At 36.7% G+C, this 131,571-nt stretch overlaps 9 protein-coding genes across 15 annotated transcripts in view; 3 read left to right on the top strand and 6 right to left on the bottom strand.

Annotated features, from left to right (window-relative positions):
- The window catches only part of hsd17b12b (hydroxysteroid (17-beta) dehydrogenase 12b), a 25,801-nt gene extending 9,480 nt beyond the window's left edge, over nt 1-16,321 (bottom strand). Inside the window, exons 1-3 of the mRNA XM_067400538.1 lie at nt 16,020-16,321; nt 3,567-3,613; nt 2,850-2,925 (exon numbers count right to left, since the gene is read on the bottom strand). Coding sequence (XP_067256639.1) covers nt 2,850-2,925; nt 3,567-3,613; nt 16,020-16,173 — 277 coding nt within the window. The 5' untranslated portion in view covers nt 16,174-16,321. The remainder of the gene's footprint in view (nt 1-2,849; nt 2,926-3,566; nt 3,614-16,019) is intronic.
- A 16,708-nt stretch (nt 16,322-33,029) lies between these two features.
- On the bottom strand, nt 33,030-52,367 carry ttc17 (tetratricopeptide repeat domain 17). The gene is made up of 25 exons (XM_067401989.1): nt 52,158-52,367; nt 51,713-51,802; nt 51,405-51,574; nt 51,183-51,294; nt 50,957-51,088; nt 49,355-49,464; nt 49,053-49,200; nt 48,729-48,868; nt 46,154-46,314; nt 45,822-45,934; nt 45,123-45,269; nt 44,623-44,738; nt 44,199-44,349; nt 43,962-44,033; nt 42,581-42,805; nt 41,734-41,920; nt 40,932-41,063; nt 38,957-39,219; nt 38,717-38,867; nt 37,001-37,121; nt 36,737-36,896; nt 36,554-36,637; nt 35,474-35,593; nt 34,705-34,848; nt 33,030-34,596 (listed from the first exon to the last, which is right to left on the bottom strand). The coding sequence occupies exons 1-25, from the start codon at nt 52,365-52,367 to the stop codon at nt 34,465-34,467; spliced, it is 3,591 nt and encodes a 1,196-aa protein (XP_067258090.1). The 3' UTR covers nt 33,030-34,464.
- A 1,354-nt stretch (nt 52,368-53,721) lies between these two features.
- On the bottom strand, nt 53,722-61,148 carry prc1b (protein regulator of cytokinesis 1b). Of its 3 annotated transcripts, XM_067401988.1 has the most exons (15): nt 60,606-61,148; nt 59,891-60,023; nt 59,691-59,813; nt 59,268-59,507; nt 58,991-59,161; nt 58,764-58,913; nt 58,452-58,599; nt 58,220-58,356; nt 58,053-58,148; nt 56,807-56,953; nt 56,613-56,723; nt 56,279-56,386; nt 55,973-56,152; nt 54,988-55,019; nt 54,122-54,203 (listed from the first exon to the last, which is right to left on the bottom strand). In XM_067401988.1, exons 1-14 carry the CDS (start codon nt 60,614-60,616, stop codon nt 54,993-54,995), a joined length of 1,782 nt encoding a protein of 593 aa, XP_067258089.1. In that variant the 5' UTR covers nt 60,617-61,148; the 3' UTR covers nt 54,122-54,203; nt 54,988-54,992. The 3 variants fall into 3 exon arrangements, with proteins under 3 accessions (XP_067258087.1, XP_067258088.1, XP_067258089.1); XM_067401986.1 differs by lacking the exon at nt 54,988-55,019 and having other exon boundaries at nt 53,722-54,203; nt 60,606-61,143; XM_067401987.1 differs by lacking the exon at nt 54,988-55,019 and having other exon boundaries at nt 53,722-54,203; nt 55,973-56,149; nt 60,606-61,142.
- Nucleotides 61,149-61,820: 672 nt separating this feature from the next.
- Nucleotides 61,821-70,291, bottom strand: vps33b (VPS33B late endosome and lysosome associated). 3 transcript variants are annotated; one of them, XM_067401985.1, is made up of 24 exons: nt 70,266-70,291; nt 69,862-69,996; nt 69,697-69,777; nt 69,496-69,557; nt 69,353-69,402; nt 69,196-69,263; nt 69,060-69,105; nt 68,885-68,979; nt 68,103-68,207; nt 67,915-68,005; nt 67,701-67,778; nt 67,498-67,571; nt 66,373-66,459; nt 66,163-66,253; nt 64,787-64,861; nt 64,614-64,678; nt 64,487-64,541; nt 64,348-64,394; nt 64,051-64,183; nt 63,863-63,936; nt 63,672-63,773; nt 63,495-63,570; nt 63,016-63,138; nt 61,821-62,483 (listed from the first exon to the last, which is right to left on the bottom strand). In XM_067401985.1, the coding sequence occupies exons 2-24, from the start codon at nt 69,955-69,957 to the stop codon at nt 62,404-62,406; spliced, it is 1,854 nt and encodes a 617-aa protein (XP_067258086.1). In that variant the 5' UTR covers nt 69,958-69,996; nt 70,266-70,291; the 3' UTR covers nt 61,821-62,403. The 3 variants fall into 3 exon arrangements, with proteins under 3 accessions (XP_067258086.1, XP_067258085.1, XP_067258083.1); XM_067401984.1 differs by having other exon boundaries at nt 69,862-70,009; nt 70,266-70,288; XM_067401982.1 differs by lacking the exon at nt 70,266-70,291 and having other exon boundaries at nt 69,862-70,248.
- Nucleotides 70,292-70,787: 496 nt separating this feature from the next.
- On the top strand, nt 70,788-72,257 carry hddc3 (HD domain containing 3). 2 transcript variants are annotated; one of them, XM_067400750.1, is made up of 5 exons: nt 70,788-70,860; nt 70,965-71,084; nt 71,168-71,223; nt 71,395-71,635; nt 71,742-72,257. In XM_067400750.1, the coding sequence occupies exons 2-5, from the start codon at nt 70,970-70,972 to the stop codon at nt 71,870-71,872; spliced, it is 543 nt and encodes a 180-aa protein (XP_067256851.1). In that variant the 5' UTR covers nt 70,788-70,860; nt 70,965-70,969; the 3' UTR covers nt 71,873-72,257. The 2 variants fall into 2 exon arrangements, with proteins under 2 accessions (XP_067256851.1, XP_067256852.1); XM_067400751.1 differs by having other exon boundaries at nt 70,813-71,084.
- A 574-nt stretch (nt 72,258-72,831) lies between these two features.
- Nucleotides 72,832-78,501, top strand: mfap1 (microfibril associated protein 1). Its single transcript, XM_067400536.1, has 8 exons — nt 72,832-73,040; nt 73,331-73,547; nt 73,639-73,771; nt 73,857-74,044; nt 76,835-77,104; nt 77,208-77,367; nt 77,448-77,537; nt 78,077-78,501. The coding sequence occupies exons 1-8, from the start codon at nt 72,959-72,961 to the stop codon at nt 78,254-78,256; spliced, it is 1,320 nt and encodes a 439-aa protein (XP_067256637.1). The 5' UTR covers nt 72,832-72,958; the 3' UTR covers nt 78,257-78,501.
- An 84-nt stretch (nt 78,502-78,585) lies between these two features.
- On the bottom strand, nt 78,586-79,619 carry hypk (huntingtin interacting protein K). Its single transcript, XM_067400537.1, has 4 exons — nt 79,428-79,619; nt 79,042-79,097; nt 78,886-78,937; nt 78,586-78,795 (listed from the first exon to the last, which is right to left on the bottom strand). The coding sequence occupies exons 1-4, from the start codon at nt 79,587-79,589 to the stop codon at nt 78,700-78,702; spliced, it is 366 nt and encodes a 121-aa protein (XP_067256638.1). The 5' UTR covers nt 79,590-79,619; the 3' UTR covers nt 78,586-78,699.
- Nucleotides 79,620-87,714: 8,095 nt separating this feature from the next.
- serinc4 (serine incorporator 4) lies at nt 87,715-98,977 on the top strand. Its single transcript, XM_067401981.1, has 11 exons — nt 87,715-88,396; nt 88,612-88,790; nt 88,999-89,078; nt 92,018-92,111; nt 92,475-92,686; nt 92,914-93,009; nt 96,134-96,260; nt 96,359-96,431; nt 96,529-96,568; nt 96,994-97,141; nt 98,540-98,977. Exons 1-11 carry the CDS (start codon nt 88,205-88,207, stop codon nt 98,748-98,750), a joined length of 1,452 nt encoding a protein of 483 aa, XP_067258082.1. The 5' UTR covers nt 87,715-88,204; the 3' UTR covers nt 98,751-98,977.
- A 708-nt stretch (nt 98,978-99,685) lies between these two features.
- Nucleotides 99,686-130,908, bottom strand: adamtsl5 (ADAMTS like 5). Of its 2 annotated transcripts, none has more exons than XM_067401980.1 (14): nt 130,316-130,908; nt 117,436-118,029; nt 115,851-115,923; nt 109,195-109,346; nt 108,748-108,808; nt 108,328-108,433; nt 108,091-108,218; nt 105,059-105,182; nt 103,390-103,473; nt 102,967-103,130; nt 102,695-102,896; nt 102,337-102,444; nt 100,617-100,688; nt 99,686-100,516 (listed from the first exon to the last, which is right to left on the bottom strand). In XM_067401980.1, exons 2-14 carry the CDS (start codon nt 117,453-117,455, stop codon nt 100,188-100,190), a joined length of 1,623 nt encoding a protein of 540 aa, XP_067258081.1. In that variant the 5' UTR covers nt 117,456-118,029; nt 130,316-130,908; the 3' UTR covers nt 99,686-100,187. The 2 variants fall into 2 exon arrangements, with proteins under 2 accessions (XP_067258081.1, XP_067258080.1); XM_067401979.1 differs by lacking the exon at nt 130,316-130,908 and adding an exon at nt 118,399-118,558.
- Nucleotides 130,909-131,571: the final 663 nt, after the last annotated feature.

The raw sequence follows: 131,571 nt of genomic DNA, 5'->3' as shown, positions 1-131,571 counted from the left end.
AAATTAATTTTATGATAAATTATATAAGCTTCTTAAATTATGTGATTTCAACAAAGAAGTTATTCTAATTGGAGACTTAAATGTAAACTGGTTAGATAAGAAATTGAAAATTGATCTAAAGCAGCTTGTAAAAGGACCCACAAGAATAGCTCGATCGTCTAAAACACAAACTGATTTAATTTTTACAAATAAACCTGATCATGTACTTAAGACTTAATATGATTACAGGATTGCCAGATCATAATTTATCCTTGGTAGTAAGAAAACTGACAAAGAAGCGGTTTAGCCATCAGACTAGAAAAGCATGGAATTTTTTCCCATATCAACTAAATTCATATGGGAAAATGTAAAAAATTAACAGGAAAATGTAAAAAAGAATAAATAAATAAATAAATAAATAGAGATAGAAGGAAAACGAATTAGTGATTATGCTATGATAGCAAATACTTTTTTCATTTTGTAGATGTAATAAGTGTTCTTACTAAGTCTATTTGTCTAGATATTCCATGTATTGCATCGATGGATGGTGTCTTGTCCAAGTTTATTCTTAAGCAGGTGTCAAATAGAGAAGTTGATAGAATTAGTTCACTTAAAAAAAAATTGAACAGCTAAAGATAGATATGGATTAGATACTCTTTTCTTAAAAACTTATAAAGAATTATTTACCGGACCACTAACTCAGATTATTAATCTATCGATAGCACAAGGAATTTTTCCCTCTGCATGGAAGTTTGGAGTAATTACTCAGGTTCATAAATCTGGAAGCTATACAGAAATGAGTAATTATAGACCAATAAGTATTCTTCCTGTAATGTCGAAATTTGCTGAAAAATGGGTAGCGGAGCAAATAATCACACATCTTGAAAATAGTGCCTTTCCCCTGATAATTTCCTCATCCCCATGTCATCCGAGATGTCCATGTCCTTCTTTCTTCAGTCAAAAAGAAATGAAGGTTTTTGATGAAAACATTCCAGGATTATTCTCCTCATAGTGGACTTCAATGGCCTCCAAACGGTTAAAGGTGCTTCAAAGCTTCAGCTACACCTTCCCTAGTCTACTTATGGAAAAAATGGAACTGGCGCTGCGTTCGTTCCATAAGTAGAATAGGGAATGCGTAGGACATAGAGCGTAAGCTTTTTGAAGAATACGAAAGTGCGGTTTTGGCGGAACCACTTGGAAGGCGATCATTTGTTTATATAAAGCATATACATTTAAAAAAAATTTTTTTTTTGAAAATGACCGATCGTTTCGATGGATAAGACCCTTATTCCTCGTCTGGTATCGTTTAAAGCCCTTTGAAGCTGAACTGAAACTAATTTTGACCTTCAACCATTTGGAGGCCATTGAAGTCCACTATAAAAGGAGAATAATCCTGGAATGTTTTCATCAAAAATGTCTTTTCGACTGAAGAAAGAAGGACATGGACATCTTGGATGACATGGGGGTGAGCAAATCATCAGGAAAATTTTATTTGAAAGTGAACTAATCCTTTTACCCATCTAACCTTAACCCATGTAGTAACCAGTCATTTCTTGGGTAACTACATTGTAAGTACAAATGTTTGAACATAATAAATGCTAACATAAACATTGGTCAATCACCAATATACACCAGAAGTCCTGTCCATTTGGAAGACTACACCACACATGTAAAGAGTCATTATGTCCAACACTTTTGTCAAATGTCTGATGAAAAGTGTTCAGTGGAGGTCACTGGGCTGATTTCCTCCATTCGATTCTCTCTCTCACTCTCTCTCTCTTTCTCTCTCTCATTCCCGCCATGACATCTCAAGGATCCACCTCCATCTGTGAAGTCGCGCTCTGCTGCAGCAGCCAGGCAGCTCAATTGGCAGAATGCCTGCCTTTCAACACGGAGCTAAAAATAACTCAGCTCATTAACATCCACATTCATTTAGCAGAGGGAGACACTCACTGCCTCACAAACAGGAGCAGCACTCTCTTATCACGACTCCACACACACACACACAAACGAATAGGTACCCCACAGGTCCTCTGCACACAAGCAAACACAAACGCATATTTGCCACACATGGGTGCACACACGTGTGTGCATGCTCCAAATCATGCCATCCTCCTCAGACCAGGAGTTAGCCAACCAAAGGACAAGAAAAAATGAATGGGGGGCATTTGCGATTCAGCCACTGCCGCTCCATTCATGCAATGATGCCATACTAAGAGACCCTTGCTTTTTGCTTTGTTCTCGCAGTGCCAGTAATATAAAGAATACAATCAACACAATCAACATTGGATTATACATATAAAAAATGTAAATGATGAAAATACATCTTATATTAGGTGTACTTACATCAAAAAATAAATGTAAGGTACAATGTACTTATTGTATTGCAAAACACTCATGTCCCATGCTTATACTTAATGTTGTAAAATTAACATTACATAAAAAAAGAAACAGATACAATTTTATTTTGTATTTTCACAGTAAAAATGTAAATAATGTTCCATTTATTAAAAGCAAGTATAAATCATCAAGCTAGTGTTTTGAGCATTTTTACATGTAATCCAAAATAATAACTAAAGGCAGTAACTATGTATTTTATTTGTGAACTGATGTTAAGCTGTTTTTTTTAATAGTCAACTTATTTTTAAACATTGGTCACAGACACAAAGATGCAGCTTTAATTTCACCAAGCTGATTGCTCACTAAAAAAACGCTCACCGTCATCATGTTTTCAGGCCATTTCAAGTTTGATTTTGACGTGACATAAAGCGGTGATATCTAAGAGTCTAAGAAAACATTATGGTTTACACACACACACAAAAAAAAAATCATCCTGTTAGCTTTTCACACAGGTCGAAGCAGACACCTACCGATATCTTTGGACACTTCATCCAGCTTCTCTTGAGTACGGCTGATGAGAACTATAGCAAAACCTTGTCGAGCCAGCTGCACAGAATCAGAAACATTTAACATTATAACTATACAATATTATTCTTATATCATTATTTTAATTATATATTATTAAACATTTCAACTGATTAGATCCTAATTACATTATCATTCACAATTAACATACATTTCTATCCATATTTCTGTACAAAGGATCCTACTCTAAAGGTCCCCTTTTGTCCATCAAGGTCAGCAGTGAGACAGTACAGAGACATCAGTGTTTATATCCAAACTATAAATTTTTATCCCAGTACTTGAACATGAATATTTCTAACACAGAAATTACAATACTGTGTGGTTGAAAAGACTGTTTGTAAAGCCGTTTCATACCTATAAAGCTGCTTTCTCTTGGTAAGAGGCAGCGCCAACACAGATTTAAATGATCCAGTGTGATTTTGTCAAAGGTATAACAGACATGGGCGAATTGTCATCATTTAGCAATTAGATCACGTGGGCTTCTGAATTGAGATTGTGATCTTTTAACGGTTAATCGTGCAGCTCAACTTGCCGGTTTGACGACTGTATAAAGCAAACCTTTAAGAACGGAGTTCTCCCTGAACTGAGACCTGTACTCTGATGACTCATTGTGATTTCCGTGAAGAGATGGGGGGGGGGGGACAAAACCTGAGGATTCTTACCTCCTCCGCATAGGCTTTTCCGATTCCATCGGTGGCCCCAGTCACAACTATAGGGAAAAAGACAGAAGAGTCAGAAGGAAGTTACTGAAGGGAGAATGTAAATAATCGCACTAAACCTCAACTTATGTCTAAAGCAGTGATGCCATTGACAATCATTATGGGTTCCCCAAACCTTTCAGTAAACAGCTCCTTAAAGAACCTTTTTTGTGTGTGAAGAACGTTTTATAATCTACACTCTTTAACCTAAAAGTTCTTCCATGAAGAACATTTAACATCCATAGAACCCTTCAATTGCACAAAATGTTCTTTATAGTGGAAGGAGGTTCTTCAGATTATTAAATGTTCTTCAACTAAGATAAAAAAGGATCTTTCAGTGGAAGGTTCTTTAGGGAACCCAAAATGGTTGTTCTGTGGCATTACTGTGAAAACCACTATTTGAACCTTTATTTTTAAGACTGTAAAGAACCTTTTTCCAGTATAAAGAACATTTTGTGGAATGAAATGGATCATAAAGGATCTTCATGGAAGCATACACTCTGAAAAATAAAGGTTCTTTATTGGCTCCATGAAGAACATTTAACATCCATAAAACCTTTTTATTGAACAAAAGGTTCTTTATAGTGGAAAAAGGTTCTTTAGAATATTAAAATGTCCTTCACCTAAATAATAATGCAAAAAAATGGTTCTTTCAGGAACTGTTCACTAAAAGGTTCTTCTATAGCATTGCTGTGAAAACCCCTTTTGGAACCTCTATTCTCTATTTGTCCTGGTTTCACCTAGACAACAGGCTCTGTCACCCCCCATACATGGTTCACTTCTGTAAAAATAGCTTGAAGGCAACCAAAGAGGGAAACGGCTTTACATTTATAGAAAGAGCAGAAAAGCTTGAATTCATGCAAGGTTCCCTCTTCACTGGGCATCAAGGACACAGGACACACATCCCCACCCTTTAGCCTGGCATCTTTGGTGTCAGAGATGCCAGCACTGATTAAAGATTTACATGGGCAGCCCGCATGCACCGGCTGGAGTAACACAAGAGAGTGTGGAGAGGGAGGGGTGGATGACGAACAATAAGACAGCGCAAGGGAGGAGCGAATGAGGACTGATCCTGGGGGCAGTTAAAAATAGAAAGGGAAGAGTGAAAGGCAAGCGGCTAACGGAGAGTACAGTTGGGAGGGGGCGGCACACAGTTAGAGGCAAGGGAACCATTTCCCAGTTATTTTTAAGCACATTTACAATACATTACTCCACATGAACGGAGGGGGAAAAAACACTGGTTGGGACGAAACGCTCCGAGCGTGTACTGCTAGGTGAGGACAGAGAGAGTGAAATTTTGTATGAATGCTGCTGTATGGCGAACTGCCTCCATCTCATAACACACCCTGAGCAATGTCCACAACACATGCTGGAAATGTGAATGAATGGGAGTCTTATTCAGAAAAACTCTGCTTAGTAAAAAGACCTCACGTGTTTAGCGCTGTTGTGTCTCTGTACTTTACAGTTTAACTAGACATCCAAAAAAAAAAAAAAAAAAAACACTTCTGTTCACATCAGGCCTGCAGAAAAGGTGTAAAAATATCTTAATTTGAGTAGAGTTAAGAACTATATCCAATGTTTGGTTGTCTTGCATTTTAAGGCTTTGACATGTTTAGAGTTTTATAACAGCAAAATAACCTTGTCCTTCATCTAAATGCAGGCAATGCTTTTAAGAAAAAACAAACTGATGCATTACAGTTCATAAACATGAACACAAACAGCTTAATATAAGATCTGGAACGTTCCAGTCAAGGTCTTACTTGCTTACATGCAGTTAAAGGGATAGTTCACCCAAAAATGAAAAATCTGTTATTATTTTTGGGTGAACTATCCATTTAAATGTAATTTAATTTCAATAACACCACAGTAAAAACAGTAATATTGTGAAATATTATTATAATTTAAAATAACCATTTTCTATTTTAATATACTGGATCACTGAATTTATTCTTGTGATGGCAGAAATGGATTTTCAGCATCATTATGCAGAAATATTTCTTATTATTATTATTATTATCATCAAAGTTGAAAAGTTGTGCTGCTTAATATTTTTGTCGAAACCGGGATTCTTTGATGAACAGAAAATTCACATGATCAGCATTTATTTGAAACGAAAATCTTGTGTAACATTATAAAATGTCTTTACTGTCACTTTTGATCAATTTAATGCATCCTTGCTGAAAAAAAAAATCAAAACAGTAGTTTATTTAATAGTTACTTTTTTTGTTTACTGACAAATTAACATTTTCACCTCAATTACATTTTGTGGAAAAAAGACTGAAAAAATGCAACCCAACCAACCTTCATCCAATAAAAGGGTAGCAGCACTATCTGGCTTACTTTCTAAAAATCTGGCACAATATTAAATATTAAATACTAAGCATCTGAGTGAAAACATTCACAGATTGATGGTGAATTTGAGCATCATCTGTTAGAAAATGTCAGAGAAAAATCTTCAGAAAGTGATGCCAAACCTGGCGATGAGGAATTTGGGTCAGTGGAATTCAAGTTATTTTTAAAGTATATAGCTAAACAATGACGTTAACCAGCCCAGTGAATTAATTTATCATAATAACTGTACATTAGTCAGACACAGCCCCTTCCCATCTGCCATATGAAAAACAGAGAAAACCGCAAAATACATCTTCACTAAAAAACCCGGAGAAGCATTTCAGCTTTGTGAACATGCGAGGTGGCGTCAGGGAAACACCCCTTGTTAATTTCACATTCGTAACTGGCAGGTTATCACAAGCATGAAAAAAAAAAAAGTGTTTTTCGTCAACCTTCTCGAGCTATACATCAAAAGATTAAATGCTGGAGTCTGGTCAACTGAGAAATGATCTTATAAGAGTGAAGACGCCCCCTCACAGCGCACACTGATGCTGCTACTGCTGCTAAATATTCTGAAGGCTAAAAAAAGAACAGGAGATTAAAAATACCAGGCAGGCACTGCAGCCTCGTCTGGAACAGCTGCAGCACTTGAATACAAACGAGCCTCAGCTTCCCCCGGCATCACATGCACTGCACTCCTCCTCCCCGGGCTCACGGACCAGGCCGTACATGCAGCCGCACATCCACACAGAGCCCTGTGCATTTGATGCGGTATTTACTGCAGCTGCATGTCACACAATAGCCAACTGTTTAGTGAACTGACACGGATGAAGCTTTAAAATAAAGGGTACACAAGGACCCTGACTGCTAACTGCCGTCAATAATGGATTTGTTTTTGTTATGTTTCACATATACCGCCGTAATCATTGCAGGTTTAACAATTTCCGATGAATTTGTTCATTAACAGCATAGCTCAAGCGACAGTTTACTTTTTTGTAACAAGTAGGCATTGTTCTTCAACAAGCCTACAACCAAAACTTTGAGAAAAACAAAAGTGCCATCCCTCACTGCCCTTGGATGTTCCCATGTTTGCAGTGTTATGTAATAGCACACCCATCTCCGTCCGCAGACCGGGATCCTCCCTCCTCATTGGATGCCGCAGTAGAGGATTCAAAGTGTCTCCTGGGCCCCCACTCCCAGTAACATGCTTCTTTAAATAGCATGGGGTGCCACGTGCCTCTCTCGACGGCTTTATTTGCTTCACATCAGCAGCGCTGTTCAAAAGGACGGTTTTAAAATGGGCTGCTCTAAAAATAGACTGAGATGCATTTATTTTTCCCTGAGGCAAGATATTTTCAGAAAGGGGGAGAACTATGTGAATGTCTTCTGCGATCGAGTGTGCAGTACAGTAGAGTTACAGCAATTCATAAATATCTATTAATGAAGCATTCAGAACAATGTGTAAAATAGGGGAAAAGCCTTCAATTAGGGGAGAGCAAAGGAAGTGCAATCTATACCACATTTCTTGCTGAAATATCACATAAATATTTATAATTATGTCACATCATTGTGGAGAAATGCGTATGACTGCGTATGTGCAGTACGCACATTCAACTATTTTTTATTCAAATTCTCAGTAAATGACACATTGTACCATGCAAATTCCTTGGAATAAAGTTAAATCACAGATATTTTATAGCGGACATGGGTGAGCTGAGTAAAGATACACTTCTTCAGTTCATATTCATTAAAGAATATTCCAGGATTCAAAGTCTGTCTTTATATTAAGTAAAATTTTCAACCGACTGGTTAATAAAACATATATTGGTCAGTTTTTCAATTAATATAGAGTAGTGTAAAAGCACCAGAGGAATTGAGAGAGAAAAAAAAGGAGGCAGAGGAAGCACTGTGCACATTGTTCCATGAGAAAGAGGAGGGAACAACACTAAAAGATACAGCTAAATGGACTGAGATAATATGCAATACAGAGACGAGGCACGTGTTATTGAGGGTGCTCTTCATGAGAGATGTAAATACACACGAGAACTCAAATGTCTAATTGCAGCTCTCATTCAGTCAGCCAATTACATCCAACCACACCTTGAGCCAACAAATGCATTCATTCACAAAACTAGCCAGGACTATGGAAGCTTGTTACCACCATGAAATAAAAAATAAAAAAGGTAATTGCAACTTCTCACAATTCGGACTTTTTTCTCAGAATTACAAGATACAAACTCACAATTGCGAGTTTAAAAGTAAGAATTGCATGATGTAAAGTCAGAATTGGGTGATATAAATTCACAATTCTGAGAAAAAAAGTTTATATATTCTGAGTTCTCTCACAATTCTGACTTTTTTTCCTCAGAATTGCAAGATTTAAGCTCGCAATTACAAGTTAAAAAGTCAGAATTGCGAGATATAAAGTCAGAATTGCAAAACAAAGTCAGAATTGCAAGATATAAAGTCAGAATTGCAAGATATAAAGTCAGAATTGCGACAAACTCGCAATTGTGTTATTAAGTCAGAATTGCGTAATATAGAATCAGATTTGCGTGTTATAAAGTCAGAATTGTGAGATTTAAAGTTGCAATTTTTTCTTGCAATTGCGAAAAAAAGTCAGAATTGCGACTTTATATCTCATAATATATCTCATTATATCTTTATATCGGAAATTGCGAGTTTAAATCTCCAACAAAAAAAAGTCAGAAATGGGAGATAAAAAGTTGCAATTACCTTTTTTTTTATTTTATTTAGTGGCGGAAACAAGCTTCCAACAGGACAATACCTGGTATGAAGACAATGTATTTTCTATGTATATTTTTAGATTTCTTATTTTCTGTCTTGTATTATACAAGCGTGACTCCTAAATGCTTTCAAAGGATTCTTTTGAAGAAATTATTTGTTTTAATCCATGCAATTACTAATGAATAACTAATAGGGACTGGACATTTCAAGCCTCAAAAAGGATATTAAAATTTTCTCAAGATTCCTGCACTATATTCAAAGTCTTTTGAATTCATACTACAGCTTTGTATTAGGAACAAGCCAAAACTTAAGTTGTTATTCACTGATAATCTTCAACTTCAGTGAGATAATAACTGCTGCAACTGGACCATTGAATCAGTGTGTTGAATGAATCAAGCAGTTCTTTGAAAAGATCTGACTTAAAAAAAAAAATTACACAAAGCTATCGTAGGGCTTCAGAAGTGAGTTGTGAAGAACAGGCCAAATTTTAGCAAATTCACATCTTCCCTAGCTCTCCTTGGTGAAAATCATTCTTTTTGAATTAGATCTTTTTGATTAACCATTTGGGCTATAAAACCAGTCATGAATGATTCATTTACAAAGTGACCTGATAATTCTTATGTTCAAGTCACTGACTCAATGATCACAGATCCCTGATGTTAACAGCTCAGTTAAGTAAGATTATCAGTGAAAAACAACTTCAATTTCAATTTGTTCTTCACACAAAACTAATTCAAATTCAAATTTGATATATAGCGTACAAGTGGCATGCCCTACTGGCTTTCATACTTTATTATTATTATTTAAAAATATGCTGATGCTCTTTTGAAAACTAAAAGGGCATATTTATGAATGCTTTAAATAAAAACCTATATTTTCCTAAAGATATGTCATAATTACAGAAGATATTCCAGAAATATTTTAGCCTATGTATGAGGGATGGCCTTGGAATGTTGTGTTGGACAGCAGGGGGCCTTTGAGTCCAAAAGGTTGAGAATCACTTATTTATATTGGTCTAAAGGCAAAACTAAAGGCATTTAAGTATTATTTACAAATACACGAGTGGGGATTAAACATGATTTAACAATTAATGACAGACAAAAGAGGCCACTTGATTAGATATCAGCTTAGGTCAAAATCAGAACAAAGCACGTTGGTGGTGACTGGTCTAAACTAGTCTTAAGGATCATGGACTTTTGGAACTCCACGTACGATAAGCCCATGGTCAAAAGTCAGATGTACCAATAAGGCAAAAAAGACTACAGTCAGTGTGAGGATCCCTCTACCTGCTTTGCTAAAAAGTCAAAGGAATTATCCATTGGTTAACTCCAGATCCCACCCACACTGGTCACCATCACCTTCATCCCTTTGTCACAGAGTACATGTCAGTTGAGACCCAGAGTGATGAACTAATTTATGACCTTGTCCTTGTGTTTCTATGAGCTTCTGTATCTTTAAAAGTCACCATAAAATCAAAATGGACCATTTTTGTTTTTTTTTATAGAATATTGCAGAATTTATTATAAATGATTTATCTGTGCACATATTTTTCAAAAAATATCTCAAAAATTTTGCCACTTTCTTATAATGACATCTCTTCTCTTCTCTGATGACATTTTTACTGGTGTGAGGGCGGGACAACCTTTCACTCACATAGTAAACCACCACCCGTTTTAGTGCTGGGCGGTTTGACCAAAAATCTTTATCATGGTTTTTTTAAGATTCTGGCGGTTTCACAGTATATCACGTTTTTCTTCACTGGACATTAATTATGGCTTATTTTACTGTCAGTAATACAGGGAATGTATATATGTATATCAGTTCACAAAGCTAACAATTTAGTTTAATATGTATTTAAAAGAAAATGTAATTATTTAATTCAATTAATAATAATAATAATAATAATAATAATGTTACTGTGAAGACCTTTGATTTTGTGTTTTAATGAACAGTATTATATTATTATAATTATTATAATTATTATTACCATTATCTATATTAAAAGTTCACTCTACTGTACAATAGTAATAGCTTCTATTTCTGTTATTTCAAGTTGTACCAAACTTTTATTTTGACAGGTTGTCATGAAGACTTTTGTGTTCCTGTCTGTATATGATACAACAAATGTCAATAGTTTTATCATATTAAATGGTGAAATATTAATGAAGTGACTCTAAGAGCAGCTCTGCAGATGAAGTTCATCTTTCCATGTATAGTGAGACAGCAGACACTAAAATCATCATGAGCGTTTGTGTTGTAGGATACGAAACTGTGGCGCTCACTCACACAGACACGGCAGAACATACAGACTTCAGATTTCAACAGCAGAATTTTTGAGCTTTAATGCTCAGAGACACTAGTCCGTATCAATATCTGATTCATTGTACAGCCCTACTTATTCTCCTACCTATTTATTCATCCAAAAATGGCCAAATTCTGTGACTTTCCGCTTTCCGTAAGTTCTATTTGTGACTGGATTCCTTGATTTCATCCGTGTTTTCTGCATTGCAGAAATTATATGGCTCCACATGGTATTTGCAGTATTAAAGAGTTAGTTTTGTGAGTTATTTATTTTTGTGTTATAAAGTTGTTTCCATTAGTGTAAGAAGGGTATGCAGTTAATAGTCACTCTACATAGCGCTCTTCATGGCCATTGAATAGATACAGCAGCTGTTTCAGCTACACACCGGTATGGCGTTTTTAAAAATTCATATCGGTCTTGGAATTGAAACTGGTTTACCGCCCAGCACTAACCGTTTTATGCCAACTTTAGGTTAAACAATTTATATTCAATATTTTATTCAACGATACCTTATTTTTTCACATAAGGATTAAAGAAAAATCTCTATTAAAGTGTTATATAAGCCATGCGATGCGGGTAAAAAGTTGTGGTGTGTGATCTGACATATGTGGTTTATGAGGACACAAATGTGTATAATGACATGGGTATTACATAAAGGTGGACAATTCTTGTGTCTTCCTAAACCAAATGGCTTTAAAAAAAAAAAAAAAAAAAAAACACACTAAACGTACGTAACCTCGGTTCCCTGAGATACAGGAACAAGTGCTGCGTATGGGAAAAACTCCTTTTTTCTCTTATTACTGAAGCCTTTTTCAATAACGCAGTGTAACTGCATGGCCATTGGTTCAAACTGGGAAACATTTTGAACCAATGACGGCATGACGGAGCTGCGCGAGCCTATGGCGATGCAGCATGCCAAAAGCCCTCCAAAACGTACCCTCATGGTTACACATGCTAAGAGGGAGCTGGCTCCCATGAGATAACAGCACGACCAATGGGCTATGTAGAAGCTGTCAAATCACGCTGAAAGGACCAGAGCGTGCAACGCTGGAACGTTTAAGTTATAGAACCTGATAAACGTGGTCGGTGAGGACCACCTCACAGACGTCTTTAATGGAGACACCACTAGACCAGGCTCACGAGGAGGCCATACCTCTAGTGGAGTGGTCTCGTTCTCCTATGGGGCAATCCAGGCCCATAGAGGAGTAACAGAGCGATAGTGTCCACAATCCAACACGAGAGTCTTTGCTTTGTGACCAGAAGCCCCTTGGTGCAGCCACCAAAGCACATAAAGAGCTGGTCCGACTGCTGAAAAGGCACGGAACGCTTGATGTATGTCCTCAATGCCCTAACAGCGCAAGGTAAATCCAGCTCACGCTCGTCCCCTGGGGGAGGTAGCACTGAGTGGGTAATTACCTGCGCTCTGAACGGAGTCGAGAGCACCTTAGGAACGTAGCCATGCCTGGGTTTCAGGATGACCTTCGAGTCATTAAGCCCAAATTCAAGGCACACAGGGCTCATGGAGAGGGCCTGCAGGTCGCCTACATGCTTGACCGATGGAAGAGCCAATAGCAGAGAGGTTTTAAGCGATAGGGGCCGAAGGTCAGCTGACCGCAGCAGTTCAAAGGGAGGACCTTTGAGCGCTCTGAGGACCGTGGAGAGGTTTCAGGTGGGTACTGTGAGAGGGCGAGGGGGATTTAGCCTCCTAGAACTTCTCAAGAAACGCACAACTAAGTTGTTTCTCCCCACCGACTGGCCAGCAATAGGGGCATGAAACGCTGCCACATATACTTTGAGCATGGAAGGCGTGAGACCCTTGTCCAGATGCTCTTGGAGAAATGACAATATCGAAGACATGTCACACTCAACCGGATCTTTGTTTCGAGCCGTACACCAGTCAACGAAGTCCGACCATTTTTGGGCATAGAGGCATCTAGTAGACGAGGCTCTGGCCTGGGAAATGGTATTTAGCACGTCCACAGGGAGGTCGACAGGCTCCCATCGAGGGACTAAAGGTGCAGGGCCCACAGCTCTAGCTGGGGGTGCCAAATTGTCCTGTTCTCCTGAGAGAGGAGGTCCTGTCTCAAGGGGATAGGCCACGTGGCTTTCGTTGAAAGCCTGAACAGTTCTGAGGACCAATGCTGGTTCCTCCAGAGTGGGGCCACCAGAAGAACTTTGTGTTTGTCCTCCCTGATTCATCTGATGACCTGAGGGATCAGAGTGACGGGGGGAAAAGCATAGGAGGAGGCTGAGCTAGTCGTGGACTAAGAACGTGGGCTAAGAAAGCTAGTCTAAGAACGCTGGGCAGTGAGAGTTGTCTTCTGAGGCGAAGACGTCGACCTCTGCCTTCCCGAAGATCTTCCAGATTCTGAGAACCGTCCAGGGGTGGAGCGTCCACTTGTCTGAGGGGACATTGCTCCGAGACAACATGTCTGCTCCCAGGTTCATTTTGCCCGGTATGTGCGATGCTCTAAGTGATCGCAGGTTGGGCAGTGCCAATTCAAGAGCTGCTTTGCCAGCGCATAGAGGCGTCTGGACGAAAGGACACCACCGTCATGCTGTCCAACCAATAGGAAGGTTTGGAGGGCCCGACACACTGCTAGCATCTCTAGGCAGTTGATGTGCAGCTGGCCCTCCTCGCTCGACCATGAGCCGAAGGCTGGTCTGCCCTCGCACAGAGCGCCGAGGGCGGCAACTCTGAAGACCACGCCCCCCACTCTTCTGTTTCAGAAGCCATCAATGATATGCTGTCATCAAGCGGCTCGTCCTCTGAACCGCCAAAGGAAACCATGAAACATGTCGTTCACTTCAGCAGGTCTGGGTGGCAGAAAAGACGGGAGATGGCTCTCTGTGTGGAGAGAATGAGGCATGCAGGGGCTGATCCAGCATGAGCTCACTCGTGTCCAGGCGCTGAGCCCCTTTGCCACGCTGTTTCCTCCCAGAAGCCTGTGAGGAAGAGAACGGGAGGGCGCAGGGGGCGGGACCACTCTCTGAGAAGAAAGCGATCCGTGAGCGCAGAGAGGCCAGACTCATGTTCTCACAGTGAAAAAACGCCCAGGCAGAAAACGCACTCACTGTGCGCATCGTCCCGTTGCAAAGGTGCCCTGCAAGTGCCACAGCCGTGGTGTGACATTTGCAACAATGTCGCTGACGCCGTGAAAACAGCAGAGAAAACTGCTCTTTTAAAAGCGGTTAAAACTGCTGGAAATGGCTCTTTATAATGTTCACTGGATGGCGGCAGGGCAAGCGCTGAAAAACCGAAAGCGGCAAAGCAGGCGGCTCGAGAGCGGGCAGTCTGCGAGGGCGCCGATGCTGCAGGCGATCAGCAAGTCTCAGCTGGTCCGCTGCGACGCCTCTTCAACGGCAAGAAGCGAGCTTGATCCATGGTGAGCAGGCGAGAGAAGGCGAAGGCGTTCAGTCTCGTTGTCCATCGAAGAGAAGCGTCGTCGTCACTGAAGGATATAGATCTGAAATCCTATGGCGAAATGCTCGCTTATACAGCCAGACACCCCGCCCATTTTGGCAGGCTTTGGCGCGCTGCATCGCCATAGCCTCACGCAGCTCCACCGTGCTGTCATTGGTTCAAAAAGTTTCCCAGTTTGAACCCATGGCCGCGCAGTTACACTGCGTTATTGAAAAAGGTTTCAGTAATCTGAGAAAAAAGGAGTTTTTCCCATACGCAGAATAAGTGAAGAATCGAAAAGGAACTGTGTTTTTTTATTTGTTTGTTTTTCTGAAATTCAAAAAATGCAGAAAGTTTTCTGTGATGGGTAGGGTTAGGGTTAGTGTAGGGGGATAGTGTAGGTGGATATGCCAGTTTGTGTGCGTTTCTCTCGCTTTGATTTTTTTGATTGGTGGAGATTTCTTTGCAGAATCGTGGATAATGTAGTTTTCACCAGGAATCCCACTGTTAACAATTATTTAAAAAATAAGCTTAAATAATGCAAACTAATGGTTTCAGCAAAAGCAGTCGATTAACAAACTCAGTGTGTCTGTCTTTAAAGATTCATAAGTTATGGTTAAAAAAACCATCCAATTTTCCTATGGAGAAAATAAATGTTTTTTTTCTTCCAGAGCCCATCTGTTGCACTCTATTAGGGGAAGGGATATTCTTATTCTACAGAAAATTTGATGTGTCATCAGAATTTAGGTCTGGTTTGATCAGAAAATGAATAATGTAAAACAGATATAAACTAAACAAATAGACACAAAATTGAATTTTTGATTTCATGGTGTCTTTACCACACAATATTTATCCAAAAACTAACATTACTGCACTTTACATCGCTCATTAAACATTGCATTTATGTCTGTATTTCTATACTGCAATCACTATATTAGATAAGTGGTTCCTGGAGGGCAAATCAAAAAGGAAAGTTCACTCAAAATAAATAAATAAATAAATAAATAAATGTTGTCATCATTCACTTACTGTCAAGTTGTTCCAAACCTGTATGAGTTTCTATTTTCTGCTGAACACAACATATATTTTAAAGAACATTGGTAACCAAACAGTTGACGGTAGACACTTCTTTAATAGTACGAAGAAAAAAAAACTATGGAAGTCAATGTCTACCGTCAACTGTCTGATTAATACCAACATTCTTTAAAATATCTTATTTTGTGTTCAACAGAAGAAAGAAACTGATACAGGTTTGGAACAACTTGACGGTGAGTGAACGATAAAATTTACATTTTCGGTGAACTAACGTTATCACTTTAATACTTGTGGTGCCTCCATTCAAGATCTAAGTTACTCAAATAATAACGAACACAGAGCCGTAGCCAAAAACCCGGAAACGTCAAAGGTGGATAGGTGGATTAGATCAGTGGAAGTCATGTAGAAAAAGTTAGTAAAAGAAAAAATTTTAAACTCCAGCCCTCATCTTGATAGACAAAAAAAAAAAAAAAAAAAAAAATGTTGTATAAAGTGCCTGACAATGAAACCATCATGTTACCATAATGACAGACAGTAACTGGTGGCTGATTGTTGGAGCAGCTTGCCTGATTATTGTCAGTGCAGTGTGTGTACCAACCTGCCCATTTCCCGAGTTTGGATGCCCTCATTAAATTTCCATTCCCCACAATCCACACACGAATCCCGTTAAGCAGTCTCCACAGAGTGCACACCGTCACCCAGGCCACAGTGACAGCACCGATCCAAAACAGTGCATCTGTCAGCAGCTCCATGATAACGGAATCAACGTGCCTCGGTGTCTCACACACGTAAAATCACAACTGTTTTCACTGATTCTGCTACAAATACAAATAACTGGGATGCTACACGCTGTCGATTCGTTAATGTGCAAGATTCAAGCAGCACATCCGCTTCCGTGTTGATTACGTTAATCTGCCGACTGCTTTCTGATTGGATAGAAGTTCTGTTCGTCCACTCATCGGTGCGTCACCGCCCACTACTTCACGCCTATCCGGAGAGAAAGGCTGAAGAGGTAAGGTATGAATAAAACAATGTTAGAACATTTTAAACCATTTAATTATTATATTAAAATTGTTTTATCGGAATCATACGTTGCCGCGGGAACGATTAAATACATATTTAAACGTAATGTTAGATACATACAAAGATAAATATTGTCTGAGAATTCGTGTCAAGAGTCAGTCACTTGTTGTTCAGGAAAAACACTGACAAATAATTATGGAAGCAGGCTTAACAAAGGTTTTAATACATTATTTAATCAGTGCTTTTTATTATAGCCTATTTTATTGTGCAAAACATGGCATCTAAACTGAAAATATACCAGTCCCCTTTGATCAATTGCATGATTAAAATATGAGTGAAAATCTTAGTCCTGCAAGGGATGAAGAGTATATTATTTACTAAAGCTTTAGTATATCAAATGCATAAAACAAGCTATTGTGAGTTTGAGGCTAACAACAGTTAGGTTAGAACTTATTTTACAGTCTTGTTCCCCATGTACATATGTAGCCTAATTATTATAGTAATTACAATAACTAGGTACTAACCCTGAACCTATCCCTAAACTTAACCTCAACCCATGTTGTTACCTTATATTACCTAGTACTTTCTTAGGTAAGTACACTGTAATTACACATAAGTGCACTGTTAGACCTTGCTGTAGAAAAACAGCCAAATTCTGACAGTAACAAACCATTTTCCATTAAAACAGTAATATCCTGTAGAAAACACTGCATTCTGGGTAATATTTGTCATCTTCGAGAAAATAGCCTACAGGAATATACTGTGAGTTAACAATGCTCAAAGTCAGCACTCAGAGGCTGTGTTCTAAATCACACCCTATACCCTCATTCACTATTCCCTATACATTAGTTCACAAATATAGTCCACTTGACAGAGTGAGTGAATGAAAAGAAGTGAGTGAATTCAGAAACTTTATGAACACATGATAAGCAGAATCACTGAAGGACAGAGAAACAAGACCAGAAAAATGACACGAGCAGAAACACAAGAACTACAACTGACTTCAGTGTCAAACCAGTTTGACATTATTTTTGTCATACATGTACGGAAGTTCTTGTTGAGAATTAACAGATATGGATGTTGATGTTTTATTGAAAATAAAAATTTATTGAAGTTTGCAGTCACCTTTAGTTGGGCTCTTGACTCTTTTACATTAGCTTTCTCTGGCTGCTGTAACTGAGTGTTTATAAAACACATTTGTTATGGCAGGAAAAGGCCAACATAAAGCTGATCAGGTGTTTGGCTGTTGTGATGATTCTGTAATCATCTTGGACTTGTCTAATTCACTGATCTATTTCTGTGTCTAGTCTTTGATTTAATGGGTAATTTATCTTTATTAATTGTACTATATCCGTGATTCAACAGCGTATGAACAAGTAATCAGTTATTTAGGAGAATATATAAGTCCTTATAATGCATAAAATATTTTGAGCTCCTGCTTAACTTGCACAGCAGAGACATCAACAACAATCAGAATATGAATCTCAACAATGGTGACATCCAAAAGTTTAATGTTGCAATGCATGCTAAATGCCAGCATAGTACAAAACTCCCAGCATGCACTGCAGAATGAATAAATTATGCAGCTTTATTGCCACCATTGTTGAGATTGATTTTTTATATCCGTGTGTGTCTAAATAATGCTGCAGCTGTTTTTAGTGCATGGCATTTAAAAATAAACTCTTTTTAGCTGATTGTTGTTGGAACTCTCGCTGTAGTTTCACAGTGGCAATAATGAAAAATATTAGTCTGTTAATAATGTAATAATGGATAAAACAGTATGAATTCAGTGAATCAAGAGACTATGTGATGGTTATGTCTTCACCAACACATAACTATCCGCACTCAACAATTTGTTTCTCTATATTTGTTTCTGCCATAAATATATGAATAGTTTAAGCAGCCAGAGAAAAAAAAAACTGATGTATTAAAAGGTCATGGGTAAAGAGCTCAACTAAAGCAAACGCTGATCTCCTTACTGGTAACATCAAACCAAACATTTTCACCAAAATATCAACATCTAAACTTCTGTTAATTCTCAATAAGATTTCTTTTGTAGAAATAAAGTTAATCTGGTCAGTAATAAGTGTAATAATGTGTAATGTGTAACAGTTGTAGTTCTGCTCGTAGTTGTAGTTTCTGCTCATATTTATTCCATTCTTGTTCCTCTTTTCAGTGGTTCTGCTTGTTAACAGCAGGTGTTCATCATTAATGCTCAATCATCACTTAAATATAAACTTAATTATCTCACTGCAACACAGCGTCAATGTTACTTTTACTCTGTAGTGTGGACACTAGAGGATGTTCCTGTGGGGTTGAAAGGGTTAAAGGTGTAAGATAAAAAGACACACCCACAAAATGTAATTTAACAGTTACAAACTGTTTGTTAAAACACTGTTTACTGTAGTTTACTGTTGCCAGTAGTTTACTGTAAAATTGAGTTTTGCGGGTCACCATTGTGCTGAAGAGTAGAGCCTGTGCTTAGGTTCAGGAGAAGATCAGTAGACATTGGTGGTATGCTGCATGTTGTTTTATTTAACAGATGGTGACTGTGTAGTTGCTGGTGCAGTAAAAGTCTTTTTGTTTAAAATGTTTGTATTGAACTAAAGAAATAAGTTCATAGTAATGATATGCTCATATTATTAATATATAATAAAAATTAGTTTGTAAATTTAAATCGCACTCTGACAGTTTGAGGCAGTTGGTTTCTGCAAATGAAATGAGGCAACATGTGTTTTAATTTAGTGCATGGTATCTTTACAGTAACATACTGTAGATTATAGTAAATAACTGTACAATCAACAGTAAATTACTGGCAACAGTGTTGCCAGTATTTTACTGTAAAAAAGCCTGGCAAGGTCTAACAGTCTGCACATACTGTAAAATAAAGTGCAAGCACAATTAGCGTCAAAGCAAGTCAAAGTAACATACATATTTAATGGAAAAAAACTTTTTAATGTGACATTTAACACAGTTACAGTACCACTTTATATCAGTGGTCCACTTTAGATATTTTACTAACTATAAGTAACTTAACTCTGATTAGAGTATTAGTAGACTGTCTGCTTCATATCTGCTAATACTTTATTTTGACAGTCCTCCAACACACATTCTACTGGCTATAAGTAACTTTGCAACTGCTGTACTTCAACTTATTCTACTAAACCAAAACCTACCCAGCCTAACAGTCTACTAATACTATTCTAATGAAAGTTAGTTGACAATATAGTTGAAAAGTTGTTTAGAATGTCCATCATAATAAAGTGTAACCCAAATTACATATGACATATTTCATGCAAATATTATAAACATCTTCTAAGCTATAGAAGATATAAGTGCTCAACTATTCTCTGTTGTTATTTTTAAATTTGCTTAAATTTAACATATGCTTTATCTACTATACATACTTCTACTTCTATGTATAATTTTATAGTTTGTCACTTGTTTTGTCTTTTATTTTCTCAGCCACAATGTCTAAAATAAACTTCTTTTTTTTTTCAGAATGCCTAATGCGAAGCATACGTGAGTTCAAAGTATGTACATTTTTCTTTTCACAATGCATCTTGATTTTCACATTACTGCCAGATTTGTTTTTGATGTAGCTATTACTCATCATTCAGCACAAAAAAAAAAAAAAAAATGTAAAATGTATTTTAAAAAAAAAAGTGCAAACAATAAAAGACAATAAGAAAACTGATTAAGAAAATTGTAATGAGTGGGCAGGTTAAGGTACTGGACAACCAGTTATATATTGTTTATAACAAAAGACATTGATAAATGTTTGACTCTTTATACCTAAAAGGAAAGATAATAGAAAATTAAACTCAGATCCTTGAAAGTGGATACACACACCTAAAACACACAATTAAATCAGAACACATTATAGACATCTATTAAATGAAATTAAAGACAATTATTATTACTACAGACTAAGCTGAACACAAGCACTAAAACATTTTTTAAATAAAAGAAAACATTGATTGCTTTATTTTTGAACCACTGTAATGCACACATGATGGTTTCTACAATGCTTTTGGGAAACGCAGACCAAATCAGTGAAGTTTCAACATTTTGATGATCCGTTATCAGAATATAATGTGTCTGATGTTTAGGTGCTCATATAGGACAACTTGTTTGACATTTTATAAATTGAATGTTCTGGTTGAGCCTTAATTTTCAATATGCCACAGTCAAAACTTTCTATTAATAAAAAAATGTTTGGTTTGTATTGGCAAACATAACTCCATATATTGCATGCCAGACATAAAGGCACATTTATGACCACATTTAGTATGTTGACATTGTTCTATGACTTTTAAAAGCTTTAATTTAAAAATACAGGCATTAAAATGATGAGTAAAAGTAGATTTACAGTATTACACACAAAATGGAGAGTATGGCTGACATTTCCATTTTTTCAGATTATTTGATTTGGATTGTCTGGTGGGAATGACAGATGAAAGACATATGTAAAGATCAGTTATTCTCAATGTGTGTGTGTGTGTGTGTGTGTGTGTGTGTGTGTGTGTGTGTGTGTGTGTGTGTGTGTGTGTGTGTGTGTGTGTGCGCGTGTTTTTGTGACATATCAGGACACAAATTTGTATAATGACATGGGTATGATATAGGTATTACAAGGAGAGGATGACATATGAGGACATTACCCCATGTCCCCATTTTTCAAAAGGCTTATAAATCATACAGAATTAGTTTTTTTGAGAAAGTAAAAATGTGACCAGTTTTCTGTGATGGGTAGGTTTAGGGGTAGGGGTAGTGTAGGGGGATAGAAAATACGGTTTGTGCAGTATAAAAACTATTACGCCTATGGAATGTTCCCACAATTCACAAAAACAAACGAGTGTGTGTGTAAAGATCAGTTAGTCTCAGTGTGTGTGTCTGTGTGTGCTTGTTCATATGATTTATGAGGACACAAATTTGTATAATGACATGGTACACTGGTATTACAATGTAAACATGGTTTATGAGGATATTTCCTGAGTCCATGTAATTAAAAAATTGTTTAAATAACATACTAAACAACGTTTTATTAAAAATAAGAATGCATAAAGTTTTCTGCGATGGTTTAGGGTAGAGTTAGTGTAAGGGGATATACATTTTGTACAGTATAAAAACTATTATGCCTATGGAATGTCCTCATAATAATAAGGTGCACCAATGTGTGTTTGTTTAATCTGTCAAATTCACTACAACCTCATAGATTTTGTTTGCTTTACAACAATTTTGGAAGGGGAGTGATATCAACAAATCTATATAATTTTAAAAGATTTTAATAGTAAAAAAAAAAAAAAGGATAATGAAATAACAAGCATAAATGATCAAGCCATTTAAGAAACTTTAGATTGAAAACAGACATAGCAAATGTTTTCACTAATATGTAACTTTTTTCTTTATTATTATTTTTTTCTTCAAGTCCTCAGATACAATATTGTAAGGTGCATAATGCTGCAGTTGTTTAGTGCAACTATATCCAAGGTTGGAATTTGGATTGTTATGTCATGTGGAACCAGGTATATTAGATAACTAAAAGTAAAACTGAAATAAAAATTAATAAAAACTATATAGACGTGTTTTAAAAAAACAAAAACAAAATTATTAAAACTATAGTATAAAATTAAATTAAATTAAAATATAAAAATATGAATAAACCTATAACAGTATCTCAGTGATACTAAAATAACACTGTGGAACATCACCAATAACAACAAAACAAAATAAAATAAAGTGACATACTTTCTGAACATTGTTGTTAACAGAAGATAGTGTACACAATTGTTTCAAACAAAGTTTTATATGTTTAGCAGTTACTTTAGTTTGATTCAGTTGATTTCAATGAATTAGTAGGGGAGAGCAGGGCACAAAGTAACACGGGGCTAGTTGTAACACACGGTTAAAAACTTTCCACATATGTCAGCATGACATGCATGACTGTATTTACTAGTTGCCATATCAACATTATATCGAGAAATTCAAAAATAAAAAAATCTTTGGAAGATATCACTGAACATTTATTTAACCAGCAAAAGTAAATTTCTTACTTAAGTTAATTTTTCATCTCTATTTTTTGTGTTTATTTAAAATGAGACAAATCTGATATTATTTTAATCTTATATCTGTAATTTAACAGTTGAGGTAGTTCTTTAATGCTGATCTAACCAGCCGAAGACATGAGCGGGTTTAAATCGCATTTGCACAGGTGGGGCACCCCTATGGGAACTATGCTATTCTATTCTATATTTTTATGAATTCTATAGATAAACAATGAGAAAAAGGTGAATAAAGACTGAGAATCAATGTTCAGAAATTATTAATTATTATTATGTTTTGAACTATGCTGTATAGCTTGCGGTGTTTTTGTTGTCAAATGCAAAGATTAGTTTATTTTTAATTATTAAAAATGCCACTATTTTATATGAAAAAGTTAATAATTGTATTTTATTGACAAAATATTTTAGTTTGTCTTGTATATTTTTTTAATTAGATCAGATAACATTTTACGCTGTTGTGATCATGTTACAATGTGCCCCACCTATGTGGCATGTTGTCACGTTTCACTTCCAGTCTTTCGGGGGAAATCAAGAAAAAAGTATACACTTTATTAATGAAACAAAACCACATAGATGCACTGGACATGTGTGAAATTAATGTGGGAAAAAATAAATACTCTGAACCCCAAGTGAATTTACACAAACTGAGAAAGTCAAAAAGTGTTACTTTGTGCCCCGTTCTCCCCTATATGTTGAAATAGTTTTAACAAACTATTTAATATTTTATTTTAATAGTTTCATAAAGTGGAAAGGGAAGATTTAGATTTTTAGATTTAGATTTCAGTGCCTTCTGAAAAGAAGGTAAAATGTCATTTTAAAGACCCTAAATCTCCTCATTATAAGGTTACAACCATTCAAGATCAGTATTATTTATAAGTCCAATAGCTCTGAAAATATTTGATTTATAATTTAGAATGTCAAAATCTATAAAATAGCAGACAGAAACAACTGGTGTGTGCGGATGCAAAGTTCTCTCCTTTTGCTCCCATTTAGGATTGAAACTGCAACTACAGTGTTTGATTGTGCAAATGAGATTTGAACATTTGCAATATAGTGTGATATTTTTGTTTGCTTATCATTGTCTAGTATGTATAGGTCAGATTTAGGAAGAGTTACATGTTTACTGAGGAGTTTAGTGTAAAAAAAATCTAATGTAAGATCTATATTTCACTATATGAAGAAATCATTAAGGAGATCTCTAAAGTGGCACATGAGAAAATAATTCAGCCAGTCTTATTATTGTTGGCAGGTGCATTCAGAATTTATTAATCCTAAAAAATGCTTAATTTTAAAACACTTGAGCTGTTTAATGTAAGTTTGCATTAGCTTAAATGACCATGGTGTGTAATAGTGAACTTGTTACGATGTCAAGAGCAAAGAAAAGGCAGTGTATAAGGTGATGTCTGGTCTAGAAAAATTGCCATCTTTATTCTTTATTTAAATATTATTAAAAATGTGTTAAAGGTTTTGTAAGCATATTGCGTAGTTGTGCTTGGACTCAGTTGTTTTATTTGTGATGATGCATGAAACATGCCAAATTGTGCGGACATAATTTTTTGCCTGGCTGTCATACAAAGAAATTATAAACACATGCAAAAACAAGAGAGAACCAATGAAATATTAATAACTGATTATGTTGTATAATCAGTGTATGCTTTTTTTTTTTTTTTGCGTAGTAAAATAAAACCTGTAGTTTGCCTTTTTTTGCCAAATATTTTTTCCAGATAAATACCTCAAATAAGTTTAGTGTTTGTTCTTCCCTCATATTTAAATTAGTGCTGTCAAATCAATTAATTGCATCTAACATAAAAGATTGTGCATGTGTGTATATATAGTATATATATATATATGTGTGTGTGTGTGTGTGTGTGTGTGTGTGTGTGTGTGTGTGTGTGTGTGTGTGTGTGTGTGTGTGCGTGTGCAAAATTTTATGTTAGAAGCGATTAATCGTGATTAATCGTGTTTAATCACGATTAATTGATTGCCAGCACTAATTAAAATGTAATATAAAATATTTTCCTCATATTTTGCTGGTTAAATTGAGCTTGTATGGTAAATAAAAACAAATATCCCCTCCGGACATCCCTTCTGGCCACTACTGTATATCAATTATGTCCATTAAAATGTAACAAAATGTGTACTAAAGTTACTTTATTTTAAGAATTCATAAAAATAAAAAAAAAATATTTAAAAAAAATAATAATAAATCCTAAATAAATATTAATTAAATAAATATAAACTGAATCACACTTTAAGACAAATAGTGAAAAAAATCACATTGTTTTGATATGCAATACTGTATCCAATAATACTCTTCTTTGTATTTTCTGGGGGTAAAAACAGTATCTCTTGTTTGAACAAGATCAAATTTCTTCAAAATCATCTTACAATGATGTATGACACACACATTATTTTCCAGAAGTCAGGAAACAGGATTGCTCAACACCCTCATTCATCAGTAACATCAACACCTCAACCTGCTTTAAGTAATGAAACTGCAAGTTTAAACAATGTGTTAAGCCATACTAAAAATATTTGAGGCAGTCTGTGCCTATAGGAGATGAGTGTACAGATGCTGGGTTACGTCAACATACGGTTAAGCAAGTTTTCAGAGCAAGGTCTTCACTTCTGTTTTGACTGAAATACTTGATGCAAAGACTACAGCTGGAATAGAAAATAAAAATACAAATGAAAACATGAAAATAAACTACTGTCTAAATAGCATCTACCATATTAGAAAATGTTTATGTAGTTTTTTAAATAAATTATTTATGTTCCTATGTAAAAGAGCTTAGTATAAAGGCATTATTCACCCAAACATGCGTGTGGTGCAAGACTGTACATTTGTATGGATCAAGGCTTTATACATCGTATTCATTTTACATATATTGTTTTATTAATCTTACATGATTAATAATTTACTTTGCAGATTTTATAATTAGATTTTACAGCTCTAACAATAGAAAGGCAAATGCGATACGCACTGATGCACAGACAACTGAAACGTTGCATCTGAAATTTAAAAAAAAATATTTTACAAAACACTTGACTTGACAAGACTTGATCATTTATAGTGGTTCACATCTGTTTAGAGAAATGTGTTTAGCTAGGCTGGGTATCACAACATGAGAATCATCTGGGCTTTTAACCTTATGCGTGGTGTGTTTACCAAAACAAACCAATCAGTTTTAACTGTCTAGATATTTTACCACACTGCAAAAATGAATGAGAACGAAAACATCACTTGTAGCTGTAAATATTTATTTTCTCATTGATGAATTAATACAGAATAACAATCCACTGTTTGTACATGTGATTTAGAGTGGTTACGATATGAGCGCATCACCTCTTAAACTGAGTCAGAGGACGGGAGTCAACCTCACGTCATATTTTAGTTAAAAAGCATAAAAAGGAACAATTCTAAAAACATACAGATCTGTAAATATGCAATCAGTGCGCCTGGTTTCAATCTACAGCATTGTAAAAAGAAGACAAAGAAAAAACAATCCATAAATGCTACATAGTTCAATCACATAATAACAAGCATTTGAGAAAACACGCACAAATGTCATAATTCACGTGCCTGGCATCTGTTATTTAGGCATGGGCTCTCCTGATCTGTTGACTCGGATTCCCATCCCTCTCTCTCTCCCTCTCTCTCTCTCTCTCTCTGTGTGTGTCTGTCTGCTTCCCTGTTTTAGCTCAGACCCTGCAGCTGGAATAACCTGCACACAAATTAACATGCATTGTTGTTATACATTAGTATTATTTAAAATGCCTTACTTTACAAGACAAAGTGAATTGCTTTAATTGTCATAAACTACTCTGGATTTAAAAAAAAAAAAAAAAAAAAGTTTTTGTCAGGACATTTCTGTTGACTATGACAAGTAGAGACCAGAGAAAAATGAAGGAAAGTGCTGTCAGCACCTACACACACTTATGACTCATGAATTTGTATATATCAAATAATTCTTTTTATTTTTTGAAAACCACATAATGTTGACACCCACTCCATTTTACTGTAATCATAAAGCTACCCTGTAAAAAAGAATTGCTGGTTTAACTTAAAAAAGTAAGTAAGTTACCTGGTTGCCTTAAAATTTGAGTTCATTGAAATTATAAATTTGAGTTAATACAATGAAGGCGATTGGTTTAATCAACACTGCCTTTGATCCTTCAAACTAAACTATCACAATGTCAAGCATTACACTGCATGAGTATTTTCAAAATGCGTAATCATATTTCAAAGTATGGAGAAGAACATGCAGCATAAAACTTAAAACTTGCCTTTAAAACTTAATAATACTGTTGTGGTTAACTGCTCTTTCAGTGATGCATGCTTACAGCACACCTATGTATTGTTTTGTATCTTTACAGTAGCACATTATACTATCAGAAACTGTGATGAAACTATGATAAAATGCTTCAGTTTAGTTTTCTTAAAACGTAATTAAGAGAGTGTATGTGTGCTGCCTGATGAAGTGTAGATGTTAAGAAGGATTATGAAGGCTCCCTTATGAAGATTAGTTTGCCTTATCTTGTATGCAATTAATCTGTCTATAACGTGTTAAGGTAAGTGTGAACAAGCCTTATGTCATTTTTGAGCACAGGTAAGGGCGTGTGACACTATTAACTTAAAGTTTTGATTCCAAGCAAACATTTTAACATATAGTGAGCACCTAACACGTGTTTTAGCAAGGAGTTATTCAAGGATCGGTCCGTCCATCCAACGTTCACTGATGACCAGCCTATATTTCCATGTAAACTCATTGGAGTGCCACGAGTCGTGTTTAGAAATTGTATGGTAACTCTGCAAACACACTTGATGTTCCACGAGCTGTATGCAACAGCACCTGCGCGCGCGTCAGCCGCGTCCCTGCAAAACTCCAAATAAGATGTCACGATCCAGATGTAATATTCTTTTTATTGCATTTGTGCTTTAATTCAGTTGTTCATTCACATGATAAAACCGTCAAGCATCGCATCGTTTATATTAGTTATAGTAAGCATGCAGTCCCCAACCCTTATTTTTTTTATCAAATTCAGAATTAAATCACATGTTAAATTGATAAGGCGCGGTTGGAGTCACTTGATACTGAAAGGGTGTGCCAGAAGGAAAAAAACATCATATAATAATAATAATAATAATAATCACATAATAACTCATGAGATGAGAATTACAACGCGTGCCATTCTGGCAATGAGTATGATTATAGTCCAAGAGGAGCAGAAGTAAGAGAGAGCTTTCTTGTATTATTCGCTGTGTGTGCCCTCCGCAAATGCTTTTTGGGGTAAGGGCTTCCCATTGATAGTTGAGAACAGCAAGCCCAGACCGCAAAAAGATTCGTGAAAGACTTTTCCATACGCTTTGAAAGTGGCATCTGAGTTGCAGGCTCGGTCCATAATTACTGACAGTCCATGTTGTTGTAGCCAATGGCCGGACCGTGTGCAGTAGACTCCAATTCTACACATTCGCGGAGAAATGCACAGAATCCGCTCTAGTGTACGACTCCCTTCCCATCCGAGCCCGTGCACCGTCATTTTATCCGTGCTCTGATGCCGTTCCTATGGTCATACTGTACATATTCTCATGTTCGTGATGTGGTTAAGCAAAAAGCTGATCTACTCCTGTCAGTCGATAGATCTGTTGAAGGAGGGGAATTACTGCGCTCCAGCTCACAGTAAATAGAGAGCAGTGAAGGATTTCATTGGAGCATACGAAAACTCGTCATTCGACCAATCCGTGCTCTTCTCACACAGGGACCCCCCTTTTTGAAAAAAGGAAAAATATAGAAAACTAATTCTCCACCGGTGTGCGAAATGAATTTAATACATTTGCTTCATTGTTGCAAAGCGCGTTTTCTTAATCCGAATGTGTCATCCTGTCGTTCCCATCACAAATCTGATAATAGAAGTGTTATGTTATACGGTTGTTTACCGGGTGTTAATCTAAGAGCATTAACTCAAAGCATCTGGAATGATCCATTCAGATACAAAATGCATCTGTCCATGTCAAAATAATAAGCACCACCACCGCCGAGAAATATCAAAATGATAGCTGGGCACTTACCACAAGTTCCTCCAGATCCTTGTGTAGCTACTATAGGTCTGTAGTCACCAAAGCTTCCTCCTTTCCTTGTCTCATAAAATAATGAACATCATTCTCTGAGTCTGGCTATATTTGGATACCCCACACATCTCACACACACACACACACACACACACACAACCATAAAATAACCTCGTCCTCACAAGCACGAGCACACATGCACACGCACAGTCGCACACATCAACTCTCTAACCAGAGAGCTCAAAGTCGCTTTTCTCTCAATGTGTAGAATTGCCTCCGGATTCCAAGGTCAGGACTGAGAGTGACAGAGGAGAACAGCGAGATCCTAACATTTAAGTCCAGTCTTAACAGATAGCGCTCTCGTGGAGACATGATGAGGTTGTGGTTTCATTTGTGGAAGTTTCCAGTCAGTCACGATTCCCTCCATCTGTCTCCGGCACCCAGCGCTTTGCCCCTACTGACGCAGCCGACGCGCATTACTCACTTTAGCAGTCACGACTCGCCAATCTGTGCTGTTTCCGATTAAACCGCACGCCAAAAATGAATTACCATGGAGCGCTGGGCTCTTACCCACTTCATACGTTTGGCAAATGTAAAGAATTGACTGGGCTTTGATGAACATAAACCATGTTTACATGTTTACTCTGACGAGCTGGATTTACAAAGACCACGCATTTGGTCTATAAACAAATCGGATTGTTTACAAATCAGCCTTGCTAGATTTGATGCTTTGGCTACTACACAAATCATTGAGGGGTTTTCCTAAGAAACAAACAAACAAAAGAAAAGTGTCACCATTAAGGTGCCATGGTTTATCAGCAAACAGTCTTAGGCTGGTTTCAGCAGGGTTACTAAACTAACCTCAGGATCCCAGTGCAGGAATGAATTATTAAACGTATGTGAAATTCTGAATTATTGAGGAAATGGTCAGATGCACAAAAGCAGTCTTCGGTGTGTGGAGGCTGGAAAGACCAGAAAACGTAACGAAAGATTGTCTTTCATATGTTTCTGTAATGACTGGATCTAGTAGACACTAGCTGCAGCACTTCTGTGACTGAAATTTCAGCACCACTAGTGGCGGACAGCTCCTATACGTGATAGAGGCTTCACATCATGTGATATCGGCCACGAATGATGATAAGAATGAAATATGTTATTCAGAGAGCTCATGCAACCTTTGTTTTCGTAGTTGGGAGTTTTTTTTATTAAAGCAAGCTTCTCCCTCCATCTCTAACCTCTATTCACTGAATGCAGACAGGGTGATTCCCTGACTTCGACATGATGCTGAATTAAGTGACTATATACAGAACCGTCCATATATATATATGGAGGTCACCAGGAGAACGAGAAGTCTCGCCGGTGGAGGGAGCCCTCGATGAGAGAAATACACGTGTCAGTACTGAATGAAACGTTCAATATCACACGGAAATATCTCAAGGACACAACGAGAGTACATAACGTGCCGCCCTGGTGTGTTTTTATGCCTCAAAACGAAGGCTGCATATGAGGGTGATACCCCTGTCTATTTCTGGATCAAGCTGTTACTATTTTTAGAGCACTTGGAGAAAAAAGCACTCACAAATGCTCCTCAGAGGAATTGTACGTGATCACCGTGACATGCGCGTTCACATCTAGGCTACTCTCTAACGCGGTTTGCGTAAAGGATCGTGACGCAAGTTTATAGAAATATAGCATCCTTTAGAAATGACTAGTCGTGATTTCTGCTTTTATTCGAATTGATGCGGATTCTTTTCACGGTTTTTTTTTTTTTTTTTTTTTTTTTGACAGGCTGTTAAACTGATTTGAGCCACTGTTACGCCCCAGTTAACTGCATTAGAAAGGTACTTATTAACAATAACAGTACAAATATAGATCATAAATACAATTATGTTTGGTATGTATGTATGTATGGAAAATAAGTATTTTCCGTTTCCTCCTCTATCCAAAGCTGCGTCAGTTGCATTGACGTCACGTTCATCTTCTCCTCCTTTCGCCGATGCCTTAATGAAAGACATTACTGCTGTATTCAGTGGCTGTTTGGTCGTTTAAGGCGATACATGTTGGCAAAAATGCAAACATTATTTATAACCAGGGGTTTTTACATACACAAGCTCCTCGCGCCAACCCCTACACGCCAACACTGTCAGGGCAAGAGGAAGAATTAAACTCTTTCTTGAAAACAGAAGGAAAAAAACGACTGTTTCTAATCTTAACTCACTCAAAGTCGCGTAGTGCAAACCAGATACGCGCAATAAAACGTGACACAGTGTGGTTGTGCCAATGGCTGATAGTAATGATGATAATGCAAAGACGAACAGACGTTTCCAGTAATATCCAGCTCTGCATCTGAGGCCTTAAACTACGTCCATCTGATCACGATTGTGCCACAAAAAGCCACAATTATCATAGAACGGCATCCATTCGAACACAATCAATTGCGAGTTCCAAAATGGATGCCAATTTGTAATAGCTATCAATAATTAGAGGCTGGTCTGGGTGCACTTCTTGCAACATTTGAGGCCGCAGCCCAGAGTTTACTCAGTCCTTGCAAAAACGAACAACGCAACACGCAAAACGAAAGTCAGCGCATATATTAAAAAATGGAAATGCAGGGTAACGATTTGCAAGGTGATCACTGGTGACAAAGCCTATAAAAAATAAGTATTCCATAGTTGCATTGTGTTTGCATCAATAGACTTGTTGCTATTTCATGTCAAATGCAGTCGCTGTCCGTGGTGCTGAACCCGCGGTCCGCTCGTTTCAGTCGAGAGAACAGAGATTCTTACCCTTCTTTGTTCTTACTGGGTGCACGAGGACAGAGTTGGGGCGGTCTGACATTCCAGGTTACATATTCAGTGACTAAAGTTGTAGCAGATGAGGAACATGCGAACCATTTTCAATACTCTAGCAAATCAAGGTAAAGGAGTGGAAAATGAACACAACTGACTCGAAAAAACATTGTTTCATTATTACATCCGTTTGTTTGCTCCTTCTTTTGCTCCTAAAAGAGTACCGGAGATATTAGTGCGATTCATAAATGTCACAACAGCGCGAATCGTGACCACTCGGCAACAATGAGAACAACACATCACAGTAGAGAATGTAAAGTTGTGAAAGAGCCGCATAATATCAAGGACGAATAATCTGCTACTATTATAACACTCTGCCAAGTATAAAGAGGAATAAAAAGTTTTTTGAAAGACTGAAGCGTGGGTCTCTGAGTGGCACGATTATTCTCTGTAATCCTGAACACACAGAAAAAGTAGCATCTTTCGATCTAGTTTTGATCTGAGTTATTTATACTCCAAATGCCTGTAAAATCCAACCACAAGCAATCAAACTCTGTAGAGTTCTCGTCTAGTTCAATTCCTGATCAAAACCCCATCAGAAGTCAATATAAAGTTCAGAATGAGTTCAGAACTGAAAAGGGAAGAAATCAAGTATCACTCACCGTATGCATGTTGTCGGTCATCGAGGTGAAAAGTGATGTTCGCACAGGCTTCTGAGAGACTATACAGAGTACACATACAGAGGTGTACTATAGTGATCACTGAATGAGCTCACGCGCTTTTTTTTTTTTTTTTTGAATGAATGAAGAGAAATACCATGAGAAATGATCAGCGTTCCCGGTGAACTTGATAACTGAGAAGTTAAAGGAGGGCTGGCATCCCACAAACTTGTTTTGCTTAGACAGAACACGATGTTCTGGGTACATCTTCACATTCAAGGAAATAATTGACGTAGTTTTGCTAACAAAATGTACCTTGTTTTACCCCGAGTTTGTGTAATAAAGCAGATTGTATGTATTTTTAAAATTCTTTATATTCAGTTACTTTATATACATACTCTGCTTAATTGAATGGACAGCAGGGCTTCTTAGATACAGCAGTGTCATTTCTGTTGGTGGAGAGCACAGCTTTCCCCGCCACCCCGCTGTGCTATTGACCCGCATTGACGTCATTAGGTTTCCCTGGGAAACGCAGAAATTCAAAAATAGTAACAAATTAATTCAGCTGACAAAGAGAGAGGGCGGGGCTCTGGGTAAAACGGATTTGATGGGGATGGGTAGGTGGGGGCTCTCCTATAAGTGTGGCACTCAACTAGACTCAGTGTTACTACTGAAGTGTCAAGCAAAATCTATTGAGGGGCAAGTCCAACTGCTAGAGTAGGGCTGGTAGCATTTCTTCGGTAGCAAAAGAGCTTAAATCGTGTGTACATGTATTTGGCATCATGATTAGCCCACATTTTGAGCTAGTATTAAGCACCTATTTATTTGATTACTGAGAAGAGAGTGTGTACTACAACGATGGTATATTACAACCTTTTTTACAATTAACAGCTCATTTTAAATTGATATTATTTATATTTTGAATGTGTGGATGAATATAAGTTGAATTATTATTATTATTAAAAATTTAGTAAGCATCAAATATAATCTATGTAAGTCTGTATGTTTATTGTCATGGCATGTTTTTATGTATCGAATGTCATGAGGCTTCACAGCCACCTCGTGGTCAAACTCAGGATAGCATAAAGAATAGCATTTACCTCTGCAGCCAATGTTACAATTTGCCTGCAATCACATTAAAAAGTATTTACAACATATCCATCCTGCATCCCAACTACCACTTTTTTATTCATTTCAAGTTAGAATTTTTCAAGGGGAAATTTTCATGTGACTCATTCACAAGGTTGTTGGGGTAAACGCATTACAAGAGACACACTAGCATGAATGATATTCTCTTTTATGCTTAACAATACTTAACGTGTGATTCAAGTTTAACTTAGTTAAATAATCAGAAAGCAATCATAAACATGTCTATAAAAACATCATGTCCATTTCCAATTTAATTTCTGAGGAACTTGTATGCTTTCACATAGACTATGGACATACACAAAAAAAAGTTTATCTTGAATTATAAGTACTATATAGAGAACAAGATCAAATCTTATCAAAATCGTACAGATCAAATCTTAAGTCAACAGCTTAGCTGTGAAAAGTATAGTGTTTGAAAGTGTATTTTAGAACTTTGAGCAAAATCCCCTCCTTGAAGGTCCCTTTTAAAAAATGTACAATAAATATATTGTTCAAAACACAAACCGCATTGTTGCTGATCTTTTGCTTAGTTTAAATATTTGCAGTGGCTCTGTCTTCAGCCTGAACGCTAAGGATTTATTTCATGTCAGCTTTACCAGTAGTTCGAAAGCAGTACAGTAAACGATCAGGGGAAATTCTCCTCTCCAGGTTTGCAGTAATGAATGTTTTTAGCTAAGTAAAAGCAACAGGAGGACATACAAGATGCTTCAGTCTGCTTTGATGGCAGATACAAGGAAATCATCTGAGCATTCAAGCTTAGATAACAGCAAAATAGCCTGAACTGTTACCATTAGCAATAACTAAATGGATGTGTAAAATAAAGGATTATAGTGTTTCTTTTAACAATCTGTATTCTGAAAAAAACATTTTAAGACACCCTTTATACACCTAGCAGCTATTGCTGAGAGAGGGACATTATGGATATGGAGGGACTAAAAGATTCATTGTATTATTGGTGTTATTGCAAAAACAAAAAAACATTAGCATTCAAATACAGTCCGGCACGCTGAATCTCGACCCCAGCAAAAATATCCCTTTATAGGAATATCAAGATGTTTTATAAAAAATAAACAACCCATAAGCCATAAAACAACATCATAAAATTTTCTTAAAGATCGGAAAAAAGGTAACCGTTTTCATTGCTTAATTGAAAGCCAACCTTATAGACAGTAATGATATGGTTCATATTTATGAAATTAAGACAACAAATAGACAAACACTCTGTTCCTCACCGATAGCTAAGATTAAGGAGCATGTTCAAGTTATGTGTGTGTGCGCAAGTGTTGTCTTCTCAGGGAGCTCGCCGGTCCCTCTTGGAGAGGAGGTAGCACTGGATGGTACGCAGACGGTCTTTGGCTGGTCCAAATTCTGGCTGGAGTTTTAGAGTCGACTCATACCAATTCATGGCCTTCTCAAACTCCTCCTATGAAGATATCATTTAAGTATTTATTAAACACAGTAATCATTTAACATCAACAAAATACTCCTTAATGATACGTCTCAAAAATAAAAGTAAAATAAAATCACTGACCATAGCTATATAGACGTTTGCCAGAGTAAAATGATTAACGACAAAGTGAGGAGCAATTTCCACTGCCATGCGCGCCACAGTCAGGGCGTCCTCCCATAGTCTCGCATTTTGGAAGATGTTGGCAAGGCTGATGAGAGGCACATCCTAACAGAACAGAAATAAATTAAAAAATACATTTGTAAATATGTGCTGTGTGCTTTCCTCTCAATAATAAAATAAACAGAACAATAACAGAAGCGAGAAAACAGCAGTTAAGAAAGCATCTGATCATAGCGACGTGGATATGCTTTGCACAAGCTGCGTAATTCGTCAAGACACAGCATGATTATTTATGTTACACTATATAGATTGCTTAAAATCAAGCTGCTTTACAATATTAAACATGAAAAAACAGTGTCCATGTCTCTCAAGTAAAATTATGACTTCATTTCCTACTATAAAGAAGCTCTCCAGTGTTTTCATGTTTTTACTCATGGTCTGACCTTAACAGACTGAACAGAATATGAACCGGAATGGTTTCACTTCAAGACGGTGAAGCCACACCAACCTATTATGTAACTGCCATGGATCAATGGTAGTTCGAAGGTGTTTACCTGTGGGAGCAAAACTTTTTGGAAAGTTCACTTTGGCAAGCCGTTTCAAACCCCCGAAACAAACACCAAACAAACTTTGTTTTGGCCTGATTTTGTTCAAAATGTACGTCACCAGTTCATTCTTCGATTTCGCTTAAATTATGTCAGGGCCTTAATAGAAAGAGAGCGAGCAGAACCTTCATGTGGTGAGGAGCGTAGTTCAGAGCCTGGCGGAGGCAGTCGATGGCTCTCTTTCCCTGACCTTTCACCCTCCAGTACAATGCTGCCATGCTGGACAGAACCCAGGACGTCTGATTCTAATGGATATACAAACACCCAGATCATGAAATATAACAAAATTTATCACTCTTTTTCACTGAGAAACTTTCCAGTGAGTTCTTCTTAGTTTGAAATAAAAAAAGTATGTTTATGCACCATTATAATCGAGCAACTGTGGGTTTTTGCCTAGTTGGGCTACAGTCTTGTCTGTCAGTCCTAGTATATACACAACGCCAATTTGTGTCCGATTAAATGGTATACATGATGGATGAAGCCGAGCTACAATCACATGATCTACACTACTGTTCAGAAGTTTGGGGTCAGTAAGAAATTCATTTCTTTCAAAAAATAAAATTTCTAATCAGCAAGGTTGCATGAAATTGATCAAAAGTGACAGTAAAGACATTTATAATGTTACAAAAGTTTTCTATTTTAAATAAATCCTGTTCATTTGAACTTTCGATTCAACAAAGACTACTTTAAAAAACCTATCATGGTTTCCCCAAAGTTAATAAGCAGCACAACTGTTTTCAACTGTGATAATAATAAGGAATGTTTCTTGAATCAGCATATTAGAATGATTTCTGAAGGATCATGTGACACTAAAGACTGGAGTAATGGCTGCTGAAGATATAGCTTTGCCATCACAGGAATAAATTACATTTTAGAATTTAGTAAAAGAAAACCATTTTAAATTGTAGTAATATTTCACAATATTAGTGATTTTACTGTATTTTTAAACAAATGAATGCAGCCTTGGTGAGCATAAGAGGCTTCTTTCAAAAACATTAAACAATCTTAGTGACCTCAAACTTTAGGACGACAGGTCTGTTAGTCGGACTTCGCAAAGACCAGACTGGTACAATTTCATTTCGACTAAAACATTTACATGACATTATAAAAAGACAAACTGTTTAAATCTGACTGCAGGCAACTTTTAAAGTGCATATGACTGTACTTGTAGTTACATTCCCACAGCAGACAACACAGTGTCTTACCTTTTCCAACACCTTAGCAATACGTGTTCCCACTTGTTCAAAAGACAGTGAGGGAAATTTATCTTTTCCCAGATTCTGCAACACCTGTGATAGAAGAAAGAGATAAGACAGCCATCCACAAACACAGAACCTTTCAGAACAGCAGAATCAGTCACGGATGTAAATAGGAGGGAAAAAAAGCACCTCTCTGAGCTGACTCTCTCCAGTATAGTGAATGCCTCCGCGGTTTGCCACCCCGCTCAGGTGGTCCAGTGTGTGCATACTGGCAGGGAGGTTGGCATTACACACCGGCTCCACCGCAGGTTCCTGAAGTGGAGTGGCAAAGTCTATATGTTCTGTGATACTGTGAGGAGTTCAGAATCATATGTTAGCGTAAAAGAGCAAAAATATGACAGTATCCCAACTGTGTTTTAAGAGTACAGAATAACCCTAGGAATGATATCCTACTCTATGTTCTTGGCAGACACGGCCAGCCAGGTACTAGCCACAGTTGTGAGGTCCACACGACGTGTGCGCTGACATTCCTCAGGACCGGGCCAACCCAGACTGCTGTAGTCTTTCCATCGCTCTATAAACACAAAAGATTATGTTGTCATAATGCCTTTTGCAGCTACAGTAATAGCAGAATCACCTCTGTGTCAGTGTTGCTATCATTAACTAAAGCCGCGCACACACTTAAGGATTGTAAGGCCGATTATGAATGTAAATTGATACTTATGACTGATCTCGCTCAAACGCGTCCAGTCAGAGCCAGTTGCGTTCAGTCTGCGATTACAGTCAAATTCCATGTGTGAGTATATAACTCGGCTCCAGTCGAAGGAAACAATCGGTATGTGTGTTCAGTTCAGTCTTAGAATGTTTCAGCTAATCGTTAGGTGTGTCCCCGGCTTAAAACTACTCAAATCATTTTTGTTAACTGAAATAAAGCTGAATAAAATAAAATATAGATGATAAATAAAATAAGATGAAAATCTTAAAGGGTTAGTTCACCCAAAAATTTCTGTCATTAATCACTCATAATTCAATTAAGTACTATGAATGAAGGCAAGTATCGCAGATACCAATACTGATACTGATTATTTCCATTTTTGAGCATAAATTAAGCAATTATAGTCACATAATAACTTAGGGTTAGTTCACCCAAAAATGAAATTTTTGTCATTAAGTACTCATCTTCGGAACACAAAACTTCATGTTTTTAATAAAATCCGAGGGTTTCAGAACCACACATAGGCAGCAATGTCATTGCACATTTTGAGGTCCAGAAAGGTATTAAAGACACGGTTAAAATAGACCATGTGACTACAGTGGATCAACCTTAATGTTATGAAGCGACAAGAATAATTGGCCAATGCTTTTCATGTGAGCAGCACGACGCATGCGTGTGATGCTGATGCAGGAGCCGGCCAATAATGAGTCGGCCTTCTGACGTAAAGCATGGAAGCCTGCACTGCATTCACTACGTCAACAGCGTATGACAACAGTTCAAATTCGTTATTTTTGTTTTGTTTTAGTGCACAAAAGTTGTTCTTGTCACTTCATAACATTAAGGTTGAACCACTGTAGTCACATGTACTATTTTAACAATGTATTTACTACCTTTAATTTGCGAAATTAAAGTGTGCAGAAATTTGTCTTAAATTGTGTTCAGAAGATGAACGAAGGTCTTACAGGTTTGAGACGACATGAGGGTGAGTACTTAATGACAGAAATTTCATTTTTAGGTGAACTAACCCTAACTTAAAATGTAAAGATTAAAATGTTGCCTTGGAAATTAACTGAAATACAATAAAGTTTAACTACTAAAATGAATAAATAATAAATCTAAAAAATCTAAAAGAAAAATTAAAAAACTCATTAGAAATGTTGCCTTGGCAACTAACTGAAATAAAATAAGCTGAAGTTGAAGTATTAAAATTACTAAAGAAAAATAAAAACTGAAATATAAAAAAAAACAACTTAAAAATGACAAACAAATAAAATTACTAAAATTAAAAAGAAAATATAAATTGAAAATATAAATATAATAATTATATAAAAATATAAAATTACAATATTCAAAATACTAATAAATACTATAATAAATACTATAATTGTATATAAATAATACTAAACTAGCACTGCTATAGCACGTCCTATAGGAGGGCAGTTTATTCTAAGCACCTGAGGGTCCAGGTGAGGGGATTGTGGGCCCACTGATCTCTAGGATGGAGTTGCTTGATGTTGGTTCATTCTGACGAACATCTCCGTCTCCCACCCAGCCCTCCGAGGAGTCAGTTTTGGGCTTTTTAACACGTTTCACCTGGAATGTTATCTGAAGCGGTAGAAGATAACAGGAAAGAGTTGAAATCCCTTCGATTATGAATACAATAATTTCCTGAACTTTTAAACAGACAGACGTACCCATTCAGCTCCTTCATCATCCTCACAGTTGCCGAAACAGGGTCCACCCCCTCTCGCCCCCATGACCCTGTCGTTTTTCAGCACGCGGATGCCCCGTAGGTCCCCCGTCTTCCCGTTCATGTCCAGAGCCCCCTCAAATGCTCCTATCAGCTCTTCTCTCAGACGCCAGTCCTGTTCCTCTTCCTCCACCCCCTCAGCCTTTTGCTCTCGGCCCCTCTCCTGCCCACTCGCCTCCCCTGAGCCGTTACTGTCCACCACCACCTCTGCACAAGACAAGAGTGTAACAGAGAGGAAAGGTAAAGAGGAAAGCAGTGAGAGTGTTGCTTGTGTAGAAGCACACTGTATTAGAATAGGGCTCAAACTCAGGGGCTGTGTGGTGCAGTTTGAGGTGTCTTGGCAAAAGGGGAGATTGAAACAAAAAGTTTATCAGTTTGAAGTGCCCTAACAGGTAGCAGTCCTGTTGGATGAGGAAGATCCATTCTGATCTGCTCTGATGAATAGATCCATTTAGATCCAACTCTGATGGACGACAACAACAACAACAACAACAACAACAAACTCCCTGAGACTTCCTAGCTCTTCCATCCAGATAGCAAAATTCTCTGTTTTTACTGTTATTTCTATTCCTTATGTTCTATTTTTATTATTCTTTTTTATGTAAAGCACTTTGAATTACCATTGTGTATGAAATGTGCTATACAAATAAAATTGCCTTGCCTTGCCTAGAATCAAGAGTTGAGCAAAAGCCCTTGTTCAGATGATTTAATTAATTTATTTCCATGTGGATTGACACCAGCAATGTGATAATGGCTGTTTGAAATAAAATACTACTGTACGCCTTGTGTCCTGCCAGCTATTGTTTAAAAAGGTAAGAGAAACAGCATAAACTATTAAACAGCATAAAATATGCAATCATAAATCTTTAAAATTGTAGTGTGCTATACTGTTGTATCACATGACTTCACTACACTTCATGTTTAATTTAGCAAGGACAGGACAGAGACTTTTTTTTATACTTTTAAATTGAATAAAATTAATTTTTTAATGTTGAGAAAAATGTCCATAAACACAGGGAAAGTGGTTGTATGACTACATTTTTACACTGAGTTCCATGTTCGCATTTTCTTTGCGTTTTAATGCAGTTTAAGAAAAATATATCTGTTTTGTTTTGGGTTTTTTTGTTGAAAATCACATTTAAATATTTTAAATCTACCCCCAGTCTCTAGACTTTGATCATATAATCAAAATGAGTCATGAAAGACACAAAAATCATAGATTTAGTATGCCTTTCCTGTACAGACCCAATCTAAAGACCCTAAAGATGCAGTCACATTCATTTTGTTTGAATTTTAGTGGACGAAATTCAGGCATTTCAACAGAAATCCACAAGACAAGAGCAAAATATTTCCCAACACAGATTTCACCATGGGTTCAAGTTGGTTGCGCAATTTTGAACAGAAATCTGCTTGGTTTGAAAATTACTTCATGTGAGTTTTACTTCTTACATTGCTATGCTACTGACAATAGACAATGGACCCATTTAACCCCATAATTTACAAAAATTTCACACATTAATGAGGTCAAATTCTGTCTGACAACTGTTGCAACAATTGAAACTTTCAGTGGAGATATACAATGGAGCTCAAAAGGCCACATTAAAAATATGGGATTAAAAATCTAATTTAAACCTGGAAACAGGGATTTAGGATTTTGAACAATGTCAAAAAGAAATGCTATAATATAAAAAGTGATAAGAGATATTTTATTCATTGCTATTCATAAGCATATAAACACACTTAAACTGTTATGCTAATAACCTAATTTGTCTTTTTTTTTTTTTTTATCTAAATTACAAAAAAGCAAAATAGAAACATTTTTGCTAGTGGTCTCAAGACTGTTGGATGGAGTCCACTCTATCTTATGTGAACATCAAACACAAACAAAGAAGCCCCATAAGCTCCATTATTAATCTTACTCTCAAAGAGGAGAGAGTCTTCTAAAGCAGACACAGGCATGGCATCAGTGTCCCAGGCATCTTGCCTGCCGCTGCTGCCTGAGTCCCAGTCCTCCAGCTCAGAGTCTTCCTCTGCCTCACAGCCAGAGCCAGCTACACACAGAGAGAAACACACACACACATTTCAGCTTACATTTTGCCTAACTTACATTCAAATCAATATAACTGCATTATTTATATATAAATTAACAAAAGGTAGAAAAACAGGCCAGTTGGACACATATTCATCTTTTGGACTGTTATATAGGCAAATATTTTAGTTCAGAAGGGGGTCGCCATCTTAATCCCTAAATCAATAGCTCAGAGTTCCCCCAAACAAGAAGAGGACAATGAGTTCATTTTTGTCTGCAGAGTGCAGTGGCATCTAAATAAAGCCTGTGCTATTTTCAGTGCCCTGAATTATTGAGGACACGATTTCGCTATTTCAAAGTCTCTCTCACTCAGAAGAGTGCCAGGGGAGAGAGAGCTGAGCTACAGAAGGGGAGCAGCGCAGGATGCTGAGGAAAAGAGAAAAGGGGAGCAGGAGAGGGAATGAAGGAAACCCAGAATAGACGATGCAACGGTAAAGAGTCTAAAATTGGCTCAAAGATTACAGTGCCTGGGCTATAAAAAGAGCGCCGAGCACTCTGCCGCTGAGGTTGCAACACCAGGGAGAAGGAAGGAGTGAGTGATGGAAGGAAGTGAAGTGGGATAGCTGTCCAGGGGGAAAATGCTTGGTTCAGTGTTGGGAGGGTCCTATGAGTTTACATAGAAGGCTACTTACATGGACAGGCCTGGTGCTGGAGATTGTAAAGAAAGGGATAGAACTGGAGACAGCGCATTAGAGGCAGGCTGGCACGACACTGGGGACAGTGAACTGTGAGAGTCAGGGCCCGACGAAACACTGCTAGAGCGCCAGTCAGGTTTCCCTGAGAGAGGTGAACGTTGACCAGACTTAACAGGGTGTGAGGCTGGTGTAAAAGAGAGAGAAAGACAGTTATGTCACATAATAAACTTTCTTTTTCTGTGATTTATAAAGCTTTTAGAGGAGGCATCTACTAAAAGTAACAAGAAAACATACATCCAAATTTCTTTCATTAAAAAGGTTTCATTTATAAAATACATTTATACTAGGGCTGTCAATTAAACAGGTTAGTGCGAATGATTCCAATGAAAATCAACAGAAATAAATGCCCTCTGATCTTTATCCAAATACTAAAATTTAAATTCAAGTATGAAGCGCCACCTGCATATTTTTCCATGTGCGCAGAAAGTTAACGATCAACTAGCCACATTTAAAAGCAGCTAGCACAGTCACTAATGTAAGAGTGGGAGAAGCCATTTTAAATTTGAATGTACATACAAAAAACCCCACCAAAAAAAACAAGGGTGCTAGTTTTCCTCCATTCATTGTGATGCGAGTGAAATGTCTTTGTATAGTCTTGTAACATGTCAAAATAATCATATCATGTCATGTCAATGTTAATCAACAAACTGTCTACACTGCAAACACTACAATCTTGTTATGTAATCACTTAAAGTGTAAAGTGGGTGGCTGAAGTCATAAATTCGGCATTATTAAAAGGTGTGGTGTTCAACGGTCTCCGTTGTAGTTCAGTGTCAATATGTACCTCTGAGCGGTTGATATGCAGGGCCTGTTGCAGCAGATCATGGGCCTCGTCATGCAGGCCATAGTGCAGCAGCAGGTTGGCAGTGTTGACCAGAGGCATGTCTCTGTGCTGAGGAGGGGCAGAATGGAGTGCCTGACGCAGACACACCAAAGCTTGAGTGCCATTTCCTTTAGCACGCCAGAAAAGACCTGCCTCGTTCTGCATCATCCACCGCGGCCCACTCATCTGAGAGAAAGAGACTTTCCATTTGCACTTGTTTTTACTGTCACATTCCTATTTTTATTCTAAAAATGCTGCACAGACAAAATCTGATGTTATGAAACAACCAATTATGAGCAGATAACAATTTATGAGAATCCAATCAAAAATGAAACATCTGTCATTATTTACTCACCTACATTAGGTTCCAATATTTTTTCAGTGAAACACACATACACAAATTCTTTTAAAGAATCTTCACATAGAAATGTTCCCTATCAAGACAGTGACCATGTGCTGTTCAGTTCCTAAAAGGCCAATTCAGCACTATAAAATCACCACTGCACCAACGTGTAATGTAAGTGTAGTGAAATTAGATTTTTTTTTTTTTTAAGCAAGGATACATTAAAGTGATCAAAAGTGAAAGTAAAAAAGACTTTTACATTGTTACAATATTTATTTTAAATACATCCTGTTATTTTAAACTTTCTATTAATTAAAGAATCCTGAAAAACAAGTATCACGGTCTTCACAAAAATATTAGGCAGAACTGTTTTCCACACTGATAATAATAAAAAAATAAAAAAAAAAAAAGTTTCTTGAGCAGCAAATAGCTTTGCCATCACAGAAATAAATTACATTCTAAAATATTTTTTAAAAGAGATGACGATTACCAGTGAATAATGCCTTAAATTTGGGTCTTTTCCTCACGCAAAGCTATCACATGGTTTCAGAACACTTTAAATTATTTACACTATAGCGACACGTCATATTTGTCACATATCATATGGTGCTTTTATAGTGAATTTTTTTGTCATTTTCTGAGCTTAACAATCCATATATAGTAACTATGAACCATCGTTGTATATAAAAAAAAAAAACTATTTAAAAATTCTTAGCAAAATAAACAGTATATGGGTGTGAAAAGATATGAGGGTATATTGCTATTACTTTTATTACTCTTCTTCAATTCCATCTGTACAGCTCCACAAACTCCATCCTTACATAATTAGTATTTTTTATTTTTTACAATCTTTTTTAAATCTATTTTTACAATCTTACAAATTAAAATATTTAATTCACAGTTCAATGGGGTAATTTAGTGCACAATTATCTACAAAAAGCAAATTGTGCAACTGCTAATCCACTCAACATGAACCATATGCAACCTTGATTCTTTTACCTTGTCCAGAGCCTGAGCAATCAGTGCACCAGTTTGCTCCAAACTCCTCTCACCACTGCGCTTTAGTAACACCTGAACAAAACACACACACAGAATGACTCAACTAAAAACAAAACAACACTCCTACATACCAACCAGCTCCCACTGCTTCATCTACCTGCACAAATTGCTAAGGTAAACTAAGGGTGTGGTACAGAACTCCTTTAGACTGACAGTGTTGACTAAGCTGGCTCATACCTCTTCAGCATGTGGGTCAGGTAGCTCCTTCTCCAAGGCCCAGGCCAGAGAGTCCAGTGGGTCTCTAGCAGTGACAAGACTTTTAAAGCTGCAGTCTGGTGTCTTTGCTGATGGTGGAGGACTTTTACTATCCAAGAGGATATTCAGAGCCCTGTAACATGACACCAAAAATAAGCTTTTTGATTAATACAATTCAGAGAAATAAAAATACATCAGATCCAGTTTCCAGCTTCCAAATCCAGCCCAAATTCTCAATCTTTCCGCCCATAAAAAAAAAACAGCATCATAATAAATAATAAATCATAATAAATAATGTTACATCTTTTAGGGTTAATCTACTATACATATTCTAAGTCTGGGATCTTGTGGTTTATACTCATGAAATATAACATAAAAGTTCACGTTACAATTCCACATGTCTTACTTAAAGTTGCGGTACTCGGGGGGCAGGTAATAGGTGGGAAGTAGGTGCACAGGGGGAATCGTGGGGAAACGCTGTGCACAGTCTGACCTCCTGGGCCACAGCACCGTCTGACTCTCCTGTTCACACACAACAACCAGACACAATGTGACCTCTACTGTAAGATATACAGGACAATATAGACATATGGTGCCTTCACACCTATTTACAGTAATTACTAGATGACAGTCATGACTTTCTACTCTGAGCTTCACTTCCTTGGAATCATAATTATGCGTTTAAATGAGATATACATATACATACATACACATACATATACATACATAAAATGGAATCATTCATTCATGATTCATAAGATCTACACAACCCTTTCCCATGCATGTGTGTTAATGAAATATTAAGGCTAATTCAGTTGTTTTCAGCTAACCAGAAGAGTGCATATCAGCTCTACTGATCCCATTTAATACCATTTTACAGAATTTTGCACATCAACACTCTCTTACATCAGTGGAGGTGATCTCCTTGTCCCAGTGGGCTGCAGGTTCCCGTCCTAAGGACAGAGTGTAGGACTGTTGAGGACTATGACTCTCGTTCACACTCAACTCGGACACCAGAGCAACACTGTTGGCTATTGACACCTCCTCACCGAACTATAAACACATACACACACAAAACAGAGAAAGAGATTGACATCTAAAGCAATATTGCATGAGCAAGAGTGCTGTTATACTGAATATCAACATTATTGCGTGGGAAACTGAAAATTGTTTTATAAACAAGTTAGTTTCAGCTAATCAGATATCAAAAAGGTTGAGAACCACTGTTTTAGACAGCAGTGCAGTGTATATTTTCCTTCAGTATTATGATGTATTTTCAGAGTGAAACTGAATATTGAATGAGAAAATTAAAGGGCGTGGGTTTTTTGATTGGATCTAGAAAAGAAGACATTCCATTCATGTTCTACTGTCAAACTGACGTCATCAGAGAAGGAAGGCCAATCCAGAGGGGAAGTACATTTTCAGATTTTGATTAAAGAATGCAAAGAATATATATAATAATTTGTGGATTAACTTGCACAGATGAACTGTTTACCACAAGACTAGTAATGTGCGCTTACAAAATAAATAGGGTCAATTTTGATTTCATGCCGACTTTAACAAAATGCACACAAAATATTTCAAACTTTATGTTTTCAGTCTCACCTGAATGTAGTGGACATTTTCAAACAGTTCACCACGGTGATACCGTACAGGCAAGTCAAAAGGGCAGTGCAGGGTGAACTTCTGCTGGCCCATATGACACATTTGGTGATTTCCTGTAACAAAACATCACAGGCCTGTTATGCGCATTCATGTGAGCAACAACGATAGACAATAAACGTGGCACCAACAAGATCTGACAGGCTTGCAAAACTTGTTTATCCAGTATATCGCACAATCTAATTTAGGTCTATGAATGGTGTCTATAAGGTCTATAAGTGTATGAATGGAATTCATGAAGAACAGTAGATGAAGTCGAAGTTATGCAGTCTAACCAAGTTGTGCTTCTTTAGCCATCTGGGTCTCGTGGATGATGTTTCGCAGGATTTGCTCCTCCTGAACGAGCTTGTGCTTGTCCAGCATCTCCTGCTGCCGCAGGTAATGATCGTGTTGCTTCTGGTACTCCTTCAGTTCATTCAGGGTTCGTTGCAAAGACCTGCACGAAGAGCGAAAGAAAGCGTGTGTTGATTTCACACTTGCACAGCGTTTTATGAGCACAAACTAAAATTAATTTCTGAGTCTGACCCCTTCCTTGTCATCAACATCAGAACAATTGTAAGCTATTTATTATCACTGAAAATGATGGCTGAAAATCTGAATATAATAAATGCAGAACAGTGGTCACTTTGCTGTTTATTTGTTGTAACTACCAAAATATTGCCAGAAACAAGAATATTGTGTCAATATTTACATATTTTACATACTTAACATAGTATTTACGACTACGACTACCTCCAGTGTGAAAACATAATTTAATGCCTATAATAAATCTACTATTTAGTGGTTCTTTTTTTTCAAAGTACTCAAATTTTCAGGCCAAGGACCCATTCGTTGATTTAAAAAAAAACAAAAAAAAAACAGAGCACATTGTATACAATCATATTTTTAGCTCGCCTAACATACATATAGAAGCATATTAAATCTACACTACTATTCAAAATCATTTTTTATTAATTTTGCAAGTAGTCTCTTAAGCTCACAATGGCTTTATTTATTTGATAAAAAAAGTTAAAAACAGTAATATTATAATTTGAAAAAAATTTATATTTTAAAATGTCAGCATCATCACTCCAGTTTTAAGTCGCATGACCCTTTGTATGCCGTGTTGCTACTCAAGAAACATTTCTTTTTATGATCAGTGTTTATCACTGCTTAATATTTTGGAAACTCATTTTGGAAACTTTTTTTTTCAGGATTTTTTATCGAATAGAAAGGGATTTATTTGAAACATAAATCATTTGTAACATTATACATGTCTTTACTGTAACTTTTAATACATTTAATGCATCCTTGCTAAATAAAATCATTAATATATTTAAAAAAAAACAAATCGACACCAAATTTTTAACGGTAGTGTATTTACATACTTTATGATGTTTACACTGCAAAGCCAATAAAATAATCATTACTGGCATTCATTTCATCAAACATTTATTTGTACATTTTTTTTTAATTTATTCAATTTTATTGTGGGAGGGGCAATGGCACATTTAGCTGGATTTTAGCTTTGGTTTAAGTTAACTTAATGTTGGAATTTTTGTTTAATGCATTTTTCTTCCTTTGCGTAAAATTAGTTTGAAACACTGATTTATATAAATGACTGGATCGCTCATTGCAATCTTAACTGCCAGCAGGCAGTGAAGCCACAGGAAGTGTTTGAGCGGCCATCTTACTATTCCCTACTAACAGAGGGCCTTATTGACTTACAGCCAAAATATTGACCTAAAATCAGCCATTTAGCAGTGTATCATTTGCACATGAATAGTTTTTAAGATATATGTAGGTACATTTACTGATTATTCGAACGTTATCTGTAATGATAATGGTCTTTTCGGGTAGGTTAATTGATATATAGAAATCGTGACTTAAGATTGGTGTGTCTACTGAACACTGCCAACACAGGTAACTGAACTAACACAACATTAATTTCTTTATATACGTAATTACGCAGGAAGTATTAAGCAAGAACATATCTCTGAGATTATCAGCATTAAATATTACAATACATATAAGCCTCCATTACCACATTGCACTATATTATATTAAAATCCAATGTTTAACATGCATTATTTTGCTCGGAGTGACAGTAAATACTTGGAAATAAAGTTTAATGTCTTTAAATCCATACACAGTCTGTCATTTCTCTGAATAAGTTGTAAAGCATGTATTTTATTTACTGATGTCTTTTTCTTTTTTTTTTTTTTTTGACCAACATCTACTTCAGACTCTTGGAGATCTTGTAAATCTTTAAAAAGCCACAGGTCAGCTCAAATTCTATGGCTTTTTACTAGCATGACAGTTTGCATATGAATTAAATGTTTTTTGCAAATACTGTTAAGCAAATTATTCATTTATCCAATGTTTATGTCACGTTATCTTTACTGCTTTGAAAAACATGCTGTTAACAAAAACACTGTTGAATCATTTACAGTGACTGTATGAATAAAAACAATATTATACAACAAATACAATTAACTAGAGTGAATAACTGTACATGGCAAATTAAGTTGTATGAGCATGCCTTACAAAGCATAAAACTGTATTCAGATTTCACAAGAATCATTTTGACATTTGTAATACAAATGTTGAGATGTCAGATGTTCTGATATTCACTACTGTAATGAAGATGAAGGTAACTTTTAATAAGCAGGAGAAATTCCCGACTTCAAACAAATAACCATGTAAATGTTTAGGATGTTTGCGTTGTAAGAATGTACAGGGAGACTTCAGATATAAAACTGCTGAGTCTTTAGTTACTGTTTTCTCATTAAACTCAAAAGATTTCCAATTAATTCAATTGAATGTCCTCACATTCGACTGAATTAATATGAACCAAATGTTCGGTGTTACCGGTGTTGAGCCTCAAGCCGCTGCTCCAGCTTCTGCTGACAGAGGACAGCATGTTTCCTCCTCAGGGCCTGTTCAAAGCCTGGCTGAGCTTGCAGGGCCTGTTCATAGCACAGCACCGAGTGATTATACTCCCCCAACATCTACCACAAAGACAGAAGGAAGGGGAGAGATGCAAAATGAGTGTCATGATACAAACAAGGAAATCAGATACTAAATCAAAACTGCCATTTCCTGTCCAGCAGAAAGTGTGTGCACAGAGGATTATGATAAGGTTCAAAAACATCTTAAAGAAACCATCCCTCTTCTTCACAGTGCTGCACTCACAGCGTAAATGTTGCCCAGGGTGTAATGGCTGGTTAGCAGATCAGTGGTGAGATCCAGAGCCGCATGGGCAAGGATGGCAGCGTCAGCTGAGAAGTGTGCTCTGTGAAGTACGTTCGCCATATTGACAAGAGCAACGTCTTTGTGCTGCCTGAAAAAAAAGTGGAAATACATGCAAATTTATGCAAAAAAGATGACACATCTTGTGCATGTCTTTGTGCAGGTGATGAGAGACTGATTTCACTGTTGATATGCTATGCACGCAATACATCTGCCATTTGTATCCATGTGTCATTTCCCGTTACCTTGGAGAAAAATGGAGGGCGCGGACCACACAGTCCACAGCTCGCCTGGGTTCATTCTTCATCCGCCAGTAGAAAGAGGCCAAGTTATAAAGCACCCATGAAGAGGAATTCTTAGAAAGTGAGAAATAGAAAGATGGACATCAATAATCTTCAGGAATTACAGTTTCAACTGACTTCTGCTGTTATCTGTGAAACTTTAAAGACTGAAAAACATTGACTTTTCATGAGTTAATCATGAGTACATTTTACTTTTGCATTTATGACATCAATAAATCAAATAAATTATTTTATAATGTAAAAATTAAACAATAATTTTCTAATTTAATGTTTTCAATTAATCAAAATGTAGGCAAATGGCCAATATTCAAATTATACTATTTTGTCAAAATAAATAAATTAAATAAAAAAAAAAAATCAATCATTTTAAATCATTATAATGTACAGTATAAAAATTGGTATCAATTTTAAGAGCTGCTAAAATTTACATTTAATGATTTTAATAAATTATTACTGCTATAAAAGATGAACTTTATATAAATTTGAGTAATTTAAATGTAAATAAGGGATATGAGAATGCACAATTAAATATCCAATATTATCCAAAATCAAAATATATATATATATATATATATATATATATTTCTAAACTAAATGCTGTCCATTAAAAAGTATTGTTCTGATATTTAATGTGACTTTTTAATAGACTTTTCTAAGCACATAGTAAAGCACTTTGTGTGCTATAAGAAAGTGTTTCTCAACCGGTGAGTCAAAAACTGTTTTGAGTGGGAGTGTACCCAAAGAAACAAAAACAATAACAACAACAACAAAAAATGTAATTCTAAATGTTTCACTGATGCAAAACTTTTATTTTAAAGACAAGTATGAAAGCTGTTGACTCTTCTGTCAGATGCAGTTTAAATAAAGTACTGGAGAAAAACATGTGGCCTGATGGCTATATGTCAGTCATTATTCTAAAGTTATTTTCATAATTTGTTACGAAATAAAAAGTCTCTCACCTCAGAAAAACTAACTTTCCTGTCCTGTCAGATGTTATAGTGTGCTGTATTTCACTTCACTGTATATAAAGAGCAAATTAAATTACCAAAAAGTAACTGGTATGTTGTGTGGTGGTGGGGATTTGCACGCTGATATGATGTTCATTCTACTCATCAAGATCAGTGTCCATGTGTTCTATCAGCAGTTCATGTTAGTATTGTGTATTTACCATGTTAACTGTACTTTCTGTAACCTTAACCAAAAATATCACTTTTCAAATATCAATTTGTGTTTTTTTCTATATTTTTGATGACTAAATTTACATACTTACTAACTTAACATAAACTATTTTGGGACTGCTATTTATTAGCCTTACCTTATTATACTGTTTTTTTTTTTTTTTTTTCCATCAGTGTTTGTGATATTCTAACAACTTATGCGCCTGGTAAGTAAAGTGGGATGGTGGTACTAGTGTGTGTCATCCATTTTTGATAAATTAATTTGCTTCGTTTAAATTCCGAAAAATCTAGGTCACGGCAAATTTAATGACCATGGGAAAATGTGGGTCCCATGGCCGGAGTTTATAAATCAAGCAAATCAACTTACTCTTAGTAGGGCCTGGTGTATCTGATGCCCAACTTCATCCACACTCTGTCCCAGCTTAAGAGGCAGGGAGGTAAAGATTGGGTCATCCTTTGAAAGCAAGGGCGATGTTAGGTTTACCTTCTCTTGGACACCCTGAGAGGTAAAAGCCAAAGGGACAAAGACAATGAGGGAACATGTGAGAGAATAAGAGAAAGATATATGTAAATGTGCAGCTGAAAACACTCACCCTAAGGTGCTGAAACGCATGAATGCTATAAGGAAGGTCGAGAATTTTAGCGCAGTCAGGTTTTTCCAGGTCTGGAGGTAGAGGTGACATTTGATCCAAAAAATCCTCCGGACTAGAAAACCACAACAATAAAAATGCAATGACGTATGTGATAACGACAACTGAAATGTTCATTAAAAAAACATGAGGAAACATTTCCTTCTTTAAGCAAACAACACTTACTTTATGTCTTTGCTTTCCAGGGATATAAAAGTGCCATCATAGAGATCCAAGTCTCCCAGAGGAACTTTAGCTGTGACACAGTCAGCATCCTCTTTATAATGTCGCTGCTCTAAACCAGTATCCCGGTCCTCGTTCTCTTCAATGTGGATCTTCTGAGCAACTAGTTGCTTCTGCAAAATGTACAATAACTCACTGTCAGACTAAGATTATAGGGAAGCGTATGTTTACTTTAGAGGAGTCTTCTTCAAGACACGGCACATTATAAAAGATCCTTTTTAGGTTATGTTGAATGTGAGGCTTAACATCACCTCTAACTTCTTGAGGTAGTTCACACGAGTCTCTTGTTGCATGAAAAGAACTAAATGGTGGGGGTGTTTCAAGTTAAGAGGAGAGTCCACCTGAAAACGAAAGAGCGTGTAAAAGGCAAAGGCAAAATCAATGCGCACACATGCTGAGAGCAAGAGTCACTATCTGACAGATATCAGGTTAGAGGTTAGATGACATCAAGAAGCCAAATCAGACTGATGATTTGGACAGTATTATTGAATCAGCACACATGAGCGCGCTGTGATATCATGACAAGCAGAAGACAACAGCAGTCAACACACGCATCTGCCTGACAGCTGTATAAAGCAGTGTTAGTGGGTAACGATCAGATCTGAAAGTGATTGTTGAGGCTCTCTCGTCTTTTACTTGTCTTGTAAATATGATCTAGAGAGCGATAGAGTGACTAAACACGACACAGTCGCTTACCTGTTGTTGGATTTTGCCGTCCTCCGTCACCACCCAGTGCGTCGTGGCTCGCGCGGACTCAGTCAACAGTATGCAGATAAAAATGAACGCCGGTTCTCGGACGGACGGGCTCCTGAAACGTTTATTACTGGAATGACTGCCTAAGCTATTGCTCTTGTCATCCGCCATCTTTCTACCGTCTGTCCATTCGACCCTAAAGGTTCGCGTCATTCACCTCAATCTGCTTCCGGGTTACAGAATGACCCCGCCTCCCTGTATGACCTAAACATTCGACTGATTTTATTTTTTTTCACAATTATTAAAGAAAATGTCATGATAACGATCAAATAAACATGACAAATGTTATTTCAGTTAGGTAAAACGCTTCTCTCTTTCAAACAACTTTTTAGTCAGAAAGTAATATTTTATAACGTACTTAAGACCAATAGAAAACAAGGAAATAAGTAATAAACAATTAGATGTGCAAATTAACTATTATGGAAGCCTTTTTATTTAAAGAGTCTATAATATAATAAACCCACTAATTTCACATATTAGAAATACAGAGTTGGGGTTTTGTAAACTTACACATACGTAGTTTAAAAAGACTGCCCTTTAATCTTATTTTGAATATTTTTTGGATAGTAACCACTTTTCCCCCCAACTAATCAGTTTTCATCTCAAAAAGAAAAACACATAGAATAGAGAATACCTTTTTGAAAAATATGCATAATTTGAATTTGAAGGGGGTTTTATGTAAGTTACTAACAAATCACTAAAGAACTGGATGTGAAATTACATGCTTGAGAAATATAATAACTTAAAGGATTAGTTCACTTTCAAATTAAATTTCCTGATAATTTACTCACCCTCATGTCATCCAAGATGTTCATGTCTTTCTTTCTTCAGTCGAAAATAAATTACAGTTTTTGATGAAAACATTCCAGGATTTTTCTCCATGTAGTGGCCTTCACTGGAGTCCAAACAGTTGGTCAAAATAACAGTTTCAGTTCATATACTTGCACTAGCATATTGTATGACAATTTAGTTCAAACTTTGACCTGAGGAGGGCAGTAATACACTTAGCAGTGTCTACACTGCTGGTATTCAAATAGAGAAGAAGAGAGCTAGTTCAAGATGAGCATTTATGGTTAAAATCATAGTTAAAATGTTTATAATTTTATTTTTTTTTTTAGAAAATGAGTGATGGTTTCTCTAGATAAGACCCTTATTTCTCATCTGGGATCGTGTAGAACACTTTGAAGCTGCAATGAAACTGTAATTTTGCCCTTCAACCGTTTGGAGGCCATTGAAGTCCACTATAAGGAGAAAATCCTGGAATGTTTTCATCAAAAACCTTAATTTCTTTTCGACTGAAGAAAAAAAGACATGAACATCTTGGATGACATGGGGGTGAGTAAATTATCAGGAAATTTTAATTTAAAGTGAACTAATCCTTTAAGTCCATAAATTAAATAGCAACTTGAATAAAACAGAATTTAAGATTCAAAAATCTTAGATATTGTGAACAGAAGGAATAGTTTGACTAAGATAATGAAAGGACTCTGAATGTTCAAAGGTGAATTTTTATGTAGTGGAATGTACAATACTATAAAGAATGCAATAAAGGATTTTTACATTGTGCAAAACATTCAAAATCATACTAGAAAAACACTGTGATTTTGATGAAGTAACTAACACTGAGAAACAACTCTAGAGTATTTCATTTTTTAAAAGTCTTAATTTGTTTGAAACAGCTTACCAGTTGTAACATTAAAATGCACATTCATTTGTTAAATTGCAAGTACAAATAAAGCAGTGTTTGTCCTAGTGTTAAAGTGAACATACAGGCAAAATCCCTCAGAAACATTTAAATATATATATTACCTTCATTTAAGTATAAAATGCATAGCTATAGCTATAAAGAACAAGAACCCACAAGCCATCATTTAAAGATCCCAGTCCTAATAGCACAAAGTGTTGCATGCAGTAGAGTTAAAGTTGAATGATGGTTGAGTTCAGGATGTCGGGTACGTGTTTTGATTTAGATGACTTGGAGAGGTCTCGCTGTGACAAGAAAAATTAAGAGATTTTAAGTTGTAAATATGTTCTGAACATTGATATAAAAAGTGGTTATTCATAATATATACTGGTTATATTTACAGCCTAGATAACAATATGAAAACTCAATATACTGCAGCAGAAAGAGCAACAGATAAATGGCAATTAGGCATTAGACGTATTTGTAAATTACAAAGATAGTCCTGGTTAGAAGTGTGAATTAGGAGAAAACACAGTCCAGTTCAAAGAGAGGACAAGCGGATGTAAAACGAGCAAACTAATCAGAGATTACACATGCACCACAGTAGAGAAAAATGAATTCATTGGTGTTTTAATTTTATTTACTTATTTATTTTGTTTATATTTACACAATCCTGTCCTGTAATATATCTCAGGACACAAATAATGAATTTAGCATATGGCCTGGCTCCCAAAACAAATGAAAATATTACAAAAGTCAGAGGGAATGTAAATATATTAGATGCAATTTGACAATATTGTATAATAGATACAATATTAGATACAATTTGGTAAATATTCATTTAACAGTATACAGTCAGAAAGTCATTATTGCAAAATAAACCCCTTCAGGGTAATTACAGGACTTATCACCCTGTCAGTATTTATTTTGCAATAATCTGACTGCATATTATCCCTTACGTAGAGGTGTTAATTGTATTATACAATACAAAATACAGTTCAACCCTTGTTAGCCAAATCAAAGGTTGTTTAAGCGGTGGGTTTTAACCATGCAGTTGTTAGGCTGTTTGGAAATACAACACAAACAAACCTTGATTATATGGATTCAGCCTTGACAACTTCCTTTAGAAACAAGTTTTTTTTTTTTATTAGTATAACATTATGTCAGTAACACCAATATTTATACAGCCATTTATAGAACTCTTATCCTTATAAAACATTTAAAGGGTTAGTTCACCCAAAAATGAAAATTCTGTTATTTATTACTTACCCTCATGTCGTTTCACACCCGTAAGACCTTTGTTAATCTTTGGAAGACAAATTAAGATATTTTAGTTGCAATCCGATGGCTCCATGAGGCCTCCATAGGGAGCAATGTCACTTCCTCTGTCAAGATCCATAAAGGTACTAAAAACATATTTAAATCAGTTCATGTGAGTACAGTGGTTCAATATTAATATTATAAAGCGACGAGAATATTTTTGGTGCGGCAAAAAACCAAAATAACGACTTATTTAGTGATGGCCGATTTCAAAACACTGCTTCAGAAAGCATCGGAGCATAAATGAATCAGTGTATCGAATCATGAATCAGATCACGGGTCAAACCGCCAAGCTGCTGAAATCACGTGACTTTGGCGCTCCGAACAGCAGATTCGACACACTGATTCATCTGTGCTCCGATGCTTTCTGAAGCAGTGTTTTGAAATCGGCCATCACTAAATAAGTCGTTATTTTGTTTTTTTGCCGCACCAAAAATATTCTCGTCACTTTATAATATTAATATTGAGCCACTGTACGCACATGAACTGATTTAAATATGTTTTTAGTACCTTTATGGATCTTGACAGAGGAAGTGACATTGCTCCCTATGGAGGCCTTACGGAGCCATCGGATTGCAACTAAAATATTTTCATTTGTGTTCCAAAGATTAACGAAGGTCTTACGGGTGTGAAACGACATGAGAGTAAGTAATAAATGACAGAATTTTGATTTTTGGGTGAACTAACCCTTTAAGTTCAAGCTCTTGCTCTCTTTGACCAGACTGTGAGTTACTGATGAAGATTAGGAGTTTACCTGAAATTCTGAATAGGTGCTTGCAACAGAATTAATGCTGAAGTTACGCTGTGGACTAGCTGGTACCTTCATCATCCCAGCCACGCCACCAGTTAGATGACAGATATTTTCCTTATTGCGTTCTAGCAAACCTTGGTGAGGAGGTTTGCCGCGGCCTGGAGTCTTCACCGCATTACCCTGCTTTGAAAGAAGGCATATAAGGGAAGAGGAAATGAAAGACATTACCTCAGTTAATCAGTAAATGATTGTGCAAATTAGTTAATCAAAAGCTTGAGAACAATATTTTTGTTATAGCCATGCACTGACCTTGCTTGCAGAAATCGGAGGGCGCGATATAGGAGAATGACAGACGGTACCACCAAAGACAGATCGGATAGTGCTGTTAGAAGTGCCAGTACTGGAGGTAGCGTTTAGCTGAGGACAAGTCAAAGAGTTAATACTGCAAATGCCATGCATTCATTTAAAATGTATAGTGCACCACGGTGTGTAATGACGATATTACTTTAAGTCAGCATGAACACCTATTTTTCAGTACATGTTTTTTATTGCAATACTTTTTTTCATTCAGAAATTGCACATTACAAGAAGTGGGTTGTGAATATGCCGTTTTCGTCAGGAAATAAATTCTCATTGTACTTGCCTTTCGAGCTTTGCAAGGTGTTGTGTTGCCCAGAAATCTTCGTTTAGTCGGTGTCCGGACCACAGTGCCATAGACCATGTCCTCCTCTGTCTGCTTGCTTTTCTTTAGTTGCTGCAAAAAAAAATAAAAAATCTACTACTAATTCTCTCTAGAGTACATGTATATTCTTATGCCCAGTAATGTCAAGTATATACCCGCTCCTGCTTTTCCCGCTCCTTCTCCTGCCGGTATGACTCCCATTGATCAGTAACAAACTGCATGAACTTCTGACCATTCACCAGGAACTCTCTGTTCTGTTCTTGTTCCCACTGTTCAATCTCAGCCTTCAGTTTCTTCTCAAGCTAAATAAAAGAGAATCTTATTTAGAGGAACTAATAAGCTTATAATGTAAAATGTACACTAGTACTGTTCAAACATTTGGGGATGGCAAGATTTTTTAATGATTTTGAAAGTCTACTATTCTCACCAACGCTTGATTTATTTGATCAAAATACAGTGAAAACAGTAATATATATGAAATATTATTTTTTTATTTTAAAATATTTTAAAATGTAATTTTCTTCCTTTGATGGAAAAGCTGATTTTTTTAAGCAAGTCACATGTGACTTTAGAAATCATTCTGATATGCTGATATGATGCTCAAGAAATATTTCTTACAATTATCAATGAAAAATATATTTGTGGAAACTGAAACCAAACATATAAGACTTTCGTTCATCTTCAGAACACAAAGATTTTTTGATGACATCTGAGAGCTTTCTGTCCCTCCATACATTTACTCGCATATAAACATTGATCAGCAAACATAAACAGTGCCACGCAAGAACAAACCTCTTCCGGAAGTTCAAACGCATAACCAGTGAGGTTCATTCTCGTGTGTTGTGTAGCACATTTGAGCAAGTGGTTTGTTCTTGCATGTGAAGCAGCTTTTGTTTATGTTTGCTGATCAATGTTTATATGTTGAATAAAAGCTTAAATTATTGTCATCATATAATAAAGCGCTCGAATCTCTTCAGAAAATTTGGACTAAACCGCTCAATTCACATGGATTAGTTTTCCGATCTCTTTATGAACTTTGTGAAGCGTCCAAGTTTTAACTGCATAGACCACAGGTGTCAAACTCAGTTCCTAGAGAACCACAGCCCTGCAGAGGTTAGCTTCAACACTAATTAAACGCACATGATTCAGCTAATCAAGTCTTTTAGACCTATTTGAAAACCACAGGTATGTGTGTTTGGAGCAGGGTTGGAACTAATCTCTGCAAGACTGTGGCCCTCCAGGAACTGAGTTTGATACGTGTGGTCTATGCAATTAAAACGCTTTGACACCCCTGGTGTAGCCTGTCTATGGATGGACAGAAAGCTCTGAGATTTCATCAAAAAGATCTTCATTTGTGTTCCAAAGATAAACGAAAGTCTTACGGGTTTGGATCAAAATTACCTTGGGGAGACCTTTGACCAGATCAGCCCGTTGTTTCTCCTCCTTTAGAAGGTTTCCTCCTCTGTTGGTGAATCTGGATGGATCTTTGGCCTTTTCCTACCACAAAACGTGCAGTGTTAGTTAATGCAAAAAAATCTGACAAAGATTTTCAGCCAGTTTAAACTTACTTCAAGCTCTAAGAAAAGCCTCCAGCTCTCCTCCCATTTGTGAACACCTTCAAAGAGTTCTTTATGATCCTCGTAATACTGTTTTAGTCGCACATTTTCTGCATCATGTAAGCTCAGGAGTTCCTCACTAAAATCATCTGAGAGAAAAGGCAACCTTTTAACCTTAATATTTTTAGAAAAGACAGGCAGATTTTGAATTGTAAACAGTATAATTTAGAAAACTACAACTTACCATCATAATACGGCACAAAAGCTTGCCGTTGGTCAGCACTATAAAAGCACTTATCCCAGAACACCGCAATCTCCTTCCGAATGGCCTCAGTCACATTCTGCATATTTTTAATCTTCAATTCTTCAAGACGCTTGACCTCAGCTTGTAACTGACATTAGAAGACATAAAAACTAAATCGTCTGTGTTCAATACAATGGTTAGCAATTTAGAAGCCTTAATTAATGCATTATTGTATAATTGAATTAAGGAAAAAGAAAAAAAAAGTGTGAAATCTGTTAGTTCACAAAAGCAGAAAGTCAAAAGGTAACTAACAGCTTCCATATTCCTTTTCTTTGTCAGGGTCATGTGTTCAAAAACTGCATCTCGCTCTTCCTGTGGAATCTGCAACCTTTCCCACAGTTCCTGGATCTTCTCCCGATAAGAGCCACAGACACGTTGACACTCAGCCTTTCTGCTCTCCAACTAAAATATTAAAATGATGTATTATGCAATTGTTAATGCTAAAGTTTATAGTTTGTCAGACTGAGTTTGTGTTGTACCTGATGAAGAAGGACTTTGAGTGAATCAATGTTTTCTGTCGACAAGCAAAAACTCTCTTCATCTTCACATACAACATCCTTTTCAAAACTAGTCTCAGGCAACTGATCCAGATCATCCATGCAAAGTATTATCTTCTTCTTCAATGTGACAAATTCATTATGTCTCCGCTCCTTGAAAGATAAAAAAAAGGTACATCAAACTGAATACAATAATTTTTATATATCACCAAGACATTTATAAAAGTCTAGTGTTTAAAACAAACACTTATTGGCATACTTTCTCAGCAGTGAGACAGGAGATGTGTTGACGGAAATTCTCCAGCTGTTCCAGAGACGGAACAGAATTGGCAGAGATAGAAAATGGCTGTGAGCAGAGAAGGTCACAGAGATCCTGCTCCTGCTCGGTTAAGGCTTTGAGTGCTTGCATTCTCTGATTTTTCTCTTTTAACATCACTTCAACATGGGTCCGGAGGTCTTTTTCCTGCTGGAGCATAGTGCTGCTGCTACTCCTCTCCTCCTAAAATGATTAGGAACCACAAGAAAAGTTGTTTTGAAGACATTTTTGTTTTTTTCATTCTGTAGATACCCCATGAAATCAAAATTCAGTCCATGTCTACTAGCACTGAAGTTATCTACAAAACCAGTTAAAAGTTTGGCTTCATAATTTGATCAAAAATACAGTATCCAGATAAATACTTGCCTGAAATGGGGGAAGCTGCAGTTCCATGCACAATTTACTCAACTCTTTGTGACACTTCTCAATACTGGTCATCAGACGTTTCCGCAGACTCTCTTCTTCTGCAATCATCATGTCCAGTAGACCCTAATGTATGTTTTATTAGTTTATCACTGAAACATATTTAATAGGATCCATGTTGCACAAGTACACTCAACACTCACTTTGATATGATTCTTAACCACATTTGTTCTTTCTAATCGCTGGTCCTCAGGGATGCCAATTTCCTCCCAAATGTCCTTCAGATGGCAGAGAGCTTTATTCAGACATGCCACTGATTCTGCAGCAATTACCTCACTAAAATCATGGAGAAAAAGACCATAAAATACATAGTTGATAAGCAACCATTCATTGCCAGATATGTACTTTGAGCCACTAGGGATAACTTTCTAGGGATAACTTTCATCAATAGCATTAATTAACAGAGATATACTTCATAAATCTTTCGTTATATAAATCAAGGTGGTTATAAAACGTTTTCAAATATTGTCATATATACATTCTAATGCACATGTTCTGAATGTTCTACTGAGCATATATATATATATATATATATATATATATATATATATATATATAGCCTAATCTTTGCTAATGATATCATAGAGACCCACCGACACGAAATAGATTAAAATGTGCTGAAAACACCTGCCAACTGTCAATCGCAGTAACGTTAACGTTACTGTGTAAATCTCAGGAGCCAAATGCCATGTAATGATCGCGTGTGAATTAACATACAACGCCAAAGCTAATGTCATCTTCAAAACAAGCTAATGTTAACGTTACTGCTCAAAATTCATATTGATAAAATGACACGAATTCTTAAATCTGTCTCCGTATTAGAAAAACACCCCAAAGTTATAAAGTAACAGTACTCACCTCTTCCTCATCCTAGAACCCCAATACAAAGTTTTTCGCTTGTTTATTTGTATTTTATAACAGAATATTAGACTGTACAGTCCTCACACTCGTACGCGCAACCGTTTCTGTCGGATTCAAAATATGCATCAAAATAGCGCCGCTCGTCTGATTGGCTGGTTAGAGCATCGCTGCGCATGCGCGAGGATGTGTCAAACAGTCGGATTGTTCCACCATGACATCAGAAACATTTTCAAAGCACCACTCCTCTGATTTTTTCCCATGAAAAATGTATAGCAACAAAAAATAAACTGTTCATCATTTGTCCAATTTACACCATTCATTCCCTACATCGTATTTGAAATGTGTTTATGCACTACTTTTGCATTTAATTTCTATATTCGTTTTCTGTTATTGTTCCACACTGACATTTGCCCAGTTCAGGGAGGAGGCTTACACTAGTCCCAGACTAAAATGCATGTTTGAGCTGTTTTAACTGAAAGCAACTTGCATTAACATATCTTAAAATATGTATATAGAGCCATTGTTTTGTCTCAAGATTCACACCAGTAATGTAATTAAACCAAAGCCTGATCCTGGCTTAATCTGTCTGTGAAACCCAGCAGGGCCCGGTTGTATAAACCACTTAGACTAGTCTTAAAAGTTAAGACACTAATGTTTTTCTTGAAGTGTGGTCCTAATTTTTAAAGTCTGTTACATAAAAAGGTAGATTGGTGTAATTTGAATTGGAAAAATAACAGCGATTACTCCTTGGTTAACTGCAAGTTGGTCAAAGTAGTTCTTAAGACTGGTTTCACAGACAAGGCTTAGGCTAGTCCTAGACTAAAATGCATGTTTGAGCTGTTTTAACTGAAAGTAACTTGCCCTAACACATCTTAAAATTTGCCAAAGCCATTGTTTTGTCTCAAGATGCACACCAGTAATGTTTTTTTTTTTATAGGTTTTTATATATACTTTCACAAAAGCTACTAAAATGCCTAATCCTGGCTTAGTCTAAGCCCTGTCTGTGAAACCGGGCCTTCATGTTAGTACATTTTGTTAAATAATGGATAATATTAAACATAGCCTAGCTATAAGGTCCCAACAAAGTGTATCATTAGTACCATTCATATTTGTATGCAAATTACTATTGTATGCCACATTTTTGGTTTCATTTTGACTTAAAAATATAAACATAGCTAAACAGGGCCACTTCACTGTGTACTTAATAATAGTGAACTGGAGATCAAAGACTCACCTGACACCAGTAACTCTTTATTGTTCAGTCTTAAATCAGTTAATACAGTTCTTGCCACACTCTGAAGGGTTTTTTTTTTCTATTCAAAAAAATATTCTAAAGTGCAATTTTGTATCCCGTGTTTGCCACTTGTCCATTCATAAATTCAGATGGCACCTGCACAGATGATTAAAGGGATAGTTTACCCAAAATGACAATTCTGTCTTCATTCAACTTTCCTTTTTTCTGTGAAACAATTTTAAAAAAATGTCTTTTGTTTGTTTGCTCATAACCAAAGCTGTTTGGTTATGAACAATCTTCAAAATATCTTCTATTATGTTCTGCAGAAAAAATGGAAGTCACATAGATTTAAAACAACATAAAAGTGAGTGAATGATGACAGAATTTTTCTTTTTGGGTGAACTATCTCTTTAAGACCGAACACATCTTATTGTCATCCCCTCTAACATTCCATTTGTTTTTGGGAGATGTAGATGTCCAGAGTGATTAGTACATATTCTGTACTTTTTGTTTTCCTAGGATTGGTCATAAAGTGTCCTCTTGTGGAATGCTGTGACAGACTCAATGATGGCTATCCAGTAATGCTTCCAGAAGCCGGGCACTGTTTGTGATGGCTGTAGTGATCACTATGAATCTGCAACCTTTCAAATAGACAATTTTATATTAATCAAATATTCAATGTGTTTGTTTCCTTACTAATAGTATTAATATATTATACATAAATAAATATAATATATTAAAGCATACTAATATAATAACTTATATTAACACACACACAAAAAACATATTTACCAAAAAATAAAAAAGTCACTGTTTGGATTTAAATTGGCAAATGCTTAAGAGTCTATGATCGGATCATTATTGCAGTGATTATTATGTTTCTAGCTCATTATATCTTTGGCAACAGTTCTTCTAACACCAATTGATGGAGTGTGTAGTTTTTCATTTCTTAAACAACCATGTAGGAAAACACATCATGGCCATATTTCAGAATGACAATGGCAAGATTCATCAGGCTCAAATTGTAAAAGAATTGTTGGGAGGGAGCATGAAGAGCATTTTCCTATTTAAATCCAAACAGCAATTTTTTGGGGGCCGGGCAGAAAATAATATTATTTAAAATAATAATAAGTAACTATTAAAACACAAAAAATACATTCTGGGATATTTCACCTCTTTCCTTGCCAAGGAACCGGAGCGCAGAGATCTCAGAGAAGGTGCAGCCACCAAGGAACATCACTAAAACAATCCTTTGAGCATCAGTTTTGTTTCTGGCTTCTGAACTACTATTGCCACCTGAATCAAATACAGGGGGGTAAAAGGAAGGCTTGAGTTGATAGGAACAAAAAATGTCATTTTCTAATAAAATAATTAATGATTTTTTATTAAATAATTTTATAAGAAATATCCAGGGTGGCCCCAATAAGTCTTAAAATTATTTGTATTCAGTTATATTAACATAATCTTAATTAAATGCAAAAAAAAAAAAAAAAAAAACACTAAAAATAATAATAATAATAAACATTAAACTGATATATTTTAATAGTACATATCAGCCTAGTATAATAGTTGGGCCTTCAACTATTAGCCTTGAACTCAAAAAGGTCGAGAACCACTGCTTTACACAAATAATATCTTCAGTTTGTTCAAACCTGTTACAGCAAATTCCTGTCCATTTAGCATGCGGGTGACTTCCTCCAGACCGGTCCAACCATCTCTCTCCAGCACCTGTGGCAAGCACAGGCCAGAAGCAAACACTTTAAAATGTTGTTCAGCAAAAGAGAGAAAAAATAATGGCTAACCAGTCAAGGACTTTTTGGAAAGCTAACCTGTTCAATAAGTTTGCAGCTTAGAGGAATATAAGCACCACTAAAAACATATGCCATGTCTCGTGGAACGCGAAGATCATATTCCTCCCCGGACTTTGGTACCTGTACATGTAGATTGGATGATTATGAAAATGTTACACATACTTGTTGGTTATTTTTAGTAATTAAAAAAACTGTACATATTTGCTAACCAGAGCCAGTTTTTTACTCAGAGCTCGAAAATTGCTCTTCTTAGCCAGTGAGGAGAAAGCATCAGTCAGCTTCCCTGGAGAGAAACATAAGTAACCACCCAGTGCATGTACAGTATGTGCGCATTATAGTCAGTAATAAATGTGAGAGCGAGGGAAAAAAAAGAGACTGCACATGTCAAGATTCTCACCTGCAGTCTTGTCATTTACAAGTTTCCCTACTTTACTCTCCATGACTGTCAGTGTTTCTCCGGTTTGCTGTTCTTGCAGCAGACCCAGCTGCTTCAGGTTTGCAAACGTCAGCAGGTGCTGTATACCATAACTCTGAAACAAGAGACAACAACATACAGTAACAATAAATAGAACATAATCTCAAAAACATCTTCAGTAATTTCAGATGATTCACTTACTTAGGAGACATTCTTACAATACGGCTTTATGGAAGGTTATGTAAATGAGGAGTTCGTAAATGTAAACTGTCTACATACCTGAAGGTACTGAGCTTTAAGTGATCGATAATCTTTAGACAGAAGCCCTGTTGGACAATTAAATGCAATATTTAACACAAATTGTAGAAATTAACAACTTGACACATAGAACTTGCAAACAAGAGTAAATCAGTCTCACCGTTTTCTGTGATGGACAACAGGCAAAGGAGTCTAAGGCTGTCAATCATAGACACCTGATGGACAGAGTTTTCTCATTCTTTATATCATAAACATTTAAATTATACCAGTGTCTTCATTTTTCATACCTGTCTGTTGATATGTTCTTCAATGCAGGTGATACATTCACGGACCTCAAAGCCTTCAAGTAAAGCTGGATTTTTATAAAGGGGAAGAAATATAGAAATGGGTATGGTTACAGTGTCATGGTATACATTTCATGTAGAAATTGCATGAGCTCACATTTATCAAGACAACTTACAATGTTCAGTCTTCAACAATTCCTGGAAGTCTTGCTTTGTTTTCTTCTTCATCATGGATTCACTTGCACCAATATCTAATGGAAGAACACAGAAAGCACGTTCTTTTATTTATCTCTAAACAACTGTTTTCAAGCAAAATACTGATAGGATTTGCTCTATTAATGAGGCCAGAGGAAATATTTAACTTTGATAAAAAATAATGCAGTAAAAAAAGTAATATTGTGAAATAATATTAGAAATTAAAATAACTGCTTCTATTTTATTATAATTTATTCCTGTGATGGTAAAGCTGAATTTTCAGCATCGTTACTCCATCATTCTAATATGCTGATTTGCTGCTCAAGAAACATTTATTATTATTATCAATGTTGAAAACATTGCTACTTGATATTTTTGAGAAATTGTGATCAATTTTTCAGAATTCTTTAATGAATAGAAAGTTCAGCATTTGAAAAAGAAATCTTTTGTAACATTACAAATGTCATTACTGCCACTTTCAATCAATTTAAAGGATTAGTTCACTTTCAAATGAAAATTGCCCCAAGCTTTACTCACCCTCAAGCCATCCTAGGTGTATATGACTTTGTTCTTTCTGATGAACACAATCGGAGAAATATTAATAAATATCTTGATGCATCTGGGCTTTATAATGGCAGTGAGTGAGAATCAACAAGTATGAGCTGAAGAAAGTGCTTCCATCCACATCCATCCATCATAAACATTCTCCACATGGCTCCAGGGGGTTAATAAAGGCCTTCTGAAGAGAAGCATTTGTGTAAAAAAAATATCCATATTTAACAAGTTATTTAAGTAAAATATCTAGCTTCCACCAGACCGCTTTCCACATTCAACTTACGAAGAAAGTGTAAACTGACGTTGCGTCAGTTAAGCTTTTTCCATAAGTTGAACAGGGAAGGTGTAGGATGTAGTGTAAGCTTTTTGAACTGTGAGAGTTTTACACTTTCTTTGTAATTGGAATACGGAAGGCGGTCTGGCAGGAGCTAGATATTTTACTTCATAACTTGTTAAATATGGATATTTTTTACATAAACACATCGCTTTGCTTCAGAAGGGCTTTATTAACCCCCCGGAGCCGTGTGGAGAACATTTATTATGGATGGACGTGGATGGAGGCACTTTCTTCAGCCCATACTCATTGATTCCGCTCACTGCCATTATAAAGCTCGGATGCGTCAGGATATTTATTAATATTTCTCTCATTGTGTTCTCTCATGCTAGGATGGCTTGAGGGTGAGTAAAGCTTGGGCTAATTTTCATATGTAAGTGAACCAATCCTTTAATGCATCCTTACTGAAATAAATACTAATTTCTATCAAAACAAAAACTTTTGAGCAGTAGTGTATACAAAACTTACGAAGACTGAGAAGACGATGTTCCTGTTTCAGGCCTTTCAGTTCATCTGCAACAAACGCCTTCATCTGCTGGATGTCCATCCCACGCCGTTTCTGTTACCAAGTCACACATATTTTTTGATTATTGTCACATTGAGAATATGTTAAAATGTGTTCTGATGTCTTTACACTAATGCGTTTTGAAGCACATGACATTTGTAGTAGACACTTACATCATATGCTGTTTGAAGATTTTTGGCCTTCTGACTTAAAAAGCCAAACACATTAGAGAAATGCTCGTTCCTTATTTCATTGAAAACCTGATGAATTAAAACAAGCAGGGTCATTTTTTAAAATAGCCCTCTATAACAAATGTCATTTTAAAGGTGCCCTAGAATCAAAATTTTTATTTACCTCGGCATATTTAAGAGTTCAGTACATGGAAATGACATACAGTGAGTCTCAAACTCCATTGTTTCCTCCTTCTTATATAAATCTCATTTGTTTAAAAGACCTCAGACGAACAGGCGAATCTCAACATAACACCGACTGTTACGTAACAGACGGGATCATTAACATGTACGCCCCCAATATTTGCATATGCCAGCCCATGTTCAAGGCATTACACAAGGGCAGTCAGTATTTACGTCTGGATCTGTGCACAGCTGAATCATCAGACTAGGTAAGAAAGCAAGAACAATAGCGAAAAATGGCAGATGGAGCGATAATAACTGACATGATCCATGATATCATGATATTTAGTGATATTAATTGTCTTTCTAAATGTTTTGTTAGCTTGTTGCTAATGTACTGTTAAATGTGGTTAAAGTTACCATCGTTTCTTACTGTTTTCACGGAGACAAGAGAGCTGTCATTATTTTCATTTTTTAAACACTTGCAGTTTGTATAGTTCATAAACACAACTTCATTCTTTATAAATCTCGCCAACAGTGTGTAATGTTAGCTTTAGCCACGGAGCATAGCCTCAAACTCATTCAGAATAAAATGTAAACATGCAAATACAATACAATACTCACATGATCCGACGCATGTATGCAGTATGCATGACAACCATCTTGTAAACATCCATTTGAGGGTTATATTAGCTGTGTGAACTTTGTAAATGCACTGTATTATAGTCGGGAGCTCGGGGGGCAGGGAGCGCGTAATTTAAAGGGGCAGCAGCATGAATCGGTGCATAGTTAATGATGCCCCAAAATAGGCAGTTTAAAAAAAAAGTCTATGGGATATTTTGAGCTGAAACTTCTCAGACACATTCAGGGTACACCTTAGACTTATATTACATCTTGTAAAAACTGGTTCTAGGGCACCTTTAATAAAATCTATGTCATTCTTACTTTATCTTGAGAGTTAAGCATCACTTTGATACTCTTGTCAGAGGAAGTGACATCAGGCCCAAACTCCACACTGCCTAGAAACAAAATCAAAAATGACAAAGGATAAACTTGAAGATGTCAGAATTAACTTTCATTAAACATGTTTTGAAAAAATTATGATTAAGACACAAAGACACTGTAATAAAAAAAGAATGGTTACTTACCACATTTTATTCTAAAAATGTCATCAACTAATCCCTCATAAACAACTTGAGAGCAGAGAGGAGTAACAAAATCCACATCTAAAATAGTAAAATCCAGAGATCAGGATATAAGTTGCCATTGCATGTGTAATAAAATTATGCAAGCTTGGTTTCCAAAAACTGTAAGAGTAGAGTACATAAAAAGGTAAATGTATTTTCATTTTAATTTACTGACCTCTGTCAATAAGAAAGACTTTAGCGAATTCAGGTTGCTTTGTTCTCTGTTCCCCCTCCTCCATTAGCTCTCTCCAGGATTCATACACCATCTACGTAAAGAGACATATGACATGAAAGACTGCCTTGATTTTCATCCACCAAAATCTGTTAATCTATGAGGTTAAGGTTGTCGTCGCAAATCCTTACCTTGGCACATCTACCAATCCCATAAAACTTTGAGAAGGAACCATAGACAGACTGTAACAGATGTAGAGCACTTCCTCCAGTGGTCACCCAGCGTTGGTCTCCCTCCTGACAAATTACAGAATTATCAATTATAATTTATCAAAAAAGACACTACTGATCAAAAGTCTGGGTTAATTATTATTATTAAAGGAATTAATAATTTTATTCTGCAAGGACACATTAAATTAATAGAGCGACAGTGAAGACATTTATAATGTTACAAAACATGATGTCGATTTCAAATAAATACTCTTCTTTTGAATTTTCTATTCGTTAAAGAATCAGCAGAGCACTGATAATAATCGAAGAAATGTTTCTTGAGCAGCAGATCATCATATTAGAATGATTTCTGAAGGATCATGTGACAATGAAGACTGGAGGAATGATGCTGAAAATTCAGCTTCGCCATCACAGAAATAAATTATATTTCAAAATATATTAAACTAGAAAATAGTTATTTTACATTAATATTTCAAAATATTACTGTTTTTTTTTTTACTGTGTTCATCAAATAAATGCAAATAAAAACACACACACACACACACACACAAAAATCTTTCTGACCCAAAACTTTTGAATGGTAGTGTTGTATATCAATAATATTCCTTCAAGAATAATTTCAAGAATATTCGTCATACAATCATCAAAATAGGTAAAAATCTCACTAAAAATACGCAAACATTACAAATGAAAAGCTTTTCTTAGCTCTACAGATATGTACATAGCATCCAGAACATCATTACCAGAAAGTTATCTCTGAAGAATTCAGGCAGCTCTAAACTCAAGATATCATCATCCAGAGGAAGAATGTAGAAATTCCACTCATCGGTTGTCACATCTATGAATGAACACCAAAGTTAATGTCTGCATTAGGAGATGAATTAACTAAGCTAGAAAAATTAAGCACACTTAACCAACCTCCATAGACTCCCTGCTCCTCCAAAACTGTCTCACAGGCATAAAACTGTAAAAAAAAATAAGTCATAACATTACAATCGGACTACAAAATAAAACTCTTTGCATATTTTAACAGAGTTCTCAGATCACTAGTTACCTTTTGTGGAGTAAATATAATCTTATATCTTCTAAATCTCCCAGCCACCTTATCTGAATTGACTAACTCTGTAAACATTAAGACAAACTATCAAACTATATTTCCTCATGCTTTTTTTTGCATAGATTATCACTACGTAACAGCAAACCGTGCCAACCTGAAATCCACTTCACAGTTTGTATTCGAGGACGTATCAGGAAGCACAGCCTGAGAAAAATATTGAATAGGTATATTTCAGAGAAGAAGCCATGTATGTAACAAAAACCTGTTTTCACTTGTTAATAACTAAAGTTTACTTACTGGTCTGAATTGCTGACAATTTGCTTGAGCTCAACCTTGTACAATTTGTCGACTTCATGTTGCTAAAAAGGCAAAATCAAACATAGACTTGTTCGAATTATTATTGTGTGACTACATGTTTGAATATCAATAATATTTTAAGAAGATATAAATTGCTAGTCGTTCAGACAGGCAAAACTTTATCCTAAAATATCATCATACCTTCAAGATTGTGACATTTGCTATTCGATCAAGAGGGCTCATTAAATCTGCATCAATAAATAAATCCTTCTTCCCTGGCAACTGCAAAACATACAATAGATATGTAAAATGAAGTAAGTACTTCTTTGTATTTAAAGAAACGGTGGGTGGTGGTGGTCATGTCACCTGTTCTAGCAGGAAGATGAGCTGATCTCTGGCCAGTCTTTTGAGCAGAGAGAAATCGGGCAGCTCAGGAGCATCTCTCCTCTCTGTCTGTGCCATATGGAGAGATCCTACCACACTATCCGCAGCTGGATAAACCTGCAAAACATTTCTGTATAACATTAATGTCACTCAGATATGTGGAGTCTGCGTGTGCAGAATGACAAATATCAATCGGTTAGTGCATCTGCTGTCTAAATTTTGAAGCTGGTTTTCATCCAGCAGCTCAAACTGTATTTTTTAACCGTTTATAAACAGACGGAACGTCCAACCCCACATCCCAAGTTAGCCACAATAAAAACATTAATGTTGTTATCCGAATTCGTTTAATTAGCATGTACACAAAAGGCAGAGAATTCGTATAATACCTCGTCCACCTTTTTCCGGAAGTGGTTTTGTTATGTGACGTGTAGTGAAAGTCCGAATCATTTTCGCAAATCGATTCTTTAGAACAGAAAAAAAAAATAATTCAGTGACTCAGTGTAGCATTACTGTGATGACTCTTTCCAATGAAACCATACATGTAAGCACGTTTTTCGATTAGGGTTTTTAAATTACTGTGTTTATTGTAATTTCATTCGATCCGGTTCAGTTGGAGCAAGTCATTTAAAAATCTTAATTTGTTAATAAACAATACTAATTCATCACTTGGCTAAAATGTTTTTGCATGCTTTCATAAAAAAGATAATATTGTTGATAAAACGTTGAACAATAACATGTTAACATTTCTGATATTGGTTTTAAAATAACTTATTATTTTGCTTTAACTGTCAAATGTTTGGTACACAGAAATCATCAACGAATCTTTTTTGTAAACCGGTGAACTGATTCTTTGAACATATATGACTCAATCGAACAATTCTTTCACGAATCGAATTTCCTGACGCTTGTTTCAGTACGGACATAGACCTGCGAACACAATACAGCAGGATTCAATTCACTAACATCATAGACATATATAATGTAATGTTACCCTCGATTTTAATACATAACTTACCTGTATATTCTGACCAAACTATTTATAGACACTATTTATCAGACTGTGAACTCTCTTATTCCTCTTTAAGTAATTATGAGTTCATCGTCGACTGCAGTGCTGCTGGAAACGATAAACTTCGCAGCAGAGAAACATCGTAATCAGCGCCGTAAGGATCCTGATGCCACACCATATATCAATCACCCCATAGGTACTACACCAGAGCACTTAACTGCAAATCATATATAATCCGAATCACTCCAGAAAATAAAGCTGCTTTTCTTATCTTTACAGGGGTGGCAAGGATTTTAAGTCATGAGTGTGGAATCACAGATACAGAAGTTTTACAAGTGAGTCAGATATATGTTTATAGGTGACTTCTAAGGTACAGTTTGTGCTTTAGCTATAAATATTGTAATTTATGAAATAATAGCAAGGGATTTTTTCTAATGAGCCATGCAGTGATTTATTACAGGGGCTAATGGGATTGTATGTGATTGAACTATGACCTTGTGATACAGGCAGCATTGCTTCATGACACAGTAGAGGACACTGACACAACTATTGATGAGCTGGAGTCTGTGTTTGGACCAACAGTGGCCAGAATCGTCCAGGAGGTGACAGATGACAAGTCGCTGCCGAAAGAGGAAAGAAAACGCCTGCAAGTGGAGCATGCGCCACATTGCAGCCATCAGGCCAAGCTTGTTAAACTAGCTGACAAGTTGTATAATTTACGGGACCTCAATCGTTGCACTCCCATTGGTGAGATATTGAAACTGGAGATTTGTGTGAGCATGAATATATATTTATTTACAATCTGTATTTTCACTGTTTGTGTAAGAATTCTGTCTTGTATCTATGTTGACAGGTTGGACGGCAGAAAGGGTTCAAGAATACTTTGTATGGGCATCTCGGGTGACAAAAGGGCTTCGTGGCACCAATGCAGCACTCGAGGAGAAACTGCAGCAGCTGTTTTTGGAGAGAGGAGTGGAGTTCTGATGTCACAAGCCACTGGTTAAAATGATGGGGCTTTTTTTTATTTAACTGATCATCATGGAATTTTCTTGAACCTAAAGGGACAGTTCAGCCAAAAATTACTATTCTGTCTTCATTTACCTGCCCTGATGTTGCTCCAAACCTGTATGACGTTCTTCTGTGGAACACAAAAGGAGATGTTAGGAAGAATGCCATTTCTTTTTGTGTTCTGCTTAATAAATGCATACAGATTTAGAACAACATCAGGGTAGAAAAGGATGACTGAATTTGAATGTTTAAGGTAACTATCCCTTTAATATAAAGATTGTTATTTTTTTTTCCAATTAGATAATTTTATTTAATAATAATAATGTGTATAATACATGCACAAATGTGAAATTCCATTAAAGTTTTGTTAAATGTAATAAATGTTGTTGTGTATTATTATTTCATAAGTGGATCTATATTAATAATTATAATGTAAAATATACTCCCTTTTTTTAACCAAGATACAGTTACTCTTATATAGTTACAATTATTCTTTCTACAGTAAAACTGTTCAGAAGTCTTTTAGACTTGGTACCTTTGGGATAAACCATCACAGTGGTTGTTATTAACAAAAAAAGAAACTTAAAACAATAATAATACAATGACCAAATAATCCTAAAAGCTTCTAACACTGTTTGAAGGAGATAACATATTAATTTGAGCAAGAGGAGAGCATTACTGTACGATTTTAGAGTAGAAAACAATATCTATAAAATGTAATTGGTTTCCATAGTAATTGTTAAAAATATATAAAAGTTAATATTAATAAGAATATGTATAAAAAATATTATTATTATTATTATTATTATTATTATTTAAATGCATCGCTTTTACCTGATTACTAGTATACAGCTGATAAATTATCTTCACCAAAAGAAAAGGACAGGAGAATTGAAGGTAGGAACTACTAAAAAAGGCCAGTGTTTCCGGGGGAGAATTATACGTGCAGCAGTTCCGGAACGTCCATGTTAGTTGATAAAGGACTGTAAACAGGATTTTTACGCAGACTTTCATCGCTTGTGTGTTTTTCTGTTGTAAAGGGACCCGTGTGACCTGTCCAAAATGTCAGGACCAAACGCATTAAATTCCAAGCAGCCGCCGATTCAGTCGACGGCTGGAGCTGTGCCGATCCGCAATGAAAAAGGTATTTGTCGGAGAAACAGTTAGCTTTGACTGTTAGCATGTGTTAATGTCATGCACGAATCATAATAAAGAAAACATTTGAAATTCTTGGTCTTAAACATAACAAAACCATTGTAATTAAACTGATTTGGGTCTTGTCCCGTATTCTGAGTATATTCGTATATTGAGACTAACTTAGTGGTGGTTGTCTGAGAAAACGTGAAAAGAAAATAACATTTTGTCATCTTTAATAACCATAAACACCGCTTATGACAGTATCACCATCATTGTTTTGTTTTTATTAAATTTCAGGTGAACTTTCTATGGAGAAGGTGAAAGTGAAGCGATATGTGTCAGGTAAGCGTCCAGATTATGCCCCAATGGAGTCCTCAGATGAAGAAGAGGAGGATTTCCAGTTTGTTAAGAAGGGTAAAGAGGCTGAACCAGAGATGGAAGTTGAAGAGGAGGAAAAATCTGATCCTCGTCTTCGACGTCTCATGAATCGAGTCTCTGAAGATGTTGAAGAAAGGTAAAGCTTATCCATCTGGGCAAATATATTATTCTTGTACTGGGGATCTGTTGGTGTTAATGCGAAATGCATTATGTCATGTCTTCCACAGGATTGCTAGACACCGACAGATAGCAGAGCCAGAGCTGATTGCTCAAAGCAGCGAGGACTCGGATGAAGGAACCTGGCACCCTGAGCGAGAGGAGAGCAGCGAAGATGAAGAGGAGGAGGAAGTTGATGATGAAGTGGGTCATTTGAACAAAATATTGCGAAGACTTGTATATGTTTCAAATGAGTTTACGTAAAAGTGGTGTTATTTCTTCTGTATAGGAAATTGAGAGGAGGAGAGCAATGATGCGTCAACGTGCACAAGAGAGGAAGAACGAGGAAATGGAGATCATGGAGGTGGAGGAAGAGGGGAAGTCCGGTGAGGAGTCTGAATCAGAGTCCGAGTATGAGGAATACACAGACAGCGAGGATGAAGCTGAGCCTCGGTTAAAACCGGTGTTCATTCGCAAGTAAGTTTCTTAAAATAAATTAATCTAAAAAAGCACCTTTTTTTTTTTTTTTTTTTTTTTTACATATTCGACATTTCTTTAGTGTGTAATGTTGGCCTTTGAGCATGCAAAATATAAACCGTTACAAAGCACAAAGTCCACTCCAAAGGGAGTTATTCTTTATATCAGTAAGTACTATGGATGTGCGCAACGACTAATTTAATTAACGTATAAACGAAATTTTGCAATCAACTAGCATTAGCTTAAAGGTGCTCTAAGCAATGTCACGTGTTTTTAGGCCAAAACATTTTTGTCACATACAGCAAACATCTCCTCACTATCCGCTAGCTGCCTGTCCCCTGAACGCACTGTAAAAAAACACTGTCTCTGTAGTCGCCACAAGCTCCGAAAACGGCAATAAAAACAAACTGGTGCAGCCTGGACCACGAATCATAATAAACATGCTCCAGCCAATAACCAACAAGAATGATTTTAAATGCGTGTTCATGACTGTTTCAGGAAGCACGGAGGGGGAGGGAGGGTCTAGCTAGCCTCTGTTTTGTTTGACAACACTTCGAACGTTAACAGGAAGTTACTCCGCTCAGGATCGCTTAGAGCACCTTTAAGCAACAATAGCCATAATAGACATATTTATTCAAATTAACTGAATCAATAGGCAGTGCAGGACCAATAAGTTCAAACCCAATAGTTTATTATAAACAGATTTTATCAAATAAAAGTTAGTCCATAGCATGTTAAAGGGCATATTGCAGGTTAGAGCCCCAGTGAGTCAATGTATAAAAAAAAAACGTAGGAATTAGATTTTTAAATATAACACATTTAAATTAAATATACTTATAAAATTAATTTTATTAACTTATTCATTTAAAATATATTTATAAATACGCTATTGAGGCTTCTGGAGTCGTTTTTGTGAGAGAATTTTACTTCTGCATCTGAAAATCCCAAACTGGAAGTGACATAACGAGAGAGAGTGCAGTCAGTCTCTGATTGATCTGTAACATCATGTCTCCCGCCGGCAGACAGTATAGTGTTTATCCTTTATTCATTAATTATGTGTTATAAGTTTATTCCATGCCGATTCACTGATAGTGTGAGGATGTATATGACGTCATGAGTATGTAGTTGAGTGAACTTGAATGTACATACATGGCATGAGTGAAATTGGAGTATTACCACCAGCACATAATTCAAAACTCTTTTGAAAAGTGTGAGACTGTATGCTTTTGTGTTAATGTACATAATTTGTATTCGTCAATGTTGAAACTGATTCACGTGAAAACAACAGTGAAGAAACATTGCGTGTGGAAGTTTATTTATTTAATATCATCGTTTACAGGAGTATTACAATGTTGGACTCCATCATATTGCCGGGATGATAATCCTCCGGTCTAAAGTGAACGCTAAACAACCACCACATTTTTCGAAGCAGATGCAGAAGTGAAGTCAAAGTATAGTCTTTGGTCAAGTCCCGTCTCTTCACCTGTACAAAACGCACCCAGGCACGGAAGATAGCACAGTCCTTTTTCTTTTTAACTGTGGACTTGATGTCCTGACAGGCTGGAGTTTGTGCAACCTCCACAAACACAATAATTTAGCATTAACGGTGATGAATTAAAATACAAAATCTACCGAAAACACTCTGAATCATGACTGCTACTATTGAATACTGCAACGCAGTCAATGGCAAACAACTCCCTCTCATGATGTAAAAATGACCCAATATAAAAATGAAAAGAAAAACGTTTTTACAGTCGAAGAAATGGTCACTTTATCTGCTAAATTTGTGCCCTCGTGTCCTGTAAATCCTGCGTTAACTTTTCATATAGTATTTTCATACAAGGTTATATATTCAGTTCAAAAAATGTTTTAACCTGCAATATCTGCTTTAAGGTGTTATTGTGAATGTGAATAATTTTAACAAAATAGAAAATTTGAACCATTTCCAGCAGTGACTGGATGATTTTGAGGTCCATCTTTTCACACTGAGGACAACTGAGGGACTCAAACACAACTATTAAAAAAGGTTCAAACATTCACTGATGCTCCAGAAGGAAACATGATGCATTAAGAGCCAGGGGGGTGAAAACTTTTGAATTAGAAGATCAAGGTATATTGTACATAATTTGTCTTCTGGCAAACATTTAAGTGTCTTCTGTTGCTTCTGAAGGGCAGTACTAAATGGGGTAAAAAAAATCACATTTAAACAAAATTGTGGACATCTTTATCCTGTTTAAAAGTTTCCACCCCACCCCACCCCCCCGGCTCTTAATGCATCGTGTTTCCTTCTGGAGCATCAGTGAATGTTTGAACCTTTTTTAATGTTTGAACCTTTTTTCTCAAAATCATTCAGTCACTGCTGTAAATGGTTCAAATACGCAAAAGATGCTGGAAAACTGAAGTATTTTTGGGACCTGGAGGATTTTTTTGAAGAACATTGGGCAGTTTAACGCTCAGGACAAACAAGGGACTCTTTTTATGTAAAATATCTTACTCAGGACAGTACTAAATAAAAAATAACATGGATATTGTATGTTATATTTTGTTAAAACTATTCACATTTTCACAGGTTCTGCAAGGGGTTCACAAACTTTCAAGCAGCACTGTATACTGTGCTAATACTGAAATACAAATTAATTAAACCTAAAATTAAACTTTAACTTGAAATGAAAACTGAAAATAAAATAAAAGCTAATTCAAAACATTAAGCTTAAAACTATAAAAGTATTTAAGTAACACTGATAAATACAGTGACTTATTCATAAATTTCTCATCAATGTGACATTTCAGAAAGGACAGGGTGACAGTCGCAGAACGAGAAGCAGAGGAGCAAAAACAGAAAGAACTGGAAGTCGAAGCCAAAAAACAAGCTGAAGAGCGGCGCCGCTACACACTAAAGATTGTAGAGGAAGAGGCCAAGAAAGAGTATGAGGAGAACAAACGTACTCTGGCTGCTCTTGATGCTCTGGACACAGATGGAGAAAATGAGGAGGAAGAGTATGAGGCCTGGAAAGTGAGAGAACTGAAGCGCATTAAGAGGGACAGAGAATCCCGAGAAGCGTGAGTACTCATTTTCACCAAGAAAAGACAGTTTTGTTTTACATTACCTTATTCTAGAAAGTAAGTCATTAGAAATCTGACATGGCATTTCTTTAAATTACAGAATGGAGAAAGAGAAAGCAGAAATCGAAAGGTTTCACAGCCTTACAGAGGAAGAGCGCAGAGCAGAACTGCGCACAAATGGAAAACTCATCACCAACAAAGCAACAAAGGGCAAATACAAGTTTCTGCAGAAGTATTATCACAGAGGAGCTTTCTTCATGGTGAGTGATGAGCAGATCATCATTACCTGATTAACATAATTTGTTGTTTTTGTCTGATATACATTTCATCTTCTCTGCAGGATGAAGAGCAAGATGTCTTCAGGAGAGACTTTAGTGCTCCAACACTTGAGGACCATTTCAACAAAACAATCTTACCCAAAGTCATGCAGGTCAGTGCCATATATCTGAATCCAGAAATTAGAAATAAATTCCATTCTATAGCATTAGAGTTTATTCTTCAGATCAGTTTATTTTGAGTGTTGGGTTAGTTTTCCATAGTCATATCCAATGTTAAACACTTAAAATCTGATTTTGGAAATGACCATTGCCAATTAGATCTTAGATTTTGAGATCTGAAGTTGCGATGAAACATAAGTAGCGGCAGATCTTTTCTAATGTATTGTGACGTACATCAGAGTGAAAAGGATTATCGTAAAGGAAAAAAATGCTTCATTCACTTGGTTGTTGATTGGATGGAGGCAGATCGGAATGCAAGTTTGTGGTCAAATGTGAAAAAAAAAAAGGGGGGGGGGGGGTCTTGGGTTAAGCAGGCTAAATAATTTGGGATATTGTCAAAGTAGTTTGTAGCAGCTAAATGTAGTAACTACCTTATAGCAAATCTACTTTACTGTCACATTTTGGGCCAATAACTTTAGTAGTCTAGCATCCATGTTAAGCACTAATATAACCGATTCAATGTGTTTTGTAGGTCAAAAACTTTGGACGTTCGGGACGTACAAAATACACACATCTGGTGGATCAGGACACCACTTCATTTGATTCTGCATGGGCTCAGGAGAGCGCTCAGAACAGCAAGTTCTTCAAACAGAAGGCAGGGGGTGTCAGAGATGTGTTTGACCGGCCCACAGTGCATAAGAGGAAGACATAATCCTGTTATTTATCCTAGAAGAGCAAATTCAGCTCAAACAAGGACACTTTTAAACTCCCCTGTCTCACATCACCCCTGTTTTACATGCTAGTGTTGGAGAAATCTTATAAAGCCATCTTTATTGCATTTGGATTGTGTACATCTAGATAATTTTTCATGTGTACAGAATTCTGACTATTTAGTTTCATTATTTCTAATGTGGAAAAAAAAATGTACTTTTAGTTTTGTGGTAATAAATTACTATGACACTGATATCATTGGTTCGTTTGGAATGCATTACCAAAAAGGCGGCGGGTGCTTCTAAGGAATGAAAAGAGGTGAGTGAGCTGTACTGTTAAAAATGTTCCTTTATTAGAGACTAAATACAGTGTGAAAAAGGTTTCATCGTGAGCAGGGAGAAAGCAGTCCAATGTGTCCATACATCTCAAAGCAGACACATCCACTCAGTTGGTCAGTGCAATCAACGCCTCCACCACATTTCCCATGTGTTCTCTCAGACTGCGCTCCGCCACTGCTCGGGGAATCTCCATCTCTCCCATCTGTAAGGATGACATTATCAAGTTTATTCATTTCCATGTTAAATTAAACAGGTTCATCAATTTGGCATATAAACACTCCTATATACTTACAATGAGCTCCACATCTTCCTTCTTTATCGTTACTTTGGCCAGCTCTTTTTCTCTGTGGAAGCGACAGAAAGGAGTATTGTCATTGTGGCCATGAACCATTATTTCTAAAGCATTTGTTTTATTGTAAAAACAAGATGAGGGATCAAAAGTTCCAACCTTTCCTGTTTCGCTTTTTGTTCTCTGGATCTTCTGTCTCCAATCACGGACATTGCCTTTAAAACACCCGTCAAATACGCATGAAAATTAATAACATCACTCATTTATTTATATTGATTAAGATTATGGAGCAACTATTCTTTTTTTAAGGTTGCTTGGCGACGTAACGTAATCGAACACAATGTTTTAAGTGAGGTTAAGCCTCACTTCTCTCTTCAGAGCTCACTTGGGAGCAAATTTAACTTGACAATATTAACTCCTATCACAATCTGTGTGATTACAGAGGATGCACCATAGTTATGAGTATTAATACAGAAATCTACTGTCGCACATGGTTACTCAGCTAGCCAAGCTATCTTCATTCGCTTCTCATACTTTTAACTCACCGTTTCCAAATTCGAGCTAGATATTTCTTTTTCCTCCGCATAGTCGGTAACCTTTTCCAAATCAGCAGCTCCACTATCATGTTTTCGGGGTTTTTCTGTTGGCTTTCCCGTGCAGTTCTCATCAGCCTCCAGGTCTAAATCCACATCTCCCTCAGCCGCCATGTTTGCTTCTACACGCAGCCGGAACGCAAATCAGCGATGAAAACACCCCGACGGAGATTCATGTAACACACTATGAAGGCTACGATACACCGAAATTATTATTTAAAAAAATAGAAATATAATAGCCTACTCTCTAAACTGTAAATCTCTATAAGGGTCAATAAGGAGAAATCTTTAAAATTTTAAATCTACTTTAAAACACAAATCAATGGTGTGAAATCATTGCTCAGGCTGCCAGGCTGAAAAATAACAAACTTTTCTAACTCTTTGTTTATATATATAAGTTCCCAAGTATGCTGGACACTTGATTGTTGACTGCTTTTCCCACAAAATTATTTTAAGTCATTATGAAATCAAATTTTTTTTTAATGGAATATTGCAGTATTTATTATCGATTTATACGTGCACATTTTTTTAATTCACATGCCTTAAACTTTGATCAAAACCACTTTTTTTTTTTTTTTACTTTCCCTTCCACTTGCAACAGTAACGCTTCCCTTATGACGTGTTTACCGGCGCGAGGGCGGGGCCTAGGCCAAAACGCGGAAGTGAGTTAGCATTTTAGCACCTCTGGTTCCATTGCCCCAAAGTCAATGGGTTTCTTGAATGGGATTTTGTTTAAATTGATTAAATAAGGTCTGTAGTGAATGCAAGCTCAAGACACTTTCATGTTTTATTCTGCGATATAAAATACATCAGTACCCACTCCTGAATTTTTAAAGCTGTTATGTGTCTTGAAAATGACAGTTGCTAACAAGTGGCTAAATGGGACTAAACAGGCAGTCGGGGACATTAAACGTCACCATGCCGAAAAGGTTAACTCAGCCTTGTTATGCTCATAACTGTGTTCTTCTAAATTATTCTAACTCATATGTTCTCGGAAAATGTTTTTAGATAAAAACTGAAAGAGTTGTCAGAGGCTAAGTGTTGGTGACATTGAATTCGAATGACCGTGGTGTAGTCCATTTATAGCCTACCTTTAGCTTTTTGCTTCTGGCAACTGCATTTAGGCTATAAAATTCATAAAAGTTGTGTCTATCAGTGAAAATTATCTTGATTGACAAAACGTGTTATAGTATCATAAACCTTTGTTGATCACAGAGCTCGTTTTTTGCAATAATCCAAAAGCCTATGGGAAAATCCTATTGCGTTTTTGTCGAGGGAACCAACAAGATGCTAACTGCTAATTGGCCTACAACGTGACGTCATCCCCGCACCACTCTATAGCAAATCCAATTAATTCTGTCCAACGATTCAATCAATTCCTGATTAAAAAGAAAGTCATGCCCTACATTTTTGTTCTTGTTCGGGAAGCCATTTCTTGGATGTTTCATGCCGACTTTATAGCCTATAAAACATTTCATGAGACTAATTCAGCTTTTGACTTGTATGTGCATATACAATGTTCAGCCTTTTTTTTTTAGAGAGAGAGAGAAAAAATTAGTTTTTGTAAGTCCTGTCTCTGAAAAAAAAAAAAATGTAATGCTGATTTAAATGTTGATTTGATTACAGTTGCAAATTGTAAGCATCCAGACTTCAGTTCTGACAATGTAGGCCTATTTCATTTAATAAAAGCATGCACACAATTAAACAGCCTCACTTATAAACAGACAGATGCTTTCACCTCACTATTTTTGACCCTTAATAGGTTTACCATTGACAAATACTTAAAGTAACACTATTACTACGTGCCTTTCAGTTCCACCTCCTCAACTTATAATCTGCTTAACAAAAAGGACGCCTTTTCAGAGCACACCTGAAATGCAGCACCTGCTATTCTCTTCTGCTGTTCTCAGTTGAATATGTTTACAATCTTTGAGGAATGTTACAACATTTTCATAGGAAGCCTTTCCCCAACATTACCAGTCTATTTATTCTACTGTACGATTGATCTCTGACAGGCACTGGACTTGGAGATTTCCTCTGGTATCCGGATCAGTGTGGGAAGTGATGTCTTGTCGCTGTTGCTGGGCACAAGTAAGCTTTTCTGCATGTACTGTGTGAGCTTTAGCATTTAGAGATTGACCTAAAATGTAGTTTGATTTTCTAATTTAGTAGGGCAGCACACTTCAGTGAGAATGGGATTGAGCTGTGGCTGTCAAATTAGTGAGTAGACGAAGAGGTCATGTTTTTGGAAAGTATTGGCCTTGCTACAGTATGTCTATGATGACAAAATTTGGAAGGGAAAAATCAATTGTTCCTTCATGCTTTGATTATTTTTTTACTGAGCATATTTGTTCTGTACACAGTAAAATCCCCAGAGTTAAATCAACTCTGCTCAGAGTACATATGGTCCCTCTCTAAATAGTGTTAAAATAACACTGAAGCAGAATTAAAGTTGAGATAATTAAGCAATTAATAAGACTGTGACTGAAGTCAGTTGTAGTTCTTGTGTTTCTCTTTTCTTCAGTGATTCTGCTTGTTAACAGCAGGTGTTCATCACTAATGCACAATCATCACTTAATTAGTTGCTTAATTATATCATTAACTTTAACTCTGCTTTAGTGTTATTTTAACACTATTTAGAGAGGGACCATATGTACTCTGCGCAGAGTTGATTTAACTCTGGAGATTTTGCTGTGTACATAGACCTACAATTTGTTGTTTTTTATTTTCTCCAATAATTTTTGCTGTAAGAATTTTGACTTAACGATTTATATCTCTATGATTTTTATGGTTCCATCTGATGACATCTGATTATATTTTTCAGACGTGATGAAACATGAAACACAAAGTAAAGGTAGTGACAACATTAACCCAGGAAATTCCCAAACAGCAACATAGTGTCAGCCCAGATCCGGTCCACATCTGGCCCTCGTGTAATCCACATGTACCAGATGTGGGCCAGATCTGGGCCACACTATGTTGCTGTCAGGGAACAGAACATTCTCAGAACTTCGGCTAATGTTCTGGCAAGGTTATGAACAAATGTTCTTACAATAACATTAATAGAACATTTGTTTAGATCTGAGCTTTAATAATGTTCTCAAAATATTAGCATTAAAAAACATTATTTATACATCGTTCATGGAATGTTTTTTCTGTGACACTGTAGTTGAATTTTCATCTAACATTTTTAAAAACCTACTTGTTTCAGAATGTTGTTAGAACATTCAAAATTATAAAATGGAATGCTTGTGTTCCTTTAACATTCGCATAACCAAGAAAAAGGATTTAAAACATTAAAAAACTGGATGTTTGGAATGTTCAAAAATAAAATTTTCATAATTTAATAAGAACATTAGCAAAACAACATGTTCTTACAACATGTGTTTGTTAGCTGGGAAACAACATTAGCCTATCTTTTGATCTAATAACATGAAATTAATTAAACCTGTGACTATTAACACATTTGTTGGTCATTACATGAATGTAAATGTTGTTTTTAAGATGTAATGAAACTAAGATAGTAGCAACATTAACCCTGCAAACAGGGAACATTCTCAGAATCTTGGCTAACGTTCAGGCAAGGTTCTATCAAAGTTGTGAACAAATGTTCTTCCAGTAATGTTAATTCTCATAATGGCCAGATTGCAGAAAGCCTCCTATGTGTGTATCTGTAGATGATTGTTTTCCATAATTTCTTCTAAAGCCCATTAAATAACATAGATCAGATGTTTCTCATGGAGCTAGCTGAGTGATTTGCATTGTACGTTGTGCTTTTGTTTGAACAGTGTGCTAGTGTCCCTCTCTCACACAAGGCCCCCAATTATCAAGTGAAAAGACCTCCAGTCATTCTGGATGTTTCACTCTGAGGGAGAGATTAGAGGTTCATTGAATATACACTGTATGCTTTAAAAGACTCTAATTGGTTTAGAAAGGTTCATGCCTGTGTGATGTAGCTAACCAAGGATTAAAGCTGCTAAATTAAACGGTCAGTTCCTAGTAACACATTTGTTGTTGTGCACCTATTTACAGAACAAATAACAAAAAAGAACAATAATGTTAGTTACAAAAATACATTATTTGATTCTCTCGAAACATATTTCATAGTCATGTCCTCTTCTTTTTTTTAGGCCCTATAATTTTTCAGAATAAGACAAACAGTAACAAATAACACAGCTTCATGGGTATTTACATGGAAATTCATTCAAAATGTAACAGTTTATCGTGTAACCATGCACTTATAGACACATATAGACATACATACACAAATACACTCATGTCCATAGAGAGATGAATACAATGCCATGCTGTAATTTGCTGCCACTCTGATAGCTGCATTCTATAAACAGTGTTACGTTATGATTGTGCCCGTCAAAGGTTTTAGCCATATATGACTCTGTGTACCATCAATACTTTGAAAAGTTCTTTCCAGACTGGAATAGTATACAGATAATAACAATATACAATGAACAATAAACTCACTCACTCAAAAGCATCTGTAAACACAGATGTCAAAAAAATAAATAAAAAGTTCCAGAAAAAAAAAAATTTCATGAACCATCTACATATAATGTTTTTGCTAATGTTTTGAGAACATTACCAGATAACTATGAGCGAACATCGTATTAATTGTTACTGGGAGAACATTAGTTTGTACTTAACTTTGAGTGAACCTTATAGCCAAAGAGCCAGAATGTTAGCCAAAGTTTTGAGAATGTTCCTTATTAGCTGGGTTGACAATCGCACCACATTTGAAGGTAATTTATCAAGAAAAATAGTTTTAAACTTAAGTTTAAGAACATGTTGTTTGTGAATGGAAGCGTAAAGGCAACGTTCATTTAAAAAATAGAAATTCTGTCATTATTTACTCACCCTCATGTGCGGGACACAAAATAAGCTATTCTGAAAAAAAGAAAAAAAAAATGTCAATTCAATGGGGTCCAATGTCATTTGGATCACAACGTTCTTTAAAATATAATTCTTTTGTGTTCCACAGAAAAAGTAATGCAGGTTTGGAATGACATGAGGATGAGTGGGCCTAAATGGTTCTGGACTTTCTATTTTGGGATGAACTAGCCTATCCCTTCAAGCATGATTTATGTACGATTTCATGATTTCTTTACCATATGTACGATGTCATCATGTTTATACATGATGCTGAAGGATGGTGAAGAGTTCAAGTGGGACTGTGCTTGTCAGACCCTGCTGTCTGGATTAGTGTGTCACTCTACCGGAGAGAGAAGGTCATCCAGGCTGAGGACTAAAAACTCCAGGATAATCCCAGCACACACCCTCACACACACACTGACCCAAATATAGAGCTACATGGCGCTCTGCATGCTACAAACTCATAACACAGCCCGTGACACTATACAGAGAAATGACACACTATTAAATATATGATGATGTCCACTTCATTATAATCATTATCTTCAACTGAAACAATTTCTCCCATATTGTGCAGACTTATATGTGTTGAAGTGTACCCCCATTTTACATTGAGACTGTGGGGAATGTATGCAAAGGAATGCGGGATTGGACCTGTGCCGCTCTTCCTGTGCATTCCTCCAAACACCCGCTTCATTCGCTTCCCTCTGTTTCTGGGTCAAAGCATAATGACCAGATTATATATGTGGCCTCTATAGTATCAGACAAGTGAGCAGTTGCTGAGGTGTTATTTCACCAGAAAAGGGGGTTCCAAAGTCATGTCTAATTTGTGCGAGAAATCACAAAATCACACGTAATTACATTATTCTGCCCTAAACCGATTAGGACCCTGGAGAAATCCTATTGTGCGTGAGGGTGCTCTGGAGTCGGTGCATTGGAGCGAGGGCCTGGGGGAAGGGAAGGACAGATTGAACCTGCCCCCTCCGCCTGCTGCTCTTGTTGACTAATCTCACTGCGTGAGTACAACTAGGCATCCACCCTTGCTCACAAACTCTCCTGGCACCATTCGATGCTACTGGCAGCTCGGATAGAATATGGGAATACTGTTCGGATGTTCCAACGAGAGAAACATGAGGGTGGGCAGTTGGACATCCGTGGAAACACACCTGCAGAGGAAACTAGCTGAGAACCATTTCATGTAAAGCTGAGGGACTTCTACAGTTAATAACGTGTAGTGATTCACTAGTTATAGTATATACTTTTTTAAATGAGATTTTTTTCTCCAATCATTTTTTTTTCTGGAAGTCTTGTTTTAATAAGCATCCTTGACAAATAAGAAGCCATGTCGACTGCTCAAGCTTTACAACACAGCAGTGTCTACAACTATTTCCTCAACATGGTGGCTTATCAGGTGAGAGAGAGAGAGAGAGGTGGATATTATTTTATAGTGATGAGAGATGTGAGAATGACATATCAGGTGTTTTCAGATGATTCTTCTTTCTCATAGATCTAATTATTGGAACACAAGAAAATCTTTACACAGGCATCAATTCTTCTCTTACCTTTGTAGAACTTACAACTCAAAAACGATTTATGATGAATGTTGAAGGAACCTTCCAATTTCTAATGCCTCTTATCATCATCTTATGCCTCTTGACATCTTCAGTGACTGGATTTCACACTTTTTGGCTTTTCTTTTTGTCCTATAATATGAGTGAAGTTGCCACAGAATGACATTGACGTTGTGTAATAGATAATAGAGCTCATTATATGATACAGCTTTTATTAGTGGAGCACCATGTGGAATATATTTTATTTATAAAGTATGTTTTAAGGCAATAGACTTTTGCTCAAATACTTTAGAACCTAATTTTTCAAGCTTGCAAAGTGATGCAGTTTGTCCACAGGTTGTCGCATAACTTGTCATAATGCTCTGTGATAGTACTCGATTCACGAGCTCCATATTTCCATTTTATTGTTTTAACTATTTAACCCTGCATCAGTGTATTTTCATTTTAAAAACTCAATTTAAGTGACTAGAGGTTGAGTTCAGTGATTGTTGTCTGCATTAGGATGAACAGAAGAGAATAATCCACAATTAAATGATTTAAATGATAATTGCTGTTAAAATTATTGGTCAGTTGTTGTTGTTTGGTATAAACTCCTCTATCAACTGAAACATACAGGCATCATGGAAAGTGCTTTCTGTCAAATGAAATTAAGAGGATGAATGACTCATTCTATCAGCATAAGCTTTAAGAGTCAGTGTGTTTTCATCCTCCTTAATTTGTTCTGAGATATGAGAATCAATGATAAAATATTTGTAAATTAATTTATAAACGAGCAAATGTCATCACTCCTTATTTTCTTATTTTCTAATCCAATTTCAGTTCAAAACATATTCTGCGATCACAAACTAACAATCAAACAAAAAATTTTGCTCCATATGCTCTAAAAAGTCATTTCTGGGACCTGTTACCACATCTTAAATAAATGCAAGGTTGCAGTATTGAAAACAAATATTTAATTATAACTTTTAAGTTACAAACATTATTATGTTAAGTTCTGTTGATATAATTTTGATCATTACATAAATATAATATTGTGTGTAATTTAAACATTTCTGCGTTGTGATTTTTTAAAATTTTCTTGATAACTTTGGAAGTTGTGGATTTCTAGATCCCAGCATGCTTTGCATACGACTGGATAAGGACAATAAATGTTGAAATTAAGTGTTATTTGTCTTTAGTGAAGGGGAAAGACCTGTTAATGTTTGACATTTAAAAGAGTTTCAGTTATGATAGGCAAGTTTTGTGGTTACTGAAATAGATAAAATTAATTGGTCCCAGGACTACAAATTAGTAGTTGGAGCAACTTAATTTTTACTTTTTACTGTGTTTATGTTATAAATTCTGAAGTTCATATAACTCAGTCTAGTTTGTTGGTTGAATATAATTTCATTCAAAGTTGTGATAATAAAAAAATGTAAACATTGTTAATTTTATTTATTTATTTATTTATTTATTTTGTGCCAACATTTTCAGAGTGCAACATCACATTCTCCCATGCACCAAACAGTGAAGTCAAATGTAATGTAATGATTATTCAGTCACCTTCATTTTATTCCAAAGCTGTAAGACATTATTTCTTCTGTGGAACATAAAAGAAGATGAATTCAAGAATGTTTCAACTGTTCTTGTCCAAAATTAAAGTTAATGAGGTCCAAAACAACACTGGTCCCCATTGACTTTCATTGTATGGACAAATAAACACTGAGACATATTCCAAAACATCTTGTATGAATGGTTTTATTGAAGAAAAAGAAAAAAAATGGCATTAGAAAAAGTGAGAATTGTGACTTTGTATCTTGCAATTCTTTTTTCCCCTCAGAATTGTGAGGTACAAAAACATTTGTGAGTAAAAAAGTTGGAATTTTTCTTTTTTTGTTTGTGGCGGAAACAAGTTTCTATACAAACAATTGAACTATGAGAGAACTATCACTTTAAAGACTACTACAAAAGAGTTTAGACATGTATATCTTGACATTTAGATTAGATTAACTCTATATTTTGATGGCTTTTAGTGAATAACTGTGACAGAATATCAGATTGAAGCACAGTTACACATTACTTAAAGATTTCATTATAACACGTGCTGCTATCATTCAAGAAACGGTATAATGAAAAAATGGACTGTTAATCTGTCAGTGAGAACTGCGTTTCAACCCAGTCTCTGCTTCTGGGTTTAGCTGAGGATAAAAGATGTTTGGACCCCATCCAGGCAACCAGCCCTGATCTATCACGGAATATCCAGATGCTTTGAGCGATCTCGATTAATCCCCGATGGTCTGCTTTTCTTTCTGCCAGATATGCTGCTGCTGTGGCCCGGCACCATGTTCCCTGTGCTGCTCCTTCTGTCCGCCCGTCAAATCATCCTCCAGCACGCGGGTCATGTACACGTTATTCCACATCCTGGCCTGCACTGTTTCATGCCTCATGCTGTCTAAGACCGTGTCCGAGGCGGTGAGGGAGAATGTAAGTGTCTAAAAGTCGCACAGGCTTCAGTTGGTCTTCATTTGCCTAACCTACTTTTATTTGTGCAGAGCCAAAACTCTGCTTTATTTGTATCAAGTCTCATCCCATCAAATCTTGTCTAATCTGCGTGGCAGGACATACACCAGCTACACATGCCAGCAGTCTGTACCCTATACAGGCTGTGGCACACAATAACAGACATCACTCTTCCTCAGGTGCCTTTCTTTAATGTGGTTTGTGATGAGGCTCATGGTGGAGGTGACTGTCAGATGTTGGTGGGTTACTCTGCAGTCTACAGGGTGTGTTTCGGCACAGCTTGTTTCTACTTGATGATGGCCATCTTCCTCATCGATGTAAAGTCCAGTCAGGATTTTCGAGCCCTCATCCATAACGGGTTGGTGATTGCATTATTCCCTATATTTTGTTTGCACTGTAACACAACAGACTTCTTTTGATTGCCCTACATATGAACAAGGGTCAACCAGTTCCTTGGACCATAAATGTAAATGTGGTGTAAATGCTGCCTCATCCATGTTTATCTGCAGGTTTATTAAGTGACTTCATATAAATAACTCACACTTATTCTCCTCATTCTCACTTAGGTTCTGGTTTCTGAAGTTCATCACCATGCTTGGAATGATCGCTGCTGCCTTCTTTATTCCCACAGAATCCTTTTTGCATGGTAAGCTAATCATCTGTGAAACAAATCAAGCGTAGCGTTAGTCATGGCAGGTCAGGTTAGTCAAGCTCACATCAGCTGACTCTCAGCTGATCCAAGTCTACATAGGAATACGACGACTATCACAGCATCCCTATATATAAGGTCCATTCGGTATTATCAGTAGCTTTATCATGTTGCTCAGGAGATAATTACCCTCTTCCTCTCATCCAGTCAGGACTTGGCCTCTGATATACCTCTTTGAATCAGACTCCTTCTTGAATTATGCTGTTACATTAAATTATTGTCATTAGGAACATTAATGATTTCTGCAATACATTTGTGTTGGTTCTGTTCTGTTTACCATAAGATTATACAGCTCTTACCCATGCTAGGCTGCATGGATGGGCAGGGAGTTCTTTCCCAGAACAGATGTCAATCCTGTCAATCCAAACTGTATATTAATTGTGACCCTGGACCACAAAACCTGGGTATCTATCACATGGGTATATTGTAGCAATAGCCAACAATACATTGTATGGGTCAAAATAATAGATTTTTCTTTTATGCTGAAAATCATTAGGATATTAAGTAAAGATCATGTTCCATGAAGATATTTTGTAAATGTCCTACCATAAATATATATAAAGAGTGGATATGTTTTGCTAAGGACAACTTTAAAGGCGATTTTCTCAATATTTTGATTTTTTTGAACCCTCAGATTCCAGATTTTCAAATAGTTGTATCTCAGCCAAATGTTGTTCTATCCTAACAAGCCATATATCAATAAAAGCTTATTTATTCAGCTTTCAGATGATGTATAAATCTCAGTTTCAAAAAATTGACTGGTTTTGTGGTCCCTTTTTACAATTGTCAATCATCTTTGACGATAAGGTGCTGAAAGAAATTCTTATATATGATAAATAATAGGGATGAAGTGATATTAAACTTCTGGTTGATACCAATAAATCGATTAATAACACTACCATTCAAATGTTTGGGGTCAGTTATATATGTATGTTTGTTTGTGAAAGAAATTGATACTCGAAAAGGACACATTAAATTGATCAAAAGTGACAGTAAAACATTTATATGCATATATACATAATGCTGTTCTTTTTAACTTTCTATTCATCAAAAAATCCTAAAATATTACACAATATTGAGCAACTGTTTATAAAATTGATGAGAAATGTTTCTTGAGCAGCAAATCAGCATATTAGAATGATTTCTGAAGGATCATGTGACACTGAAGACATCACAACATTATAATGTACAGTATGAAAAATGCATGTTCCTTTTGAGATTTGCTAAACATTGCTTTTAACAGTGTAATCAGGGGCGTAGTTTGTGGGGGGGATGGGGGGGAGGTAACCCCCCCAATATTCAAATGCTTCAGTTACAACCCCCCCAATATTTCAACATAAAAATCACCATAGATCAGATGAAAAATATGTAGAATTAATTTATTTTGAAGCAATAATTTCGTTTCTATTGAAATATGAGTTCGTCATAATAAATTAGAGAAAAAAATACCTCCCCCTCCATTGAACCGATTGGTAACGTCCAACCAATGCGTGTCGCACTTTCATCAAAACAACGCGAATGGCGCTCTACTGTTTGAATGAGAGAGTACAGGTAGCTCAAAAAATGAAGAGAACCGCTTCCCAGCCGACTATATTAAACTGCTGGTCAAAGAGAGACGTTAAAAAGAATAAAGCATGTACTGAGAAGGAGGTATGAGAATATTGTAATAGCTAGGTACACTCCACATATATTTTAGCTAGCTAGTCCATTGCAATTCAGCCATAGCTAACAGTGTAACTGCAACCAGTTACCAAAACAGCCGTCTGTTTTGTTAGTTCATGTTTTAATAGTGTCTGTATTTATCAATGACAAAAGTATTCACATCGGTGTTTGTTTTCTTCCTAAATTAATCTGACTTTTGAACGAATTGGCTGAATGAACGATTTAAGTGACTGACTCAAAAAAAACCGAATCGCTGCCACCTACTGGCTGTGTTAATATTTAACATAATTTCTTTCTTTTTAGAATTACAGTTATGTTAGAATTTGATGAATGATTATACATAAATTTCATAAAGTTATGATAGATAGATAGATAGATAGATAGATAGATAGATAGATAGATAGATAGATAGATAGATAGATAGATGATAGATAGATAGATAGATAGATAGATAGATAGATAGATGGATAGATAGATGGATAGATAGATAGATAGATAGATAGATAGATAGATAGATAGATAGATGGATAGATGGATAGATAGATAGATAGAAAATAAATTATCCAATAAACGTTACACACAAAACAGATTATTATAAAAAAAAACAAAAAAACAAAAAACAGACAGCATACCAACGTTCAACCCCCCCCCAATGTTGAAACCAAATCTACGCCCTTGAGTGTAATTAAATTATTTCATTTAATTATTAACTTTAAATGATGTTACATGATGGCAAAGGTAAAAAACAGCAAATGGGAATACACAATTACATATTCAACATCAACAAATTAATATCCAATACTGGCAGATAAATAATATTGTGCATCCTGATATGGGAAAGGAGGTGTATTGATCAAAACAAAGTGATTAGTGAATAGACTATCTGAAGTGATTATGTGCTTAAAGTGATTATGATACAGTCTTGGCTCGTGGCTCTGGTAATAATCAGTCTGGATCATGTGAATTGCACTTCCCATTTAAATCCTCCAGGTGGCCCTATAGACACATAATGTTTTACATTTGCACACTTACAGTGGAGATTCAGTCATTTATAAAACTCAAGATGCTCCACTGTTGCGTTCAATTCAGTGGGACGTTTTGGTTTTACATATAATTTACAAAAAAATTTGTTCTGATTCATAATTTAATCTCTCATTTCACTGTATTTCACTGTCATAAATTAATTGTTTTCTCTTTTTCCTTTTTCCGCATAGCCTGGCATTACGTTGGAGTGGTGGGAGGCTTTTCTTTTATCCTAATTCAACTCATTCTCATCACAGCTTTTGCTCATACCTGGAATAAAAACTGGTAAGTGAGGAAACACTAACAGTATGGGTATGTCCTTTTAAAGCAAACCTGTACTAACCCACAATAACTACTGTAGGAAGGCACTTATTACCAGACTATGAAGAACCACATCTGGTTCATGTCTGAGTCACATCTTGCTCAGGAATGATAAAATATCACCCTCCACAGTTGTAGAGTTTTAGATAATCTCTGTCCTTCACTCCCATCCTGTTTCTCGCTCTGGTATCTCACTCATTCATATACACACACATTCTGTTCATCCTCTGACATCCAGCTCTTCCCAGATGTTTGTGGAGCTGTATGTCATCTTAACAAAACAGACATAATAGGATTTCTTGTCTCTGCCCTGTCTCTCATTGCCAGGTTAACCGGTGCAGCTGAGAATAAAAGGTGGTACGTGGCAGTCATGTGTGCTACCCTCTTTTTCTACACCATCGCCACCATGGCCTTCACTTTCATGTACAAATTCTACACTCACCCAGCGGGATGCCACCTGAATAAAGCCCTGCTATGGACTAACCTGGCCCTCTGCACCTTCATGTCTTTTATTGCAGTCACTCCCTGTGTGCAGCAAAGTTAGTGCTTCATTTTTCATCTGCTTCCGTTCTCTCACCAAAACAATACTTTATTAGTTTATATCAGTAGTTTAGATATGAATACACCAGGAAGGAGATAAAGGGTTTGTGGAAACATGCTTGCAACAATTTAACCATGAAGTAAAAGTATAATAAAAGTAAAGTAAAAGTATGAATGTAGTATAATTAGTCATTTAAGTTAACGGTTTGTTTTCTCTCCCTCTCAGAGCAGCCTCGCTCAGGACTGCTGCAGGCTTCCATCATTTGCTGCTATGTCATGTACCTGACCTTCTCTGCTCTGTCCAGCCGCCCACCAGAAAAAGGTACGTAAGATTTGCTTGTTCCATGCAGAACATTTTCAGAACATTTTCATTTTTTCATGCTCTGGCCAATTTTGAAATTTGGGGCTAGTTTGCTTCCATAACATGTCTTCTTTCAGAGAAGAAAGAAAATATTTAAAATACACATTTATCAAAAATTCAAGATATCAGTTTAGTTCTGCTGTTGTTCATGAATACCAGTAGTGATTTTGTACAATAAGGACATTGGCATGTTGCTGGAAATATAGTCATCGGTGTCCCAGTGTGTAGTGAGCTAGGGCCTTACCAGTGCCCAAAGGTGATTCACAATGTAGGAAGTTAGAAAGCTGATTGAGACGCACCCATATGACATGTCAGATTACTGTAGATATGCATTAATCAATGTAAATGCAGACATAAGATTAACAGAAAAATATTCATGTCAAAATAGTTTTTCAGAAGCACCCTCTGTGATTTGATTGACTTAATTGTCTTTTAAAATTAAACGTTTACGTAAATGTTTATTGTCCATCTGAAAATAAAAAAAGAACATAAAGAATGGCCTTCTCAATGGCCCTGGTCAGATGAGCGAGCGCACAGCAAACACTGGTCACAGCGCGGCGTTCTCGCGCAAGAAGTTGGTAGCAGAGAAAATTCAGTACACCAGCTGATGATACATGCGTTGACACTCTCGGCTTGCGCGTTGAGTTTGATGTTGGAAAACAAAAATTAGAAATGTTGACTGTTGACAATTGGCAACTAACTGAAAATAAGTTGAAGTTGGCCTACTAAAATGACTAAAACTGATATAAAATTAAAGCTAAAAAGAAATATTTAAAAATAAAAATGACTACAGCACATAATACAATTACTAAAAAACTAAAATGAAAACTGAAAATATAAAAAAAATGATTCAAAATATGAATAAATACTATATAAATAATTCTAAAATAAAACTGATAACTTACATTGCTGATGAATCAAGCACCACTTTAATGGCACAGTTATCCATTTGCAAGATTATTAGACACTGATTGTTATGGGGGGAGGGGGGGACTAATCCTGGATCCAGCATGTGTGAGCCTGTCTCTTCCTGTCAACACAAAGCCAAGTAACTAAACAGCCAGTCACCGTAATAATGAAGGGCATCTGAAGAGTGATTGGTGGCCTATTTGAATACTTTTAAAGGTGAGCTAGAATTAAAAATTTAATTTATCTTGGCATAGTCAAATAACAAAAGTTCAGTACATGGAAATGACACAGTGAGTCTCAAACACCGTTGTTTCCTCCTTCTTATATAAATCTCATTTGTTTAAAAGACCTCAGACGAACAGGCGAATCTCAACATAACACCGACTGTTACGCAACAGTCGGGATCATTAATATGTACGCCCCCAATATTTGCATATGCCAGCTCATGTTCAAGGCATTAGACAAGGGCAGCCAGTATTAACGTCTGGATCTGTGCACAGCTGAATCATCAGACTAGGTAAGCAAGCAAGGACAATAGCAAAAAATGGCAGATGGAGCAATAATAACTGACATGATCCATGATATCATGATATTTTTAGTGATATTTGTAAATTGTCTTTCTAAATTTTCGTTAGCATGTTGTTAATGTACTGTTAAATGTGGTTAAAGTTACCATAGTTTATTACTGTATTCACGGAGACAAGAGCCGTCGCTATTTTCATTTTTAAACACTTGCAGTTTGTATAATGCATAAACACAACTTCATTATTTATAAATCTCTCCAACAGTGTAGCATTAGCCATTAGCCACGGAGCACAGCCTCAAATTCATTCAGAATCAAATGTAAACATCCAAATACTTACGCAATTAGACATGCTGCATGACGAACACTTTGTAAAGAACAATTTTGAGGGTTATATTAGCTGTGTGAACTTTTTTTATGCTGTTAAAGGCAAGCGCAAGCTCCGTGGGCGGGGAGCGTGACCATTTAAAGGGGCCGCAGCCTAAACCGGCTCATATTTAATCATGCCCCAAAATAGGCAGTTAAAAAAATGAATAAAAAAAAAAAAAATCTATGGGATATTTTGAGCTGAAACTTCACAGACACATTCTGGGGACACCTTAGACTTATATTACATCTTTTAAAAAGACGTTCTACGGCACCTTTAACTCTTTATGAAACACCAAAATGCTTTATAGAGAGCAATGTAGAATCACAGACTGATCTGTTGTTTCAAGGTCAGAGTGCAGCCTTCATGCAGTGATGCATGCAAACCTCTATCGGAGTAATTGGATCGATTCATCCCTCAGCAAAATTAATCAAACTGGCTGTAATCACATAGTCATTAACAAAAGGCCATCAGTGGAGCCCACAAAACTCTTCCTGGTTTGCCATCTCATCTCACATCATTTCATCCATTAGTGGTGCATTTCAGAGGAAATTTGTGGCACATCACAAAGGTGATGAATGGTGCATGCTCAATATACGACAGAGATTAATGAGATTTCCAGAAAGAAAAGCTTTGGTCACTGAGGTCATAGAAAAGCTCTCAAGCATGTAACACAGATGTAGCTGAGGGTGTTTCACGTGGATATTTGAAATACAGATGTTGATGGTAAAGTTCAGAGGAGAAGAATTACAGGTGTTGCATTTACATAATGTCTGATGAAGAGCTTTTGGGTTGAAATATCACATATGTGATTTAATATTGTAGCATTGTTGCTGTCTGGAGAAACGGTGTACTACCGACTTGCACTTTTTTCCTTTCATTTTGGTGAATGCGGCTGTGTGTTTGTTGTGTCCTGTCTTGTTCCCTAACTATCAGCGAGTTTATAGCCTCTGTCTGCTGCATGAATTCATAAAGGTCTGAAGTGCACCCTGGGGCATGCTGGGAGTTTAATCCCATCTCAGAGGAATTCTCTCAGACACACAACACACAATATCCACAGACCTCTAAAGCATCTTTGAACCCAGCAGCAATGGACTCTAGAAATCCTAAATGGAGCGTGTAAATGTGACACTAAATGTAATTAGTCGTTGTTTTCAAACAGCTGAGCACTTGCTTTTAATGCAACAGTAAGCCGAGAATGATGGGTCTTAATTCAGAAAAGGGGGAAATATGTGATAAATAACACCATCTCTCTCTCTCTCTCTTTCTGTTTTTGTGTTTTTCAGTGGAGTATCAGGGGGTCAACATAACGGTGTGTTACCCCAAAGTCAGCAGGGATGAGATTCAAAATGAAGGCAATGCCGTGGCCATTATTGGGGCTGCAATCATGTACTGCTGTGTTCTCTTTGCATGGTAGGCAAAAAAAAAAAAAAAAAAAAAGTATAGAGTAGAGATATTAATAAAGTGTTTATAAAATGGATAATAAAACTGATGCTGATTTTCTTTCTCAGCAATGAGGCTTCATACTTAGCTGAGGTCTTTGGACCTTTCTGGATGATAAAAGTTTACCGCTATGAGTTCCAAGTATGTGACTTTCAGAATATTTTATATATTTTTTTGTGGTTTGAGCTTTTTAACTCCTAATGTCTCGACGATCTCTGTCACTCTCTGTCCTAAACAGAAAGCCTCCTGTTGCTTTTGCTGCCCAGAGGCAGAAGATGGTGAGAAGAATATCACAAATTCCAATATCCACAAATTTCACAAATATATGAAAGGCATAGTTCACCCAAAAATGAAAACTCTGTCATCATTTACTCACCTTCATGTTGTTTCAAAACTTTGAGATTCTTCTGCAGAACACAAAAAGATATTATGAAAAATGTTTGTAAGCAAACAGTTTCGGTTCCCATGAACTTGGACAAAAAATACAATGGAGGTCAATGAGAACCAAAACTGTTTGCTTACCAACATTTTTCACTCTATATATTTTTTCTGTGTTCTGCAGAAGAACACATACAGGCTTGGAACAACATGAGAGTGAGTAAATGATGACAGAATTTCCATTTTTGGGTGAACTATGCCTTAAATATCATTAAACACAATGAAGTATGAGAAGGTGTTAACATCTTTGTTTCTGTCTCGTCAGAGGAGGAGTTTGTCATTGACGAGAACAAAGGCTGTCAGAAAGTCATCCACAATGAGACCCAGCGCGTTGCCTACAGCTACTTTTTCTTCCATTTTGTTTTCTTTCTGGCCTCCCTCTACGTAATGATGACCCTCACTAACTGGTTCAGGTCAGTTGTTAAAGAGCTCGTCTGAGCTGTTCTGGAGATCAGAGCAGAATCCCTAGAACAAAAGTAAACATACAAAAGAGTTTTCGTGGATAGAACCAATATTTACATACAAGCACAGACACACAACTATCTAAACAGAGATTTCCTTTCGTTCTTAAAAATAAATTATGCTAAATTTTAATTTTAAGTCTGTGAGCATCCTGCAAGTGGACATAGATAGATAGATAGATAGATAGATAGATAGATAGATAGATAGATAGATAGATAGATAGATAGATAGATAGATAGATAGATAGATAGATAGATAGATAGATAGATAGATAGATAGATAGATAGATAGATAGATAGATAGATAGATAGATAGATATACTGTTGAAAAGTTTGAGGTCAGTTAGATTTTTTTTTTTTTCAAATGTTTTTTAATGTTTTTTTTTTTTAAGTTTCTCACCAAGGCTACATTTACTTGATACAGGAACAGTAATATTGTGAAATATTATTACAGTTTAAAATAACTGCTTTCTATTTTTATATATTTTAAAATGTTATTTTATACCTTTGATGACAGCTGAATTTTAAATGCTGATTTGCTGCTCAAGAAACTTTATTATTATTATTATCAATGTTGAAAGTTTTGCTTCTTAGTATTTTTGTGGAAACTGTGATGCAGTTTTTTTTTTTTTTGATTATTTGAAGAATAGAAAGTTAAAAGAAAAAACTTTTGACCCTTTTTGAATCTTATTGACCCCAAACTTTTGTATTTAAATGTTTATATATATATGTTTAATTTTATTTCAACATTTTGAAATGTGGAGTATTATTGCTCTTTTACATATTATAAAAAGGTGTTAATATTTGTCATCAATTAATGCTATGAAGTTTCAAAGAAAAAAAAAAAAATTGTGATCCCTGAATTAGCTGTGAGTCTGAAGTTATAGACTAGCCTATAGACTACAGACAATGAAATAAAATGTTGTCAACTTTCAGAAGTAAATAAATGAAGTTCGTGATGCAAGTTCGGGAGGAGCTTGTTCATCTAATCACATCCTTAGGGGTATATAAGCAGCGTCTTACCTGACTTTCTTCTGATGACGTCGCTTAAGTATCCCTACCCCTCTCCTTTTACACCTTAGGCCTACATTCATCTGTCTGTCAAATAAACGTTAACGATGTACAGCACACCAAACCTGTTTTCCCTATGATTATATTTTCTCATATATATATATATATATATATATATATATATATATATTTTTTGCAGAATTAGTTAACATCTGGGGATTTTTTATGGTTTTTTTTTTTGCCAAAAGTTTAGCAACCACACATATGAACACGTACTCTGAAAGTGTACACAAATCACAACTTTGACCGATTTTTATAATGCCTTTTTGTCTCCCCCAGTTATGAGACTGCTGTGCTGGAGACAACCTTCACCCACGGGAGTTACTCCACATTCTGGGTCAAGCTCTCTTCCTGCTGGGCGTGTGTTGTTCTCTATCTGTGGCTCCTCCTGGGTCCCCTGTGCCACTGCCAGTCTGATCACAAACGGCCTCGCCGCGCCCGCATCAAGAGACGAACCACCTCCCACCGCCATGTTAGCGTCAGCGTGTGAATCACACAAAACAGACTGTTCAACAGTGTCAAAGACAGTGGGGATGAATGCAGGTTACTGGGGATTTCCACCGCAAAGGAAACGGGTCACGCCAGATCTCTGAACGTTGAAGAGTAGACTCCATTAAATGAGCACTGATCCTCCTGATAATCTTGTTAGGATTAAAATCGCCAGCACTATGAATGCAATTCAACATGGGAACAGAAAACGTTAACCATGTTTAAGACTGTACGAGCATATCCGTAGGGGATGTGCTAAAATTGCCAAAAGGAATATGACTAACATTTTCTGAACAAGCTGGATGTCTGTATATTTAGTGAGGTTTTTTTTTTTTTTTTTGTAAAATGTAGAAGAATTTTTCATTGGCTTACAGGGTAGACATGGAAATACATGAAAAAGGCTTCCTCCTAATTAATTTAACCTTTTGATACATTTATGCTTATCAAGTTGTATAGATTATGTGATAAATGCTATATTTCAGTGATCTGTGGCTTGTGTGTGTATAGGGGCTTGCTCCAGCAATTCTTTCAACCAGTCAGAGGCCACAGGGAGAAAAAGCTGTTATCTGCAGTAAAATTACTTTAATAGCCCGGCGACAGCCAGCCTGTTTAGCTCTAATTGCATGTTTGTGTTAGAAAGATTTATGTCACTGTTATAAAATATAAGTTATTTTTGTAAATATATTTTTAACAAAACACATTCTAGAGTTTGCGTGTTTTGCCGAAAGGCTTGACTATAATTTAACAACCACATCAAGGTAATAGGATAATCTTAGTTAGTCTACTAATGATTAAAGGGAAAAACAGCTGCCAAAAATCGAGGAAAACAACTGTTCACTGGCAAAAGCGCTCTGCCATAGTTATATGTATATGCTGCTTATCTTGAATGTGTAAATGTGACATAAACACTCATTATCATTTCACTTTTTAAGGGACTTTATAACCGTTGATAAAAGCAAATATATTGATAGTAAAACATTTAAAATTATAAGGCAATGTATAAATCAAATTTTCCTCTAGAAATACTGTCAACATATAAATATATATATATATAAAAAAAAAACATCAAAATGCACATGATAAAGATATACATGCTGTCAAGTGATTTTATGCCATTAACAAACACGTGGTGCTAGAAAGGGCATCATGTTGTGTATATTATTTACTTTGGTGTTTATGTTTTAAAAGAAGGTGATTGTCCACCTAAAGTGCTTCATTTAGTTACTTTCCTTGCATTGATTTGCCTCATGCCCCCATTGACATAATTCATCCAGACAAAGTGTCCATTATCCTTGTTGCGGAGTGCGAAATGCTTCAGTAAAATCATCAGTGATTTCAAGTCAGCATCAGAGCATGGTTTCTGTCTGTGCCTTGTTTTTTGGCCTAAAAGCTGAGCTTCAGAATAATTGTGCAGTGAAAGTGTTATAGTTCATTACGTTTACTCCTTAAACTGAGTCCTGCTACCTCTGTTACCGCAGAGCTCCTCTAGGGGGCGCAGCAGGCCATCTTCACGTGCTCGATAAGGCTGAGAGTAGCTGTCCTCCTCTATCAGGATGCGATTGAGAGTGCGTTCGTAATTTATGTGCCGTCGGAGCATCAACACGTACTGGTGCCCTTCCTCTAGAAGGGGACAGTCACATTTGTTTGGGGCCCAAAGGAACTCACGGTACTCCAGACGATAACGGTTGCGGTACGTGTGGATGATCTGGACGTCATAGCGGGTCTCCTCACCATGATAGACTTTTTCCAGCACTTTTGCTCGAAATACTGTCACAGCAGAAAAATGTATTGCCATCATCCAATATATTATGTACATTAAACCAAAACTCTGTTGTGTTGGGATACATAGCATACTGATTGAACTCACCAAAATCTTTTTGGCAATACTGTCTCTGGCGCTCACCTTTCCCTCGAACCCGGCGGCATTTCCCACAGTGGGCTATAAAAGGATGAAATGTTTTCATGACATAACAAAAAAAGCCCAGATTTTGTCATCCATGCAAACAACAATTAAAAATGGGAACGAACAAAGAACATTAATGAAAAATTATGTGTTTGGCATTGTATGAAATTTTACATGGCAATTAGTGTAATACCGGTACTTCAGTACCGAGTCGATACTTAAATTTTAAAAATGTAACGTTGCATTCAAATGCTCCTGTGTTTTCTGTGAAAAGCTTCTGAGGTTTCTATTTACAACGTGTTTTATGAAGCACTGAGAATTATAGCCAATCATAGACATCTGTTTAGCACATATATGCAATGGCCAATCAAGTTAGTCAGAATCTGCTCAATGCGATTCAAAACGTCAAAGTTTGGTTCAGCATGAGCTCTCTGTTCTGTACTGTGCTGAATTGAAGTGATTAACAGTTTCAGTGATTATAAAGAGAGCACTCTTTACTTGCTTTATGTATATACCCAATTACAATTCGAATAATAGTTTTATTTTTCATGCTGCTATGTACACACTGCAAAGATATGGGAGAGACAACTGCATGTAACTGCGGGACTGAATTCAGAATTGCGACAGTATACATAATGATAACCAAAGCAATGGGCAGGACAAAAAAAAAAAAATCTATGTTCTATGTAATGTGTAATGTTTTTCTTTGTTCTTCATTTTAATAACATTGCATGACCATTTAACTTGAGCAATGTTTAATTAATATAAAAATATTTAATATAAGATTATACTTATTATTACTATGAATAATAATTAAAGGTGCAATAGGTGATTGTCTACAGAAATATTTTTTGTTATACTGGTTGAAATTCTCCTCATATCCTGATAACAATCACTATGTTAAACGGTCTAAATGTATTTTTATAAATATAAATATCATCTGTGGAAGGCGTAGGACATTAAAATGTTCATCCAGCCATTATATTTGGTCCGAATTAAATAATACAATGTCCTACCTGCCTATCAATGTATGTTTTTTCTACATACCCTCACGCACCCTGTTCGCGCAGACATAGTACGTCATCAGTGTTTCATGCTATGCAGAGTTTATGTAGACAGACGTCAGTCACAGAGCACCACAAACAAACGGAAGCCACATTTTACCCTTCTTAGCGAATCAAAACAATGAGCTTATGCTGTGTTCACGCCATAACTTGTAATTAAGAGATGGCAACCCGTGACGTTCAGTCAGAGTCGGATTTATGCGTAACCATGTCAACGGTATCAACACTGAAATAATTCTGCAGCAGTCAGGTACAAGCTCTCTAAGTTGTTTACATTCATTATTGTTGTAATGTTATGTGCTTTGAGACATGAGGTACTTTAACGCCGTCTCTTCTGACGCTTTGCCGAGAGCAGCTGTGTGTGTGCCTTCAGGTATTTTAGAGGAGGCGTGGCTTTTGGAGACGCACTGAAGGGAGAGTGGGATGTTATGATTTGAAAGCTAGCTCACTATTGGTAGCCTCTCAGAAAATGTCCTATTGCACCTTTAACTAATTTAATATTTTTTATTTTTAAAAAGTTAAATAATTCTGTGAAGTACTGTGAAATTTTACTGGTATTGGTGTGGACTACTAAAATGCTGGTATCACAACAACACTAATGGCAGTGATAAAGTGCTGACCTCTACGATGTATTTCGGGCAGTCGGTTCCTGCGGTTTTCATCTCTTTCCAAACGTGGGACTGGCTGCTGTTGATAGGGGGGTTGAAGGGGCCAGCGAGCAGCGGGACCTGAGAGCATGACCTCGTAAATCACAGTTGTATTTACAAAAAGCCTCCTAACATTATACTTTAAGCAAACGAGACATTTCTGCCAAATACATATCACATATACTTTAAATGGACTCAACATTAAATCTATACCTATATCTCAAGATCTTCTCACAGATAATATTTCTAAATACCATATTACAACTAGTGTCATTTAAACAAAAGCTTGATAGATTCTTATTCCTAAATACCACGAATCAAAGGTTTTTACCCCAGAAAAGAGGTTTTGTGACTGGCTGTGTTGTAGTAGTGGTTGTGGTTGTGGTACTCATAGTGGTTGGAGGTTCAAAGGGCAAGTGGTTCGCTGTGTGGTGAGGCTGCCGAAGTTGACTTCTCCCATGATACAGGGCATAGCGGTCTGCAGGGAGCCAGTACTCATATTCTATCCCAGAGTTCTTATCAGTTGACAAGACCTACAATCAGATCAGTACAAATTAACACAAATCATCTGCTAGGCATTAAGAATCATGAACTGAAGTTTACCATGATGTGCAGGTCCTCCATAGTAGGTCCTGGAACTTCAAAACTCTCCCAGGTATCAGCAGAGCGGCGATACAGCAGTTTGGTTCCTGCCACATTGTACTCCCCAGGAATATTGATCTTCCAGTTCCCATTGATCACAAACTGAGAGCGCCCATTCTGGAGTGCTTTTAAAAAATATTTACAAAAGGAGATTTTTCCTAAAAACATCAGACTACCACAACGCAGCATTACTGTCATTTTCCCATACAGCAACGGGACAAAGTGCACAAAAGTTTTGTGACTGCCAAAAAAAAAATCACTGCATTCAATCCAATCCAATACATTATTTTATTGCGCTAACAAATGCGAAGTAAATGCTTTTCTCTGTAGTCATCTACATTTTTATCTCACACTGCACTTTGGCACACAAGGCTGTTCTCTAACCTAGATAGTTTCTGCTGTTATCAGTCACTCTGATGTGTGTGGCTCCGGCAGGGATCATAGTGACCTCATTATACCCAAACAGTCCTGCAGGGAAACACAGATGAGAGAGTAATGCGCCTCAGCCCATTTGAAAAAAGAAAAAACACAGTTATTTCCAACAGGTGCGCAATCCTGCACGTAACAAGACTATATGTTTCCATGCTACGTCTTGCTGCAGCCACAACATGGACTTGGTTTAGCCGCAAGGCTCTGACCTGCAAAATTACGACCCAGGCTGAACTTTTGTCTTCTCCTTTGACTTTTGACCCTCTTTATAAAGCCCTGTGCTGGCAGCCTCGAATCTGTTATACTACTCTCAGAAATCCACGTGCAAGAGAGGGGAAACTGAGTAGTTTTCAGATGGCCTAACAATGACAGTATTATCGCTGAGTTTTCCCCGATGTAAACGCTCTGTATTTTCAGTTGGCCAGCGTGAAGAAAGCTTTTAAAAGAGGTTCTGTTTCATGTAGAGAAGTTCAAAGAGGTGTCAGTGTTCTAAGTGTGTAGATATGTGTGAGAGAGAGAGAGAGAGAGAGAGAAACGACGAGATAAAGAAGAGAAAGTGAGGTCACTGTCCCTAAGAAACCACTTACTCGACTACTCACTAAGATTTTTTAAAGGGTTAGTTCACCCAAAAATGAAAATTCTGTCATTAATTACTCACCCTCGTATCTTCTGAACATAAATGAGCTTTCTGTTCCTCCATAGAGATCCAATGCAACCACTACTTTCAAGGTCCAGAACGGTAGTAAAGACATCATTAAAGTACTCAATGTGACTCTAGTGGTTTAACCTCAATGTTATCAAGCGCTTTGTGCGAAAAAACAAAATTTACCACTTTACTTTAATGTACTTTAATGATGTCTTCACTACCTTTCTGGACCTTGAAAGTGGTAGTTGCACTGGATCTTTATGGAGGGACAGAAACCTCTCAGACTTCATCAAAAAGATCTTAATTTGTGTTCTGAAGATGAACGAAGGTCTTATGGTTGTGGAATGACATGAGGGTGAGTAATTAATAACAGAATTTTCATATTTGGGTGAACTAACCCCTTAATTTAATTTCATATGTTGGTATTAATTCAGTGTTTATAATGCTAATACTTGAACTTCAAAGAATTTTAACCCAAACTGACTGGGTTTTTAGAGAGCAAAGGTTTTGTGAAAAAAGAGGAAGACTTAAACACAAAGTCTAATGCCTTTAAAAAATGCAAAAGGCAAATAATGCCTGACCAAAAGTGACAGTAAAGACTTTTAAATTAATTGTTATAAAAACTTTCTCTTTTAAACTTTCTATTCATCATAGAATCTTGAAAAAATCAAGATCACAATTTCCATACAAATAGTAAAAGAAATATTTCTTTAGCACCAAATCAGCATATTAGAATGATTTCTGAAGGATCATGTGACACTGAGAAGACTGAAGTAAAAGCCAGATTTTACAGTTTGGGGGCCATTGTATTCTGAATAACACAAGGGTTTATTCACATCTCTTATAATAATGTTGAAATAAAACTATTGATTTCAAAGTTGTGAAGCCATATAAATATGATTGAACATATCTGTAGGTTCTGAGCTTATTTTCCTGTACTACTGAGTCAAAGTGAGTGTATTTAGATTCATAACTGACCGTTGTTCTGCTCGTTGCTTTGATAAACACTTCTATGATGAAGGCAGGTTGAGTTGTGGCCTCCACACACCATGCAGGCGTCCTCCTGCTGCTGTGATCCAAAGATCAAATCACATCCTGGCTTCTGCGTACACACACACACACACACACACACACACTCTGCGATTAGAAGCCAAAATATCCAGCACTGTCACATTCTGTTTCAACAGTACAAGCCGATCACACAACACTCCTGATGACAACTGGAACAGCTCATGGCCTACAGAATCTTGGAGATTTTCCAAGAAATAAATTTAGACACTACTAGAGAGTGAAGTATCCCAGATTAAAGATCCTCAAAATAAGTGCATTGTCTACTACACAAAAAATGATTTCATCATTTTAATAGCACCATGTTTGTTTTCATTAGTTCATTTCTGCACAATATTTTCTGGCATGTGTATTGATTTTATGAGTTTTCAGAGTTTCAAATTAATTTTTAATCATAAGTATAATCAGAGTGGTTGGATTAAGTGTAATGAATTTAAATTGCTGTAAAATGCATCCCTTGCTGTAGGCCAACCTCAGTTCCCAACATGTACTGAAGCATACATAATGCAGATTGCTGTTTCTTGTTTGCCGCTTTTACTTATGCTGTTGTTTTTGTGTTTATTGTCATTTTCAGCTATTCAATGTCTAATGATTGTTTTGGAATACATAAAACTACAGTTTAAAAGTTTGGAGTCTGTAAGATTTAAGAAATTAATCCTTTTGTTCCGTAAGGTTGCATTAAGTTGATTAAAAGTGACAGTAAAGACATTTATAATGTTACAAAAGATTTCTATTTTAAATAAATGCTGTTCTTTTGAACTTTCAAAGAGGGAAAAGAAAAAAAGGATTCATCAGGGAATCCTGAAAAAAAACATATCACGGTTTCCTCTAAAACATTAAGCAGCATAACAGTTTTCAACATTTATAATAATAAGACATATTTCTTGAACAGCAAATCAGCATATTAGAATGATTTCTGAAGGATCATGTGAAACTGAAGACTGGAGTAATGATGCTGAAAATTCAGCTTTGCATCAGAGGAATAAACTGCATTAATATATTAAAATAGAATTTTTTGCATTGTACTAATACACAATATTAGTGTTTTACTGTATATTTGATTAAATAAATGCAGCCTTGATGAGCATAAGAGACCCCAAACTTTTGAATGTAGTGTATGTAGAAACAACACACCAAGTCAGAATGCAGAATACTATTTGTATTATAAATATGTATTATATCTGATATCAATACTGTCATCAATCGAAACAATGAATAACTCCAAAATCACTCTACTTTCAATATAGGTAGAACTGCAGTGGGTATAATTCTTTAAAAACATATTGAATTTTGGTTTTAATGACAAGAAAAGAGACCAAAGACTGTCAGTAGTGACAACACAATCTGCTTTAACCTCCACTACAAGTAAAGCTGCACCGTCCTGAAAGGTCTCTGTGTGTGTTTATGTGTTTAGGTCCACAGGTCCAAACAGAGGCAGGTGAACACAGATGGGCAGCAGAATGACAGAGATCTCTCTCTGAGCCACCGCACACAAACAAGAGCAGGATCATGAGGCCCAGGCAGGGATCAAGATCATTCAGGCAGAAGTTTGGCTTAAGCTCCAGAGTGCAGGGTTGGAGGAGGAGACATCAGAGGAGACTGCAGAGGTAGAAGGGAGGTGTACAGGACTGTACTGTCCTCAGCAATTCCTGCAGGATATAATTAAGCCCCTCTTTCTTTTCAGACCTCTCATGCACTCCATTTCACGCAGGTGCAACCTTCTTCCTAATGCGTGACCTCTTGTTCTGTCTCACCTTATCTCTTTTCTTGCCTTTCTCTGCCCATCCTTCCTTAATCTCGGTAGTTTGCGAAATAATGATTCTCAATGGCACATTCCCATGATTCAGGGGGCCTCACAGAGGGGCAACCACACATACACACACGCAAGGTGTGCTTCACACATATGGATTCAATCTACCACATGGTGCGAATGATTGGGCCCCACTATGCATGTGTTTCTCTTTTACAGTCCTCATGTGATGGAAACCAAATTCACACATGCATGAGTTTAGGACTAGACAGTCCATTCAGTCAGCCACACATACTAAAAAAAAAAAAAAAATATATATATATATATATATATATATATATATATATATATATATATATATATATATTCCTCACTTTACTTTGCGGCACTTCTCACATGTAATCGCGTGAGCACAAGAGTTCACGATTGAATTGCAGGGGGTTTGTGAGTTTAAAGCCATTAAGTAATTCAATCATTAACATTTAAAATTAAAATAAAGAATTTTTAAATAAAAAAACTATCGAAAAATTATTTTATTTGTTTACCTGCACGTCATGTGACCATAAACCGACATTAGAGAACCATGAGCTTAATTTATTATTTATAATTACTGACTTTTATAATTTTATTATTGACCTAACTTAGTAACTTAAAATCTTAGGGGGATACTTCAAGTAAATATATAAGAAATTGTACATTTTAATGTGTTTGAAAGAGAAAAGCCTTCCAAAGACAGTAATACATGGTTCAATGACTCACTAAGTGATTCAAATAATAATTCATGTGTTTGTCAGGAGCTGATTAGACTTGCAGTGTTGCCATGTTGAGAAAACACGTTTTAAAATTGAAATGGTTTCTGTAAATCCAGTGATCAAATGCTGTGTGGGTCTCAGTTTTCAGTGACTGGTCTGTGTGTGCAATTCCACAAACTTGAATTATTTTAATGCTATATTTAAAACAGGAATAAAAAATAGAAAATATATTATATATTTAGATTTTTATATGTTTGAATTATTCAAATGATAACTTGTTCCTTCTTTTTATAAGTGTCACTCCACAAAAGTCATTTTTTAATGTCATCAGATTAGGTAGAAATAGCTCTTTAAAGCAAAACCTGCACATTTTCAGTGAGGGTGTACATTCTGTGAATATTAGCTATTATGAAACTGTATCCTAAGAACCAGCTGCTCACCAGACACTTTCCATTCACACAGACTGTCCCCTGATCTGACTGGCATGGTGTGCCATCAAGCACCCGTCCAAAGTTGTAATAGAAGTTGTGTCCAATAGCCAGGCAGCTGAGCTCACATGGGTTGGAGCCTGAAAGCAGTATAAATCAGGTTTCAGTCAGTATAAGCACGCAGCAGAAGGAGAAATCCACACAGTAACACAACACATGCTTCAAAGAGGAGAGTCATGCTTCACTGACCTCCATGAAAGGTAGTCCAGTGGTAACTGCTGCCAGCGACCAGAGGTCTGTCATTGAAAGCTTTACACTGCAGTTCTCTGAAGTCCATAGAGTCAGCAGGACACTCCTGATGTTACACACTCAAAGCTCAGGAGAGAAAACATGCACGTCTAAAGCTGCTAAAGCCCTGATTCATTAACACTCTCTAAATCATTAGAACAGCTTTAGAAGACTCAGGATAAACACAGCATATGCATGTGTGTGCTGAAACAATGACCCCATTTAAACCTGGAATTAACATCTGTAACGGGTGATGGGATCAGAAGTGGAATACAAATATTATGCACTGAAACATGCAGATATTATGCACTAAGGATAAGGTGGGACTTAAATGTGTTTCTATTTAGACATCCAGTTCAAACTGTAAAGAATTTACTGCACCTTTGTGTTACAAATCTTGTATTGCCTGGTGTCTCCTGGGCATGGCCCTCCTACCAGATTTCTAGAGAGAGAAACAACAACAACAAAGATGTCAGATGCAACAAATTAGGGTATTTAATATTTTAAACAAATCACATGAACACCATCAAGCAGAACACCACAAAGGCCATTCATACAGGATGTGTTCTTGCATTCTTCACTGTCAGAATTTTCTTTGAAAATTAGACCTTTAGGGCTAAAACAGTTTGTAACTGGAGTACCCTTAAAAGGAACTTTTTTCTTTCACCCGAAGGTCATCTTACCCTATCTTATCTGTTTTTCTGCATAACTTTTCTTGTACACCAGTTCTTAGTTTACCATTTTTTCTTTGCCCACAGAAAACATGTATAAACATTATCTGACAGCAGAAAAGATGATGTGATGGAATAGACAAAGCCTATACTTTACCTAGTGATGCAGGTGCGTGTACGGACGGAGGCCCCTCCCCCACAGGAGCGCGAACACACAGACCAACCGCCCCACGAGGCCCACTCATTCATGAAATGCATTTGGCTGCGGATCTGTGGTCCCTCACCTCCCAGCTCTACTTGTCTGGATGACTGCAAATATATAAACAACAAAGTGCATGAAAGGTTAAGGAACAACAACAAATAGAGAGAGCAGAGGTGGCAGATTTGATCGACTAACTTGTGCTATTGTCTTTCTAGCAAGCTCATTCATTAGAACAGCAGTATGTAAAGTATATTTATTTGTATAGAAATTTTAGTTTTTAAGCCATTTGATGTATGTTAAATGGTCATGAAACCCTAAAAATTTTTTTTAGATGTTAATAGGTATGTATAGGCAATGAAAACAAAGATAGCGCTTATTATGTTTATTAATAAAGGGAAAATGTTTTTTGTTCGAACCATTTCGTTCTTCCAGTTTAAAAAGCAAAGTTACAGGGTTAGTTCACCCAAAAATGAAAATTCTGCCATTAATCACTCACCCTCATGTTGTTCCAAACCCGTAAGACATTCGTTCATCTTCAGAACACAAATTAAGATATTTTTGATCAAATCTGAGAGCTTTCTGTCCCTCCAAAAACAGCTATGCTACCATTTTGACACTTCAAAAAGTTCATTAAGAGAGCGGAAAACTAATCCATATGAATTGAGTGGTTTAGTCCAAATTTTCTGAAGAGATTTGAGCGCTTTATATGATGAACAGATTCACAGGCTTTTATTTACATATAAACATTGATCAACACACATCAGTTGTAGTAAACGGAAGCTCAAGCGTATTTGCTTGTCGTGCGAGAACCAATGAGGTTCATTCTCTTGTGTTACGCAGCATGTCCGAGCTTCCACAAGAACCAACAAGGTTTGTTCTCATGTGTCAAGCAGGTTTGGTTGAGCTTCTGTTTATGTACGCTGATCAATGTTTATATGTGAATAAAAGCCTGAATTCATAGCATTCAAGTTTCTTCAGAAAATTTGGACTCATTTCGGAATTTGGACTTTGCACTCAATTCATATGGATTATTTTTGCGATCTCTTTATGAACTTCTTGAAGCATCAAAGTGGTAGTTGCATAGACTGCCAATGGAGGGACAAAAAAAGTTCTCAGATTTCATTAAAAAGATCTTCGTTTGTGTTCTGAAGATGAACAAAAGTCTTATGGATGTTGAATGACACAAGGGTGAGTAATTAATGACAGAATTTTATTTTTTGGGTGAACTAACGCTTTAAACCAATGTCATGAAAAGTGATGTATATGTGTTAATTTGGAGTGGTGATTGGCTGCTGTGGCTCAGAGTACACGTCTTCATCATCAGTTTCTGCGTATTATTCATGAGAATGAACTCTTTTAATCCAATCACTACACTGTACTATGCATGAGATTACATTACATTACATTACAGCACAGAATTTAAATGTCACAACAGACCATTTCAGCGCTATTTGTTTACCTCTGCCTGTTCAGCTTTGAGTTCAGACATGTTTCCTCAGTATAACACAGAAGTGTTGTTTGCATTTTCCCCACTATGTGGTCAGAGCTGGAGTTTGACTACCAATACATGGAAAATATCACTGTAACATGCGTAGCGTGCATGAGAGCGGTTTGTGCGATGAACGCCACGATGAGTAAAACACTTGCAGCGCAGTGGATCATAGTTCATACGGACCAGAGCAAGTGTGTTTCATGTTTTTATGGACATATTTATACTTGTGCGCAAATAAGGACACTGATACAGCGGTACATCTGATCATGAATGATGGCACGATGTCTTCTGATATACAGAAGACATTGATGTATACCGAAACTTTAAAAAAAAATTCTTTATTCTTTCTGTGTTAAAGGTGCTAAAGAGGATCTTTTCGTCGACTGAGAACCCAAAGACTGTTAGTGAGTTTTTTAAATGAGCGCATGCGTAAGAACAACCACCCTCCTTCACAGTTCATTTCGAGGGAACGCCTCCCAAAACCGTGCACGAGTATTGGAACACGAGTGTTTACCACCGGCATTCGCTGTGTCGTGTTAGTGGATTTATTATGTCGGACTCACCGCAGGTAACTCATAATCTGCAGTTGTTACATAATCGCGCACGTCTCTCACAAGGAACATCATGGCAGTGATTGACAAGCCAGAGGGCCAATCGTATACGCCAATCGTTTTTAAGGCCCTACCTCATGCACAGATGATGTATATTAATATTATTCCTTTCAGTGCACCTAATAAATACACTCTAAAAAATGCTGGGTTAAAAACAACCCAAGTTGGGTTGAAAATGGACAAACCCAGCAATTGGGTTGTTTTAACCCAGCGGTTGGGTTAAATGTTTACCCAACCTGCTGGGTAGTTTTATTTAACTCAACTATTGTTTAAAAATTGCTGTATTGATTAATTAAAATTAACCCAAAGTATGTTGGAAATGAACATTTATTAATGTTCAATGAATAATTATTATAAACATTTATTAAATTGCTTATTAATACATTTATATTAATAAACTATTAAACTATTAAATTTAGATTAGTAAAATATTAAAGCTTATTAATAAACATTCACCTTTGTCTATTATTGTTGCCTCTAATTGCATCTGGTTTTTAATTTCCCAACTATTTTGGGTTCATTTTAAGCTAGCCATATAGCAATTTTTAAACAATAGTTGGTTTAAATAAAACTACCAAGCAGGTTGGGCAAACATTTAACCCAACCGCTGGGTTAAAAACAACAACCCAATCGCTGGGTTTGTCCATTTTCAACCCAACTTGGGTTGTTTTTAACCCAGCATTTTTTAGAGTGTAGTCTTTTATCAGTTAGTAAAGACAGTTTCAAGTAATAATGCAAAAATGTATAAAACCAAACATCCTCTGTAGCACCTTTAAACTGATGTTCAGACACTGTAGTGCTTGTGTATTTGATTCGTTCATGATCGTTATTAGTAGTCTCTAATGATAAAATTGTTGGGAGTTTGCCATATGGATATATTTTAAAAATAGACCTACATCAAGGTAACCCCAACTCTGTTGTTTGTTTTTCTTCCTCTGCTCACATTTTAATTTTCATTTGTCTTTATAATGAGTGTGTTGCAGTTCTGTGTTTTATTGGTTGTTTTCTTCCCTCTTCCCACCCTCTACACTCCCGAGTCTTTTTCAAATCTGAGGAGAGGATGACCAGTGAAAAAAACAGGGGGTTTCATGACACTTTAAGCACTAAAAGGTATCCTGTGCTTACAGCCGAAATTATTGCACACTAGTGCTCAGGACACATGATATAAGAGGCCACCAAAACATTTCCTGCTCATCGGCCATGCTAGACTGCACTTGACATTTGTGGAAGTGTTTGAGTGTTCCCCAGGTGCGCGACTGAGGACGCCACATTAGCTCTATTGCACACAGCCTCCATTACACAAGCGGTATTCCTATCAGACCACCACTAATCGCCCTCAAGGATAACATTACTCTGTCATTCTTAGATCCGCTGCTGGCTTTGATCCGAGACAAACAGGCAGTAACAGCCCGTGAAGAGTGAGGAGCTTCCACAGGTTGCCTAAGGCCTTACCGTCCCTTGAAGGTGTGTGTGTATACTTGTAAATGTAATGTAGGTGTGGAGAGCATGCTTTTCTGCTTCTATCATGTTAAACAACCTCACGCACAGCAGCTGTTTTGTCTTCCTAAAATAATATTCATCCATGGTATCACGTAAATCTAATTTAAGCAACAGCAAGAGTCACATGAGGTGTGTAAACACGTTGCAACAAAATGAAATGACTTCGCATTACAAACAGAGCATTGAACTTGCATTCCAATGTTTGATCCCTAAAGGGATGTTTTACTGGCACACATATGACTGATTTTTGGTGCAGAGCTTTGTACCGGTTCCTAAGGATTAACCCTTTCATTGAAAATATTAAAAAAATAAAGAAGATTTTGCTTAGTTTGCCTGGACTAGGGTATCATGGCAGTAGATCATTGAATATGGTCAGAATCTCCTGACCTTATTTAGTCTAGAGACCTGTGGTGAATAGAAGTCTAATAATGAGACAGGATGTCTATCTGTGAGGGTTAAAATGACAGATGACTGCACACACACAGACACAATAGTGCTTTATGACCGACGTCCATCATCTTCAATACCAGAATGACCTGGAACTGCCCTCATTACTGTAGCAAAGACTCAAATTAGTGTTGATGACAGTCTGTCATGGGGCCTGTGGGCAAGGCGGATTAATTAAATCGACCTTTCACCTTTAGAACAACAGCTTCCCCCCAAAGGCAAGATTTTAAAAAAGACATATTGACTTTGAAGTATGTTTCTTGGAAAGAGATTTTGTTTGGAAATGAAATTCTGAAATGAGCTTGTTGGCTTTCTGTCGTTTGTGTTTTTAATACAGATGGTGAAAGTCATTCCAGTGGAATGAGGATGATAATGACTGGTGGACATGACCTAGCTTGGATCTTGTACTTTGGGAGGGGAACTGGAGAAATGTCTGGGTGAGGTCCAGAAGGTACCAAAGGCAGAGTAGCACGTGCAAACAGGTCAGTTACCAGTTAAACTTAAAAGGTTAACCCCCCCCCCCAAATTAAAATTCTGTCATCAATTGCAAACCCATAAGACTTTTGTTCATCTTTTGAACAAGAAATTTTAATGATTTCTGTCCCTCTTGAAAGTCCATTCCACCAAAATTTTGATACTTCAAAAAGTCCAAAACATTGTAAAAGTTTAATCCAACGGTGCGTCCAAAATCACGTTCTGTCTGAGTAGGTACTACATTTGAATTTGAACTTACTTTGCGACCATTAAAAAAGTATATTCTGTATAGTATGAAGGTGTGTAGTATGAACGTAATCCAGATGTACTACTTCCGCCATGTTGTCATTATCATGTGACCTACCAGAGTCAGTTGCTTCGCTTCACCTCCATTCATAAATCCTCTCCCGTGACCTCATGGGATAGTAAAGTGTCCATCAAATGTGCATTTCAGAATCTCGACGGAAGTAGTAGGTCATTCAGAGACTTTTCGCCCACTGCTTTTTGAATACGACCCAAATTCCGGAAATATTTTTTTTAAATTTGAATCAAATGAAAACTAAAAGACTTCCAAATCACATGAGCCAATATTTTATTCACAATAGTACATATAAATAAAACAACAAATGTTTAAATTGAGAAATTTTACAATTTTATGCACAAAATGAGCTCATTTCAAATTTGACAGGTCTCAAAATATTTGGGACGGGGGACCATGTTTACCATGGTATAGTATCTCTTCTTTTCAAAACAGTTTGAAGACGTCTGGGCATCGAGGTTATGAGTTTCTGGAGTTTTGGTGTTGGAATTTGGTCCCAATCTCTGTGATTTGGACCCATCTGACCATAGAACCACAGAGGTGGAACAGAGATTTCTCAGTTTCTCTGAATATTTTGATGATGTTATGCACTGTAGATGATGAGATTTGCAAAGCCTTTGCAATTTGACGTTGAGGTACATTGTTTTTAAAGTATTCCACAATCTTTTTACGCACTCTTTCACAGCTCTGCCCATCTTTACTTCTGAGAGACTCTGCCTCTTTAAGACATCCATTTTATAGCTAATCATGTTACAGACCTGATATCAATTATCTTAGTTGCTAGATGTTCTCCAGGCTGAATCTTTTCAAAATATCTTGCTTTATCAGCCATTTGTTGCCCCCTGTGCCAATTTTTTTGAGACCTGTAGCAGACATCAAATTTGAAATTAGCTCATTTAGTGGATAAAAGTGTAAAATTTCTCTGTTTAAACATTTGTTATGTTATCTATGTTCTATTGTGAATAAAATATTGGCTCATGAAAGTCTTTTAGTTTTCATTTTATTCAAATTTAAAAAAACGTCCCAAAATTTACGGAATTCGGGTTGTACTGTGTATTCGGACATACTTATCTGTTGGCGTACTGTATTTCGCATACTATACAGTAGGGAAGTATTTAATTTTGGATAAGTCTTCTGAAGAGATGTAACCACATTATATGATGAACAGGTTTAAATTAGGCTATTATTCATATATAAACATTGATCAATGCGCACAGATAGAGCACATCAAATATGGCCATCGGAAGATCAAACATGCTTGCTTGATGTTATATCATGTCTTTTTTAAATTTCTGAAACTGCAAACATTCGGTGACATGAACTTTCAATGGGTAGAGAAATCTCTCAGGTTTCATAAAAAAATGTGTTTCAAAGACTCCTATGGGTTTGCAATTACATGAGGGTGGGTAAACGTAATGTTTTAATTTTGTAGTTTTTAGTATTTTCTTAACTGTGCATTACTGCATTGTGTGTAAACAGCAATTTGGAAACAATACAGGGTGGCATCCCAGTCTCTGAATCCCCCTGGGTGAGCCTGCCCGGATTGCTCTGATTAAGCGCTGCTCTTGGCAATCAACAAGAAAGACAACACTCTAGTTAAAGTGAGCAAAACCTTGGCAGACAACCTTGCCTATTCAAGCATATCCAACTGACTGTTCAAGGTGGTCCTTAAAAATGTAGTTTAACTGAATGACAGGACTAAAACATTAAGATTACTTTTGCAAACGGTCTATAAACTGAAGGAATAAAGGGACAGGGACCATCTTACAGACAAAGATGAGAGGCAACCTGGAGACAGCAGTAATGTTATGAGGGTGAGAGCCTGGCACAGAGACAGCTTCCTAGAGACAGAGAAAATAAATCATGTAAATCAATCACAAAATCCACTTACAAACCACCACATTTGACTTTAAAATGGAGTCCAGACAGAGACGTCAGGGCTCACTGCGTAAGTGTTGTTGTGCTACATCAAAGACTTAATGACAACAAACAGTGACAGTGTGTCCTATACATTGAGAAATCACTGCCACTGAGAAAACATGTTTATGTGCATTTTTTAGAGGATGAGTCTGACTCCCACCAATGAGGTCAGAATACTAAGAGACCACACAACGATTGACTCGTCAAAGGAGCAGCTTCTCAGAAACTCTTTACAGCTTTGCTGAAGCCTGTCTTCTTTGCATTGTTGTAATGACTATGAATTTGAAATATGAGAAGTTTACAGGGGGAAAATGATGTAAACATCCCACAATATTCCTTTCTCCAGCACAGATTTGTGTACAAACAATAGGCTATTCCTAAAGGGATTTAAGGTTTATTTTGATGGCAACCTAGAGTGGGCACTGGTCAATTATAAACAATACACTCCTATGAAGAACTGTTTCAGAAAAACAATATGGTGAAATACACCTTCCTTTGATTACAAGTCCATTCCTAATCATAGACACTGTGCATAAATTAGATGAAAACGAGATACAGACTGAAGTAATGCATCATAATTACCAAAATTCACAATAGCACAAACGGCACTCAACAGTCCATCATATTAGATCTTAGTTTATTGTCAAGGTCAAGGGTCAATGGGTCTATACTTAAAAAGGCAATAATGATGTTCATTTAGATGGTTTTGACTGCTGTTGTACCCTGAAGGTAAGAACATAAACCTGAGCCTTCAATGACCCACGTGATAAAAGCAATATGATTTCACATCAATAATGGTTGCTAAACATATGTACATCACAGTTAAACCATATGAAGCCACATGAAAGGTGGGTCTCTGCAACCATTAGGTTTCTGGCAGACAAACCACAAAAGTGCTAAATCTGAACATAACTGGAGTCGTAAATCTGTTTATGGGTCATGCCGAAGCACCTCAAGTTTACGTGAACAGTAAACTGTTCTCCTCTTAAAGATTAAATTAAACAGCTGTTTCCTGGAAGCAGGAACAGACCATATTACTCGAGGGTTTTTTTTTTTTTCTCCACAATCAAGAATTCTGCTAACAAGACAAATAACCTAAAACTACATCCAGCCACCAATACAAAAGCTCATAATGATGTTTTTTTGATTTATGTTGCAGATATATTACCAGTAGTGCTGAAAAGCTAATAGTTGAACATATTATAAAACATTCAAAATAATTCAATATAGTGATTTTCCAGTTAAACTGATCATGTGGAACAAACATTTTGCAAAGTTAATTCACTAACTTTGGCTTGGTAATTAGGCTACAACAAATAAAACAGCACTGGGTAACTAAAAAATGAAGACATCTGATATGATGAAATGTTCTTAAAATAATATAAAGTACATGTTTCCATACACAGTAGAGGACCATGTGACGATCCACATACCTGTTGTTTGACTTCTGCATTTTAGGTCTTCGTCAGGTGTCACAACTTAAAAACCTCTTGATATCTGAAACTGGGCTCATCTGATGAAGTAAAGACCACGAGGTGTGTGATCCCAATCGTTTTCATCATCAAAAAAGTCGGGAAACATAATTGCATCCATGCTTCACAAGCGTTTCCTCTGCTGGGTAGGCTTCTTCTCCTGAATTTTTCTCAAACGCAGAACCCAAAAAGGATGAGCCGTTTACAGAATCCTACATAATCCCGAACACAAATGAATAGCCTACTTGAAAAATAGAGGCTGCTTCACAGCGTCTCAGCTTATTTGCATTATTTAAGGTTATATTCTCACGTCTCCAGGATTGCAAGGTGCTGTTTCATAGAGAAAACCTCTGAATCGCTTTCAGTTTCATATCAGTGTCCAGACCTCGCAATCAGAAGGTCAGACTTCAGATCTTCAGGTGGGTTTCTGTGAACTCTACCTGAGCCTCTCAGTCACACACAACATCCTTGAGCGAAAATAACGGCGCTTCGGTCATGATCCTCCGGTAGATTTCACATTCACTTTCAGATTGACACCTTCCGTCGCTATACCATCTGAGAAGAGAAAATATTGCGTTTGTCCTAATTTGATATTTGCACAAACGTTATATGAGTTATTACATTCATAACTCAACGGGGATATAATTTTCTTCTTCTGCATTATCGTTAAATCAAGTTTAAATGCTGTCTATTTTATCAGTAAAATCAAAGTGACAACCTTTAAATAAAATAATTGCACATTTATGGTTGATAAAGAAAATCAAGTTGAAACTCAGAAATGATTGTGCCATGTTAAATGGATAAAACCATCATAATGAAATATTTTACAGTACAAAGTTTCGTTATAGGCAACAGAGCATCTTCTGTGAGAGTAAAAATCATTTGAGAACACGTAGACATGCAACAAGCATAACAGTGAGTTACCCGTCCAACAATCCGCCACTGTGAGGATCCAGCGTTTGTAAATGAACTAAGTCTGAGTTTGTACTGATGTGAATGTGAGCTCATGATCCGAGCGCAGCATTGCGTGCCGCCGCGTCCACCTGAAGCTCAGCCCAGTGTGCCTACATTCCGATGAAAAACTAGTAAACACGCCCCTCTTAAACGGAATGTTGCCCAATCCAGATTGTAAATGCTCCTGTAGCTGGACTTAGTGCATTTATACCAAATTGTCCTTGTATTGTGACCCTTACAGAAAGTTCAAATGAGTTGAAGTATGTGCTTACTTCAGAGTATGAATTAGGGATTAACTTTTTAAATGGATTTTCTATAGGTAATTTCGAGCTCAATCTGTTGAGGCTCGTTTTGAGAAAGCCAAACTGTCTTTTGGCACAGTTGGATGAACGTCAACTTAGAGGCTTTTAAAACAAAACACGTTTAAAGGGTGCATTTGATCTATGTAACTAAGTTAAACAAGTATTTATATCCTATTAAATCGATATACTGTCGGTTAATGGAAGGATATCACTTGGCAGCATACATTTCTGTTTGTCTGAGTTTGTTTCTTTATTAGGCCTATGTGAAAACATAAATTGTAGTTACATATTCTAAATCATTTTGAAAGATTGTTTGAAACATTCCTCTTGTAATGTATAGCATTAGCCTCTTTGACTTTTGGGTTGTGTAACAGGCATGATACAAATTATTGGAAATTACCAAAATATGACAAAGTAAAAATAGCCTACACCGGGTTTATTGAATGCAATTCAACTCAAAGATGCTCAGAGGTTTCAGACATCAGATTTCTTGGAAAATATTGATTTGTTACTGTATTTTATAGTCACTGAAGATGTGTAGAAATACCACAACAATAACAGACCACTGCTCAACAAGTAGCTGTAGTTATATTGAGCTCTCCTGCAGACTCCAATCATGACCATGGAAACAGTCCCTAAAATAACTCCTATCAAATGCCATGGATCATCACATACAAACCACAGACCAGGCGTTGTTATATCTCTTGTCTCTGGGCCCTTTGATTAAAAAAAAGAAGAAGAAGAAGAAGAAGAAGAAGAAGAAGAAGAAGAAGAGAAAGCAATGCCAACTCTACTAAGCATTTCACCAGAGCATGATGATTGTCAAAGTGCCCCAGAGCCTCAAATGACAAGTTTCAGCTTGCAGAGAATTTTCTTTAGCAAGTGTACCACATCTTTATGCTCCTCAATGAACATAGTCAACCTCTGATTCATAACCACTTAATCTCTATATAGGTAAGGAGATTCCCAGTCAGCATTTCAAATGGATAAACCATGCATTGTATACAGACTTAAACAGTCAAACATAGTCATTCACTAATATGATGAAAGTTTGTGTGGTTGCTTAAACACATATGTTTCTTGAAAATGGAATGTGTAGCAATATTGAACGAATGCCTAGACAAGCTGCTAACAGTCCCACTGGTGTCTTTAATGGTAGCAGATGCTGCAGTGAATAAACCAGGACCGTAGCTGGGGCATCCAGGGCACCGTTGCAGGTTGTTGCTGTAGGTCCCATTGAAATCGCATTCCTGGGGTGTTCCCCTCGGTTAAAATTGCCCCCCATAAAGCTGGGGGCCACTTAGAATTGTCACCACCTTTTGCTCCGCTAGCGACGGTCCTGGAACAAACCACAACACATCTTCTGGTTTGTTGACCTTCACTTGTGTTTATTTCATTGTTTATTCCTTCAGGTTAAAAATATAAAACCCCACCAACAACCAACTGGTTGTCAGAATGACCACAACAATCTTTAGTAACCATAATACAGGTGATAAAAAACTAAATAAAAACTGGGAATGACAATGTTCCACAGTTCCATGCCTGTGTGACTAACAGGCAGAGAATCAACATGTCTATGACTATAATCCCTTTAAACCTGACACTGACAGCTGTACTCAGCTTGTGTGATTTTGCCAACAGAATCCTCCATACAGTGCATCAACATCTTTTTCTCATGTCATCTCTTTCTGAAGTGCTTAAACCATAGACTTTAAAAAAAGATGGACGCCGCGACGCCGCTTCCTTCCATTGTATTGAACTGAAGCCAAAATGGGCTGATGAATGGGCGCTGACACGTTACGTAATACGTCAAAAAAAAAAAGGTTTGGAGCCTGGGCATGCGCAGAAGGAATCGTCAGTTGAGCCGGAGGCGGAGTCGCGATATCAAACTTCCGCCCAGACGACTGCGTCATCATTCATGTATTTTAAATAGACTATAAAAATTATACACAATTTAAAAGTCTACCTATAAAATAATAGGCTATTCTGTTTCTAGAGCAATAATATTTTTGAAACAGCAAATTCAGTAGATAAAATCAATATATCCTCGAAGCTCCGACAGTCCTCAGACAAGCTGTCAATCAACTTCGAATCATGACGACACGCCCCGTTTTTATAGCATCAAATTGCTAGCTAAAATCTAAATCATCACAAAAACGAACAATTGAATATATATCAGTGTGATAACAACTACCTTAAATGACCAAAACCATCTTTCAGAAAGTTTTATTTGAAGCAGAATTTATTTTTAAGTTTTCACTGAAGTCTCATTCAGTCTCATTCGACTGCATTGAGAGGGCGGGGTTTATGACCTGTACTGCATCCAGCCTCCAGGGGGCGATCAAAGAGCCCGTGGCTTCACTTTTCAGAACGTATGAGACACACCCGGCTTAAACGTGTATGAGTGGGGTTCAAATATTCTTTCTGCACGTTACATCTTTACATCAGTAGGTCTTTAGGAGTCATTGAATCATTTATTCAACCAATTTGTTGAAAACACTAATTCATTTGGGAATGAAACAAGTGACTGTGGCTGAATCTGAATATGCATACTTCACTACTGTAAGCGAAAAACAGAACGTGAAAAGAGTAGTAGGCTATATCCTAATTCACAGTATTCATAAAACAGTAGGCATAACTGATCTGCCCTCACTGTTAGACTCAGACACAGCTATGCAGCTAGATAAACTCCTCGACAATTGACAGGTGTTATGTCCTTTTATTGACGTATCCTTCAATTACCGACAGAGTGATACTACAAAAGAAATGAATAAACCGCATGGAGACTGTATTCTAATGTATGTTCACATGTATCTATGCAAAGTCTGGCTAACATTCATCAAAACTAAAACTATCAAATATAATCTTGTTTAACATAAATTTTCACGAATATTGTCTTCAAGACTCATATTAAACATAAAAGCAATGCTTTTTGTAAGACAACAAAGAAGGATGAATGTAGATCACATCAGAAGTGGATTCTGCTGTCAGCATACTTAGTAAAGGTTAAACATAACACTCTTCACAAATACATCGCCTTCAACTGGAGGGAGAGGAAACTACTCCAGTAAACTACTCCAGCACAATAACCTTAATACTACTTCATATTCTGAAGAAATTCTCAAGTGTGTATCCAATGGACAATTTACTATCCCAAGAGACCACGTGAGATGATTTGTGAATGGCAGTGAACAGTCACAACTGCTGGTAGGTCACATGACAGTAGCTAGGTTTCCATCACCATTTTTCTGCACATTTTGAAGTATCGCATCAGAAACGAGTGATGGAAATTCCAAATTTCTGAAAAAAATCCCTTAATTCGCAAAAAAGTTTTTACATTCAACTTGAGGCGGTTTTTGACTTGTGCGAAAAAGAGTTAGTTCACCCAAAAATGAAAATTGGATGTTTATTTGCTTACCCACAGGGAATCCAAGATGTAGGTGACAAGAAACGCACCTTTCACATTTGATTTATTTTGTGCACTTTGAAAACATTTGCTACATGTTTGGATGGAAACCCAGCTAATGACAACATAACGAATGTAGTACTTCTGGATTACATTAATACTACAGACATTCATAATAAAACATGCTTTTTTAACAGTTGCTTAGTAATTACTTTTTCAAAAACAGTACACCAATATAGTATGTCCGTATACAAAGCATTCAACAAAATGTACCTGGATGACCTACTACTTCCGACGAGATTCTGAAGTGCACATTCGATGGACACTTTACCATGGGAAAAGAGTTGTGAATGACAACATGGCAGATGAAGTACATTTATATTAGAATTTACTTTTTTAATGGTTGCAAAGTAAGTTTCAAGCCAATTGTAGTACCTAATTTACTGTAGGCTATGTGATTTTGGACACATTTAAGTCACATAACAATATACGGGGATGTAATTTACATCCAGATTTCATTCATAATACACACATTCAAACTATATACTTTTTTGACAGACTTTGGACTCAACTTAATTAATTCAACCCATTGTTAAAACATTAATTCATAAAGGAAACAACTACTGTGCTGCTCAGGGACGTGCAACATTTAATTTTGATTATTCTGGAACTATTTTCAATGGTGGATCAAAATAAATAATTAAGCATATTTTGTCTTTATGGAATTGTTGTATAAAAAACAATCACACTTACAGCTGTGTTGTTGGTCTGAAAATTAGCAGAAGTTTGATTATCTGCATGTGTGATATTTTATTAAAAATCTAAAAACTCTCTTCCTATACAGCCCCTCAACCCAAAGCTCACTTTCAGGGGGTTACTAAGTGTAAAAGTCCACATAAGAAGCATCTAAACACATATATCACTCCATAAACAAGCATCACATGCAAACATATACATGATTGCTATGCATTATATACAAACAGCAGCTGGTTTACGCATTCTTTCTCGATGAAGATATCTACACACAACTCTTCTGCATTTAGCAAGTGCAAAATTTAATAGTTGCCCTGGCAACTTGACTAGCCTTCAACTCGCATGCTGTTTATTAGTGGCAGTTGTGATGTATCCCACAGTGCAAATGAATCCATTCCCTGTGTGCAGTTACTAGGTATGTGAGAGTGGAATGACTGCATGGTGAGGGCTGTTTTGGGATAGGCCTTGTGAGCCAGATAGCACAAATGTTTGAGAGTTTCAGAGATGATAACAGGTCTCTGGAGGAGTCACTCTCTCCTGTACACTTCACTTATGATGGCTCTATATGGTTTATGCCAGATGTGAATGTTTGACAGGTAACCAATATTATATATATGCAGGTGTTATCTCTACCAGTCCCTAAAATGTCCCTTAACATGTACAATATTTAAGCTTTACAACAAGGGACAACAGTAAGAAATGCTTCATTCCTACTAGAGAGGAAAAGAAAACCACTAATTATGTGTTGACAGATAGTTACATGACATCTTTTAGCTCAGAGAGCACTTACCTCAAACAATGTTCTGACTTAAATTGAGTTTAATAGGAAAATTAACAAGCACGTCAACTATTTTGACCCAGGAGGTATTTCATATGAGGCTCTGCTCGTCAAGATGTAAATAGCTGAGTGATTTGGAATGAAATCTCAGAGGATCATCAGCTAAAGGTTAAAATATAGAACAGCTGCTTAGTAGCTGGAATAATCTCACAGTGTGAAAGCCCAGAGGGCAGCAGATGTGTGAGTTTTTTCCCCATCTCAGCAAGAAATGTGCACAAACACCATGACAAAAAAAAAAAAAAAACATTGTGAGGAGGCAAGTGGCAAGTATAAACTAATTTAATTAAAAATAGAACACTATCAAATGTACTTACAATTACTAAAGATCCTTAAAGGGATATTTCACCCAAAAATGAAAATTCTGTCATCATTTACTCACCCTCAAGTTGTTCCAAACCTGTATATATTTCTTTGTTTTGCTGAACACAAAGGAATATATTTGGAAGAATATTTGTAACAAAGCAGATCTCGCCCACCATTGACTACCATAGTTGGAAAAAAAAATACTACAGAATTTTCATTTTTGGGTGAACTATCCCTTTAAAGGATTAGTCCACTTTCAAATAAAATTTTCCTGATAATTTACTCAACCCTATGTCATCCAAGATGTTAATGTCTTTCTTTCTTCAGTCGAAAAGAAAGTTTTTGATGAAAACATTCCAGGATTATTCCCCTTATAGTGGACTTCAATGGCCTCCAAACGGTTGAAGGTCAAAATTACAGTTTCAGTTCAGCTTCAAAGGTCTTTAAACAATACCAGACGAGGAATAAGGGTCTTATCTAGTGAAATGATAAGTCATTTTCTAAAAAAAATACAACTGTATATGCTTTATAAATACAAATTATTGCCTTGCACATGCCTCCACTTTCCGCATTCTTCAAAACGCTTACACTGTATGTCCTACGCCTTCCCTATTCAACTTATGGAATGAACGCGGCGCCAGTTTGTGTTTATAAAGCATACATAGCTGTATTTTTTCCGAAAATGACCGATGAAACTATTTTTTCAGCTGCACTGAAACTGTAATTTTGACCTTCAACTGTCTGGAGGCCATTGAAGTCCACTATAAGGAGAATAATCCTGGAATGTTTTCATCAAAAACCTTAATTTCATTTTGACTGAAGAAAGAAAGACATGAACATCTTGGATGACATGGGGTTGAGTAATTTATCAGGAAAATTTTATTTAAAAGTGGACTAATCCTTTAAGAGGGAATTTCCCTTGAAGTCATACAAACATAGTGCCTCTTCTCAGTGACATTCAAAGTACTCAAGAGACTATTGGTTTGCATCGATGTGCAAACTATGACTTCAATTCATGTTTCATTTGTGATGGATAAATATCTAGTTTTGTCATGAAACTCTAGATGGTGCAAGCTGATGGATCCTTGTAATCTGTTAGCTTCTACATCGTTTACTATATGGCACAACCCTCCACCTCCCCCAGCTCCACCTGTCTAGAACTGCTACGGATAATTTCATGCGTGCTATTTGCACAGCAGCGTCATGGCTAAAATGCTCACAGCAGCATGGCAGTGCAAACAATCCCAAGAGTTGTCATGATAAACTATAATGTTCCCCTCCCTGATTCTATCACTATATCAGGCCCCTTTGTGCAGAAATTTACTGATAGCCCTCTAGGACAAATAAATGCAAGCTCAGTTATTCCACCACATTTGCTTTTGTGGAGTCCTTGAGGAGCACAGTAGTTTGACATACAGGAAGGGAAGGGGACCTGAGGAGATAGGGGTGAATAAACCGCTTCAGAGTATTTTTTATAAAACACAGCTTTAAACACAGCTGTGCTCTGACTCAACACAAGATCATGTCCACAATTACCATTACAGTGTCAGTATGTTTGTACAAGATGTTTCTCTGGTAGCATGTCAGTCAGAGTATTTGGCTGTATCTTAATCACACTAATGGGTTAAATCTGCTTGTTTTGTCATAACATACAAGACCTCTGTAGGAATGTTAGCCTTAGATGGAATTAAGTGGACTTCCTCCAAACAATCTAATGAAAATGGACTAGAATTTAACTAATCAAAAAAAAAAACCTTTATGATTTTGAAGAATGTTGGTAACAAAACAGTTTTGGTTCTTACTGACTTTTATTATTTGGACAAAAATATCTACAATCAAAGTCAATGGCAACTGGTTACTAAAATAATTTTAGGGAAATAACATCTTTCAATTTAATTTATTTCCCAAACATATCAGTTCCTAAAAAAAGTATTTATAATCAAAAATGGATACTGTCACACTTATGTTCAGCTAGTTTCAGTTTTCATGGACTTTTAGTTTGTTTTCATTAGTCATATGTTCCTTTGTTTGAGTTTCCCACCACTCATCATTTTCCATGGACACTAATCTTCATCACAGCTGTTCGTCATTTAGATCATCACCATGTGTATTTAAGTTCCTCACCTTCACTCAGTGTTTGTACAGTCTTGTTTGTGTTAGTACTACCTTCTATTATTTGTCTGTTGGATTATTAAAAACTCTGCATATGAACTTTTTCCTGATCTTCATCTGTCTGTCTGCAACCTTGCTAACAGAAGACTGGACCAAGTAATGGATTAAGCAGCAAAATTCATTGTGATCGGCCAAAAGGTTTTTTTTTTTTTTTTTTTTCAGTTACACAGAAGAATTCTGCCATCTTGCTGTCACCTGCCCCTACGACAATGAGACCCTCAAATTGCTGTTCTGTATCGGGGCCAACTACCACTACCATGTAGATTTCCCAGACACCTCAGGACTTGACTGGAGGGAGGCCAACATCAGGTGTCTGGAGAGCGTCTGTCACAGATCCAGGACACAGCTAAACCCTGAGCCGAGCCCACCACTACCCTCAACCTTGGAGAATTCGCTAGAGCCCACCGCAGACAGAGATGAGTAAGCCAGAGCCCGAAGAGGAAGGGACAGCACCAATCATCACCCCGAAGCCCCAGAGTGAGTTTGACCAGGGGTGTGAGCGGGTCTGACCATCAGTGACAGAGGGAATTCTGGTGGAATTGGACAACGAGGACTGGCTGTTGGATTTGGACACAGAGTTACTGCCTCCGACCCGGTATTATCTGTCTGTTTTGAATCATCGCTGTTTCAAGACAAGGTTTTGTTGACCTGTTGGGAATTGGAATTGCCGTTATTGATCACGTCAAACTTACCTCTATCACCTTCACTGCAAAGCTCAGCCCGCCTCTACTGGATGCTTGCAGTCCTTTATCTTCCCTGGAAATGCCTTGCTGTGACGTTAAGCCTCAGGTTATGCAACCACCAGCCTTGCCCGAGTGAGAGGATCCTTTGCCTCTGGCCTCTAATCCCTGTGCTCCACTTCGGCCCGTCAACCTTTCTGTTCTGCCTTGTGTCTTACCACCCTTAGCTCCACCAGAGACCCTTGGCCGGCTCCGCCTCAGTCCTCGGGCACTCTGGCTCTGTCACAGATGCTTGTCGCTGCGGCTTCGCCTAGGTCTCTAGTGCCTGTGATGTTGCTCAGTACCATCGGCTCTCCATCTGCGCCCTGGGGTTCATCGGCTCCTTCTCCGTCGGTCGTCCCCTGATGTTGTCGACTATAGCAACATCTAGGCTCTTCCCTCCATCGACTCCACCGTGGACTGTTGTCACTGCCAAGGTCTGGGTCAGTTGCATCAGGCACTCTCCACCATCGCCGTTGGGTTTTAGTCGTTGTCCGCCTGTCACCATCCCTTCACCACCTCCTTGCGGCACAAGGTCGTGCCTTTTCAGAGGGGGCATAATGTCACATTTATGTTCAGTTATGCCAAGTTTACACTACAGGACTTTAAACGTCAGCAGATCGCTATGCTGTTCAGACTACATGACTTGCTGTGGTCATTGTGGTGTACACATGTGACACTACGTAAATGATCCGCAACAGGGAGTTACACACTACACAAGCTGACGACAACTATCACCCAATGACTTTACTTGAAAATGGACATTGGGAAGAAATTAGATTAAATTTTGAATTAAATTGTATTAAAATTAAATGAACCCTTTCACACAAGAGACGCGTCATGATTGTCACATAACACGTTAACTTGCAAATCGGACTTAAAATCCTGTAGTATAAACTTGCCATTGGTTTCAGTTTTCATGGACTTTTAGTTTGTTTTCATTAGTCACATATTCCTTTTGTTTGAGTTTCCTGCCACTCATCAGTTTCCATGGACACCAATCTTAATCACAGCTGTCCGTCATTCAGTTCATCACCATGTGTATTTAAGTTCCTCACCTTCACTCAGTGTTTGTCCAGTCTCGTTTGCATTAGCATTTGTGCTGTTAATACCTTGTTATTTGCATGTTGGATTTTTATTATTAAACTCTGCATTTGAACTTTATCCTGATCTTCATCTATCTGTCTGAAACCTTGCAAACATATACATGTGCAAGCATTTTCAGGCTTTTGTTTTTGGTCGTGAGCTGATCCTGAATAAGTGTTGGCTATTTTTGTTACCATTAAGCCAATATATTGTAATCCAAGAACCCAGAAGTAGCCGGATGACTGTGAGCTAAATTTAAGCCAGTGAGTGTTGCTGTTTGAAATAAATCTCTGGAGAAAGTTATTGATGGACTTGCTGTTCTCACTGTTAAGCTAACAGTCACAAACACAGCAATGAGTATGAAAAAAGGTTTTAGATACCATTAAGAGTGAAACAGAAGTCTGAAAAAGAGCAGCCGTGTCCAGACACAGTTTCTGAATGACCTGTGGAAAAGGCTCTCACCCCTTTGTTTATAATACTGGGTGGCAAATGAGTGACGAAACCTGTAGTGTGTCCGGGAATTAGACATAAATCAGGTCTTGCTTACTTACCTCCCACTACTTCTAATGAGGACAAGACATTCATCAGGAAAAAACAGAAATTTCAGGGGCCGTGCAACAAGTATAAATTTAGCCCTGCCAGACTGAATAATTAGCCATGATCAAACCTTCCCAAAGTCAGTGATGCAGTGAAGTCACCATGAATAACTCCAGGAATGAAACTCAGAGCACATTGATTAACTCAAGTCAGTGAGAAATAAACAATTTGTAAAAGATTTGCTTTGTGTAGGGGTTCTGATCACGTTGTCTGCATTAATTATGTGATAATGACCAGCTGACTGCACATTATTCTGCTTATTACATGGCTACTCACCAAATAAATAAACATGAGGAAATGAAATAAAGATTTCAAGTTTAAATAATTTCATAATCATTACTGTATGTTAGAAAAAAAAAAATAGTCCATTACAGTGTGCAAAACAGCCAAGCAACAAGACAAAAGCTGCAAAATGTGGTAATATTAATACTCAAGTCCTCTAAGGTCATTTTCAGTACAGTCGATAACAGAGGCAAGATGTTGCCAGTTGCATTTGTGAAAAACGAGAGCGAGTTCACAGAGAGATATGCGAGAGATGAAAGTAGCGGCAGTTTCAGTTACCTGGATGAGTGGAATGATACTCAGCCATTAATGATGGTAGAGATTCCATAAAGTATATAAATCAAGGATCCTTATGAGCAATATTAAGATATAACTCTGGATATTAATCACTTGACATTTTACAAACTAAAAAAGTACACAAAGTTGTGGCAGCACAAATTTATCAAGAATTAACAGAGATGACTGTACAAAAAAACATGGTGCTCTCAAGAGGATGGAGGGGCTGTTTGATGACAAAAGTGGGGGGTTAAGTGAAGAACACAATCAACCTTAAAATTTGAAATGTTGCAGAGAGAATCAAATATATAAGCAGAGAGCTGAGGCAAAATAAGGGAAAACAATTAATGCGTCTAAAGTAAGAAGCTAAATCCCTACAGCACACATCCCAAGGGTTTGAACTGATTTAAAGGGGGGGTTACATGTTTTTTTTCTAGGCTTGATTGTGTTTTGGGGGCACAGTTTAACATGTCTTAATGCTTCGTTTTTTTTAAATGCTGTATTTTTCATATATTTTATCTTAATTCTACACCTCTGTTTCCACTGAACGGCTCGTTTGACTTCCTGCTTCTATGAAGCCACTCCCTCCGATATACGCAATGTGCTCAGATTGGTCAGCAGGTTGGATACTGGCCCAGTCTGTCGTGATTCGCTGAAGCGTCCGGAAACGCCACGCCCCTTACCATTCGTAGTTATGCGCTTAGGTGGAAAGTAAATAATAGCGCCTACATTGCTGTATCAAATTGAGCCCGAATCAGACCCAGATGAAGAGGAAAAAGTAGAACCTCTGCAATCGCGGCTTTGGAAGGATGTTTATGAATGGTATTTCATTTAGTATTTGTGTCAAAGTGTTTAGATAAGCTGTCACTGCTGTTTGTTAGCTTTCAATATACAGTTTTATCCTGATTAAAGCTTTCCTGTAGTAAATACATGCCTGAGTAGTCGCATTTTTGTAAAGGTAGCGTTTAATTTATAGCATGAACAACTGTTTGTCTATGAACATAGAAGTTTGTTGGTGTTTGTTGCACTAGAATTTAGCTAACTGGCTAGCAAAAACGAGTTGCTCTTTGTATACGTCCTAGATGCATTAAAAATAGCAACAGAACTATAACATTACATTTAAAAGACAAACAATAAAAAGTAGGCTACTTACAGTTTGGGGCTGATAAACAGCAGCTTCTGCTTTTAAAGTGGGAACTGCTTCATCTTTCAGTAAAAGTCTTTGTGTAAATTCAGCATTGAACTCGTGTAGATTCAGGAATCTGTCTTCAGCACCGCAGTGTAGAAAATATCACAGATTATAATGGGTTCTATATCTTTTGACGCGTCGTGTCGCGCAGCTCGCGTTCGGTGTAAACAACTCTTCCGCTTTCATTATGCTGCATGGCCTCGCCCACTTTGTTGCGTGTTCCCGGGGGCAGTGTTTATGTTAATAGCAATGGTTTATGATGTCATCAACCCGGGAAGAAGCTCGTTGTAGTCCAAACCACCCGTTTTTGTAGGCAATAAACTGCCATAACTTTAAAAGACAATATCTCCGTGTGCATTGAACTTTCAGCGCTGTAACTTTGCAGATACTGTTTATGCTCAAGCAGCAACATTACACACTAACTAAAGTTAAAAAAGTGAAATCGCATGCAACCCCCCCTTTAACAAACCCAAGTGTGAACAGTTATCAGCAAAACAAAATATAGTAAGAAATAAAATAGTCTGGTAACTTTGAATGTTTGTTTTAAAGCTGTCTAGATCTCACCATTCAGATCAGGAGGACATGGATCAGTGCACTGAAACACTAAGAGCGGATGTGTTTGTAGTCATCACATTCAGCAACGGTCAGAGGTCACTGGCATCCTCTCAAGGACAAGGAGTGTCTGGCATCCTCCCTAAAAAACTAACAAAAATTTAACTAAGAAGACTATCATTTATAGTCACTTTACCTAATAATATAATCTGTCAATAGATTACCAGTTGACATCTTAACAAACACAAGCTCACTTCTCCTTCATGAAGTTGAACAAAAAGATGATTAAAAGGGACATGCATTGATATCCACCATTCTGAGAAAAAAAAAAAAATACTGACCCATCAACCCCTTTTTAAGTAACCACTTAGTAATGTAAATAAGTATTTTCTCAATATTTGAGATTAGAAATGTATTTTATCTAGCTGCAGTAGAGGGAGTTTTTCATAGATCTTGAACTCTTTCTAGCATTTGACGAGACTTTTCCTTTAGCAAACATGCTCCATTCAAATTTGAAAATAATTTTGGTTTAAATCTTTGTTTCAAATAACATGACTAAAAACATCCCAAATGTGGATAAGAGATAACTTGCTACATAAATACAACAATCATAAAAGTGAATATTGCTTTCAGTGTATTTGGTCACTGACCGCCAATTGATAATAATA

This window comes from Chanodichthys erythropterus, chromosome 11 (genome assembly GCF_024489055.1).
Source record: "Chanodichthys erythropterus isolate Z2021 chromosome 11, ASM2448905v1, whole genome shotgun sequence".
Classification (NCBI taxonomy): domain Eukaryota; kingdom Metazoa; phylum Chordata; class Actinopteri; order Cypriniformes; family Xenocyprididae; genus Chanodichthys; species Chanodichthys erythropterus.
The sequence above is the reverse complement of the archived record's forward strand: the minus strand, read 5'-3'. Positions and strand labels throughout refer to the sequence as shown.

What these genes read in the sequence shown, in the direction of transcription:
- ttc17 (XM_067401989.1), bottom strand. Translation starts at nt 52,367, where the DNA reads ATGACGCGAACCTTTAGGGTCGAATGGACAGACGGTAGAAAGATGGCG. An exon ending in GCCCTCCATTTTTCTCCAAG is followed by an intron (nt 49,201 to 49,354) that starts GTAACGGGAAAT and finishes CTTTTTTTTCAG; the next exon opens with GCAGCACAAAGACGTTGCTC. An exon ending in TTGCTAAGGTGTTGGAAAAG is followed by an intron (nt 35,594 to 36,553) that starts GTAAGACACTGT and finishes TATATCCATTAG; the next exon opens with AATCAGACGTCCTGGGTTCT.
- prc1b (XM_067401986.1), bottom strand. An exon ending in TGCAGCTTCCCCCATTTCAG is followed by an intron (nt 59,508 to 59,690) that starts GCAAGTATTTAT and finishes TAATCATTTTAG; the next exon opens with GAGGAGAGGAGTAGCAGCAG. An exon ending in CCTGTCTCACTGCTGAGAAA is followed by an intron (nt 59,162 to 59,267) that starts GTATGCCAATAA and finishes TTATCTTTCAAG; the next exon opens with GAGCGGAGACATAATGAATT.
- vps33b (XM_067401982.1), bottom strand. Translation starts at nt 70,020, where the DNA reads ATGTTATACAGAAATGTTTTGCAGGTTTATCCAGCTGCGGATAGTGTG. An exon ending in ATTGTCAGCAATTCAGACCA is followed by an intron (nt 69,403 to 69,495) that starts GTAAGTAAACTT and finishes TATTTTTCTCAG; the next exon opens with GCTGTGCTTCCTGATACGTC. An exon ending in CATTTTTAGAATAAAATGTG is followed by an intron (nt 67,572 to 67,700) that starts GTAAGTAACCAT and finishes TTTTGTTTCTAG; the next exon opens with GCAGTGTGGAGTTTGGGCCT.
- hddc3 (XM_067400750.1), top strand. Translation starts at nt 70,970, where the DNA reads ATGAGTTCATCGTCGACTGCAGTGCTGCTGGAAACGATAAACTTCGCA. An exon ending in ATATATCAATCACCCCATAG is followed by an intron (nt 71,085 to 71,167) that starts GTACTACACCAG and finishes TTATCTTTACAG; the next exon opens with GGGTGGCAAGGATTTTAAGT. An exon ending in CAATCGTTGCACTCCCATTG is followed by an intron (nt 71,636 to 71,741) that starts GTGAGATATTGA and finishes CTATGTTGACAG; the next exon opens with GTTGGACGGCAGAAAGGGTT.
- mfap1 (XM_067400536.1), top strand. Translation starts at nt 72,959, where the DNA reads ATGTCAGGACCAAACGCATTAAATTCCAAGCAGCCGCCGATTCAGTCG. An exon ending in GACAGAGAATCCCGAGAAGC is followed by an intron (nt 77,105 to 77,207) that starts GTGAGTACTCAT and finishes TTTAAATTACAG; the next exon opens with AATGGAGAAAGAGAAAGCAG. An exon ending in ACAGAGGAGCTTTCTTCATG is followed by an intron (nt 77,368 to 77,447) that starts GTGAGTGATGAG and finishes TCTTCTCTGCAG; the next exon opens with GATGAAGAGCAAGATGTCTT.
- hypk (XM_067400537.1), bottom strand. Translation starts at nt 79,589, where the DNA reads ATGGCGGCTGAGGGAGATGTGGATTTAGACCTGGAGGCTGATGAGAAC. An exon ending in CTAGCTCGAATTTGGAAACG is followed by an intron (nt 79,098 to 79,427) that starts GTGAGTTAAAAG and finishes GGTGTTTTAAAG; the next exon opens with GCAATGTCCGTGATTGGAGA. An exon ending in AGGAAGATGTGGAGCTCATT is followed by an intron (nt 78,796 to 78,885) that starts GTAAGTATATAG and finishes TCATCCTTACAG; the next exon opens with ATGGGAGAGATGGAGATTCC.
- serinc4 (XM_067401981.1), top strand. Translation starts at nt 88,205, where the DNA reads ATGGTCTGCTTTTCTTTCTGCCAGATATGCTGCTGCTGTGGCCCGGCA. An exon ending in CATACCTGGAATAAAAACTG is followed by an intron (nt 92,112 to 92,474) that starts GTAAGTGAGGAA and finishes TCTCATTGCCAG; the next exon opens with GTTAACCGGTGCAGCTGAGA. An exon ending in TTTACCGCTATGAGTTCCAA is followed by an intron (nt 96,432 to 96,528) that starts GTATGTGACTTT and finishes TGTCCTAAACAG; the next exon opens with AAAGCCTCCTGTTGCTTTTG.
- adamtsl5 (XM_067401980.1), bottom strand. Translation starts at nt 117,455, where the DNA reads ATGCAGAAGTCAAACAACAG. An exon ending in ACAAGATTTGTAACACAAAG is followed by an intron (nt 108,434 to 108,747) that starts GTGCAGTAAATT and finishes GTGTAACATCAG; the next exon opens with GAGTGTCCTGCTGACTCTAT. An exon ending in CACAAAACCTCTTTTCTGGG is followed by an intron (nt 102,445 to 102,694) that starts GTAAAAACCTTT and finishes TCATGCTCTCAG; the next exon opens with GTCCCGCTGCTCGCTGGCCC.